We start from the raw sequence: 144,179 nt of genomic DNA on the forward strand, positions 1-144,179 counted from the left end.
GTACTATAATTCAATAAATGGAGGCCCATATATAGTTGGTTTCAATTGAACCACCTACATCAACTAGGATCATTGGCATGGGTGACTAATGATATGAATATTTGGTCAAGATTCCTTCATAACAAATAAGAATCTAGCCACGTAGTGAATTTTCTACCCTATTGAACATGACAAACATCATAATCGAGTATTTTTCTTTCTTCTTTCTTTTTTCATAGAATATTATTTAAAAATAGAAGAAGAAAATTTACATTTTAAATATATCATTTTTAAATAAAAAAAAATTAGTATAGAAATATACCAACTAGGATTGTTAAACAAATGTCCCTATGCCTAACCATGCAAAGACAATAGCTTTGAGTTCAAGATTTTTTAAAAAGAAGTAAAAAAAAGAATTACTAGTGGTGGTGGTGTGATATCCTATTTACATGAAAACATGTTACACTTGTGATTTAAATAGTCAAGTTAGGCAAAGACTTTAAAATGCGTCAAGCATGAACAATTATTTTAGTCGTTTTTGTTATTCAGAAGTTGACACTACCTATCAAAGTCATGAATGTATATGAGAACTATGGGACAAGTATTTTTTAAGATGATTTCAAGTTGGGCAAAGACATTAAAATGGGTCAAGCAAGAGGAATTATTTTGATCATTCTTGTTATTTATGAATTAATGCATGTAAAAACTATGAGACAAATATTTTGTAAGATGATTTCAAGTTGGACAAAGACTTTAAAATAGGCCAAGCACAAGAAATTATTTTGGTCATTTTTGTTATTCGAAAGTTGATACTACTTATCAAAGTCATGAATGCATGTGAAAACTATGAGACAAGTATTTTGTAAGATGATTTCAAGTCGGGCAATGACTTTAAAACAAGTCAAACACAAGCAATTATTTTGGTCATTTTTGGTATTTGGAAGTTGACACTACCTATCAAAGTCATGAATGCAAATGAAAACTATGGGACAAGTCTTTTAAGTAGGGCAAAGACTTCAAAACAGGTCAAGCACGAGCAATTATTTATTAGAAATTAATTAGTTTTAAATCTCTTTACTTAGTATAGTTTTTTGCTTATAAGTTTTTATCATCATTTTAAATTATTATTTTAAGTTAAATGTTGTTATTTGATATATTTTTTATTTAAGTATTTAGGCTTCATTTGAATATGTTTTCTATTTTTGTTTCTAAAAATATAAATTTTTATATAAAAGTAGAAACTTTTATACAAAAAGTATGAACTTACTTTATATTTTCAAAAATTGCTTCAAAAAATTTTAAAGTTTGAAGTAGTAACATTTTTTTAATACCTCAATATTTAAAAACAACTACATTTTTTTGTAAGACTTTAAGAATTTTTTGTATTTTATATAGAAGCTACTACTACTTTTTTAAATAAAAATAGAAAAGAAGAACTATATCGAAATGGACACTTAATTATTAGTAAAAATGAGTTAATTGAAAATAAATGTATAAATTGTAAGCCAAGTAACATTTTTCTTGTGAGACATTTTGTAAAACCATTTAATTCATGAACCCATGCATGGTCCATTCCCCAACTAGAATAGTTGATTAATTAAACAAAAGGACCTAATTTTTAAACCTCATTATGGCTTTATTTATTGTTTTTCATCTATATATTATTTGTGATGATAGTTGTGTCATTTTCAATCTATGCTTGATGAGTTTCTTTTACTTTCTCATCCCAATTTTTGTGTATTAATTTTTTTTCCTAATAGCTACTTAGATGTACAAGTCTAGAGTGAGAATGTTTAAATTACATATAGGAGAGCATTTTTACTTTAATCAATCAATCCTGAATAATGGATGTGAAGTGGTTTAAAAGTTTTTGAAATGATTTTGAAGATGGGTTTGATGAACTAATTTAGTGCTTTAATTTAAATACTTAGATATAATAGGAGAACAAAAGGGAAGGACATGAAAGAGAAAAGAAATGATTACAACTATGATTAAGATTAAGATTTGATGAAGAGAATTGTTAACTCACCTCAAGTCTCTCTACCATATTGTTTTTTGTTAGATACTAAATCATGTGTGAATTGATTAAATACTCTCTTCTTCAACCTCTCAACTACACTATTTATGATTCTCCTAAATTGATTTTACCTTATCTAAAATTTGAATAAAGTGAATTTGATTAAAATTTTTAAGAACCAAGGAAGTACATAATACTAGAATTATTGCATCAAATGAAACAAAATTATCAACCTAGTTTAAAATACTAAGAGAAATTTATGATTTTTATAGAAACCGTTCAAAAAATGCATATATAAAACAAACGTGAATAGAAAAAGGTAGATAACATTGATGGTAGTGTATAAATATAAGTTATAACTGGATTCCTACCATCACTTCTTCTATAAAAATAAATAAACAAAGAAAGAAAAGAAAAGAAAAACATTCCCAAATAGCAAAGGCGAATCATCTAACAAAAATTCCAATCCTTTGACCTCAAGTACATATCACCTTTAAAAAGCATTGAATATTTGAATAATGCAGGTCCATTGATGGTGATGTCAAGACAACTATTAGATAAGAAAAATGCATGTGTGGTACTACATGAATCTTTATGTGGTAATGTAGGTCCATCAATGGTGATGTTGATACAACTCTTTGATAAGAAAAATTCATGTGGTCTTGCATCTTTTATGTGGTAATGTACGTCCATCAACGGTGATGTCAAGACAACTGTTTGATAAGCAAAATGCATCCTATATTTTTTGTGGTAGTGCACAAAAGATTTTTCCCTGGTTTTTGTAATTCTTTTGAGCCTCACTAATGTGATAATCTTGTTGAACGACCTTATGTCCCCAAAATAATTTTTTCAAAACAAAATTTAAGGCTATGTTGGTTCTCCGAAAATGTGTGAAAATATGAGAGGAAAAGTAGAATGAAAAAAAAGTCAAAGAAAATAAAAATAGAATTTAAGTTAATAAATTATTTTTATATGATACTTAAAACTCATTAAGTTTTGTTAACTCTTCTATATAAACATTAAATAACTTTAAAATGTATAAGTTTCTAATTATATTTTTTTGTTTTATTTTTATATTTTTCATAGTACAATCAAATATGAAAAAAATCATTTCCTAAACAAATTTTTTTTCCTAGCACTTTTCTGAGCCAAATATAACGAAAATAAGAAACATGTTTACAAAATTTTCAAGTTAACTTTAGGACTGACAAAGACTTTAAAATAGGTCAAGCATGACCAATTATTTAGGTTGGTTTTGGTAACCCGGAGTTGTTGAGTTCATAATAACTTTATTATTTGACAGTACTTTATCATTTTTAACTATAGGTTTAAGTAACATGTCATTGTTTGATAATTTTTATGTAAGCATTTATGTTCCATTTAGATACATTTGCTATTTTTTATTTTTAAAATATAAAATTTTATGTAAAAAAGTCTAAATTCATATATAAAAAATATGGACTTACCTTACATTTTGAAAAATATTATTCAAAAAATTTAAAATTCTAGATAGTAATTTTTTTTTTTTAATATCTCATTTTTTCAAACAAGTTTAAAAAGGCCACTACATTTTGGATATAAGACTTAAGGACTTTTTATATTTTATATAGAAGTTATTACTATTTTTATTTTTAAAACTAGAAAACAACTCCATCCAAAAGGACACTTAATCATTAATAAAATTAATTAATTGAAAGTAAATGTATAAATAGTAAGCTAAATAACATTTTCCTTTTGAGACATTTTGTATGGTAATTTAATTCATGGACCCCATGTATGGTCCATTCCCCAACTAGAATAATCGATTATTTGAACAAATGAACAACCTCATTATGGCTATATTAATTGTTTTTCATCTATTATTTGTGATGATAGTTATGTCTTAAGATTCAAAGACTTTTTATCTTTTGTATAGATGTTATTAATATTTTTTATTTTTAAAACTAGAAAATAAGAACTCCATCCAAATGGACACTCAATTATTAGTACAATTAATTAATTGAAAGCAAATGCTTAAATAATAAGCTAAATAACATTTTTCTTGTGAGACATTTTGTATAATAATTTAATTCAGGGACACCATGAATGTTCCATTCCCCAACTAGAATAATCGATTATTTGAACAAAAGAACAACCTTATAATGGCTATATTAATTGTTTTTCATCTATTATTTGTGATGGTAGTTGTGTCTTAAGACTCAAAGACTTTTAGATTTTCTATAGAAGTTATTACTGTTTTTATTTTTAAAACTAGAAAATAAGAATTTTATTCAAATGAACACTTAATTATTAGTACAATTAATTAATTTAAAGCAAATGTATAAATAGTAAGCTAAATAACATTTTTCTTGTCAAACATTTTGTACAATAATTTAATTCATGGCCTCCATTTATGGTCCATTCGCCAACTAGAATAGATGATTATTTGAACAAAAGAAAAACTTCATTATGGCACGACTATATTAATTGTTTTTCATCTATTATTTGTGATGGCAATTGTATCCTCTTCAATCTATTCATGTATCAACTACAAACATTGGTGAGATTATGTTACTCCCTTAGTCCAATTTTTGCATTTTTTTTTAATAGCTATTCATATATAAAAGTCTAGGTTGAGAGTGTTTAAATTACATATAGAAGATACCATCATCTTTACATTATTCAATCAATCATGAATAATGGATGAGTGGAGCCATTTGATTTTTTATTTTTTATTTTTTATAAACATTTACTGATTTTGTAAAAATTAATTTAATTTTAAATCTTATTAACTTAATAAAAAATAAAAACGTGATTTATATTATGATTGATTTTAAATAGAAGCAGTTTTCATATAAATATAAGTTCTTTTTAGGAAAAAAGTTTTAAGTCCCTTTACCTAGTGATAACTACTCCGTAGCATTGATGATGTGAGTTATCTCCCTTGAATGATTTCTTGATAAGAATTGTTGATAAAAACAAAAAGAATTGCATGATGTTTCTATCCTATTAAAGTTAATTTTATCAAATGCATATGGATATGCATGTAAGATTTGCTTCACAATTAAGGAATTGTTTTAATAAAAAATAGTATAAAATTGATTTAGCAATTAAGAGTCAATAGTCCAATTCACTTCAGATTTAAATTAATATGTGATATCATAGTTTTTATAACAAAGTAAATATGTTTTTTATTTTCATATCAATGAGTTTATTTTTATTTTCAATTATTATGTTGTTTTCATCTCTAAAGAGCTCTTAGGAGATTGAGTGGTCTTTTGTTTGAGCTTAAATTTGAAATACATGCTAGTCATGGAACACAATTTTTTAAAGTTAAAAAGCCCACTTTTATGCATCTCTAAATCCCATTATTTAAGGCAATGAGCTTTGTCTTCAACCAAAAAAAGATAGTTGGGTGAGATTTGTCTTATATATAAATATATGTATATCTCAGCAAAATAAGTCACTAACATGATATGGACAAAGCTCCAAATCTTATCCAAGTAATTCATATCCACATATAATTCGAGGAAGAATTTTCCACCATTTAGTAAAACTTTTTCAAAATTAAAATTAATTTGCACTCATGTTAAGAATTTTCCACCATTTAGTAAGAGTATTTCTAAAATTGTTTTTAATAAAAATACTAGAAGAATGTATTTTTGTAAAATGAATATTTATATGAAATATTAGTATTTTTTATATTTCTTTTATCCTTTAAAAGAAATACTCATCAAGTGTTTATCTAAGAAGAAGCACTTCAAGTGCTTTTAATAAAAATTAAGAGCACTTTGATAAAATAAAATAAAATAAGTGTGGGATTGAGCTATATAATTCTTTTCAATTCCATTAGTTGTAGACAAGGAAGTAGTTGGATATCAACACCAACTAATGGGAATGTTGGATGTATCCAATTTAAGTCTATAACAAGGTTGCTATCTTCACAGGTTTTCTCTAGGATGAATCCGTTTAACCAGAGTAGTTGGAGTAAAGTGTTTCAGTGTGAAATGATCCTGGCGTTCCTATCATTTGCTGATTACTTTCAGCCTAGGTTCTTCCTGCTCAAGAATGTGAGGACCTTGGCGTCTTTCAACAAAGGACATGCATTCTGACAAACTCTAGTTTTGTAGAGTAGTCTATGAAGCATTCATCAGCATTATTAGATTGTAAATTCCCATCTTGGTCTTGAGCTATGGTAGGGCCACAGCTGTTGAGGGTTTTGCAGATTTTTCCAAAATTTTGTAACATTGAATCAAATCCCATCCTGTTGGGTCCCCGTGATGTGATTTTTCACAAAACTGGAAAACCCAGACAGGGTTTAGAATTTAGGAGGCCAGAAAATATGAGGATTGAATTGAATATGAGATGTATTGACTCTGATTGCAAGGCTGAAATTTGAACAAAAAATAGAGGATTTTACACTCTAGGAGGGTAAACGTTCTATTAAAAAAAAAAAAAGAACAAAAAAAGAAAAGAAAAATATGTTCCCATATAGCAAAAACAAACTATCTAACAAAAATTCGAATCTCTTTTTACTTCAAGTGCATATGGCCTTTCAAGAGCATTGAGAATTTGAATGATGTGGGTCCATCACTAGTGATGGCAAGCCAAGTGGGCTTTAGAATGGCTTGTCAAGACAATTGTTTGATAAGGAAAATGCATGTGTATGTGGGTCCTGCATCTTTTATGATGTAATGCCCTAAAGATTTTCCTTTGATTTTTGTGATTCTTTTGAGTTTCACAAATGCATTAATCTTGTTGAACAATTTTTGTGACATCTCACGTCGGAAAGGAAAAAAATCTCATGATGTATATATGTTGGGCTCCTCTTAACCTTAGAGATGCATTTTAAAGCCTTGAGAGCCCCTTGGCTTAGAATAGACAACAAATAAATGATTGTGTGTCTTATTTGGATGTAACACAAAGTGAAAATTTGGTAGTCCTTAGTCCTTGTCGTGGTCCAAATACTAGTTCCTTAAGACTTCCAAATGAAAAAAAGCATGTCTATATTTTTCATAGATGATGGGTCTCACTTATAAATTCTAAACGCCTTTAATAAAAATGATAAACATCAACCACAAATTATGCATTTGTATGGGAAAGAAGAAGAAGAAATGACAACTAATTTGGTTTTAAAATATAACATAAATTATTTATAAAATATTAAGAGAAATAAGATAGTTCATATTGTAAGGATAAAAATTATGAAAGAACTAATAGAGTTAAAAGAGTTTATTTCTCACATGGCAAAATAGTTAAAAGAATTTAATCCAAACAATGAGTAATGTTTGTCAAAGTGGACTTCCTGTATCAACTAGGTTGTTGACGTGGGCATATTTGGTCCTTACTTCTTAAAATGAATTGTAATTATTAATTTTAAACAAGTTATATTTAAAAGTGCGTAGAGTGAAAAAGGAATATTTTTAATTATTTCATATGTAATTGTAGGTGTAAATTTTAATTAAAAAATTCAGAGCATTTTGATAAAATGAAATAAAATAGGTGTGGAATTGAGCTCATGTATATAATCCTTTTTAACTCCATTAATTGTCAATGAAGGAGGTGGTTAGATGTCAACACCAACTAATGGAAATGTTGGATGTATCACATTTAAGTCTATAAATAAGTGTTTCATCTTCATCCTTTCCTCCATGTAAGCCTCTTAATAACTTCATTTCTACCAATTCAACGATGGCCCTTGAATATTCTTCATCCTACTCCTTACTCTCTCGACTCATTATCACTCCTTACTTCTTCATATTTCTCCTTTTCCTTCTGTACTCAATATCATCATTCCATGTCACTTCTATATCTACCTCTACACCTTCCACTTCTCTTTTAAAAGTTGAACAAGATCAAGAAGCATTTGCTCTTCTAACATGGAAGGCCAATTTTGATAATCAAACCCAATCTTTCCTCTCTTCTTGGTCTGGACACAATTCTTGCCATCACTGGTTTGGAGTAACTTGTCACATGTCAGGAAGTGTCTCCAATTTAGAACTTGACAATTGCGGTTTGAGAGGTACACTCCACAATCTCAATTTCTCATCACTCCCTAACCTTCTCACTCTTAATCTTTATAACAACTCCCTTTATGGAACCATTCCAATCGACATTGGTAATCTTTCCAAACTAATCACAAATCTTAACTTTGCTTTCAATCATTTTACTGGTGTAATATCTCCTCAACTTGGATTTCTAACATCTCTTAGCGTTCTAGCATTGTCTTCTAATAATTTCAGAGGCCCAATTCCTCCTTCCATAGGTAACTTGAGGAACTTAACTACTTTGTACGTTCATAAAAACAAACTATCTAGTTCTATTCCTCGAGAAATTGGATTGTTGACATCACTTAATCATCTTTAATTGGCAATTAATAGTCTCACTGGTCCAATCCCTCCATCCATAGGAAACTTGAGAAACTTAACCACTCTGTATCTTTTTGAGAACGAGCTTTCTGGTTCCATCCCTCAAGAAATTGGATTGTTAAGATCTCTTAATGATCTTCAATTGTCAACTAACAATCTCATTGGTCCAATCCCTCCTTCCATAGGTAACTTGAGGAATTTAACTACTTTGTACCTTTATGAAAACAAACTATCTGGTTCTATTCCTCAAGAGATTGGATTGTTGACATCACTTAATGATCTTGATTTGTCAATGAACAATCTCATCGGTCCAATCCCTACTTCCATAGGTAACTTGAGAAGCTTAACCACTTTGTACCTTTATGAAAACAAACTATCTGGTTCTATTCCTCAAGAGATTGGATTGTTGACATCACTTAATGATCTTGAGTTGGCAACTAATAGTCTCACTAGTCCGATCCCTCCATCCATTGGAAACTTGAGAAATTTAACCACTTTATATCTTTTTGAGAACAAGCTTTCTGGTTGTATCCCTCAAGAGATTGGATTGTTGACATCACTTAATGATCTTGAGTTGTCAAATAACAATCTCATCGGTCCAATCTCTCCTTCCATAGGTAACTTGAGGAACTTAACCACTTTGTACCTTCATACAAACAAACTATCTGGTTTTATTCCTCAAGAGATTGGATTGTTGACATCACTTAATGATCTTGAGTTGGTAGTTAATAGTCTCACTGGTCCGATCCCTCAATCCATTGGAAACTTGAGAAATTTAACCACTTTATATCTTCTTGAGAACAAGCTTTCTAGTTACATCCCTCAAGAAATTGGATTGTTGACATCACTTAATGATCTTGTGTTGTCAAATAACAATCTCACCTGTCTAATCCCTTATTCCATAGGTAACTTGAGGAACTTAACCACTTTGTACCTTGATACAAACAAACTATCTGGTTCTATTCCTCAAGAGATTGGATTGTTGACATCACTTAATGATCTTGAGTTGTCAAATAACAATCTCACCGGTCCAATCCCTCCTTCCATAGGTAACTTGAGGAACTTAACCACTTTGTACCTTGACACAAACAAACTATCTGGTTCTATTCCTCAAGAGATTGGATTGTTGACATCACTTAATGATCTTGAGTTGTCTAATAACAATCTCACCGGTCCAATCCCTCATTCCATAGGTAACTTGAGGAACTTAACCACTTTGTACCTTCATACAAACAAACTATCTGGTTCTATTCCTCAAGAGATTGGATTGTTGACATCACTTAATGATCTGGAGTTGGTAGTTAATAGTCTCACTAGTCCGATCCCTCCATCCATTGGAAACTTGAGAAATTTAACCACTTTATATCTTCTTGAGAACAAGCTTTCGAGTTACATCCCTCAAGAAATTGGATTGTTGTCATCACTTTATGATCTTGCGTTGTCAAATAACAATCTCACCGGTCCAATCCCTCCTTCCATAGGTAACTTGAGGAACTTAACCACTTTGTACCTTGACACAAACAAACTATCTGGTTCTATTCCTTAAGAGATTGGATTGTTGACATCACTTAATGATCTTGCGTTGTCAAATAACAATCTCATCGGTCCAATCCCTCCTTCCATAGGTAACTTGAGGAACTTAACCACTTTGTACCTTGGTACAAACAAACTATCTGGTTCTATTCCTCAAGAGATTGGATTGTTGACATCACTTAATGATCTTGAGCTGTCAAATAACAATCTCACCGGTCCAATCCCTCCTTCCATAGGTAACTCGAGGAACTTAACCACTTTGTACCTTCATACGAACAAACTATCTGGTTCTATTCCTCAAGAGATTGGATTGTTGACATCACTTAATGATCTTGCGTTGTCAAATAACAATCTCACCGGCCCAATCCCTCCTTCCATAGGTAACTTGAGGAACTTAACCACTTTGTACCTTGGTACAAACAAACCATCTGGTTCTATTCCTCAAATGATTGGATTGTTGACATCACTTAATGATCTTCAATTGGCAATTAATAGTCTCACTGGTCCAATCCCTCCATCCATTGGAAACTTGTCTGGCTTAAACTTTTTGGCCCTTTATTACAACAGACTCAGTGGTGCCATTCCTCCAGAAATGAATAATATCACTCATTTGAAATCTTTGCAAATGGCTGAGAATAACTTCATTGGTCACCTACCACAAGAGATATGCCTTGGTAATTCTCTTGAAAAAGTTTCAGCCCAAATGAACCATTTCACTGGTCCTATTCCAAAGAGCTTGAAAATTTTCACTAGCTTATTCAGAGTTAGGCTTGAAAAAAACCAACTTACTGGAGACATAGCCGAAAGTTTTGGTGTATACCCTAATCTAAATTATATTGATCTGAGCAATAACAATTTTTATGGTGAGCTTTCTGAGAAATGGGGGGAGTGCCACATGCTCACAAACCTGAACATCTCCAACAACAAAATTTCTGGTGCTATACCACCTCAACTTGGGAAAGCAATTCAACTGCAACAACTTGATCTCTCCTCAAATCATCTAATTGGGAAGATCCCAAAAGAATTGGGTATGTTTCCCTTATTGTTCAAATTGTTGCTAGGCAACAACAAACTTTCAGGAAGTATTCCTCTGGAATTGGGAAACTTATCCAATCTTGAAATCCTTGACTTGGCATCAAACAACTTAAGCGGTCCAATTCCTAAGCAACTGGGAAACTTCTGGAAATTATGGTCCTTGAACTTGAGCGAGAATAGATTTGTGGATGGCATTCCTGACGAAATTGGAAAGATGCATCATCTTGAAAGTCTCGATCTTAGTCAAAATATGTTGACAGGAGAGATGCCACCGCTGCTTGGAGAATTACAGAACCTGGAAATGTTGAATCTCTCCCACAACGGGCTCTCTGGCACCATCCCACACACGTTTGATGATTTGATAAGTTTGACAGTTGCTGAGATATCCTACAATCAATTGGAAGGTCCTCTCCCCAACATCAAAGCCTTTGCTCCATTTGAGGCATTCAAAAATAATAAAGGTCTGTGTGGTAATAATGTCACTCATCTCAAGCCATGTAGTGCTAGTCGAAAGAAGGCCAACAAGTTTTCTATTTTGATCATAATACTCCTTATTGTGAGCCCTCTATTGTTCTTATTTGCTTTTATTATCGGCATTTATTTTCTTTTCCAAAAATTGAGGAAGAGAAAAACCAAGTCTCCAAAAGCAGATGTTGAAGATCTATTTGCAATATGGGGTCATGATGGGGAATTGTTGTATGAGCACATCATACAGGGGACTAGCAATTTCAGTTCGAAACAGTGTATTGGCACTGGAGGATATGGTACTGTTTACAAGGCTGAGTTGCCAACAGGTCGGGTTGTTGCTGTGAAAAAGCTTCACTCATCAGAAGATGGAGATATGGTTGATGTGAAAGCTTTCAAAAGCGAGATTCATGCTTTAACACAGATAAGGCATCGCAATATCGTCAAGCTTTATGGCTTCAGTTCATTTGCAGAGAACTCGTTTCTGGTTTATGAGTTTATGGAAAATGGGAACTTGAGAAACATTCTAAGCAACGATGAAGAAGCAGAAAAATTAGATTGGATTATGAGGCTAAATGTTGTTAAAGGCGTGGCTAAAGCTTTATCCTATATGCACCATGATTGCTCACCTCCGATAATTCATCAAGACATATCGAGCAACAATGTTTTGTTAGATTCAGAATACGAAGCTCATGAATCTGACTTCGGCACAGCTAGGCTTTTAAAGTCAGACTCATCTAATTGGACTTCATTTGCAGGAACTTTTGGTTATACTGCTCCAGGTACATTTTGCTTAGTGCCTTGCTTATCTCTAAACGACCTCTATACATCATATGTAACTTGTATAATTTCTTAGCAGAGCATGACCTAATCCTCTTTGCAGAACTTGCTTTTACGATGAAGGTGGATAATAAAACCAATGTTTATAGCTTCGGTGTTGTAACATTGGAAGTAATTATGGGAAGGCATCCTGGAGAACTAATCTCGTCCCTGTTATCATCAGCGTCCTCATCATCCTCATCTCCATCAATTGTGGACCATCGCCTATTGAATGATGTGATGGACCAGCGCCCCTCACCTCCTGTGAATCAAGTGGCTGAGGAAGTAGTGGTTGCAGTGAAGTTGGCATTAGCATGCTTGCATGTTAATCCCCAGTCTCGACCAACTATGCAACAAGTTGTTCGAGCACTCTTAACACAGTGGCCACCATTTTCAAAATCGTTCCACACTATTACGTTGGGTGAGCTGCTGGGTCATGGTCATGGGGGTGAAACTAGCTGAGGATCCTCACTTCTCCATGTAAATTTGTTATAAATTGCTTATTACTGTAAAAGATTATATTGGGTAGAGTAAGAAGATTTTTCAGGCCTGAGGAAGTTTCAGCAGATAAGGCATGCTGTTATGACATCCATGATGTGGGTGCAAGCAATCGTGCATAATTTCTCGTGTTTTTTTTTGTTTTTTTTGTTTTACTTTTATTATAATATAAAACTATAATTATATTATTTGCCTAAGATATTTGAAGGGTGGAATGTGCAGGTTATTCAGAAGCATGATCTGCCATCATGTGATGTCCTTGCAACCTTTGGAATATATTTTTCTTTGAAGGGCCCTTCAAGCAGGTAGTTCATTTGTATCTATATCAGCTAAATAGTCGTATTTGATTACATTTATGTTAAAGAACGTGATGATTTTACCTCCTGTTACTTCCAACTCTGCAGGTGTATCAGTAACCAAGTGGGCTACTGAATATGAAGAGCCTGCTGGGGATGCATTCAAATTCAATCATCCAGAATCATTGATGTTTATTAACAATTGCAATGTGATCCTGAGGTGAATGATTTCATTAACATGAAAATCTCGTTTTCTCTGTCTCTCAATTTGTAACAGACCCGTAAATTGGTTGTGATGCAGGGCTGTGGTGGAGGAGTGCGGGAATACCAATGACTCTGTCTCTACTTCTGAGGCTGCCAAATAATCTGCATCACCGGATTCTTGGACAGTTGATTTTATTAATTGGAGGGGCCTCCATTCTAGGTTTGATCAGCTTCTGCCCTGTTCTTTTACTCTATTCTAAGAGCTAAAACAAGGCTGCCATCTTCACGGGGTTTCTCATCCTGGCCTTCTTATCCAAGTAGCTGGAGTAAAGTTCAGTGTGAAATGATCCTGGCCTTCTTATCCTTTGCTGATTATTTTCGGCCAAGGTTCTTCCTGCTCGAGAATGTGAGGGCCTTCATGTCTTTCAACAAAGGACAGGCGTTCCAACAAACTCTGGTTTGGTAGATCAGTCTAAAGCATTCATCAGCATTATTAGATTGTAAATTCCCATCTTGGTCTTGAGCTATGGCCACAACTGTTGAGGGTTTTGCAGATTTTGTTAGACTATCAGAATCTTCAGCAGAAAATCTAGGAGTATCTGCACCAGTTCTTCACTCCATCCATTCTCTTACCAATTCAAAATAATCCAGTTGTTAGCATAATCTTCTCCTACAAACGTGTATTTGGTTGTTGACTGTATTTTATTGTTCCTCATTATACGCTTGATATTTTCAATTGTACAACTATAAATCTAATGGAAAACTATAGGCTGAGGTGTGTTAGCCAAGCCAATCAATCTGTTGAATAGTTATATTTTACATGGTATCAGAGCCACATCCTATAAGCTCACGCTTATCAAACGATCCTTTCTCAAGCTTCCGCATCATCCAAATGGCCAACACCAACGACATCTCCATCCCTGAACCTATCCTACCTCCATCCACCACCACTATTTCTGTTAAGTTAGACGGCTCTCACAATTATTTGGCATGGAAAATGCAGTTCCTTAATCTTCTTCGAGGACACGACTTAGTTGGCTTCATTGATGGTACTGACACATGTCCTCCAAAAAACCTTGCCTCTGGTTCAGTAAACCCTACCTATGTTGTTTGGCAGAAGAAAGACGTTTGTCTCCTTGGATGGATCCTTGCATCTCTTTCGGAAAAACTTGTTTCCACTGTTTATGGATTGGAAACATCTAAGCAAGTCTGGACTACCCTGCAGACTCGTTTTTCCTCTCAATCTCGTTCTCGTATTTCCCATCTTAAACATCAACTTCAAGCATTGACTCAAATTACCAAATCTTGTTCCGAGTATCTTGAAAATGCAAAAAATCTTGCAGATCAATTGGCAGCAGCTGGTAAGCCTGTTGACGATCAAGACCTGATCTCCTTTCTTCTTGGTGGCCTGCAATCATCATACACACCGTTTGTCACATCTTTTAATTTTGCATCCCGTAACACTGACTTCACATTCGAAGACTTTCAAGTCTAATTACTGGGTTATGAAAATCTTCTGGGTGTTAATCAATCTGTTCCTGGCATGGATAGTACTCCTTTTGCATTTGTTGCAAACAAATCTAAGGCACCTACTTATGGGAAAAAGAAAGGACCTCCACTCCATCCCACAAAAATGCAGAATACAATTTCCTCTAATTATTGGCCACACCAGCAGACTAGATCTACTCCTCCACAACTCCTCAATAACCACCCGGTTTGTCAAATTTGTGGTAAATCTGGGCATACTGCTATAGATTGTTTTCACCGTTTTGATTATTCATATCAGGGTCGTTTCCCTCCTCAAGATCTCGTGGCAATGGTGGCTGAAACTAATGCCACATTTGATCATCAAGCCTGGTACATGGATAGCGGCGCCAATGCCTATATTACATCAGATGCAACTAATCTCACTCATTTGCAGCCCCTTCGTGAATCAGAAATTGTAACTGTCGGAAATGGTTCAGGTCTGCAAGTTCTAAATACTAGTTCTACCACCTTTAACTTCGGCCAATCCAATTTTCATTTAAACAAAATTCTCCATTGTCCTCAAGTAGCTACCAATCTTATCTCTATCAATCAATTTTGTTTAGATAATAATTGTTACTTTATATTAACTGCTAATGATTTTATCGTGAAGGAGAACCTGACAGGCAAAACTCTACTTCAAGGTGTGGTTGAAAACGGCTTATATCCACTAGCTGGGTGCAAGACTTCTCATAAGAGCCTCACATGTCTTTCTGCAACAATAGGGGTTCGAGCTAATGCAGATACTTGGCACTCCAGACTAGGACATCCCTCTAGTATCATCTTAGATAGTCTGTTTCATTCAAATAAACTCTCTATCAAAGGTCCTTCCAATAAAATAGAGTTTTGCTCAGCTTGTCAACTTGGCAAAGCTAAGAAACTACCTTTTCCAGAGTCTAGTCGTCAGTCCTCTGTTCCTCTTGCTTTAATCCACTCTGATGTATGGGTTTCCCCGGTGCAATCAACTGGTGGTTGTTCCTACTATGTTTTGTTTATTGATGACTATTTGAGATATTCCTGGCTATATCCTTTGCACAGAAAATTTGATGTGTTTGCAACTTTTGTTAAATTTAAAACCATTGCAGAAAATTTTTTCTCAACATCAATAAAACAAATCCAAATAGATAATGGTGGAGAGTTTACTTCCAACCACTTTAAAACTTTTTTGACTGCACAAGGGATACACCATAGGTTGACTTGCCCACACACTTCTCAACAAAATGGAATTGTTGAGAGGAAACATAGACACATCCAAGAAATGGGACTAACACTTCTAGCCCAATCAAGCTTGTCCCCCTAATATTGGGTTGATGCCTTCCTTACTTCAGTGTTCTTAATAAATAGATTACCTACCAAAGTCTTAGATAATGTGACACCTTACTTTTTACTTCATAAAACTGAGCCAACTTATATGGACTTGCGAGTTTTTGGATGCGCTTGTTATCCACTCCTTTGACCATATAACAACCATAAGTTAGCATTTCGAAGTAAAAAGTGTCTCTTCCTAGGCTATTCTAACTGTAAAAAAGGATATAGGTGTCTTAACTTAGCAACTAAGCGGGTATACATCTCACGCCATGTCATATTTGATGAGAAATCTTTCCCAGCTAAGGAACTTGCTGAGAACACCACATCTCGAAGAACAAACTCTACTGCAGGTAATCCATTGATAATTCTGAGTTCAGTTATATCTAGTAATTTATTATCTAACATTTCTGCAACTGTGCCACCTCAAAATGATCATTCTTCTCCTTCAGTTGAAATGCCAATTCTTGCAGCCTCAAACTCTGCACACCCATCTCCACCTCCTGCATCCAATGATTATTCTCCTATTCCTCCTCCCACTTTAAATTTTGACAATTCCATTGACCCAGAAATTGTCATTCCACCAATCTCTCATTCTCCACAGGTGCCGCAAGAACCTGATAATACCTTCAACAATCCAATTGTCCAGCCTACCTTCACTCAAATTCAAACACGTTCCAAAACAGGTCATTCTCGACCAAAATCATTTCATGATTACAAATTATTCTATAATACCCGACATCCTTTGCAAGCTTTTTCTGCAGTCTTGGATACTCCTGAACCAACCTCCTACACTCAAGCATGTTTAGATCCACAATGGCATGCTGCCATGGGAAGGGAATTTGATGCATTGATGGAAAATGGGACTTGGTCTCTATGTCCTCGTCCACCTGATAAACACATTGTCCGGAACAAATGGGTATACAAACTTAAGAGGAGACCAGATGGCAGTATTGAACGTTTTAAGGCCAGACTTGTGGCCAAAGGGTATGATAAAAAATGTGGTGTTGACTACCATGAAACCTTTTCACCCGTGATTAAGCCAACTACTATTCGTTTAGTTTTGGCTATTGCTGTTCATTTTCACTGGCCCATTCGACAATTAGATGTGTCAAATGCATTTCTACATGGCTTTCTAGATGAAGAGGTGTTTATGGAACAACTAAAAGGTTTTATTGATGAGACCTACCCGAACTATGTTTGCAAATTACATAAGTCTCTTTATGGTCTTAAACAAGCCCCAAGAGCCTGGTTTCGACGATTATCACAACAACTCATTGAGCTTGGTTTTCAAGAATCTGTCAATGACTACTCTCTGTTTACTCTACATACTGAAAATGTTAGACTTTTTGTCTTAATATATGTCAATGATATTTTGGTGATAGGATCTGACACCTCTGAAATTACCAACCTCATTCAACATCTGCAAAGTATTTTTCATGTCAAGGATCTTGGTCCTTTGTCTTATTTTTTAGGTGTGGAGGCTGATAAGAGCTCACAAGGACTACACTTAAGTCAAACCAAGTACATTTGTGATCTCTTAGACCGGACTCAAATGGCTGGTGCCAGGCCACTTGCATCGCCTACGGTGGCAAGTACCAAACTGTCCAGTACAGAAGGGGAACTAATATCTGATCCTTCTACTTATCGCCACATCATTGGGGCCCTGCAATACTGCACAATAACACGTCCCGATATTTCTTATGCTGTTAACCAGCTATGTCAGTATATGCACCAGCCAAGGACTCCACACTAGCAGGCTATGAAGCGAGTTCTTCGCTACTTAAAGGGCACTGTAAACCATGGACTGTTCTACACACCATTTCCTCTACAATTACATACCTACTGTGACTTGGATTGGGTAGGCAATCCAGAAGATAGAAGGTCCACTAGTGGCTATGGCGTTTTTCTGGGCAGAAACCCGGTTTCTTGGAGTTCCAAGAAACAAACTGTGGTCTCTCGTTCGAGTACCGAAGCTGAGTACCGTACAATGGCACTTGCTACAGCTGAAGTTTACTGGCTTAGAATGCTTTTCAAAGAATTGTCTATTGGTCTAGTCCACATACCGACTATATGGTGAGATAACATTGGGGCAATTGCACTCGCTTCAAATCTGGTGTTCCATGCATGAACGAAGCACGTAGAGATTGACTATCATTTTATTCAGGAGAAAGTCTGCAACAATGATATTAAAGTTCAACATGTCTCAACCGTGGATCAAATAGCGGACGTCTTCACCAAAGGCCAAACTACACAACGTTTTTAGTATCTCAAGAGCAAATTAATGGTTTGTCCAAACCCCATTAATTCAAGGGAGGGTGTTAGACTATCAGAATCTTCAGTAGAAAATCCAGGAGTATCTGCATCAGTTCTTCACTCCATCCATTCTCTTACCAATTCAAAATAATCCAGTTGTTAGCATAATCTTCTCCTACAAACGTGTATTTGGTTGTTGACTGTATTTTATTGTTCCTCATTATACGCTTGATATTTTCAATTGTACAACTATAAATCTAATGGAAAACTATAGGCTGAGGTGTGTTAGCGAAGCCAATCAATCTGTTGAATAGTTATATTTTACAAATTTTTCCAAAATTTTGCCTCTAACATTGAATCAAATCCCATCCTGTTGAGTCCCCATGATGTAATTTTTCACAAAACTGGAAAACCCAGACAGGGTTTAGAATTTAGGAGACCAGAAAAAGATGAGGATTGAATTGAATACGACATGTATGGACTCCAATTGCAAAGCTGAAATTTGAAGAGAGAACAGAGGATTTTACATTCTAGACGTGAGGGGCTTGTATCTAGGAAAATAAAGTGGGAGCTTCAGATAAAACTCTTTGAAGTCTGATATGGAAAATTTCTATTCTGTGTCTCACAAGATATACCTCTGGTATCAATAACACTGGAGATTTGAAGACGCGTCATGGAGACATGGGCCTAATTGCATGGGCCGTGCTCCTTAAATTTGGGGCAATCATCCCAAGATACTTCAAGCATCATCATCCTCAATGGTTTTATCTTCACATCCCGATCCAGATTGTGGGTTTTCTTCTGGGTCTTGCTTCTGTCGTCCCAGGAAGGACACTCTACAATGGATTGGAGTCCGATCACATTCTCAAATTCAAGGTTCACAGACCCCTCGAATCCTTGGTGTTTTTCCTTAGCATTCTTCAGGTTTGTTTTTGCTCGGGTTGGGCCTTTACTCGACATTAACTAAATATATTTCTTCAAGCATGATGAAAACCAAGTTTTCTTCTTCTCAGGTAATGGCACTGATTCTACGACTAGACAAGACATCCAAACCGCGCAAGTACTGGAACTGGTAACATCACTGGATAGGGAGAATTGCTCTCTTCTTGGGAGCACTGAATATTGTGAATAGACTTTGAGTGGCAGAAGCAGGCTCGGGGTGGAAGACAGGATATGGGTTTCTTGTGCCCTTCATTCTTGTAACAGTTAAGTGTCCTTGAGGCTGGGGAGATCCAAGAAGGCAGATGCGACTCCTGTTTTTGGATGCGATTGGGATTTTTGTTCATGTGTCTGCACCTTTTCTAGGGCTCTAACATGAAATCTTTACAGTTTTTTAATAGATTGTTGAGAGAGTCATAATTCCCAAAACTGTTGAAATCACCTTTTTTTTTTCTTCCTTTATTTATTTATTTATTTTTAATGCTTATCAGCATGAACTGAGTTTTTTGTTATTATCTTCCTTCGAAATGGGTGACAAACTGTATTTTTTTGTTAAGAAGAAACAAGTAACTCAAGGAAAACATGATCCAAAGAGTAGATGAACATATTAAACAGAACCACTTGATACACTTGGTTCAATTTGATAAAAAGAGCACTTAAGCACCCCCAATAACAAGAATAAATATATATTTAGGAACTGAAGATAACTAATATCTGTTTGAAAGTGTTTTTATAAAGTGCTTTTAATTGAAGAGTTTCTCTTAAAATGTTAAACCTTGCAATACATACATACTGCATATGTCTAAACTCTTATTAACCTGTAAACATATTTTAAAGATATAAGGGTCCCTTTGGGAATGGGTCTCAGGCCCCACCTAATATGCGTTCTACTTTATTGTGGACTATAAATGATTAATTTGATTCTTTAATACTTCCAAATGAAAAAAAAAGCATGTCTATTTTGTTCATAGGTAATGGGTCTCACTTAAAGATGAACTAAGATAAGCATCAACAACAAACCATGCATTTGATTGAGAAAGAAGTAGAAGAAACTATAGTTAATTTGGTTTTAAAATTTAATATAAATGATTTACAAAATATTAAGAGAAATAAGAAAGCACATTGCTTGTTGCTTAGTCCTGTCTAAGGATTTATGTGTTTGTTTTCTTTTTAAAATTGTAATTGGAACAAGGTCAAATGGTAAGTTTTCCATTTGTTACTTCAACATATTGTGGGTCTGCTCAATAACGTTTTCAAAAATAGTTTTTACAAATCAATTTTTAAGAATAGCTCCTAAATGTTTGGAGTAATAAAATTCTATTAGGAGTCAAATTTAAAAAAAATAAAAAATAAAAAAATAAAAAATCTCAGTCTCTTCTCTATGGAAGTATTATGCATTGATATAGAATGCAAAAGTTATCGGTCTATTCTCCATGTTTCCTATTGCTCTAAAAAAAATGTTGATTTTTTTTTTTAAATTTTTTTATGAGAAGTCCTCTCATTTTTAAACAAATTTTTAAAAAATTGTTTTCAATCCATTTAGATGATTATAGCTTGATACGAAAAATGTTGGAAAGTAGAAAATTTTCAAACTCTAGTTATAGCAGTCTATGAAGCATTCATCAGTATTATCACATTGTAAATTCCCATCTTGGTCATGAGCTATAACCACAACTGTTGAGCATTTTTGCAGATTTGTTCAAAATTTTGTCTCCAACATTAAATCTAATCCCCTCCTATTGGGTCCTATCATGTAATTTTTTACAAAATCGAAAAACTTAGATAGGGTTTAGAATTTAGGAGGCCAAAAAAACATGAGGACTGAATTGAATACGAGATGTATTCAATGACTATAGCACTTGGACCATGAGATGTGAGGGAGGGAGATTGAGGCGGAGGGGAGTGGTGTTCAAGAGAGGCGGGCTCATGTAAAGGAGGAGATAAAGACAAAGGATATTTGAGATAAGGAGGAATAGGATCTTGACGAATATCCTCAAGGTCAATTCAGCGAGATTTTGTAGGACTGGTAGGTGGCTCATGACGTGAAGGAGCTTTGATTTGAAGACTGTAAATTATCCATTTGATGTTCTTGAAAACCATTCATCAAGGTTAGAAAAAGGTGTAATCAAGAGATTATGAGAGAAAGTGAAAGGGAGATTCATTTTTGATAAAAAGAAAACACGTCTCATTAAAAACTACATGTCAAGAAATGTAAACTTGATTTGATATGGGATGAAGACATCTATAGCCTTTACGTAAAGGACTACATCCTAAGAAAGCATATGGTACAATTTTTTTTTTTTTTTAAATTGTGCATGCTAGAAGCTTTTAAATATGGAAAGGAAAGGGAACCAGAGATGTGTAAACATGAACAATTAGGATGTTGACCAAATAGTTTTAAGTATAGAGAATTCTTACCAATAAAAGAGAGGTAATTTATTAATGACGTAAGTGTCACTTAAGCATGCATCTACCCAAATTTTGAGAGAAGCTTTATCATGAAAAAAAAAAGAAGAAGCTAAAATAGCATTTTTTTTTATAAAAATTACAATTTATGATTTTATTATAATATTATTATTCATGTTTTACTAAAAACTATTTATTTTTTAATTTATTTATAATTAAAAACTATTTTCATTTTCAATAAGACTTGAATTAAATTAAATTAATATTACATAAATTAAATTTATAATGTTTAAAAAAAATTAAAATAGAAAATTTATTTTTATAAAACATCTTATTCAAACAAGTTTTTATTTTTTTATTTTAAAAAAACGTTTTTAAAACCAACTTGTCAAAACATCTTATTTTTATAAAATACTAAATAACTATTTTTCATTCTTAAACATAAAAACAACTTTTCAACAAGCATTAAAAAACATGCCTAAAGAGGATTAGAAAATTTTAACACATTTAAAAAAACCATTTTTGTAAATTCCATTTTACTTCTTATTTAACTTAATTTGTATATGATCACCATCTATAAAAATTGAAAAATATTTTTTATTATCATATGAGAGTTTATATTTATTTTCAATTATTATGTTCATCTCCAAAGGGTTTCTTAGGAGGTTTAAGTGGTATCTTTATTTGAACTTAAGTTTGAAACACATATGATTGTGAAACACATTTTTAGAGTAAAAAATGCACACTCATATGTATTATTTTGCATCCCATTATACAAGGCAATGGGCTTTGTCTTAAGGTGATCGTAAAACATGTTTTTAAGTCAAAAGTGTCCACTCATATTGTATTTTTACATGTCATTGTTCAAGACAATGAGCTTTGTCTTAATGTGATTGTAAAACATGTTTTTAAGTCAAAAGTGTCCACTCATATGTATTTTTGCATCCCATTATACAAGGCAATGAATTTTGTCTTAATGTGATCATAAAACATGTTTTTAAGTCAAAAGTATCCACTTGTGTATTTTTGCATCTCATTATACAAGACAATGAGCTTTGTCTTAATGAGATCGTGAAACACGTTTTTAAGTCAAAAGTGTCCACTTAGATGTATTTTTGCATCCTGTTATACAAGGCAATGAGCTTTGTCTTAATGTGATAGTGAAACACGTTTTTAAGTCAAAAGTGTCCACTTAGATGTATTTTTGCATCCTGTTATACAAGGCAATGAGCTTTGTCTTAATGTGATTGTAAAACATGTTTTTAAGTCAAAAGTGTCCACTCATGTATTTTTGCATCCTATTATACAAGGCAACGATCTTTGTCTTATTGGTAAAGAGATAGTTGGGTGAGATTTATCTTACAATAACTCTATATTCCACTAAAATAGGTCATTCTTATGATGTGGACGTTAGCTCCAATTTTCATCCAAATAATTCATATCCCCGTATAATTTGAGGAGGAATTTTCCACCCCAAGTAAAAATTTTTAAAAATAAAAATTAAATAGAGTTTGTAATTATTTTAGGAATTGAAGTAGATCAAGTAAGGGTATGTTTGAAAGTATTTTTAATAAAAATGTAAGAAAAATATGCTTTTCAAACATGAACATTTATTTGAAATTTTAACATTTTTCATGTTTTTCTCATAATGACTTTTAGAAGAAGTATTTATGAGTGTTTATTCATGTTCTCTAACTTTAAAATGATTATATATATATTTTTGTCAAATGATTATATCAAGTTTGACTATGACTTCAAATCCTATTAAAGATGGCTAATTGTGGGTAAAATATCATATCAACTTTGACTCAAACTTCAAGTCCCACTATGCATTCCAATTATCATTAATTTATCTCCTGTTGCTTCCAACTTTGCAGGTGCATCAGTAACCAAGTGGGCTACTGACTATGAAGAGCTTGCTGGAGATGCACTCAAATTCAATCAGCCAGAATCATTGATGTTTATCGTTTCAGTTCGATCCTAAGGTGAATGATTTCATTAACATGAAAATCTCTTTTTTTCTGTCTCTCATTTGTAATAGACCCGTAAATTGGTTGTGGAGGAGGAATGTGGGAATGCCGATGCCCGTGTCAACTTCTGAGGCTGCCAAATGATCTGCATCACCGGATGCTTGGACAAGTTGATTTTATTAATGGGGGGGCCTCCATGCCAGGTTTGATCAAGTTCTGCTCTGTTTTTTTTTACTCTATTCTAAGAGCTACAACAAGGCTGCCATCTTCACAGGGAGTAGCTGGGGTAAAGTCATGTTCAGTGTGAAACGATCCTGGCGTTCTTATCCTTTGTTGATTACTTTCGGCCAAGGTTCTTCCTGCTTGAGAATGTGAGGACCTTCATGTCTTTCAACAAAGGACAGACATTCCTAAAAACTCTAGTTTTGGAGAGCAGTCTATGAAGCATTCATCAGCATTATTAGATTGTAAAGTCCCATCTTGGTCTTGAGCTATGGTCACAACTGTTGAGGGTTTTGCAGATTCTTCCAAAATTTTGTCTCTAACTTTGAATCAAATCCCATCATGTTGGGTCCCCATGATGTAATTTTTCACAAAACTGGAAAACCCATACAGGGTTTAGAATTTAGGAGGCCAGAAAAGGATGAGGATTGAATTGAATACGAGATTTATTGACTCCAATTGCAAAGCTGAAATTTGAACAGAGGATTTTACATTCTAGACGTGAGAGGCTTATATCTAGGAAAACATGGTGAGAGCTTCAGATAAAACTCTTTGAATTCCAATTGCATGGGGCGTGCTCCTTCCATTTGGGGCAATCATCCCAAGATACTTCAAGCATCATGATCCTCAATGGTTTTATCTTCATATCTCGATCCAGATTGTGGGTTTTCTTCTGGGTCTTGCTGCTGTCGTCGCAGGAAGGGCACTCTACAATGGACTGGAGCTGCTGGGTCATGATCATGGAGGTGAAACTAGCTGAGGGTCCTCCCTTCAAAGTATTTTTATTTCGAATATGTTATATATTGCGCTCTAAGCACAGGAAAGAAAATGTAATTTTGATAAAACTGATAGAGCAAATTCAGAAGAGAGAAAAAGGAATGGATTGCCAAATGATCATCACTGTAAAAGCTTGTATTGTGTCTTTCAAAAAAGAAGAGGCCTTTCATGTGGTATATATCAAGATTCATGGGCTGAAATCCAAGTCATTTTCCTAACCAATTAGAAGGAGCATAAGAATTAAATGTTGGTTTAGAATCCTTCTTCAACATTTCTTACCCCAACGATTTAGAGAATACAGAGTGTTAGAGAAAATTGAAGCAGAATCAAGAATCTAAATTATGGTCTCATATCCAAAGAAGTCAAGGAATCAATTTCACACTTAAAACAAAATAAAAGATTAATGTAATTTTATTCATTCAGATATTTCAACAAACTTCTCAAAATTCTCAGAACATGATACATAGATCAAAATAAATCTCATTTGTTGAATTTGCACTAACTTTTTTTCCCGCAACATGTATTCCCCCACATAATCCTAATTTTCCCCATTTATTTTTACCTAGTTTAGGAAATTTATCCATTTTTGGGCATATGAGCATGTATGTTTTTTTTTTTTTTTATGTTTTTAATTTGTTCTATGATACATGATGAAACATGTTAGTGGATTTATCATATTATTTATATTTTTTCTTGATCTAAGAAAGATTGGATTTGTTGGGAAGATTCTTGTTATATGTGCTCACCCTATTTGTATGCTACTTGGGTTGAAGGGTTTGCTCGAAATAGTTGTTTCAATGGACAACTAATATTGTTGAGATATTAGGAATGCTTTCCTTATATCATTCTTTCCTTATATCATTTAGTGTTGAGATATTAGGAATGTCTAGATATTAGGAAAGTTGAGATATTATGAATATTGAGATATTAGGAATATTGAGATACTAGGAATATTGAGATATTAGGAATATTGAGATATTAGGAAAGTTGAGATATTAGGATATTAGTTGTTATTTCCTTATATCATTCTTTCCTTGTATCATTCTTTCCCATTCTTGGAATGATGATTTCCCTCTATATATACTCTGTACATGAACAAAAAAAGGATGAATGAAAAAATTACAATTTATCAATTTGAAGATGGTATCAGAGCCATGGAACTGAAATCCTGGATATTTTGTTGCTATGATAGTCCGACAGCGATCAACCATCCTAAGGCAAGCCCTAATATTGATAAGTCAACCTTCAAATGCACTCACTGCAATAAGACTAGTCCCACCAGTCTGGATATCCCACAATTTCAAAGCAACGACTCTTGGTATGACCAGGAAAATAATAAGGAACCGAGGGTTTGAACCATGGACCTTTAGATCATGTTTAGGCTATCAACACTTTGTTATTAATTATAATAATCGTGATCAACGGAAGAAGGATTCCAAGAAAACCTCGACTGCAACTGTTGTCGAAATAAAAATAGAGACTAATGTTGCTGAGACAGCCTCTGCATTGGTAGCCGCCACTGATCATGGTGGTAAGTTTTTAAATACTTTTACACCTGTTATTAATAGTGCATGGATAATTGATTCTGGTGCTACAGATCATATGACTTTTGATTCTAGACAGGTTTTACCTCTTAGACCTTCCTCACAAAAAATTGTTTCCACAGCCAATGGTAACACAACCCCAGTCATTGGGGAAGGATCCTTAACTCTTACTGATACTTTGAATTTGGATTCTGTTTTAGTTGTTCCATCTTTAGATTACAATCTTTTGTCAGTTTCTCAAATCACTACAGCCTTATCTTGTATTGTCATTTTTTGGCCCGAATTTTGTGTGATTAAGGACATCCAAACAAGACAGACGATTGGTTGTGGTATTAAACGGGGAAAACTCTATTACTTGGACTTGCAGTCAAAGGATTCAAATAAGTTGCAACAAGCCTTGATGGCAGATGGATCTGAGGGGGAGAAGAAAAAGTCTGAAATTTGGTTGTGGCATCGACGTCTGGGACATGCTTCCTTTGGTTATTTAAAAAAATTGTTTCCTAGTTTGTTTGCAAAGAGTGATATTTCTGGTTTCTGTTGTGATATTTGTGAATTGGCTAAAAGCCATCGTGCTTCGTTTCCGTTAATTTTGAATAAAAGTCCGTTACCTTTTATGGTTATACATTCTGATGTTTGGGGCCCATCCAAAGTCCCAACTTTGAGTGGCTCACATTGGTTTGTTACTTTTATTGATGATTGTACCAGAATGACATGGTTATGCTTGATGAAGACCAAAGATGAAGTGAACTTGTTGTTTCAAAAATTTCATAAAATGATTGAAACTCAGTACAATGCAAAGGTTCGGGTTCTGCGTAGTGATAATGGTGGAGAATATCAAAGTTCTGATCTTCAAAAGTATTTGGAAGGACATGGCATCATTCATCAGACTACTTGTTCCAATACACCCCAACAAAATGGAGTCGCTGAATGAAAAAATCGACACTTGTTAGAGGTTGTTCGTGCTTCCTTGATAGCAGTAAAAACACCGATATCTTATTGGGGAGAAGCAATCACATCTGCCGCATACTTGATCAATCGGGTACCTTCTAGCTCAATTAACTTTCAAACACCTCTCCAAGCTCTTACTAATGCCGTAGTTGCCCCAACCGTCCCAAATCTACCTCCTCGTGTTTTTGGTTGCGTGGCATTTGTGCATCTACACAAGCACCAACGCACCAAGTTAACTTCCCATGCATTGCAATGTGTGTTTGTTGGATATGCATTGCACAAAAGGGATATCGGTGTTACCATCCTCCAACTCGACAAATGTATATTACAATGGATGTGGTGTTTCATGAAGATTTAATGTATTTTTCATCTGAGTCTGGACTTCAGGGGAGTACCATAAGGAAATTCAGACTCTCGATTATGATTATCATATCTCTAAGGAAGATGAATCTGGACAATCTGAACTAGTGAACCAGGAAGTGGGTGAGTTAGATATGAGTGGTCAACAATTTAGGTCCGAAGATGTCTTCACTGAAATACCAAACCAATCGTCGTCTGTTGAGGGTGTTCTTAATTTGGAGCCTGATCCATTCATGAAACGGTTACCACATCGTCATAATAGAGGTATTCCTAAACCCACATATGAACCTGAATTGTCTACTAAAGTCAAATATCCCATGAGCAACTATGTGTCTACCCATCGTTTGTCTGAATCAAATAAGTCATTTGTAAATCAATTATCTACTGTAGCTATTCCTAACAGTGTGCAGGAAGCCTTAGCTGATCCAAGGTGGAAAGCAGCCATGAATGAAGAGATGAAATCATTGCAGAAGAATGAAACATGGGAACTCGTAGAATGTCCACCAGGAAAGAAGCCAGTTGGGTGTCGTTGGATCTATACTGTGAAGTACAAGGCAGATGGTAGTATTGAACGATTTAAAGCAAGACTGGTAGCAAAAGGGTACACTCAAACTTATGGAATTGACTACACAGAGACATTTGCACCTGTAGCTAAGATCAACACAATTCGAGTATTACTGTCTTTAGCTGCAAACCTAGATTGACCATTACAACAATTCAATGTGAAAAATGCCTTTCTGCATGGCGAGTTATCTGAAGAAGTATATATGGATCTTCCACCAGGATGCATGGTGTCAGAAAAGCAATGTCAAAAGGTATGCAAATTGAAGAAGTTATTGTATGGGTTGAAGCAATCCCCAAGAGCATCGTTTGGAAGGTTCACAAAGTCAATGAGAGCTTTTGGATATCGTCAAAGTAATTCAGATCACACTTTGTTCCTAAAAAAGCAACATGGTAAGATTACGACACTCATCGTATATGTGGATGACATGGTAGTTATAGGAAATGATCCTGAAGAAAGAAAAGCTCTACAAAATTATCTATCTAGAGAATTCGAAATGAAAGATCTAGGTCCTCTGAAATACTTTCTTGGGATTGAAGTTTCTCGATCAAGTGAAGGAATTTTTCTGTCTCAAAGAAAGTATGCCTTAGATCTTTTACAGGAGACTGGAATGTCGGGATGTCAACCTGTTAATACACCAATAGAAGAAGGTCTGAAATTGTGTTGAGCCTAATCAAGTATCAACCGATAAGGGAAGATACCAGAGACTTGTGGGGAGATTAATGTACTTAGCTCATACAAGACTAGATCTTGCTTATGCATTGAGTGTAGTGAGTCAATACATGCATAATCCTGGAGAGCAACATATGAATGCAGTCATGCGTATTTTGAGGTATTTGAAGAATGCTTCTGGGAAGAGAATTTTGTTCGCTAAAAATGTTGATCATCAGAGTATAGAAGTATATACTGATGCTGATTGGGCCGGTGCAGTGGATGATAGACAATCTACATCTGATTACTTTACCTTTGTAGGTGGTAATCTTGCGACATGGAAAAGTAAGAAACAGAATGTCGTCGCTCGTTCAAGTGCAGAAGCGGAATTTAGAGGTATGGCTCTAGGACTTTGTGAGGCATTATGGCTAAGACTCCTTTTATAGGATTTAGGTTACCTATCTAGGCAACCAATCTGATTGTTTTGTGACAATAAAGCCGCATGTGACATTGCTCATAATCCAGTACAACATGATCGTACAAAGCATGTCGAGGTGGATAGATTCTTCATTAAGGAAAAGTTGGATGATAAGATTGTGGAATTGCCTAAGATTCGATCAGAAGATCAATTGGCCGATATCCTTACCAAAGCTGTCTCAAGTCAAGTGTTCTCAAAATTTTTAGACAAGTTGGGCATGTGTGACATCTATGCACCAACTTGAGGGGGAGTGTTGAGATATTAGGAATGCTTTCCTTATATCATTCTTTCCTTATATCATTTAGTGTTGAGATATTAGGAATGTTTAGATATTAGGAAAGTTGAGATATTATGAATATTGAGATATTAGGAATATTGAGATACTAGGAATATTGAGATATTAGGAATATTGAGATATTAGGAAAATTGAGATATTAGGATATTAGTTGTTATTTCCTTATATCATTCTTTCCTTGTATTATTCTTTCCCATTCTTAGAATGGTGATTTCCCTCTATATATACTCTGTACATGAACAAAAAAAGGATGAATGAAAAAATTACAATTTATCAATTTGAAGAAATATTAGAATTGTTTCTCTGATTAAGTGTTGGCAAGGGGGGACATTGGTTGATTGGAATGCATGTTTGTTCTTGCCTATGTAGTAATGATTTATTTAAGGATTTTGGGTTAAAATTCTTATTAGCAACTTAAACTCAATTATGACTCTTTAAATAAAATAAAATTGAGAAAAAATATGTTTTCTAGTGAGGGGGTTTAGGAAAAGAAAATAGATAAAGAAATACAATGATCTTAGTTTTATTTATTTATTTACATATTTATTTATTTATTTTTATTACTTGGGAATAAGTTGATTACAGGTTTCTACTCAAATGAGATTATCACGGTTGTTTACATTAGTTGAGTTTTGTTTTTTTAGTGGAATTGTGAAATTATGTTTGGTTTATGGGAAAATGAAGGACAACAAAAGAATTAATATATTTGACTTTAGCTTATTATTATTATTATTATTTTATTTGGGATTGAATTCCTCTACTTGTAGAACCATCAGTTGGTTTACTTAGGGATTGGGTTTTCACAGTTTAGGAACCTAAAGAACATAGGATGTGAATATGTTCAATATTACATCTTTATTAATTTCTATCAAATTACTAGAAATTAAGTCTTAAAAAATTTTAGTTTATTTCTTTTTATTTTTAGTCTTCTTCTGAAACACCTATTGTGGAATTTGTTGTTGAACTATTAAAATCAGATACTTCTATTATTTTATTTATTTTATTTTTTTAATCAATTTATGAACAAGGATTTGATCAATCTTCAATGTCCAAACCCATCCTCTTTGGGAGGCATTGCATCTTTCTTGAATTTTGTATGAAATAATTTTCTATAAAGACAAACTATTTTATGTCCATATAACAAATGTGGAAATCAACACCTTGCATCAGCCTATAATGATGTTAAGCATGATTCGATCAAATATGGGTTGCGCTCAACATATACAGTTTGGTACTTGTATAATTGTTAGTATAGCCAAGAGATGTTACTAATCCAAATTTAGGATCTAGTAGTGTTGCACATTTCATAGAAGATGAGTTGATCTATAATAATATCGATGGTAGTGGTGTTGGTGTGGTTGTTGAAAAAGTCAAAAAAGGAAAAAACGTCAGTCATTAGAAAGGTATTACCATTTTATTCTCTTTTACAATATATTGTAAATTGTATAAATTAATAAAAAATGATTCTTGTGATAGTCTAATCTTAGTTTTTATATATAGTATTTTCCTACTTTTATTTATTTTTATTTTATTTTATGCTGTGGACTGCTCTCCTACACTACCACTAATCAAATACTCCAATGCTACTTGTTTTTCTCTTTCATGTGGAATATTTTTGTCTCTCATAAACTATGTCAATGCTATTTGCTGCGGTCTTTTATGCCTTTGACATTGTCAGGATATATCCTCTTATTTATAATTTTTTGTGAACTTATTTTCTCAAAACTCATATAAGATCTCATCTGGAAACTGTTCTTAGTTAAAAAGTGAAATAGGATTCTATAGTTCCTTATCAGTTATCTAGTACCCAAAGGGAGAAGGATTGTTAGTACTATTGAGTCCTGTTGAATGAAGCCGTCCTTAAGTTTTTATTCTTCTCTCCTAGACATTCATATCTGAATCGGAGATTCTGCCAGAGCATTAACACTACTGTTTTAGGACTCTATAACATCTATGGACTTTCTGTACTTCACCTTCTATGAGAACAGATGGGTTTTGCCTTCAGTTCTGGACATAAGGAGATATTGGCAAATAAAACTCACAAAGTAGGAATTAGTCTATTAAGATTTAAATGATTATAAGTCTAGTTTTGTGTTCCACAACAGTATTTTATCTAATATTTTTCTGAATTTAGTTGCGATATGCTGTGTGTATCCCATATGCCAAAATATTGATTGCATATAGTCCTGATCAATTGCAGAATGTTTGGCCATTTACAACAATCGACTTTTAGATATGTAGCTTAATTTTATTATCTCATTTGATCTTCCTGAAACTGTAATCAAATCTCCCTTCTGCAGGTTATTGATTTCCATCAGACTTTAGAAGTAAATGGCATCCAATATATTTCGGTGTTACACAGCTGGCCACGTCCTTGGTGCTGCCATGTTCATGGTTGATATTTGTCGGAGTACTTTACACTCGAGACTATTGAAGAAGATCGTCATCTCTGTGCCACAGAGATCCCACAGTTCTCCCCTGATATTTGCATAATTGAATCCACTTATGGCGTCCAACTTGGATCAGCCTCAGCATGTGTGAGAAAAGTGCTTCACTGATGTCATCCACTCAACCATTTCTCAAGGGGGCTGTGTCCTAATCCCTGCATTTGCTCTAGGTCGTGCCCAAGAACTCCTTGTCCTTGATGAGTATTGGTCTTACCATCTGTTTGGAGATGTGAAGTTTGGAGAGAATGGGAAACTGGTGAAGCCAATCCCTCTATCTGTGTCTTAGTTCCTTCCCTCAGGTTTTCTGTGTATTTTCAGCCTCTTGCTAATTAATTCTGAATTTTGATGTTAAAGTTCAAGGAAAATATTCAACACTGATCCACCTCAGTTCCAAGCTAGATCACATACAGCAACTTTTTCTTTCATGTACGTTTTATGTGGTAATGCTTAAGAGATTTCCTCTATGATTTCTGTGATTCATCTGAGCTTCACAAATGCATTATCTTGTTTAACAGCGATATATCCCCAGAAATTATGGTTAGGAGGCCAGAAAAATATAAGGATTGAATTGAATACAAGATGTATTTAGTGACTATAGCACCAAGGCCATGAGATGTGAGGGTGGGAGATTGAGGCAGATGGGAGTGGTTTTCAAGAGAGAGGTGGGCTCATGTAAAGGAGGAGAAGATAAAGGGAGAGGACGTTTGAGATGAAGAGGAATAGGATCTTGGAGAATATCCTCAAGGTCAATTTGACGAGATTTTGTAGAAGGAATGGTTGGTGAGTCATGTCATGAAGGATCTCCAAGTTGAAAAGACTGTAATTATCTACTTGACGTTCTTGAATCCCATTCATCAAGATTAGAAAAACTTGTATTGAGAGAGAGAGAGAGAGAGAGAGAGAGAGGAAGGGAGATTCATTTTTGATAAAAGGAAAACATGTCTCATTAAAAGCTACATGTTGAGAAATGTAGACTTCATTTGATATGAGATGAAGACTTCCATAGCTTTTATGTAAATGACCATATCCTAAGAAAGCATAGGGTATAGCTTTTTTATTTTTTATTTTTGAAATTTGTGCATGCTAGGATTTTCAAATATGGAAAGCACAGGGAAGCAAAGATGTGTAAACAAGAACAATTTAAAGTATAGAGAATTCTTACCAATAAAAGAGAGGTAATTTGTCAATGAAATAAGTAGCACTTAAGCATGCATCCACCTAAAATTTGAGAGGAGCTTTAGCATGAAAAATATACTAAAATAGTTTTTTTTTTTAATTAATTTTTTTATGATTTTATTATAATATTATTGTTCATATTTTACTAAAAACTATTTATTTTTTAAGGAGAAAGTTGGGCTTTGGGCTTCCCATCCTAACATAATAGTATTTTCAAAACTGAATAATGAGAAATATGATAATCAACTTTTAATGTGAAAAGTTTTATCATTTTTGTGCACTCTGAGCCAGCTCCATCTTCTGTGTCCAAATTGCCCCTCCGTTTCTCCAGCTCAGCATCCTTAGCAGCATCTCAACCTCCATATCACCCTCTCTCATTTGGAAGCCTTTTCTCATCTTTCTTCACTCCCAAAAACCTAAAATCTCTTATTTCAATTTAGAAACTCAAATCCAAAACTCCAAGACAATGTAACAATATGTCTTTCGGCTCGTCTAGGAGCCATGAGAGTCCAAGAGAATCTAAAAAAAAAAAAAAAACGAAATGGAGCTCGGGTGGAGAGAGTGGGTACCCAAAAACCAAAACCCTAACCTCCAAATGTGTCCTAGACTCGCAAATTCGTGCCCAAGATAGCTCTATTAACAAGAAGTGGCATCAAACATCCCTCCTAGACCATTAAATCGGAAAAGCCCTTGAAGAATAAGAGGAAATGGTATAGAAAATGAAGCACAAGAGACTCTTAAAGTATTGGGTCCCGACAAACTGATCAACCGGACCTTGATCGGTGACTATACCTTAGGTACTACCTTAATAGCCCTTAGATACGACCTTAATCTACCTTACGTAATACTTTAACTAACCTTAGGTACTACCTTAGTTAAACTTAGGTATTACCTGTGTGAAGCCCCAAAACTTCATTTATGGATATTACTTACTTCATTTGTGACCTTTAGAGCATACCATTTTGTGATTAATTAGTGTGATTAGTTGGTTCAACTTTGGTATTTTGGTGACTGTACCTTAGGTACTACCTTAATAGCCCTAAGGTACTACCTTAATCTACCTTAGGTACTACCTTAACCGACCTTAGGTACTACCTAAGTAAAACTTGGGTACTACTTATCTGAAGTCTCGGAACTTTATTTGTGGGTATTACTTACTTCATTTGTGACCCTTAGAGCATGTCATTATGTAATTAATTAGTCTGGTCAATTGGTTCATCTTTAGTATTTTCGTGATTGTACCTTAGGTACTATCTTAATAGCCTTAAGGTACTACCTTAATCTACCTTAGGTACTACTTTAACCAACCTTAGGCACTACCTAAGTAAAACTTGGGTGCTACCTATCTGAAGTCTCAGAACTTTATTTGTGGATATTACTTACTTCATTTATGACCCTTAGAGCACATCATTATGTGATTAATTAGTGTGGTCAATTGGTTCATCTTTGGTATTTTGGTGATTGTACCTTAGGTACTACCTTAACCGACCTTAGGTACTACCTAAGTAAAACTTGGGTACTACCTATTTGAAGTCTTGGAACTTTATTTGTGGATATTACTTACTTCATTTGTGACCCTTAGAACATGCCATTATGTGATTAATTAGTGTGGTCAATTGGTTCATCTTTGGTATTTTGGTGACTATACCTTAGGTACTACCTTAATAGCCTTAAGGTACTACATTAATCTACTTTAGGTACTACCTTAACCGACCTTAGGTACTACCTTAGTTAAGCTCATTCAATTGTCTAAGAGCAGGTTGGTGTCTTTTTAAGTTTTAAACATAAAACCGATCGACCGGTTAACCCTTTCTAGTTTAGGTTTGGTCGAGAATGAAGTAAGGAATATCCACAAATGAAGTTTCAAGGCTTCAGATAGGTATTACCCAAGTTTTACTTAATTAGTATCTAAGGTCGGTTAAGGTAGTACCTAAGGTAGATTAAGGTAGTACCTAAGGTAGATTAAGGTAGTATCTTAAGGCTATTAAGGTTGTACCTAAGGTATAGTCACCAAAATATCAGAGGTGAACCAATTGACCACACTAATTAATCATATAATGACGTGCTCTAAGGGTCACAAATGAAGTCAGTAATATCCACAAATAAAGTTTCGAGACTTCAAATAGGTAGTACCCAAGTTTTACTTAGGTAGTACCTAATGTCGGTTAAGGTAGTACCTAAGGTAGATTAAGGTAGTACCTTAAGGCTATTAAGATAGTACATAGGGTACAGTCACCAAAATACAAAAAATGAACCAATTGACCACACTAATTAATTACATAATGATGTGCTCTAAGGTCACAAATGAAGTAAGTAATATCCACAAATAAAGTTCTGAGACTTCAGATAAGTAGCACCCAAGTTTTAGTTAGGTAATACCTAATGTCGGCTAAGGTAGTACCTAAGGTAGATTAAGGTCGTACCTATGGGCTATTAAGGTAGTACCTAAGGTACAGTCACCAAAATACTAAAGATGAACCAATTGATCACACTAATTAATCTCATAATGACGTGCTCTAAGGGTCACAAATGAAGTAAGTAATATCCACAAATAAAGTTCTGAGACTTCAGATAAGTAGTACCCAAGTTTTACTTAGGTAGTACCTAAGGTTGGTTAAGGTAGTACCTAAGGTATATTAAGGTAGTACCTTAGGGCTATTAAGGTAGTACCTAAGGTACAGTCACCAAAATACCAAAGTTGAACCAACTAATCACACTAATTAATCACAAAATGACATGTTTTAAAGGTCACAAATGAAGTAAGTAATATCCATAAATGAAGTTTTGAGGTTTCACACAGGCAATACCTAAGTTTGACCAAGGTAGTACCTAAGGTTAGTTAAGGTAGTACCTAAGGTAGATTAAGGTCGTACCTAAAGGCTATTAAGGTAATACCTAAGGTACAGTCACTAGTCGAGGTTTGGTTGAGGACCAGTCAACTGGTTCGTCGGGACCCAATACTTTATGAGTCTCCTATGCTTCATTTTCTGCACCATTTCCTCTGATTCTTCAAGGGCTTTGCTGATTTAATGGTCTAGGAGAGATATTTGATGCTATTTCTTGTTAATAGAGCTATCTTGGACACAGATTTACGAGTCTAAGACACATTTGGAGGTTAGGGTTTTGGTTTTTGGGTGCCCACTCTCTCCACCCGAGCTCTATTTCATTTTTTTCGAATTCTCTTGGACTCCCATGGCTCCTAGACGAGCCGAAAGGCGCATTTTGACATCGTCTTGGAGTTTTGGATTTGGGTTTTTGAACTGAAATGAGAGATTTTGGGTTTTCGGGAGTGAAGAAAGATGAGAAAAAGCTTCCAAATGAGAGAGGGTGATATGGAGGTTGGGATCCTGCTAAGGATGTTGAGCTGGAGAAACGGAGGGGCAATTTGGACACAGAAGATGGAGTCGGCTCAGAGTGCACAAAAATGATAAAACTTTTCATATTAAAAGTTGATTATCATATTTCCCATTGTTCAGTTTTGAAAATACTATTATGTTGGGATGGGAAGCCTAAAACACAACTTTTCCAATGAAAAAAAAAATAAAAGAAAGAGAAGGAGAGCTAGGACCAAGGTTTGGGGTGAGTGCGGTAATAAAGATGTTAGGCAAGACCCTTTGTCCATTCCATGAGGGTTAAGACTCTTTAAGCCCAGTTATAGGCATATAAATGCAAGTTGTGCATTTGCTATTATTTTTTTTGTGTTGTGGGGATAATGTTGAAGAAATTAAAAGATGATATAATTTCTTAAGAGCACAAAATTGAAGGAGAAAGGAGTGATTTTTCTTTCCTTCTTTGTGAGGATACTAGGTGGTTGTTTTTACAAGTTTTTCTCTTTGGTAGAATACTAGTAATATTCATTTGTGAAATTGAAGAAATGTTTTTTTCTAAAAGAAAAAAGATGCAATTTCATAATAGACTAATAAGGTTAAGTTTCTATTTCTAAAAATTAGGTTTAAAGAAGCCAATAGTAGTATGGTGGGATAGGAAGTTTGGGTGGTATTAGTTAAGTGGGTTACCATATTAGTAGAAATTGAAAAGAAAAATAGAATTTCCTTAGAAATTGAAAGAAAAGTAATCGAGTTGATGATAGAATTATCTAGGGGAAAAAGGTTACCTATGTTGAGTTCTAATTATGGTAATTTTTTTAGATTATGGTGACAGAAAGAGTGATTAAAGAGCTTGCTAAAAATTGGAATTTGTTAAGATAACGATAATGGTTATTAATTCAAAATATTGAAAATTATTCCTAAAAATATAGCTACATGGCTAGAGTCGGTTTGATAATTATCAAACAATTGCCTCAATTAAAGCCATTTGAATTTTGAATTTCATAGGTTATAAATATTAGTGGGACATTTCGTTGTTAGTCTAGTTCTTATATTACTAGGTGAATGACATGCATGGAAGGCCAAGGCTCAAACATGGGTCTTTCGTGTGCATGGAGTGGCCTTTTGGCCATTAAGCCAATTACAGTTTTAATTGAAACCTAAAACATTATATTTGTGAGTGTTTTAGATAAGTGGACAATTTTGAATAAAAATTCCTAAGTGTCTCTTAACTTCGATCTTCTAAATCCTTTTTTGAACTACCTAACGAAGATCAATGTGTTAAAAATGCTTAAAGGCCAAGGTATAAGTGGACAATTACAATTGCATTTTCAACCAAACATATTGATGCAATGAAAATGCCTCGACAATCAACCAGTTGTGTGGTTGGTTATTCCATATAAACTTTAAATTAGGCTTCAATAGGCTTTATCTAGTGGGTCACAAAATTTGGCTCATAAAGACCGTCAGTATTTGCCATGAGAAGACAAAATACGCAAGCCCTATTATTATAAATATCCCTTCTACTATAAAAAACTGCAAACTTCTTCCTGAATTGACGCCATTCAAATGTGCAAGTGAACTTTGTAGGATTAGTGATTACATCCAACATAGTAATTCTAAATCTCCACTCAAAATATTGGTCAAGTCACAAAACATGAGTCCCAAGATCATCGTCGAAAGACCAACAATGAATTTTCAGACTCTCTCGTCCATCCATCTCGTTTATAATTCTATATGTACGTTTCGGATTAATCCAATCGACGAATCCCTACTCTTTGTAGCCTTGTAGGGAGTTTGCGAAGAGGATTGGAATATGTGAGAGAGTCATCACAAATAATATGAGCAATACCACATTGGTCATGCTTGGATTGGATTTGCCACCCATGCTTGGATTTGATTAATTATTTCTATGTAATTTTCTCTACAACACCCCTTTACTTATATAGCTCAAAGAAAGTTTGCAACTCATATAATGCACTTGAATTTTAGATACTAAAACATTATTTAAGGATTAATGTGAAGCAAATGCAATGATAAATTAAAACATGGAGTTTACTTTTACGTTTATGTTTACGTCTATGTTCATTCATTTAGTTTTTGTGTGATTTTTCTTCATTTTTATCAAATTTCTATTTATTAATTCCTATTTCGGTGTATGCCAATTATTGGCCCTATGCTACGCATCAATTTGTTTTTAAGTTGCTATTTTCATTGATATTGCACAATTTATGAAAACGTTAATATTTTTTTATAATAATGAATACAAGGATGAAAAATGAAGTCAGTTTAAATGTTTTTGCCTTGATGTATATTTATTCCTACATGAATTACCATTGATAAGTAGTATACAAAATTAATTGATTAATCAAAGTTCTAGTAATTTTGTGTTATTGAATTTTAAGGTTAGTGAAGTAATTAAGTAGAAATTAATACTACATTCTTTCAAGTTTTACTAAACATTTAATTTTAGAAATAAATATTTTATTCAAAGGGGTGAGATAATACCTATATTTGGAAAAAATAGCTTCTATGCATTGAAAATTACACATATAGCCTTATTTTGACATTTTTACCCTAACTTTTTATTCAAAAAATGCTTGATCTGAGATAGTGATTAAAATATTATTGAAGACTAATTTTGTCCAATAGAGGTTTTTTAAAAATGGAGGTCATTATTTTGTATTTGCCTTTTTAATGTCACTTTTAATCAAATAACCTTTAATTTTATGGTGTGAGTTAAAAATAAAATAAAATAAAATAAAACCTTTCAACCACAAGAACAATTTTCCTATAAAAAAAAAAAAAAAAGACAGAAAACTATGAAGAAGAAAGCAAGTATATGAAAAAAAATAATTTATCATGTCCCCTGCACGCTCACATACAGGCTCCTAATACTAATAAAATAATTTTAATATATTAAGGAAACATGATCTTGGTTTAATTAGGACTCCTACACTATCTCCCTTAAACCAAGGTCTTCAAATTTCATGATGCTCATCATGTTCTTCATCTTGAACAATGTTTTCACCTTGATTGGTTTCGAAAAAATGTTCATAACTTGATATTTTGAAGAACAAGACTTTAAGCGTAATTTTATTTTATATTTCCTCAACTTTTGAATATAGCGAAACATGATTTTGCTTCTTCCATGAAAAATTGGATTCTTGGTCAACGTGATAGTTGATTTACTATAATAATAATAAAAAAAAAATCTTTGTGAAAACTTCTTGAGTATGCTTTAAATAAGATTTAACACAATCATACCCTTTGTAGTTCTAATATACTCAACTTCTTTTGTTGACAAAGAAAGAACTAATGTGTTATGCATTACCTAAAGTATTTTTTCACTTCTTTACATCACCTACTCAACTTTATTTGTGTATCTAATAAAGTCAATGCATGTTGTTAACATATACATAAAAAAATATCATTATTTCGTGTACTTTTAATATATCATAGGATATTGTTTTGCTATTTGTAAGTGAAATTGATGTGGAGACTCCATGAACCTACTTACAAGTCTAACTCCATATATATATATATATATATATATATATATTGAACTTTATGATTTAGCTAGTATAGAAATAATGTTATTGTATGTAGATTTTTCGTTCATGTAGAATTTATTTGTTTGTTATATGCTGAAATGTAGCTAATTGGATCAAAATATTAATAGAACAACCTATTTAATATTTATGTACTTTTGTGATTTACCCAAAAAAACAAAAATAGTAAAAAAGAAATGAAATGGAAGAAAATAAAATGAAAAATGGAAAGTTGGGCTTTGGGCTTCCCATCCCAACATAATAGTATTTTCAAAACCCAACAATGGGAAATATGATAATCAACTTTTAATATGAAAAGTTTTATCATTTTTGTGCACTCTGAGCCAACTCCATCTTCTATGTCCAAATTGCCCATCCGTTTCTTTAGCTGAGCATCCTCAGTAGCATCCCAACCTCCATATCACCCTCTCTCATTTGGAAGCTTTTTCTCATTTTTCTTTACTTTCGAAAACCCAAAATCTCTCATTTCAGTTCAAAAACCCAAATCCAAAACTCCAAGACGATGTCAAAATGCGCCTTTCGGCTCATCTAGGAGCCATGAGAGTCCAAGAGAATCTGGAAAAAATGAAATGAAGCTCGAGTGGAGAGAGTGCGTACCCAAAAATCGAAACCCTAACCTCCAAATGTATCCTAGATTCACAAATTTGTGTCCAAGATAGCTCTATTAAAAAAAAATAGCATCAAACATCTCTCATAGATCATTAAATCGGTGAAGCCCTTGAAGAATAAGAGGAAATGATACATAAAATGAAGCATAGGAGACTCTTAAAGTATTGGGTCCCAACAAACCGGTTGATCGGTCCTCGACGAAACCTCGACTAGTGACTATACCTTAGGTATTACCTTAATAGTCTTTAGGTACGACCTTAATCTACCTTAGGTACTACCTTAACTGACCTTAGGTACTACGTACCTTAGTCAAACTTAGGTATTACCTGTGTGAAACCTCAAAACTTCATTTATAGATATTACTTACTTCATTTGTGACCTTTAGAGCATGCCATTTTGTGATTAATTAATGTGATTAGTTGGTTCAACTTTGGTATTTTGGTGATTGTACCTTAGGTACTACCTTAATAGCTCTAAGGTACTACCTCATCCAAAACCTTAATCCTATTTTATTTATTTTTTTCTCTTCTTTTCTTTTCTTTATCCATTTCTTTCTTTTCTCCTAAATCATCTTCTTCAAAATTCCCCTTTTCCCATTTTTTTTCTTTTTTTTTACTAAAACAAACAAAAAAAAAATTAGATGCATAGTTAGATTAATTGGTGACAAATTATTTTTTATAGTACAATTAAATATGAGAAAATCATTTCCTTAGATTTTTTTTTCTTAATGCTTTTCAAAATTAAATATAATGGAAATAAAAAACATGATCACACAATTTTCAAGTTAACTTCAGGACGGATAAAGACTATAAAATAAGTTTATGACAAAATTTTCAATTGCCTTTGACTCTCGAGAGTTGTTAAGTTGATAATAACTTTAATATTTGATAGTACTTGGACGAACTTGGGGCATGAACAAAATATGTGTTGGATTAGCCTATGAATGACTTAGTTATTTATTTCACAATTTCTTTGAAATTAATGTGTCTTAATTCTCTTTAATAAATAGATTTCTTTTGCTTATGAGTTTTTTTGTTATTATTTTTAATTATTGGTTCAAGTTAAATGTCATTATTTGATAAATCTTATTTAAGCATTTATGTTTCATTTGTAGACATTTCCTATTTTTTTAAATAGATTTATATATATATATATATATATATATAAGGTATAAACTTACTATATATTCTTAAAAAATATTTTTCAAAAATTTTAAAATTTGATATAATAATTTTTTTAATATTTTAATTTATTTAATGAATTAAAAAAAAACACTACATTAATATTTCTCTTATTTTATATAGAAATTGCTACTATTTTTTTTTTTTAAAAAAAAAAGTAAACAAGAGATCTATACAAATATATGCTTAATTATTAGTACAAATTAATCAATTGCAAACAAATGTATATACAACAAGTTAAGTGACATTTTCTTTTGAGACATTTTGTACAATAATTTAATTTGAGAACCCACGTATGGTATATTTCCCACCTAGAATAGTCATTAATTGAACAAAAGGGCAACCTGCTCTATTTAATAGTGTCCTCTTCATTCTAATTATGCACTAGCTATAAGCATTGTTGAGTTTCTATTACCCCTTGTCCTAGTTTTTGTGCTGAATTTTTTTTTTTTCTAATAGAAATTCATATGTATAAATCTAGGGGGAGAGTCTCTAAATTACATATAAACGGTATTGTAATCTTTATATTGATCAATCAATCATGAATAATGAACGAGTGGATCCACTAAGTGGTTTGAAAGATTTTTACATGATCCTTATGATGAATTTGATAAATTGAGTTAATGATTTAATTTAAGTACTTAAATATAATAGAATGGAAGGAAAGGAAAGAAAAGAAACGAGAAATAATTATGATTAGAATTAGGGTTAGGACTAGGATTTGATAAGGAGAATTGTTAAGCACCTCCACCTATTTTAATAGAAAAAATAAATAAATAAAAATTTGGGTACAAAAATATGTAAGATTAATTTACTTCACAATTGAGAAATGATTTTAATAAAAAAATGCTATAAAAAATTTATTTAGAAATTTTTACTTGTTATTTAACTTTAATTTGTGATATGATCATGGAACACATTTTTGACTAAAAAGAGCCCATTTATTTGCTTTTTTCATCCCACTATACAAGGCAATGAGTTTTGTCTTATAGGTAAAGAGATAGTTGAGCGAGATTTATCTTCTAATTGTATATCCCACTAAACTAAGTCACTCTTATGGTTGATTTTAGCTCCAATTTCCATTCAAATAGTTCATAAATATCCTCGTGTGTTTTGAGGAGGGATTTTCTGCCCATTAGTAAAACATTTTAGGGAAAATTTCCATATAGGATGAGTTATAGGTAATAATGTCCCAAATGGGTCATCAACTTTAATAAGTCTTCCACATGACTCAAAATACAAAAAGTTAAGTATACCCTCGTACTTTCCACTTTAAAATCAAGCATATCCCTACCTTGTCTTTTCTCTATTTTCTTTTTTCTTTTCTAATTATTATTAACCTAGCAAATAAGAATAATATTAATACTAATCCATATATATAATATAAAAATTAATTATAAATTATAATTTTATTAATTATTATTTTAAAAATATTATCAATAACTTATCCAAAATAATAATAATAATAATATAATATATAATATATTAAATTTACAACTTATTGTTTCATTTTGATAATTAAAAATATAAAGCTATTATAATTTTTATTATATAGATTTCATAAATTTAAAATGTTTAATTTTGTAATATAACTATTAAGAAAATAGTACAATAAAATATTTGTTTTTATAATTGTTAAAAAGTAAAATTAAGGCTTGTCATAATGCATTATACTTTTAGCGTATTTATGTTTTAAGTTCAATATATAAATGTTGTGCTTACATTTTGCAATAAATCTAATAGCGTTAAAAACATTATTTTATCCTACCATAGTAGTGTCTATGTTAATACATCATTTCAATGAATTAACATTATATACTAGATGAATTATTATTAGTAATAATTTTTATAACAAAAATCATAAACTTTTAAAAAATAATGTTATCTAAGGATAGTTTATAGTAAAGAGAATTTTAAAGAGTATGGAGCAAGTATTCACAATTGATTGTTTAAAAAAAAAAAAAGAATTAAAATGAAATCAGGTTATGTCTTAATATATTGTATATTTAAAATATTAATGTTGTAAGATCAATGCATTTTTGTCATATCTATAACTTGGATATAATATTAGTTTTATTAACCATATAAAACTAATATGATAAATAATAATATTAATGAGGCATCCATAATAATTTAATTAGTCTTAATGCAGCATATAAAGCATAAAAGGCAAATAATAATAATAACAATAATAATAATTTTTTAATGAAACTTACAAGCCTTAAGAATTAAAAAAATATAAATTATCTTCTAGGGTTTCTTTGTAGTACTAATATAAAAAATAATAATATTATTTTTAATATAATATTAAAAATATGAATAATAAAGTCCATAATAATTATAAAAATAATAGATAATATTAATAAGAATGATATTAATAATAACATGAATAATTCAAAATACTAATATATAAATAATAATATTAATACCTAATAATAAAAAGGAGTAAAAAAATTATAATTGAAAAAAAAAAAAAAGCAAAAGTTAGATGGGAATAAGAGGAAAAGATAAAAAGAGGGTATAATTAGAATTATGAAATTGTCAACTTTTCAAATCATTACACATTTTTTATTAGGAAAAGATAAAAGGACTAACATGAACTTGTAAAGATGGTGAACCTTAAAAAAAATTATCACCCATGACCTACCATTTCTGACTGTTTTCCCAATTTTTTAATGATAAAAATTAAATGGAGTTCACAATTGTATTAACAATTCAAGGAGATCAAGTAAAAAGATATTTGAAAGTGTTTTTAATAAAAATGCTTGAAAATTGTATTTTTCTAACATGAACATTTATTTGAAATTCTAATGTTTTTTCATGAGTTTTCAATAATATCTTTTAGAAGAAGTATCTGTCAAGTGTTTATTTAAGAAGCACCCTTGATTGGTTTGTAACTTCAAAATGATTACAGATTTTTTTTTTCAAATGATTAATTTTTAGTAATATATACTCTTTAAGAATTTGAAGCCATTTTTGGCCCTACTTTCCAAATGAGCTCTTTGTCAATTTATCACTTTATTTCTTTTTCATTGGTAGTTAAAATATTACATGAAGTTTGACCAAGACTTTAAAATCCATTAAACACAACCAATTATTTAGTCATAGAATTGAACTAAACCACAAATATTCAAAAATAAGTTTTCTGAATTGAATTGAGTGGTATATTCAGTCATGAAACTTTTCTTTTTGTTATTTCCTTCATATCTATAAGAAAAGCATGACATAAATTCTCTTTTATTTATATGTATTTGGAAAAAAAAAAAAAACTCATCTTTTTTTATTATTAAATCTATTAATAGGAAATGTTATCATTATGTCCAATCCATGATCTAAGTTTCACTTTTAATTAACTACAAAATTGAATTAAAATAATGCAATATTATTTTTTTAAAAATAACAAAATTTTCATTTTGAGCATGTCCTTTTTCATAATATGTCTTATAAAAAGCACAAACCACTCTTAAATAGATGCATCTTTGCTCAACATTATGAAGCAAGAATCTTCAATTTCTTGAGTCTTACAAATCAAGATGCAAAAGAAATTATTTGCAATTGACATCTACCACTGATAATTTGAAGATTAGGTATAGATTCCTTGAAAAAAATTGTTGATAAGAGTTAGGAATGCAATGACTTTTGCACACAATTGTTGACAAGAATTGGGAATGCAACCACTTTTCCACACAATTGTTGATATGAATTATGAATGCAATGACTTTTCCACCCTATCAAAGACAACAAAAGTCTTGACTAAAAACATGCAATTGGAAAGGAAACTTCATATTCATATCTAAATATGTAATTTTAATTGACAAATAAGAAATCTTTTCAATTGATTTAGATTCCTAGCAATAATCATGTTGTTCCTCAAGCCTTGATACAATGAATTCAATTGCAATGATTTTTCCACACAATTGTTGATAAATTAGGAATGCAATGACTTTTCCACACAATTGTTGATATGAATTAGGAATGTAACAACTTTTTCCACCCTATTAAGGACGACAAAAGTCTTGACTAAAAACATGCAATTGCAAAGAAAACTTTATATTCAGATCTAAATATGTAATTTAAATTGAAAAGAAAGAAATATTTTCAATTGATTTAGATTCCCATCATTGATAATGTGGTTCCTAAAGCCTTGATACAATGTATTCAATTGCTACCTTCTATTTTAATTTTAATAAATGAAGTAGTTATATACTTCATTCTAATTAGACCATTCACATCAATTAGGATCATTGACATATACAATTGATAATGTGAATATTAGGTATAGATTCCTTGAAAACAATTGTTGATAAGAGTTAGGAATGCAATGACTTTTGCACACAATTGTTGACAAGAATTGGGAATGCAACCACTTTTCCACACAATTGTTGATATGAATTATGAATGCAATGACTTTTTCACCCTATCAAAGACAACAAAAGTCTTGACTAAAAACATGCAATTGGAAAGGAAACTTCATATACATATCTAAATATGTAATTTTAATTGACAAATAAGAAATCTTTTCAATTGATTTAGATTCCTAGCAATAATCATGTTGTTCCTCAAGCCTTGATACAATGAATTCAATTGCAATGATTTTTCCACACAATTGTTGATAAATTAGGAATGCAATGACTTTTCTACACAATTGTTGATATGAATTAGGAATGCAACAACTTTTCCACCCTATTAAGGACGACAAAAGTCTTGACTAAAAACATGCAATTGCAAAGAAAACTTTATATTCAAATCTAGATATGTAATTTAAATTGAAAAGAAAGAAATATTTTCAATTGATTTAGATTCCCATCATTGATAATGTGGTTCCTAAAGCCTTGATACAATGTATTCAATTGCTACCTTCTATTTTTATTTTAATAAATGAAGTAGTTATAAACTTCATTCTAATTAGACCATTCACATCAATTAGGATCATTGACATATACAATTGATAATGTGAATATTAGGTATAGATTCCTTGAAAACAATTGTTGATAAGATTAAGAATGCAATGACTTTTGCACACAATTGTTGACAAGAATTGGGAATGCAACCACTTTTCCACACAATTGTTGATATGAATTATGAATGCAATGACTTTTCCACCCTATCAAAGACAACAAAAGTCTTGACTAAAAACATGCAATTGGAAAGGAAACTTCATATTCATATCTAAATACGTAATTTTAATTGACAATTAAGACGAATAATTTGAAAAAAAAATGGTCAATAACATATTTTCAAATATCTCAAACTATTAACATTTGTTAACATAATAAAAATTCTAGAAATGAGTAATTTAAAAATATTGTGAAAATAATAATTATATATATTTGTATCTAATATAATTAAAATAAGATATTTGAGAACTAATAATTTTAGAAACCTAAACCAAATTAAAGAAAAAAAATGTAATCAATATAGAAAATATTACATATTTCTAATTAAATATTTAAAAAAATAAATCTCTTATAAGCCAATTCTTCAAGAAGAATTGATGACATGCAATTCCATGCATGATCTCAATTGTTTGATGAGTAACAAATGAATCAATTTTTGTTTTTCAATTTCTTGATGCAAAATGAAAAAAAAAAAAAAAATCTTATACAGAACATAAGCCTACGAAAAACAAATTCATGACAGATTTTTTTATAGTTTAATAATAAACTATGTGTCTAATTCTCCTCCCATTGATATTTATATTTATTAATTTTTGAAAAAAATATGTTAAGTAGTTTATATAAAGATATATGTACAAGTAATACTAAGTCAAGTGGACTTCCTGTATCAACTAGGTTGTTGATGTCAACATATTTGGTCCTTACTTCTAAAAAAAAATTGTAATTATTAATTTTAAATAGGTTATATTTAAAAGTGCATGGAGTGAAAAGGAATATTTTTAATTATTTCATTTTAATTAAAAAATTAAGAGCATTTTGATAAAATAAAGTAAATTGAGTGTGGAATTGAGCTCATGTATGTACTCCTTTTCAATTCCATTAATTGTAGATGAAGGAGGTAGTTGGATGTCAACACCAACTAATGGAAATGTTGGATGTATCACATTTAAGTCTATAAATAAGTATTTCATCTTCATCCTTCCCTCCAAGTACGACCCCTAATAACTTCCTTTGTACCAATCCAACAATGGCCCTTGAATATTCTTCATCCTACTCCTTTCTCTCCCGACTCATCATCACTCCTTTTTTCTTCATATTTCTCATTTTCCCTCTGTATTCAATATTATCATTCCATGTCACCTTTACATCTGCCTCTACACCTGCCACTTCTCTTTCGAATGTTCAACAAGATCAGGAAGCACTTACTCTTCTAACATGGAAGGCTAGTCTTGATAATCAAACCCGATCTTTCCTTTCTTCTTGGTCTGGACGCAATTCTTGTCATCATTGGTTTGGAGTGACTTGTCACAAGTCAGGAAGTGTCTCCAATTTAGACCTTGATAGTTGCGGTTTGAGAGGTACACTCCATAATCTCAATTTCTCATCACTTCCTAACCTCCTCATTCTTAATCTTCATAACAACTCCCTCTATGGTACCATTCCAATCAACATTGGTAATCTTTCCAAACTGATCATAGTTCTTGACTTTGGTTTCAATCATTTCATTGGTGTAATACCTCACCAACTTGGATTTCTAACATCTCTTAACTTTCTAGCATTGTCTTCTAATAATTTCGAAGGCCCAATTCCTCCTTCCATAGGGAACTTGAGGAATTTAACCACATTGTACCTTCATACTAACAAAATTTCTAGTTCCATCCCTAAAAAAATTGGATTGTTGAGATCTCTTAGTGTTATTGATTTGTCAGCTAATAATCTCACTGGTTTGATCCCTCCATCTATAGGAAACTTAAGGAACTTAACCATTTTGTCTCTTTTTAAGAACAAACTTTCTAGTTCCATCCCTCAAGAAATTGGATTATTAAAATCTCTTAATTTTCTTGATTTGTCAACTAACAATCTCACTGGTCCAATTCCTCCTTCCATAGGTAACTTGAGGAACTTAACCACTTTGTACCTTCAAAGAAACAAACTATCTGGTTCTATCCCTCAAGAAATTGGATTGCTAAGATCTCTGAATGATCTTCGATTGTCAACTAACAATCTTATTGGTTCGATCCCTTCTTCCATAGGAAACTTGAGGAACTTAACCACTTTGTCTCTTTTTAAGAATGAGCTTTCTGGTTCCATCCCTCAAGAAATTGGATTGTTAAGATCTCTTAATGATCTTCAATTGTCAACTAACAATCTTACTGGTTCAATCCCTTCTGTCATTGGAAACTTGAGAAATTTAACCACTTTGTATCTTTTTAAGAACCAGCTTTCTGGTTCCATCCCTCAAGAAATTGGATGGTTGAGATTGCTTGATGATCTTTACTTGGCATTTAACAATCTCAACGGTTCAATACCAGCTTCCATAGGAAACTTGTCTGGCTTAACCTTTTTGTCCCTTCATTACAATAGACTCAGTGGTGCCATTCCTCCAGAAATGAATAATATCACTCATTTGAAATCTTTGCAGTTAGGTGAGAATAACTTCATTGGCCAACTACCACAAGAGATATGCCATGGTAGTGTTCTTGAAAACTTTTCCGCCTTTGGAAACCAATTCACTGGTCCTATTCCAAAGAGCTTGAAAAATTGCACTAGCTTATTTAGAGTTCGGCTTGAAAGAAACCAACTTACGGGAAACATAGCCGAAAGTTTTGGTGTCTACCCGAACCTAAATTATATTGATCTAAGCAACAACAATTTTTATGGTGAGTTTTCTGAGAAATGGGGGCAGTGCCACATGCTGACACACCTGAACATATCCAACAACAATATTTCTGGTGTTATACCGCCTCAACTTGGGAAGGCAATTCAACTGCAACAACTTGATCTCTCCGCCAATCGTTTGAGTGGGACAATCCCAAAAGAATTGGGTATGTTTCCCTTATTGTTCAAATTGTTGCTAGGCAACAACATTCTTTCAGGAAATATTCCTTTGGAATTGGGAAACTTATCCAATCTTGAAATCCTTGACTTGGCATCAAACAGCTTAAGCGGTCCAATTCCCAAACAACTGGGGAACTTCTGGAAATTATCATCCTTGAACTTGAGCGAGAATAGATTTGTGGACATCATTCCCGACGAAATTGGAAAGATGCATCATCTTGAAAGTCTCGATCTTAGTCAAAACAAGTTGACAGGAGAGATACCACCGCTGCTAGGTGAATTACAGTACCTAGAAACATTGAATCTCTCCCATAACGAGCTCTTTGGCACCATCCCACACACGTTTGAGGATCTGATAAGCCTGATAGCTGCTGATATATCCTACAATCAATTGGAAGGTCCTCTTCCCAACATCAAAGCCTTTGCTCCATTTGCCGCATTCAAAAATAATAAAGGTCTATGCGGTAATAATGTCACTCATCTCAAGCCATGCAGTGTTAGTCGAAAGAAGGCCAACAAGTTTTCTGTTTTGATAATAATACTCCTCACTGTGAGCACTGTATTGTTCTTATTTGCTTTAATTATTGGCATTTATTTTCTTTTCCAAAAATTGAGGAAGAGAAAAACCAAGTTTCCAGAAGCAAATGTTGAAGATCTATTTGCAATATGGGGCCATGATGGGGAATTGTTGTATGAGCAAATCATACAAGGGACTGACAATTTCAGTTCGAGACAGTGTATTGGCACTGGAGGATATGGTACTGTTTACAAGGCTGAGTTGCCAACAGGTCGGATTGTTGCTGTTAAAAAGCTTCACTCATCAGAAGATGGAGATATGGCTGATTTAAAAGCTTTCAAAAGCGAGATTCATGCTTTAACACAAATAAGGCATCGCAATATCGTCAAGCTTTATGGCTTCAGTTCATTTGCAGAGAACTCGTTTTTGGTTTATGAGTTTATGGAAAAGGGGAGTTTGCAAAACATTCTATGCAACAACGAAGAAGCAGAAAGATTAGATTGGATTGTGAGGCTAAACGTTGTTAAAGGCATGGCTAAAGCTTTATCCTATATGCACCATGATTGCTCACCTCCTCTAATTCATCGAGACATATCGAGCAACAATGTTTTGTTAGATTCAGAATATGAAGCTCATGTATCTGACTTTGGCACGACCAGGCTTTTAAAGTCAGACTCATCTAATTGGACTTCATTTGCAGGAACTTTTGGTTATACTGCTCCAGGTACATTTTTCTTAGTGCCTTGCTTATCTCTAAACAGCCTCTATACATCATATGTAACTTTTATAATTGCTTAGCAGAGCAAAGCATGATCTAATCTTCTTTGCAGAACTTGCTTACACGATGAAGGTGGATAATAAAACTGATGTTTATAGCTTCGGTGTTGTGACATTGGAAGTAATTATGGGAAGGCATCCTGGAGAACTCATCTCATCCCTGTTATCATCTGCGTCCTCATCGTCCTCATCATCCTCATCACCATCAACCATCCACCACTTACCACTGAATGATGTGATGGACCAGCGCCCATCACCTCCTGTGAATCAACTGGCAGAGGAAGTAGTGGTTGCAACGAAGTTAGCATTTGAATGCTTGCATGTTAATCCCCAATTTCGGCCAACTATGCAACAAGTTGCTCGAGCACTCTCAACACAGTGCCCACCATTGTCAAAATCGTTTTCCATGATTATGTTGGGTGAGCTGCTGGGTCATGGTCATGGGGGTGAAACTAGCTGAGGGTATTCACTTCTCCATGTAAATTTTGTTATCAATTGAGTATTACTGTAAAAGCTTATATTGGGTAGAGTAAGAAGATTTTTTCAGGCCCGAGGAAGTTTCAGCAAATAAGGCATAAGTTCTCTTGTTTTACACTTTTATTATAATATAAAGCTACAATTATATTTTATGTGAAAGGGTCGAATGTATAGGTGTGCTACCGCGAAGAGACCCATTCTGTTCCTGTTGAGATGACAGAGGGGAAATGTGAGGTTCTTCTGAAGCATGATCTGACATCATGTGACGTCCTTGAAACCTTTGGAACATATTTTTCTTTGAAGGGCCCCTCAAGCAGGTACTTCATTTGTCTCTATGTTAAAGAACGTGATTATTTTACCCCATGTTGCTTCCAAATTTGCAGGTGTATCAATAACCAAGTGGGCTATTGAATATGAAGAGCATGCTGGGGATGCACTCAAATTCAATCATGCAGAATCATCGATGTTTATTAACTATTGCAGTTCGATCCTAAGGTGAATGATTTCATTAACATGAAAATCTCTTTTTCTCTATCTCTCAATTTGTAATAGACCTGTAAATTGGTTGTGATGCAGGGCTGTCGTGGAGGAGTGCGGGAATGCCGATGGCTGTGTCTCTACTTCTGAGGCTACCAAATAATCTGCATCACCGGATCCTTGGACAAGTTGATTTTATTAACTGGGGGGGTTGGGGCGGCCTCCAAGCCAGGTTTGATCAGCTTCTGCTCTGTTTTTTTACTCTATTCTAAGAGCTAAAACCAAGCTGCCATCTTCACAGGGTTTCTCTGGGATGAATCCGTTTAACCTAGGTAGCTGGACTAAAGTTCAGTGTGAAATGATCCTGGCCTTCTTATCATTTGCTGACTACTTTCAGCCTAGGTTCTTCCTGCTCGAGAATGTGAGGACCTTTATGTCTTTCAACAAAGAACAGGGGCATTCCGACAAACTCTAATTTTGTAGAGCAGTCTATGAAGCATTCATCAAAAGTAGCGGAGGGTCATGGGGGTGAAAGTAGCTGAGGGTTCTCTCTTCTCCATGTATATGTGTTGGATTTTATTTTTTATTTTGACTTGGCATTCCGTTCTATTAATTTGGACAATCGCTTCAAAGTATTGTTCAGCACAGGAAACAAAATGCTAATTTGAAAAAACTGATAGAGCAAATTCAGAAGAGAGAAAAAGGAAAGGATTGCCAATTGATTATTATTGTAAAAGCTTGTATCGTGTCTTTCAAAAAAGAACAGGCCTTTCATATGGTATATTTCTGGATTCCTGGGCTGAAATCCAAGTCATTTGCCTAACCAATTAGAAGGAGCATAATAATTAAATGTTGGTTTAGAATCCTTCTTCAACAATTCTTACCCCGATGATTTAGAAAATACAGAGTGCTAGAGAAAAAAGAGCAGTAGAATCAAGAATCTAAATTATGTCTCATATCCAATGAAGTCAGGAATCAATTTTACAGAATCAAGAATCTTAATTGTTGTTGTCGTATTTTCTCCATTTTAGATTAAAAAAATGAAAAGTTATTCATATTTTAGAAAAGATTTTTTTTATCTTTTCCACATAATCCTAATTTTCCCCATTTATTTTTATCTAGTTTAGGAAATTTATCCATTTTTGGGGCATATGAGCATGTATATTTTATTTTTCATGGATTGTTAATATATTTATGTTTTTAATTTGTTCTATGATACATGATGGAACATGTTAGTGGATTTATCATATTATTTATATTTTTTCTTGATCTAAGAAAGATTAGATTTGTTAGGAAGATTCTTGTTATATGTGCTCATTCTATTTGTATACTACTTGGCTTGAAGGGTTTGCTCAAAATAGTTGTTGCAATGGACAATTAATATTAGAATTAATTGTTTTTCTTATTAAGTGTTGCTCAAAACATTGGTTGGTTAGAATGCATGTTTGTTCTTGCCTATGTAGTAATGATTTATTTAAGGATTTTGGGTTAAAATTCTTATCAGCAACTTAGACTCAATTAAGACTCTTTAAATAAAATAAAATAAAATAAAGAAAAAAATATGTTTTCTAGTGAGGAGGTCTAGGAAAAGAAAATAGAGAAAGAAATACAATGATCTTAGTTTTATTTATTTATTTATTTATTTTTATTACTTGGGAATCAGTTGATTAAAGGTTTCTACTCAAATGAGATTATCACAATTGTTTACATTAGTTAAGTTTTGTTTTTTTAGTGGAATTGTGAAATTATGTTTGGTTTATGGGAAAATGAAGGACAACAAAAGAATTAATATATTTGACTTTAGCTTATTATTATTATTGTTATTTTATTTGGGATTGAATTCCTCTACTTGTAGAACCATCAGTTGGTTGACTTAGGGATTGGGTTTTCACAGTTTAGGAACCTAAAGAACATAGGATGTGAATATGTTCAATATTACATCTTTATTAATTTCTATCAAATTCCTAGAAATTAAGTTTTAAGAAATCTTAGTTTATTTCTTCTTATTTTTAGTCTTCTTCCGAAACACCTATTGTGGAATTTGTTGTTGAACAATTAAAATTGGATACTTCTATTATTTTATTTTTTTTAATCAATTTATGAACAAGGATTTGATCAATCTTCGATGTCCAAACCCATCCTTTTTGGGGGGCATTGCATCTTTCTTGAATTTTGTATGAAATAATTTTCTAGAAAGAAAAACTGTTTTATGTCCTTATAACAAATGTGGAAATCAACACCTTCCATCAACCTATAATGATGTTAAACATGATTTGATGAAATAGGGGTTGCCGTCAACATATACAGTTTGGGACTTGCATAATTGTTAGAATAGCCAACAGATGTTACTATTCCAAATTTAGGATCTAGTAGTGTCGCACATTTCATAGAAGATGAGTTGATCTATAATGATATTGATGGTAGTGGTATTGGTGTGGTTGTTGAAAAAGTCAAAAAACAAAAAACATTAAAGAGACATTAGAAAGGTATTATCATTTTATTCTCTTTACAATGTATTGTAAATTGTATAAATTAATAAAAAATTATTAATAAATTCTAATCTTAGTTTTTATATATAGTATTTTCCTACTTTTTTTTTTATGCTGTGGACTGCTCTCCTACAATGCTACTTGTTTTTCTCTTTCATGTGGAATATTTTTGTCTCTCATAAACTATGTGAATGCTATTTGCTGCTGTCTTTTATGCCTTTGACATTGTCAGGATATGTCCTCTTATTTATAATTTTTTGTGAACTTGTTTTCTCAAAACTCATATAAGATCTCATCTGGAAACTGTTCTTAGTTAAAAAGAGAAATTGGATTCTATAGTTCCTTATCAGTTGTCTAATATATCCTAACGAAGAAGGTTTGTTAGTAATATTGAGTCCTGTTGAATGAAGCCATCCTTAAGTTTTATTCTTCTATCCTAGACATTCATACCCGAATCGGAGATTCTGCCGGAGCATAGATACTGCTGTTTTAGGACTCTATAACATCTATGGACTTTCTGTACTTCACCTTCTATGAGAACAGATGGGTTTTGCCTTCAGTTCTGGGCATAAGGAGATATTGGCAAATAAAACTGACAAAGAAAGAATTAGTCTATTAAGATTTAAATGATTATATGTCTAATATTCATGTTTTGTGTTCCACCAGAGTATTTTATCAAATATTCTTCTGAATTTAGTTGCAATATGGTGTGTGTATCTCATATATATGCCAAAATATTGATTGCATTTAGTCCTGATCAATTGCAGATAGATTGGCCATTTACAACAATTGACTTTTAGATATGTAGCTTAATTGTACCATCTCATTTGATCTTCCTGAAACTGTAATCAAACCAACAGAATGTTTGTACCCAAAGGGAGAAGGATTGTTAGTACTATTGAGTCCTGTTGAATGAAGCCGTCCTTAAGTTTTTATTCTTCTATCCTAGACGTTCATACCCGAATAGGAGATTCTGCCAGAGCAAAAATACTACTGTTTTAGGACTCTATAGCATCTTTGGACTTTCTGTACTTCACCTTCTATGAGAACAGATGGGTTTTGTCTTCAGTTCTGGAAATAAGGAGATTTTGGCTAATAAAACTCACAAAGTAGGAATTAGTCTATTAAGATTTAAATGATTATTGGTCTTACCATCTGTTTGGAGAGAATGGGAAACTGGTGAAGCCAATCCCTCTATCTGTGTCTTAGCTCCTTCCCTCAGGTTTTCTGTGCATTTTCAGCTTCTTGCTAATTAATTCTGAATTTTGATGTTAAAGTTCTAGGAAAATATTCAACACTGATCCACCTCAGTTCCAAGCTAGATCACATTCAGCAACTTTTTCTTTCATGTACCTTTTATGTGGTAATGCTTAAGAGATTTCCTCTATGATTTCTGTGATTCGCCTGAGCTTCACAAATGCATTATCTTGTTTAACAGCGATATATCCCCAGAAGTTATGGTTATCAATGAATAACTTGAATGTTTCATTAGTGAAGCATGTAACCAATGTTTCTTTTTTTCTGGGTAGTGTTATTATTTGATGCTAATTCTAGATCTGGTGATGAGTGGTCTCCTTCTATTTAAGATGAGACTTGAGCCTGTTAGTAATTTTCTCAGCAACCTTTGATTAAAATGGAGCTTTTGTGAGCATGGAACTCTTGGGTTACTGATAAATTTGACCACCCATGAACAACAAAACTACATTGCTTTTTGCTCAGTCCAGTCTAAGGATTTATGTGTTTGTTTGTTTTCTTTTTTTAAATTGTAATTGGAACAAGGTCAAATGGTAAGTTTTCCATTTGTTACTTCAACAGATTGTGGGTCTGCTTGATAATGTTTTGAAAAATAGTTTTTACAAATCAATTTTTAAGAATAGCTCCTAAATGTTTGGAGTAATAAAATTCTATTAGGAGACAAATGTTTTACTCTAAAAAAACACCTTGAATTTTTTATTATTTTATTTATGAAAAGTCCTCTTATTTTTATACAAACTTTTTAAAAAATTGATTTTAATCCATTTAGATGATAATAGCTTGATATGAAAATGTTGGAAAATAGAAAATTTTCACACTCTAGTTAGTGCAGTCTATGAAGCATTCATCAGCATTATCACATTGTAAATTCTCATCTTGGTCATGAGCTATGACCACAATTGTTGAGCGTTTTTGCATATTTGTTCAAAATTTTGTTTCTAACATTGAATATAATCCCACCCTATTAGGTCCCTATGATGTAATTTTTCACAAAATCAAAAAACCTAGATAGGGTTTAGAATTTAGGAGGCCAGAAAAATATGAGAATTGAATTGAATACAAGATGTATTTAGTGACTATAGCACCAAGGCCATGAGATGTGAGGGTGGGAGATTGAGGTAGAGGGGAGTGGTGTTCAAGAGAGAGTGGGCTCATGTAAAGGAGGAGGAGATAAAGGGAGAGGATGTTTGAGATGAAGAGGAATAGGATCTTGAGGAATATCCTCAAGGTCAATTTGACAAGATTTTGTAGAAGGAATGGTTGGTCTTGGTGAGTTATGTCGTGAAGGATCTCCAAGTTGAAAAGACTGTAATTATCTACTTGATGTTCTTGAATACCATTCATCAATATTAGAAAAACTTGTAATTGAGAGATTATGAGAGAGAGAGAGGGAGGTAGATTCATTTTTGATAAAAAGAAAACATGTCTCATTAAAAACTACATGTTGAGAAATGTAGACTTCATTTGATATGAGATGAAGACATCCATAGCCTTTATGTAAATGACTATATCCTAAGAAAGCGTAGGGTATAGCTTTTTTCATATTTTTTTTAAAATTTGTGCATGCTAAGATTTTTAAATAATGAAAGCGCAGGGAACCAAAGATGTGTAAACAAAAACAATTTAAAGTATAGAGAATTCTTACCAATAAAAGAGAGGTAATTTGTTAATGAGATAAGTAGCACTTAAGCCTGCATCCACCTAAAATTTGAGATGAGCTTTAGCATGAAAAATGTAATAAAATAGTATTTTTTTATAAAAAAAAAATTATGATTTTATTATAATATTATTGTTCATATTTTACAAAAAAAAAACTATTTATTTTTTAATTTATTTGTAACTAAAAACTATTTTCATTTTCAATAAGACTTGAATGAAATTTAATTAATATTACATAAATTAAATTTATTATGTTTTTTTTAAATCAAAATAGAAATATTATTTTTATAAACAACTTATTCAAAAAAGTTTTTTATTTTTTATTTAATTTTTTTTTTCAAAAACAACTTGTCAAACACCCTTATTTTAATAAAATGCTAAATAACTATCTTTCATTCTTTAACGTAAAAAAAAAAACTTTTCAACAAGTATTAGAAAACATGCCCAAAGAGGACCTAAAATTTTTAGCACATTTAAAATTTACTTCAAATTTAAAATATTATTTTTACAAAATACATTTTACTTCTTATTTAACTTAATTTGTAACATAATCACAATTTATAACAATTGAAAATTAAATTTTTATTATAATATGAGGGAGTTTATCTTTATTTTCAATTTTTATATTCATCTCCAAAGGGTGTTCTTTGGAGGTTTAAGTGGTACTTTTCTTTCAACTTAAATTTATAACACATGTGATCATGAAACACATTTTTAAGTAAAAAGTGCCCACTCATAGGTATTTTAGCATCCCATTATACAATGTAGTGAGTTTTGTCTTAATGTGATTGTGAAACATGTTTTAAGTCAAAAGGTGTCCACTCATATGTATTTTTGCATCCCATTATACAAGGCTATGCTTGTCTTAATGTGATTGTGAAACATGTTTTAAGTCAAAAGTGTCCACTCATATATTTTTGCATCCCATTATATAAGGCAGTGAGTTTTGTCTTAATGTGATCGTGAAACACGTTTTTAAGTCAAAAGTGTCCACTCATATGTATTTTTGCATCCCATTATGCAAGGTAATGAGCATTGTCTTATAGGTAAAGTATATTCCACTAAAATAGGTCATTCTTATGATATGGACGTTAGCTCCAATTTTCATCCAAATAATTCATATCCATGTATGATTTGTGGAGGAATTTTCCACCCCTAAGTAAAAAATTTTAAAAATAAAAATTAAATAGAATTTGTAATTATTTTAGGAACTAGAGTAGATCAAGTAAGGGTATGTTTGAAAGTATTTTTTTTAATAAAAATGCTAGAAAAATATGTTTTTCAAACATAAACATTTATTTGAAATTTTAACATTTTTCATGTTTTTCTTTTAATGACTTTTAGAAGAAGTATTTATAAGTGTTTATTCATGTTTTCTAACTTTAAAACGATTATAATTTTTTTTCAAATGATATTTTTTTTTAGTAAAACACACTTTTTAAGGCATTTATAACCATTTTTTATCCTACTTTCCAGATGAGTTCTTAGTCAATAACATGTGTTTATTTATTTTTCATTGGTAGTTAAATGCCGCTCACATCAACTTAAATGTAATAGAACTAGATGTATAACTTTGATTAACATATTTGTTGAAAAGTGGTCTCTAAATGTTCTCTTTAAGTGTTAAGTCTACTTCCTTTTACAAGGTAAGACTAAAAATTAGTAATTAAATTTCTTTGTTTGTATTAATTTTAAACAAGTTATATTTAAAAGTGCTTGGAGAGATAAAGGAATATTTTTCATTATTTCATATGTAATTGCATATGTAAATTTTAATTAAAAATTAAGAGCATTTTGATAAAAATAAAATAAAATAAAATAAGTGTGGAATTGAGTTCATGCATATAATCCTTTTCAATTCCATTAATCATAGACTAAGGAGGTGATTAGATGTCAACGCCAACTAATGGAAATGTTGGATGTATCACATTTAAGTCTATAAATAAGTGTTTCACCTTCATCCATCCCTCCAAGTAAACCTCTTAATAACTTCATTTCTACCAATTCAACAATGGCCCTTGAATATTTTTCATCCTACTCCTTACTCCCCAACTCATCATCACTCCTTGCTTCTTCATATTTCTACATTTCCTTTTGTACTCAATATCATAATTCCATGCCACTTTTACATCTGCCTCTACACCTACCACTTCTCTTTTGAAAGTTGAACTTGATTAAGAAGCACTCGCTCTTCTAACATGGAAGGCTAACCTTGATAATCAAACCCAATCTTTCCTTTCTTCTTGGTCTGGACGCAATTCTTGTCATCATTGGTTCAAAGTAACTTATCACAAGTCGAGAAGTGTCTCCAATTTAGACCTTTACAGTTGTGGTTTAAGAGGTACACTCCACGATCTTAATTTCTCATCACTCCCCAACCTCCTCACTCTTAATCTTTTTAACAACTCCCTTTATGGAACCATTCCAATCAACATTGGTAATCTTTCCAAATTGATCACAGTTCTTGACTTTAGTTTCAATCATTTCACTAGTATAATGCCTCACCAACTTGGATTTCTAACATCTCTTAGCTTTCTAACATTGGCTTTTAATAATTTCAAAGGCCCAATTCCTTCTTCCATAGGAAACTTGAGGAACTTAACCACTTTACATCTTTTTAAGAATAATCTTTCTGGTTTCATCCCTCAAGAAATTGGATTTTTAAGATCTCTTAATGATATTCAATTGTCAACTAACAATCTCACTGGTCCAATCCCTCTTGTAACTTGAGGAACTTCACCACTTTGTACCTTCATACAAACAAACTATCTGGTTCTATTCCTCAAGAAATTGAATTGTTGACATCACTTAATGATCTTGAGTTGGGAAATAATAGTCTCACTGGTCCGATCCCTCCATCCATAGGAAACTTGAGAAACTTAATCACTTTGTATCTTTTTAAGAACAAGCTTTCTGGTTCCATCCCACAAGAAATTAGTTTATTAAGATCTCTTAATAGTCTTGAATTGTCAACTAACAATCTCATCGGTCCAATCCCTCCTTCCATAGGTGACTTGAGGAACTTAACCACTTTGTACCTTCATACAAGCAAACTATCCGGTTCTATTCCTTAAGAAATTGGATTGTTGACATCACTTAATGATCTTGAGTTAGGAAATAATAGTCTCACTAGTTCAATCCCTTCATCCATAGGAAACTTGAGAAACTTAACCACTTCGTATCTTTTCGAGAACGAGATTTCTAATTCCATCCCTCAAGAAATTGGATTGTTAAGATCTTTTAATGATCTTAAATTGTCAACTAACAATCTCACTGGTCCAATCCCTCCTTCCATAGGAAACTTGAGGAACTTAACCATTTTGTATCTTTTTGAAAATGACCTTTCTGGTTCTATCCCTCAAGAAATTGGATTGTTGAGATTGCTTGATATTCTTGACTTGTCATTTAACAATCTCAGTGGTTCAATACCAACTTCCATAGGAAACTTGTCTAGCTTAATCGATTTGACCCTTTTTCACAAAAATTTGAGTGGTGTCATTCCTCAAGAAATAAATAATATCACTCATTTGACATATTTGCAATTAGGTGACAATAACTTCATTGACCAACTACCAAACGAGATATGTCATGGTGGTGTTCTTCAATACTTTTCCACCCATGGAAACCATTTCACTGGTCCTATTCCAAAGAGCTTGAAAAATTGTACTAGCCTGTTCAGAGTTAGGATTGAAAGAAACCAACTTACAAGAGACATAGTTGAAAGTTTTGGTGTATACCCTAATTTAAATTATATTGATTTGAGCAGTAATAATTTTTATGGTGAGCTTTCTGAGAAATGGGGGCAATACCACATGCTCACAAACCTGCACTTCTCCAACAACAAAATTTCTAGTACTATACCGCCTCAACTTGGGAAAACAATTCAACTACAACAACTTGATCTCTCCTCAAATCGTCTAATTGGGAAGATCCCAAAAGAATTGGGTATGTTTCCCTTATTGTTCAAATTATTGCTAGGCAACAACAAACTTTCAGGAAGTATTCCTCCAGAATTGGGAAACTTATCCAATCTTGAAATCCTTGACTTGGCGTCAAACAACTTAAGCGGTCCAATTCCCAAACAATTGGGAAACTTCTAGAAATTATTGTCCTTGAACTTGAGCAAGAATAGATTTGTGAATAGCATTCCCGACGAAATTGGAAAGATGCATCATCTTGAGAGTCTTGATCTTAGTCAAAATATATATGTTGACTGGAGAGATACCACCGCTGCTTGGAGAATTACAGTACCTGAAAACGTTGAATCTCTTCCATAACAGGCTCTCTGGCACCATCCCACACACGTTTGACCATCTGATAAGCCTGACAGTTGTTGATATATCCTACAATCAGTTGAAAGGTCCTCTCCCCAACATCAAAGCCTTCGCTCCATTTGAGACATTCAAAAATAATAAGAATCTGTGTGGTAATAATGTCACTCATCTCAAGCTATGCATTGCTAGTCGAAAGAAGGCCAACAAGTTTTCTGTTTTGATCATAATACTCCTCCTTGTGAGCACTCTATTGTTCTTATTTGCTTTTATTATTGGCATTTATTTTCTTTTCCAAAAATTGAGGAAGAGAAAAACCAAGTTTCCAGAAGCAAATGTTGAAGATCTATGTGCAATATGGGGCCATGATGGGTAATTGTTGTATGAGCACATCATACAGGGGACTGACAATTTCAGTTCGAGACAGTGTATTGGCACTGGAGGATATGGTACTGTTTACAAGGCTGAGTTGCCAACAGGTCGGGTTGTTGTTGCTGTGAAAAAACTTCACTCATCAGAAGATGGAGATATGGCTCATTTGAAAGCTTTCAAAAGCGAGATTCATGCTTTAACACAAATAAGGCATCGCAATATCATCAAGCTTTATGGCTTCAGTTCATTTGCAGAGAACTCATTTTTGGTTTATGAGTTTATGGAAAAAGGGAGCTTGAGAAACATTCTAAGCAACGACCAAGAAGCAGAAAAATTAGATTGGATTGTGAGGCTGAATGTTGTTAAAGGTGTGGCTAAAGCTTTATCCTATATGCACCATGATTGCTCACCTCCTATAATTCATTGAGACATATCGAGCAACAATGTTTTGTTAGATTCAGAATATGAAGCTCATGTATCTGACTTGGGCACTGCTAGGCTTTTGAAGTTGGACTCATCTAATTGGAATTCATTTGCAGGAACTTTTGGTTATACTGCTCCAGGTACAATTTGCTTAGTGCCTTTGCTTACCTGTAAACTTCCTCTATACATCATATATAAAACTGTTATAATTGCTTAGCGGAACAAAGCATGATCAAATCTTCTTTACAGAACTTGCTTACACGATGAAGGTGGATAATAAAACTGATGTCTATAGCTTAGGAGTGGTAACCTTGGAAGTAATTATGGGAAGACATCCTGGTGAACTCATCTCATGCTTGTCATCATCAGCTTCCTCATCCTCATCAATATCAACCGTAGACTACATACTGCTGAATGATGTGATGGACCAACGCCCATCACCTCCTGTGAATCAAGTGGCTGAGGAAGTAGCACTTGCAGTGAAGTTAACGTTTGCATGTTTGCATGTTAAACCCCAATCTCGGCCAACTATGCAACAAATTGCTCAAACACTTTCGACACAATGGCCACCATTGTCAAGACCGTTTTCCATGATTGTCTTGGGTGAATTGCTTGGCCATGGTCTTAGAGGCGAAACTAGTTGAGGGTCCCCACTTCTCCATGATATTTGTTATCATCCAGAATCACTGATGTTTATTAACTATTGCAATGCCTGAGGTGAATGATTTCATTAAGATGAAAATCTCTTTTTCTCTCTCTCAAATTGTAATTGACCCATAAATTGGTTGTGATGCAGGGTTGTCGTGGAGAAGTGCGGGGATGCCGATGACTGTGTCTCTACTTCTGAGGCTGCCAAATAATCCACGTCACTGGATGCTTGGACAAGTTGATTTTATAAATTGGGGGGACTCCATGCCAGGTTTGATCAGCTTATGCTCTGTTTTTTGCTCTATTCTAAGAGCTAAAACAAGGCTGCTATCTTCACAGGGTTTCTCTGGGATGAATCCGTTTAACCAGAGTAGCTGGAGTACTAAGTGTTCAGTGTGAAATGATCCTGGTGTTTTTATCCTTTGCTGATTACTTTCGGCCAAGGGTCTTCCTGCTCGAGAATGTGAGGACCTTCATGTCTTTTCAAGAAAGGATAGGCATTCCGACGAACTCTAGTTTTGTAGAGCAGTCTATGAAGTATTCATCACGATTATATTGTAAATTCTCATCTTGGTCTTGAGATATGGCCACAACTGTTGAGGGTTTTGCAGATTTTTCCAAAGTTTTGTCTCTAACATCGAGTCTAATCCCATCCTGCTGGCTCCCCGATGTAATTTTTCACAAAACTGGAAAACCCAGACAAGGTTTAGAATTTACGAGGCCATAAAAAGACGAGGATTGAATTGAATACAAGATTTGCAAAGCGGAAATTTGAACAGAGAACAGAGGATTTTACATTCTAGACGTGGGGGCTTATATAGTTATATGTAGGAAAATAAAGTGGGAGCTTCAAATAAAAATCTTTTAAGCCTGATATGCAAACTTTCTGTTCTGTGTCTCACAGGTTATACCTCTGGTGTCGATAACACTAGAGGTTTGACAATGCGTCATGGAGCCATTGGCCTAATTGCATGGGGCATGCTCCTTCCATTTGGGGCAATCATCCCAAGATACTTCAAGCATCATGATCCTCAATGGTTTTATCTTCATATCTCGATCCAGATTGTGGGTTTTCTTCCGGGTCTTGCTACTGTCGTTGCAGGAAGGACACTCTACAATGGACTGGAGTCTCATCGCATTTCCAAATCCAAGATTCACAGACCCATCGGATCCTTGGTGTTTTTCCTTAGCATTCTTCAGGTTTGTTTTCACTCTGCCTGGGCCTTCACTCGACATTAACTAAATATATTTCTTCAAGCATGCTGAAAACTAAGTTTTCTTCTTCTCAGGTAATGGCATTGATTCTAAGGTCGGACAAGACAGCCGAACAGCGCAATTACTGGAACTGGTAACATCATTTGGTAGGGAGACTTGCTCTCTTCTTGGAAGCTCTGAATATTGTGATTGGACTTTGCATGGCAGAAGCAGGCTTGGGGTGGAAGACAGGCTATGGATTTCTTGTAACCTTCATTCTTGTGACAGTCACCGTTTTGGACTTGTGCTTGGAGCTGGGGAGATCCAAGAAGGCAGATGCGACTCCTTTTTTTTGGATGAAATTAGGTTTTTCGTTCATGTGTCTGCACCTTTTTTAGGACCCTAACATGTATCTTTACATTTTTTTCATAGGCTTTTGAGAGAGTAATAATTCCCAAACTGTTGAAATCACTTCTTTTTTTGGATGCTTATTAGCGTGAGCTATTAGTTTTTCTTATTTATTCCCTTCTGAAATGGGTGACAAACCATATTTTTTTGTTAAGAAGAAACAAGTAACTCAAGGAGAACATGATCCAAAGAGCAGATGAATATCGAGCAACAATGTTTTGTAGATTTAGAATATGAAGCTCCTGTATCTGACTTCAGCAAGGCTAGGCTTTTAAAGTCAGACTCATCTAATTGGACTTCATTTGCAGGAACTTTTGGTTATACCGCTCCAGGTACATTTTTCTTAGTGCCTTGCTTATCTCTAAACGACCTCTATACATCATATGCAACTTTTATAATTGCTTAGCAGAGCAGAGCATGATCTAATCTTCTTTGCAGAACTTGCTTACACGATGAAGGTGGATAGTAAAACTGACGTTTATAGCTTCGGTGTTGTGATATTGGAAGTAATTATGGGAAGGCATCCTGGAGAACTCATCTCATCCCTGTCATTATCAGCGTCCTCCTCATGTACATCATCACCAAGTGGCAGAAGAAGTAGTGCTTGCAGTGAAGTTGGCATTTGCATGTTTGTGTGTCAATCCTCAATCTCGGCCAACCATGCAACAAGTTGCTCGAGCACTCTCAGAACAGTGGCCACCATTGTTAAAACCGTTTTCTGTGATTACTGTGGGTGAGTTGCTTGGTCATGTCATGGGGTGAAATTAGCTGAGGGTCATCTTCTCCATCTAAATTTTTTATCGATAAATTATTACTGTAAAAGCAAGAAGGCATACTGTTATGACATCCATGAGGTAGATGCAAGCAATCGTGGATAATTTCTCTTGTTTTTTTAACTTCTATTATAATATAATGCTACAATTATATTATTTTTCTAAGATATTAGAAGGGTGGAATGTGCAGGTTATTCAGAAGCATGATCTGCCATCATGTGATGTCCTTGCAACCTTTGGAACATATTTTTCTTTGGAGGGCCCTTCAAGCAGGTAGTCCATTTGTATCTATATATGTATCGGCCAAAGAGTCTTATTTGATGACATTTATGTTAAAGAATGTGATGATTTTACCTCCTGTTGCTTCCAACTTTGCAGGTGTATGAGTAACCAAGTGGGCTACTGAACATGAAAATCTCTTTTTTTTTCTCTCTCATTTGTAATAGACCCGTAAATTGGTTGTGATGCAGAGCTGTCGTGGAGGAGTGCGGGAATGCCAATGCCGATGTCGCTACTTCTGAGGCTGCCAAATAATCTGCATCACCGGATGCTTGGACAAGTTGATTTTATTAATGGGGGGGCCTCCATGCCAGGTTTGATCAGCTTCTGCTCTGTTTTTTTTACTCTATTCTAAGAGCTAAAACAAGGCTGCCATCTTCACAGGGAGTAGCTGGGGTAAAGTGTTCAGTGTGAAATAATCCTGGCGTTCTTATCCTCTGTTGATTACTTTCGGCCAAGGTTCTTCCTGCTTGAGAATGTGAGGATCTTCATGTTTTTCAACAAAGGTCAGGCATTTCGACCAACAATTTTATTAGTATTCATAAAATAAAATAAAATAAAAACCAACTTATATGACAACACAAATTTATATCAGAAAAAAAAAAACAATTTTAAGGTTTCATACTAAGAACTTAATTTGTAGACAATATCCTTAATTTAATCGGTAATTATTTTACAATGTGACATTTAAAAGTTTTAAAATAAAACTTTTTCTTATTGTCTAGTGAAAATGGTAAGTGTAATTTTGAGTGAAGAGTTTCTTCATATGAAATAAAATATGTTTTTATCCTTTTTGATTAAAAATATGAAAAGTTAGTCATATTTTTAAAAATATTTTTTTTTATCTTTTACACATAATCCTAATTTTCTCTATTTTGGGAATTAAATTTATCGATTTTCGAGGTGCATATGAGCATGTATGTGGATTTTTCATGGATTATTAATATATTTATTTTTAAAATTTGTTCTATGATACATGATGGAACATTTTAGTGGATTTGCGATATTGTTTCTAAATCTAACAAAGATTGAATTTCTTGAGAAGATTCTTGTTATATGTGCCCATTCCATTTCATATACTAATTGGGTTGTGAAGGGTTTGATCAAAACAATTGTTTCATTAGACAACTAATATTTGAATTGTTTTTTTATTGGTTTAAGTAAAATGTCATTATTCGATAAATCTTATTTAAGCATTTATGTTTCATTTCTATACATTTCCTATTTTTTTTAAATATAACTTTTTTTTTGGTAAAAAATAGAAATTTTTATATAAAAGGTATAAACTTACTATATATTCTTAAAAAATCTTTTTCAAAAATTTTAAAATTTGATATAATAATTTTTTAATATTTTAATTTATTTAATCAATTTTAAAAAAAACACTATATTAATATTTCTCTTATTTTATATAGAAATTGCTACTATTTTTTATTTTTTTAAAAATAAACAAGAGCTCTATAGAAATAACACTTAATTATTAGTACAAATTAATCAATTGCAAACAAATGTATATAAAACAAGTCAAGTAACATTTTCTTTTGAGACATTTTGTACAATAATTTAATTCAAGAACCCATGTTTGGTATATTTCCCAACTAGAATAATCGATTAATTGAACAAAAAGGACAACCTGCTCTATTTAATAGTGTCCTCTTCATTCTAATTATGCACTAGCTATAAGCATTGATGAGTTTCTATTATCCCTTGTCCCAGTTTCTGAGCTGAATTTTTTTTTTCTTTTTCTAATAGCAATTCATATGTATAAATCTAGGGGGAGAGTCTCTAAATTACATATAAATGGTATTGTAATCTTTACATTGATCAATCAATCATGAATAATGGACGAGTGGATCCACTAAGTGGTTTAAAAGATTTTTACATGATCCTTATGATGAATTTGATAAATTGAGTTAATGATTTAATTTAAGTACTTAAATATAATAGAATTGAAGGAAAGGAAAGAAAAGAAACGAGAAATAATTATGATTTGAATTAGGTTTAGGACTAGGATTTGATAAGGAGAATTGTTAAACACCTCCACCTATTTTAATAAAAATAAAAAAAAAATAAAAAAACTTGGGTACAAAAATATGTAAGATTAATTTACTTCACCATTGAGAAATCATTTTAATAAAAAGTTTATTTAGAAATTTTTAGTTTTTATTTAACTTAAATTTGTGATATGATCATGGAACACATTTTTGACTAAAAAGAACCCATTTATTTGCTTTTTTATCCCACTATACAAGGCAATGAGTTTTGTCTTATAGGCAAAGAGATAGTTGAGTGAGATTTATCTTTTAACTATATATTCCACTAAACTAAGTCACTCTTATAGTTGATTTTACCTCCAATTTCCATTCAAATAGTTCATAAATATCCTCATGTGCTTTGAGGAGGGATTTTCTGTCCTAGTAAAACATTTTAAGGAAAATTTCCATATAGGATAAGTTATGGATGATAATGTCCCAAATGGGTCACCAACTTTAATAAGTCTTCCACGTGACACAAAATACAAAAAGTTAAGTATATCCTCGTACTTTCCACTTTAAAATCAAGCATATCCCTACCTTGTCTTTTCTCTATTTTCTTTTTTTTTCTTTCCTATTTATTATTAACCTATCAAATAAGAATAATATTAATACTAATCCATATATAAAATATAAAAATTAATTATAAATTATAATTTTATTAATTATTATTTTAAAAATATTATCAAGAACTTATCCAAAATAATAATATAATATATAATATATTAAATTTACCAATTATTGTTTCATTTTGATAATTAAAAATATAAAGCTATTATAATTTTTATTATATAGATTTCATAAATTTTAAAATGTTTAATTTTGTAATATAACTATTAAGAAAATAGTACAATAAAAATATTTGTTTTTATAATTGTTAAAAAGTAAAATTAAGGCTTGTCCTAATGCATTATACTTTTAGCGTATTTATGTTTTAAGTCCAATATATAAATGTTGTGTTCACATTTTGCAATAATATCTAATAGTGTTAAAAACATTATTTTATCCTACTAGCATCTATGTTAATACATCATCTCAATGAATTTTTATTAGTAATAATTTTTATAACAAAAATCATAAACTTTAAAAAAGGAAAAAACAATAAAGGAAAATAACTTTGCAAAATAAAAAACAGGAATCCAATTTTATTACCAAAAAAATAAAGTATTATTGTTTTGGGGAGTATATATTTCAAATGTAAAAATTAAAGGTAAAAAATAATATTTTAAAATATTTAGGTATTTAAGATATTGAAAAAATAAATGAATAAAGAGACCAATACTTTGTCCATGAAAATATTTTTATTTAATTAAAATATTTTTTAAATATTAAAATTATTTTTGTTTTGAATCAAAGCAATTTTAAAATGGATTAGCATGGAAGTAATTATTTATGTAGCAAAAGAAAAGAGTAAGATGCCTCTGCTTACTCAAACTGGGCCAGGTCCAGTTTCTAACAGTGGTTTTAGCCCTTTACTTTAAAAGCCCAAGCCCAAAACGACGCGTTTTACTTCCCGGAGGTAGGTACAAAACCAATTGCAGCGAAAAACATTTGTGAAAATGGCGAAAAAATGAGCTTTCGCCTCCCTAGTTATCTCCTGCGACGCACCCTACCTGAAGTGTGTAAAACAGCCTACCAGTTATGTTCCCGCGCTGTAACGACTCAAACCAACCGCCTTGCTCTTTTCGCGGGGAACGATTTCTTCTCTTGTAACGGCCACATCGCTTGTGACACCGACTTATTCTCCCTTGGTTTCTAGTCTTGTGTGGTGAAAAAAAATGAAAACAATGGAAAAATAAATTTATATTATTATATTAGAATGCAGAGAGTTGTCATTTATCAAAATCCATCATGATACTTATATCTCCAAACACTATCATGCTTCAAAACCATTTGATTTAATTCATAGTGATGTTTGGAGTCCTTTAAAGGTTACCATTTTATCTATGAAAAAATGGGTTTGTGACTTTTATGAATGATCACACCAATGAAATATTTGAAGCGGAAAAGTTGTTCAAAGATTTTTACAATAAGGTGAAAATCAATTTCAAATAAAAATCCGTCTATTTGGCTTTAATAATAGAATGAAATATTTTAATAAATGCTTGAAAATTTTTTTAAAAGAAAAAGGTATCCAACATCAATCTACATGTCATGATATTCTTTAACAAAATGGAGTTGTGTTAGAGAGAAAAAAAAAAAAAAAAACATTTACTTGAAGTGATCTATGCCATAATGTTTTTTTATGCATGTTCCAAATTATTTATCGGGAGAAGTTGTTTGAAGAATATCTTATTTAATTAATAGGATGCCCACCCAAGTTTTAAAATATATCACTCCTTTGGAGTACCCCAAAAATCTCTTTTTACAAGCTTTCGATTGCATATTATTTGTTCACATACCTAACAAATTTTGATCTAACTTGATCCTAGAGTTGAAAAATGTGCTTTCATAGGTTATACTCCAAACAAAAAGGGATATAGGTATATTTGAAAGTGTTTTTAATAAAAATTATTGCAAAATGTACTTTTTTAACATGAACATTTATTGGAAATTCTAATATTTTTCATGTTTTAAAAAAATATATTTTAAAAGAAATGTTTATCAAGTGTTTATTTAAGAAGCATTATGAATCATTTTCTAACTTTAATATTTTTTTGCAAATTATTAATTTTTAGTAAGACATACTCTTCAAGAATTTAAAATCATTTTTAGCCATACTTTCCAAATAAGCTCTTAGTCAATATTATAAATTTATTTATTATTATTGGTAGTTAAAATATTAGACTAAGACTTCAAAACCCATTAAACATGGTCAATTATCATTTCCATGGGTAATTGAATGGATTGATTTTTCTTGCCCTGAATGTTTAGCCATCTTTTATTTATTTCTTTAAGATTTGTAAACTAAACCACAAATATTCAAAAATAAATTTTCTAAATTGAATTGGGTATAGTACATTCAATGATGGGAATTTTTTTGTTTTCATTTCCTTCATATCTATATAAAAAACATAGTATAAATGCTCTTATAGATGTATTTGAAAAAAAAAAAACAAAACCATCTTTTTTATTGTTAAATCTATTAATAGGAAAAATTTATTGTCATTATGTCCAACTCATGATCTAAGTTTTCTACTTAATTAACTTGAAAATTAAATTAAAATAATGCCATATTACTTAAAAAAAAAAAGAGAGAGAAAGAAATAACATAATTTACATTTTGAACATGTCCTTTATCATAATACTTAGTGTAAAAGCACAAGCCACTTTTAAATAAATGCACCTTTGTTTAACATTGTAAAGCAAGTCTCTCCAAGTTCTTGACTCTTGTAAAGAAAGAAGTAACAAAATTATTTGCAATAATTGTACAATACCTTATTTGGAAAATAAAATTCTATTTTATTTTTACATAAAAGCATGTTGTACTTACAACTTTCTTTGTGTTATGCTTTAAAGTGGATGGAGTTTTAATACAAATTTTACCTTAGGGTAAAGAAAATTACTTTAGATCCCCAATATTATTATTGTTATTCCTCAAGCCTTGATGTAATGGATTCCATTGTTACTTTTTATGTTAATACTAAGATTTAACAAATGAAGTTCATATATACTTCACTTTGATTAGACTACTCACATCAATTAGGATCATTGACTTCTACTACTGATAATGTGAATATTGGGTATAAATTCCTTGAAAACAATTGTTGATAAGAATTAGTAATGCAACAATTTTTCCATGCAATTATTGATAAGAATTAGTAATGCAACGACTTTTCCACACAATTATTAATATGAATTAGGAATGCAACAACTTTTCCACCCTATCAAAGACAACAAAAGTCTTGACTATGAACTTACAATTGTAGATAAGAATTATTAATGTAACAATTTTTCCACACAATTATTGATAAGAATTAGTAAAGTAACAACTTTTCCACACAACTGTTGACAAGAATTAAGAATACAATGACTTTTCCACACAATTGTTGATATGAATTACGAATGCAACAACTTTTCCATCCTATTAAAGACAATAAAAATCTTGACTAACAACTGTAGACAAGAATTAAGAACGCAACGACTTTTCCACACAATTGTTGGTATGAATTAGGAATGCAACACCTTTTTCACCCTATCCAAGACAACAAAACTCTTGACTAAGAACTTACAATTGGAAAAAGAATTCTATATAAGTATATATGTATATATATATATATATATATATATATATATATATATATATATATATATATATATATATATATATATATATATATATATATATATCTAAATATGTAATTTTAATTGACAAGAAAGACATCTTTTTTTAATACTAATAAAACAGTACAAATAATTTTTTAAGTTTATTAATTAATTCAACACAAATCATTTTTTTAATGCACACTTAAATCAATGAAGTTTTCATATAAATTCTACTTAAAGGATTTTTTTTTTTTATTTTGGAGTTTTGCTACAATTTCATAGGAATTACTCTTAGGTAAAAATTGTTTTTTAATATGAATTTTGACTATAACTTTATTTAACTTAAATCTAATAGAGCTAGAAGTATAACTTTGAATAATATATTTGTTTAAAGTGGTATCAAAATATTCTTAAATGTTAAGTCTTCTTCTTTTTAAATGTTAAGAATATCTAAAACTTACTAATTAAATATCATTGTCTATACAAAAATAATTATCATATTTGTTCTTTTTATATAATAAAAGCAAATTAACTATTTCAAGACTAATAGTTTTAAAAAAATAGTAATATTTTTTTTAACATTTGTTACCATAATAGAATTTTTAAAGATTAGTAATTTAATAGTACTATCTTAAGAAATAATAATTATATATTTTTATTTGATATAATTAAAATAAGATATTTGATATATAATGATTTTAGAAACCTAAACCAAATTAAAGAAAAAGTATATATATATATATATATATATATAAATCAGTCTCTTACAAGCCAATTGTTCATGAAGAATTTATGAGAATGTTTGGATGGGAAATATTGTGAAGCAAATATATTTGAGTTCTTGAATCTTGAGAAGGAAGAAGTAAAAGAAATTATTTACAATAATGTTAAAATAGCTCTATTTAGAAAATGAAATTCTATTTTATTTCTACATGAAAGCATGTCCCTTCATTTGTGCTATGCCTTAGCATAGATGAAGTTCCAATACAAATTTCACCTTTTAAAAAGGAGAAAAATTAATCTAGGTTCCACCATTCTTATAGCTATTACTTAACCTTAATACAATGGATTCAATAGTTTCTTTTTATTTTAATAGTAAGATTTAATACATGAAGCTCATATATACTTCATTTTGATTAGACCACTCACATCAACTAGGATCACTAATGCCTACCATTGATAATATGAATATTGGGTCTAGATTCCTTGAAAACAATTATTGATAAAAACTAGTAAAGCAATGACTTTTCCGCTGTATTCAAGACAACAAAAGTCTTGATTAAAAACACATTCAATTAAAAATTAAGGGCATTTTATGTTCATATCTACATCTCTAATTTTAATTGAGAAGTAAGAAATCTCCTTTAATGACAATAATAATAAACAATACATACAAAAAATTTTAGTTGTAAATTAATTCACAACATATCCTTACTTGAATACAATATGAAAATAAATAAAGTTTTCATATAAATTCTACTTAGAGGAGAAATTTGTTTTTGAGTTCTGCTACAATATCATAGTTGTTACACACTCTTAGGTAACTTTTTTTTTTAATATGAATGTTAACACTTTATTTATGTAATAGCTAGATGTATAATTTTGGATAACATACTTATTTACCTAAATGTTCTTGAGTGTTAAGCTTTTTACAAGCTAAGACTAAAAATTAGTAATTAAATATCTTTGTTTGTATTAAAACAATTATTATATTTGCTTTTATTTTATATAATTAAGATAAAAATATTTGAAGGCTAATAATTTGATTGAAAAAATGGTAATGAACAAAATATTTCAGACTATTAACATTTGTTAGCTTACTAAAAATTCTAGAAATTTGAAATTTAAAAATATTATGAAAATAATAATTATATATATTCTTATATAATATAATTAAAATAAGATATTTGAGAACTAATAATTTTATAAGCCTAAACCAAATCAAAGAAAAAAATGTAATCAACTTACTAAATATTACATATTTATAATTAAATATCAAACTCTTACAAGCCAATTCTTCATGAAGAATTAATGAGATGTGATTCCATGCATGAGCTCAATTGTTTGATGAGTAACAAATAAATCATTTTTTTTTCAATTTCTTGATGCAAAATAATATATATATATATATATATATCTTATACAAAATGTAAGCCTACAAAAAAAACAAGTATTCATTGCAAATTTTTTATAGTTTAATATTGCTCTCATTGAAGTCGATATTTATTAATTTTGAAAAAAAAACATATTAGGTGGTTTATGTAAAGGCATATGTACAAGTAATATTGGTCGATCAAGTGAAATTCCAGTATCAACTAGGTTGTTGATGTGGGCATATTTGGTCATCACTTCTAAAAAAGAATTATAATTGTTAATTTTTAACAGGTTATATTTAAAAAGTACATGGAGTGAAAAATGAATATTTTTAATTATTTCGTATGTAATTGCAAGTGAAAATTTTAATTAAAAAACTAAGATCATTTTGACAAAATAAAATAAAATATGTTTGAAATTGAGCTCATATATATAATCCTTTCCAATTCAATTTACCGTAGATGATAAAGAGGTAGTTGGATGTCAACACCAACTAATGGAAATGTTGGATGCATCACATTTAAGTCTAGAAATAAGTGTTTCTTTTTCATCCTTCACTCCAACTAAACCCCCTAATAACTTCATTTCTACCGATTCAACAATGGCCCTTGAATATTCTTCATCCTATTCCTCACTCTGCGAATTCATCATCATTACTTGCTTCTTCATATTTCTCCTTTTCATTGTATATTCAATACCATCATTCCATGTCATTTTTACATGCATCTGCTTCTGCACCTACCACTTCTCTTTTGAATATTGAACAGAATTAGGAAGCACTTGCTTTTCTAAAATGGAAGGCTAATCTTGAGAATCAAACCCAGTCTTTCCTCTTTTCTTAGTCTAGATGCAATTCTTGCCATCATTAGTTTAGAGTGATTTGTCACGAGTTAGGAAGTATCTCCAATTTAGACCTTGACAATTGTGGTTTGAGTGGTACACTCCATAATCTCAAGTTCACAACACTCTCCAACCTCCGTGCTCTTAATCTTTATAACAACTACCTCTATGGAACCATCTCTCAAAAAACTGGATTGTTGAGATCTTTTAATGTTCTTGATTTGTCAACTAATGATCTCATTGGTTTGATTCCTCCACCTATAGGAAACTTGAGGAACTTAGATACTTTGCATCTTTTCTACAACGAGCTTTCTAGTTCCATCCTCCAAGAAATTGGATTGTTGAGATCTCTTAATGTTCTTAATTTGTCGGCTAACAATCTCATTGGTCCAATCCCCCCACCTATAGGAAACTTGAGGAACTTAGCCACTTTGCATCTTTTTGAGAATGAGCTTTTTAGTTCCATCTCTTAAGAAATTGGATTGTTGCAATCTCTTAATATTCTTGCATTGTCAACTAATAATCTCATTGGCCCGATCCGTATTTCCATATGTAACTTGAGGAACTTAACCATTTTGTCTCTTTTTAAGAACAAGCTTTCTAGTTCCATCACTCAAGAAATTGGATGGTTGAGATTGCTTGATGATCTTCACTTATCATTTAACAGTCTCAATGGTTCAATACCAGCTTCCATAGGAAACTTGTCCGGCTTAACCTTTTTGGTACTTCATTACAACAGATTCAGTGGTGCCATTCCTCAAGAAATGAATAATATCACTTATTTGAAATCTTTGTAGTCAGTTGAGAATCACTTCATTGGCTAACTACCACAAGAGATATGTCGTGGTAGTGTTCTTGAAAACTTTTCCGCCTTTGGAAACCATTTCATCAGTCCTATTCCAAAGAGCTTGAAAAGCTGCATGGCTTATTCAGAGTTTAGCTTGAATGAAACCAACTTATCGGAGACATAGCTAAAAGTTTTGGTGTATACCTAAACCTAAATTATATTGATCTAAGCAGTAACAATTTTTATGGTGAGCTTTCTGAGAAATGGGGGCAGTGCCACATGCTCACAAGCCTGAACATCTCCAACAACAATATTTCTGGTGCTACACCACCTCAACTTGTGAAAGCAATTCGACTGCAACAACTTGATCTCTCTACCAATCATCTAAGTGGGAAGATCCGAAAAGAATTGGGTATGTTGCCCTTATTGTTCAAATTGTTGCTAGGCAACAACAGTCGATCTTTCAGGAAGTATTCCTTTGGAATTGGGAAACTTATCCTATCTTGAAACCCTTGACTTGGCATCAAACAACTTAAGCAGTCCAATTCCCAAACAACTAGGAAGATTCTGGAAATTATCATCCTTGAACTTGAGCGAGAATAGATTTGTGGATAGCATTCCCGACGAAATTGGAAAGATGCATCATCTTGAACTCTGTTGATCTTATTTGCTTTTATTGGCATTTGTTTTCTTTTCAAAAAATTGAGGAAGAGAAACATCAAGTCAACCGAAGAAGATGTTGAAGATCTATTTGCAATATGGGGCCATGATGGGGAATTGTTGTATGAACACATCATACAGGGGACCAACAATTTCAGTTCAAAACAGTGTATTGTCACCGGAGGATATGGTACTGTTTACAAGGCTGAGTGGGCACAGTGGCCACCATTGTCAAAGCCGTTTTCCATGATTACTTTGGGTGAGCTGATGAGTCATGGAGGTGAAAGAGGGTCCTCACTTCTCCATGTAAATTTGTTATAAATTGATTATTTCTGTAAAAGCTTATATTGGGTAGAGTAAGAAGGTTTTTCAGGTGTTGTCAGTAACTTTGCAGGTGGGCTGCTGAATATGAAAAGGCTGCTGGGGATGCACTAAAATTCAATCATCCAGAATCATTGATGTGTATTAAGAATTGCAGTTCGATTCTGAGGTGAATGGTTTCATTAAAACGAAAATCTCTTTTTCTCTGTCTCTAAATTTGTAATCGACCCATAAATCGGTTGTGATGCGATGACTGTCTCTACCTCTGAGGCTGCCAAATACTCTGCGTCACCAGATGCTTGGACAAGTTGGTTTTATTAATGGGGGGCCCCCATGCCAGGTTTGATCAACTTCTGTTCTGTTTTTCACTCTATTCAAAGAGCTAAAACAAGGCTGCTATCTTCACAAGGTTTCTCTGGGATGAATTTGTTTAACCAAAGTAGCTGGAGAAAAGTTCAGTGTGAAATGATCCTGGCCGTCTCATCCTTTGTTGATTACTTTTGGCCAAGATTCTTCCTACTCGAGAATGTGAGGAACTTCATGTCTTTCAACAAATGACGGGCATTCAGTCAAAGTCTAGTATGGTAGAGCAGTCAATGAAGCATTCATCAGCATTATTAAATTGTTAACTCCCATCTTGGTCTTTAGCTATGGCCACAACTGTTGAGGGTTTTGTAGATTTGTTTTTACAAAATTTTGTCTCTAACATTGATTTTTATGATTTTTCTGAGCCTCACAAATGCATTAATCTTGTTGAACAGCTTTATATCCCCATAAATTATGGTTATCGATGCTTCACTTGAGTGTTCCTGCTAACTGTTACTAATTTTCGCAGCAACCTTGGATCAAAATGGAGCTTATGTGAGCATGGAAGTCTTGATTCATGGTCAACAAAACCACAGTGCTTGTTCCTCAGTCCCATCTAGGGATTTATTTATTTATTTTCTTTTATTTTTTAAATTGTAATAAGAAGTTGAAACAAGGCCAATTGGTAAGTTTTCCATATGTTAGTTCAATAGATTGTGGGTTCACCTAATAATGTTTTCAAACATAGTTTCAATTTTGCAATGTTTTCATTAAAGCTATGTTTGGTTCCCAGAAAATTTGAGGGAAAATGCGAGGGAAAGAAAATACAAAGGAAAAGTAGAAGGAAAGAAAAAGTGAAGGAAAATAAAAAAATAGATTAAAAGTTGATAAATTATTTTTTTTGTTACTTCAAACTCTTTTTTTTTATTTTAACTCATCAATATAAAGATTAAATAATTTAAAAATACATAAGTTTTTAATTAGTTTTAATTATATTTGATTTTCTTTTATATTTTTTATAGGACAATCAAACATGAGAAAATCATTTTCCTTAGCATTTTTTTTCTTTCCTTTGTACTTTCCGGTAACCAAATATAGCCTAAGAATATTTACCTCTAGTTATTTTTAATAAATTTTAGTATATTTGAAAACAAAACTAAAGAATCCAATTCAACTTGATTCAAATTTGGTTAGTATAGAAAAAGATTTGGTAAAGTTTGGTAGATTTTCAACATTATGTGCTAAGAAAGTTTTGGGTTTTGGATTGTATTACTATTTGAGTTAGTTTTAGACTTCTAAATTATTTTTATAAATTTTTAGACTTGTCATTGAGTAAACATGGATAGTTTAATAATTTATGGAACTTGGATTATTTGGTAAAAAAAGGAGAAAATAAGTGTGTTTTAGCATGTGCTATTTTATGCAAATTTGGAACTAATAGAGGTTGAGACTAAGTTGATGCTCTTTCAATGACCAGTTGACTTAGTTATCAATTTTCAAAGTATATATACCATTGATAGACTCATTGGTTCAAGTTTTACACAAGTTGGACTCCATTTTCCTAAATTCTTATTTTCAAGTTCATCAATTTTAGTCTAAGGTGTTGTCTAGGTGACAGAAGACTATTAGGTGTCGTTCATGTGAAAGAAGACAATTAGGGCTATAGGATCTTAGCCATCTTTTATGAAATTTCCAAATCTAAAAGTATTCATTTGTTAATTAGGAGAGGATCCATAGTTTCAGGTGCCATTATACTGCAAATTCTGTTGTTATTTCGATTACAAAGATTTTTGTGAATAGTTAAAATATAAATGGTTTTAGTAAATTTTCCTAAAATAAATCTCTCTTATATGCATTATACATTACTTGTGCAATTTGATTATTAGTATGAGGCATATGTGAAATTTCTATTTGGTCAAAACACATATGATTAATATTAAGTTTGCAAAAATAAATACCACTTCTTTTTCAAGTAATTATTTAATACCTTGCATATGTGTACAATAATGCAATTACATACTTTGTTAAATTTTAAATTATTTGTTATAGTTTTGGAGATTTATATATAACAGGTATCATACATAACACATATATCAATGAGGTGTTTCATTTTGCTTTGATATGAAACTTTACACCACTTATGTACAAAGGGATGGGATGGATCATACACTAGTATTGTGGGTTTTGATACTGGGCTATATGGAAGAGTCTGAAGTGGTAAATTATGCTCCATTGTGCCCTTGATGGATGGCTAGGAAATGAGTTCCTTGGTAGTGTGATTCAAGATAATGAGACCCTAAAAATGGTGTTGATGAGGTACTATCACAAGTAGTAAAGGCTTAATTACGTATAACTAGTAGATTGACCATAGATATGTTTAAAATCATGATTACATATTTTTAAATGTCATATATTCCTTAAATCCTATTATGACTTTTGACATGTTCTAAATCTATTTTGTTCATCATAACTCTTGTGTATCACAACTATTCACTAGATCTTATGTTAATCCAATTTATTTTAATATTTTTAAGTGAAGACTCTTGTGTGCCAATTAGAAAGGTAGAATCATCTTTAGAGAGGAAGTTAGTGGGCATCCAACTCTAAAGGTTTTTCTTATTAGACTTGTATGTAGGACATATAGTTTATTTCTTTTGTGTATTTCAATTAAAATTCTTTTGCTACTATGTGAAAAAGATAGCATGAGATAAAATTTACGGAATTGAGAAAGACAAAAGGGCTTATTAAAACTTGTAGGTTTTCAAAATGAAATCAATAGATTCTCTTTTTAGAATAATACAATTAAAATGATAAATTCTAATGACTATAAATGTTTAGTTGAACCAATGTCTCAATGCAAACAAATATCTAGATAATTATACAAGTTTGGACATTTATTTCATTTTTCTTTTCTTTTTATTTTATCATTTAATTAAAATAAAGAACTATGAATAATTATTTAAAATAGCTAATAAAAACCAGAAGAAATAAATAAAGTAATAATAACAAAAATTTGGAGCTTTTTATGGAGTGAGGCCTTTAGGTGATTGCCTTGTCTAAAGGTGAGGTCAGATTGAAATTTGATAAGTTTCTTGTCACCTCTAGAATATGTTTTCCAAAAAGAAATTCAAGGAGATAAGTGACATCATTACACTACCTATTAAAGTCATGAATTCATGTGAAACTATGAGTCAAGCTTTTTTTAAGATTCTTAATGCAACCACACACATGAGTAGTAATAAAGAAAAATAAATGAAATTTTAGTATGGTTCAATGATCAATATGATCCCTACTTCTACAGAGTGCACTAATAGAGAGTGTACTAACACTCAATAATCCACTAATCAAAAGAAGGTACAAAGGTTACAATAGTGAATACTCTCCTTCTCTTCTAAACTTTCACACGAAATCCTATATTATAAGAGGGTTAAATATAACAACTATAGGGGAAAAGTCATCCTTCAAGAAATAAAAAGAAAATGTTAACAAGTTGAGCTCAACCCCCCAATAGCCTTTGCATAGTGCTATAAGACTGATAAAGGCTTCACAATCAAACAAAGATGACTTCAAGTTGGGCAAAGACTTTAAAATGAGTCAAGCATGAGTATTATTTTGGTTGTTTTCGGTATTTAGAACTTGATACTACCTATCGAAGTCATAAATGCATGTGAAACTATGGGATAAGTTTGTTAAGATGATTTCAAGTTAGGCAAAGACTTTAAAATGGGTCAAGCACAAGCAACTATTTTGTTCATTTTTGTTATTTGGAAGTCGACACTGCCTAAAAAAGTCATGATGCATGTGAAAACTATGGGACAAGTTTTTTTTTTTTAATATGATTTCAAGTTGAGCAAAAACTTTAAAATGGGTCAAGCATGAAATTGACACTACCTATCAAAGTCATGAATGCATGTAAAACAATAGGACAAGTTTTTTAAAAATGATTTCATGTTAGGCGAAGACTTTAAAATAGGTCAAGCACAAGCAATTATTTTGGTTTTTTTTCTTATTCGAAAGTCGGCACTACTTATGAAATTCATAAATACATGTGAATCAAATTCATAAATACATGTGAGAACTATGGGACAAGTTTTTTAAGATGATTTTAAGTTAGGAAAAGACTTTAAAATGGGTCAAGCACAAACTTAAAAACAATACCTATCAAAGTCATAAGTACATGTGAAACTATTGGATGAGTTTTTAAGATGATTTCAAGCTAGGCAAAGACTTTAAAATGGGTCAAGCAAGAGCAATTATTTTGGTTTTTTTTTTTTTTGGAAGCTGACACTACCAAAGTTATGAATTCATGTGAAAACTATGAGACAAGTTTTTTAAGATGATTTGAAGTTGGGCAAAGACTTTAAAATGGGTCAAGTATGAGCAATTATTTCAATTGTTTTTGGCATTTTGAGTCGGAACCACATATCAAAGTCATAAATGCATGTAAAACTATGAAACAAGTCTTTTAAGATGATTTGGAGTTGACAAAGACTTTAAAATGGGTTAAGCAGGAAGTTAACACTACCAATCAAAGTTATGAATGCATGCGAAACTATAGGATAATTTTTTTAAGATGATTTCAAGTAGGGCAAAGACATTAAAATGGGTTAAGCACTAAGTTGACAGTACCTATCAAAGTCATGAATGCATGTGAAACTATGGGACAAGTTTTTTAATATGATTTCAAGTTAGGAAAAGACTTTAAAATGGGTTGGGTCACTTTTCTATTTCAAAAGTCGACACTACCTATGAAATTCATGATTGCGTGTGAGAACTATAGAACAAGTTTTTAAAGATGATTTCAAGTTGGGCAAAGACTTTAAAATGGGTTAAGCCCAAAGTTGACATGGCTTATCAAAGTAAAAAATACATATGAAACTATGAGACAAGTTTTTTAAAGATGATTTCAAGTTAAGCAAAGACTTGAAAATGGGTGAAGCAAGAGCAATTATTTTGGTCACTCTTGTTATTTGAAAGTCAGACACTATCTATCAAAGTCATGAATGTATGTGAAAACTATTTCAAATTGGCCAAAACTTTAAAATGGGTCAATCACGCACAATTATTTCGATGGTTTTTGGTATTTTTAGTTGGTACCACATATCAAAGTCATGCATTCTATCAAAGTCATAAATGCATGTAAAACTATGAGACACGTCTTTTAAGATGATTTGAAGTTGGCAAACACTTTAAAATGGGTCAAACAGGAAGTTAACACTACCTATCAAAGTTATGAATGCATATGAAGCTATGGTATAAGTTTTTTATGATGATTTCAAGTTGGGCAAAGACATTAAAATGGGTCAAGCACAAAGTTAACACTACCTATCAAAGTCATGAATGCATGTGAAACTATGGGCTAAGCTTTTTAAGATGATTTCAAGTTAGGCAAAGACTTTAAAATGGGTCAAGTCGTTTTTCTATTTTAGAAGTCAACACTACCTATGAAATTCATGAGTGCATGAGAGAACTATGGACCAAGTTTTTAAAGTTGATTTCAAGTTGGGAAAAAACTTTAAAATGGGTAAAAAAAACAAAGTTGACATGGCCTATCAAAGTAAAAAAATACATGTGAAACTATGAGACAAGTTTTTTAAAGATGATTTCAAGTTAGGCAAAGACTTTAGGATGGGTGAAGCAGGAACAATTAGTTTCATCATTTTTGTTATTTGAAAGTCGACAATACCTATCTAAGTTATGAATGCATGTGAAAATTATGGGACAAGTTTTTTAGGATGTTTTCAAGTTAGGCAAAGACTTTAAAATGGGTCAAGTACGAGCAATTATTTTAGTGGATTTTGGCATTTTGAGTTGGTACCACATATCAAAGTCATACATTCTATCAAAGTCATAAATGCATGTAAAACTGTGAGACAATTCTTTTAAGATGATTTGAAGTTGGCAACGACTTTAAAATGGGTCAAGCAGGAAGTTAACGCTACCTATCAAAGTTATAAATGCATGGGAAACTATGGGATGAGTTTTTTAAGATGATTCAAGCTGGGCAAAGGCTTTAAAATGGGTTAAGCACAATGTTGACACTACCTATCAAAGTCATGAATGCATGTGAAACTATGGAACAAGTTTTTCAAGATGATTTCAAGCTAGGCAAAGACTTTAAAATGGGTCAAATCATTTTTCTGTTTTAAAAGTTGACACTACATATGAAATTTATGAATGCATGTGAGAACTATGGAACGAGTTTTTTAAGATAATTTCAAGTTGGGCAAAGACTCTAAAATGGGTTAAGCACAAAGTTGGCATGGCCTATCAAAGTAAAAAATACATGTGAAACTATGAGACAAGTTTTTTAAAGATGATTTCAAGTTAGGGAAAGACTTTAAAATGGGTGAAGCAAGAGCAATTATTTTGGTCATTTGTTTTATTTGAAAGTTGACACTACTTATTAAAGTCATGAATGTATCTGAAAACTATGGGACAAGTTTTTTTAAGATGATTTCAAATTGAGCAAAGACTTTAAAATGGGTTAAGCATGAGCAATTATTTCGGTGGTTTTTGGTATTTTCAGTTGGTACCACACATCAAAGTCATGCATTCTATCAAAGTCATAAATGCATGTAAAGCTATGAGACAAGTCTTTTAAGATGATTTGAAGTTAGCAAAGACTTTAAAATGGATCAAGCATGAGGAATTATTTAAGTTGTTGTTGGTATTCAAAAGTAGACAACACCTATCCAAGTCAACATTCACATGAAACTATGGGACAAGGTTTTTAAGATGACTTCAAGTTGGGCAAAAACTTTAAAATGGGTTAAGCATGGTCAAATGAATGATTTCAATGGTTTCATTATTTGGGAGTTATTGAGTTGATGGCAATTTTATTATTTAATAAGATGTGAACAAACTTAGGCCTTGTAGTAAATATGTGTTAAATTTGCCCATGAATTACTAGGCTCTTTGTTTCACAATTTATTTGAAATTAATTAGTTTTAAATCTTTTTACTAAGTATAGTTTTTTGCTCATAAGTTACTATCATCATTTTTAATTATTAGTTAAAGTTAAATTCCGGTACTTGATACATTTTATATTTAAGTATTTATATTTTGTTTGAATACATTTTTTGTTTTTTTGTTTCTAAAAATAGAAATTTTTATATAAAAAGTTGAAACTCTAATACAAAAAGTATGAACTTAACTAGCTTATACTTTAAAAAAATTTAAAATTTGAAATAGTAAATTTTTTTCATGCCTCAATTTATAAAAACCACTATTTTTTTGTGTAAGACTTCAAGAATTTTTTGTATTTTATATAAGAAGTTATTTCTATTTTCTTAAAAAAAAATAGAAAATGAGAATTATATCTAAATGGACACTTAATTATTTAGTACAAATGAATTAATTGAAAACAAATTTATAAATAGTAAGCCAAGTAACATTTTCTTTTGAGACATTTTCTACAATAATTTAATTCATGGACCCATGTATAGTCCATTCCCCAACTTAGAACAGTTGATTAATTAAACAAAAGGACCTCATATTTAAATCTCATAAATTGATTTTGTTTTTCATATGGATATAAAACAAAATTGATTCTCCTAAATTGATTTTACCTTATCTAAAGAAGTTTTCATATAGATAAATGTACTTAAGGAAAGAAGTTTAGGCCCTATTTGACATGACAACTATTTTTAAAAATAGTTTGAAAAATAATTTTTTTAGAGCAATTTTTGAAAACTATTATCTAATGTTTTATAAAACAAAAGTTTGTTTGAGAACCTGAATTGTTTTTAACATGGTTTTAATATTTTTAAATATGTTTTAAAAATAATTCTTATATCTCATGTTTTATTTTTAATCATTCTACATATTTGTATAATTATTTTTTAAAAACAACCTTTAAAAAACAAGTGAAAACAATTAAAAACAACTAAAATATGTTATCTAAAAACACTATGTTTTCTAAACAGAAAACAAAAAATAGTTTTTGGTTGTCAAATATGATTTCCTATTTTTTGTTGTGTTATTTGGTTAAAGGGGTCAAAATAACCCCCATATTTGCAAAAATACCCACCGTTCAAAAATACAAAAAATGACTCGATTAAGACAAAAATACCCCTCCTTTAATTTTCCTCCAACACTTACAACTTCTCCTCTTCTGCTTCATTTACAGAACAACTCCTTATCTCTTCCTTTAGAAATTGAGAAAAAAATTCTCATCTTCTTCTTCTATTTCATTCTTTTCCTTTGGTGCATAGAACTGAAAACTCATCTTTCCTTCAGAAACCACTTTGTACCTTTTTAAGAATGAGCTTTCTGGTTCTATTCCTCAAGAAATTGGATTGTTGAGATATCTTAATTTTCTTGATTTATTAGCTAACAATCTCATTGGTTTGATCCCTTCATCTATAGGAAACTTGAGGAACTTAACCACTTTACATCTTTTTCAGAATGAGCTTTCTAGTTCTACCCCTCAAGAAATTGGATTATTGAAATAACTTAATAATCTTCTATTATCAACTAACAACCTCATTGGTCCAATCCTTCCTTCCATTGGTAACTTGAGGAACTTAACCACTTTGTACCTTTTTAAGAATGAGCTTTATGGTTCCATCCCTTAAGAAATTGGATTGTTAAGATTTCTCAATGTTCTTGATTTATTAGCTACCAATCTCACTGGTCTGATCCCTCCATCCATACGAAACTTGAGGAATTGTATCTTCATATAAACAAACTATATGGTTCTATTCCTTAAGAAATTGGATTGTTGATAGCACTTAATGATCTTCAATTGACTACAAATAGTCTCACTAGTCTGATCCCTCCTTCCATAGGAAACTTGAGAAACTTAACCACTTTGTATCTTTTTGAGAACAAGCTTCCTGGTTCAATCCCTCAAGAAATTCAATGGTTGAGATTGCTTGATCTTAATTTGTCATTTAACAATCTTAGTGGTTCAATACCAGCTTCCATAAGAAACTTGTCGGGCTTAACCTTTTAGGCCCTTCATTACAACAGACTCAGTGGTGCATTTCTCCATAAATGAATAATATCACTCATTTGAAATCTTTGATGTTAGCTGAGAATAACTGCATTGGCCAACTTATACAAGAGATCTGTCTTGGTAGTGTTCTTGAATAATTTGCTGCCTTAGGAAACCATTTCACTGGTCCTATTCTAAAGAACTTGAAAAATTGCACAAGCTTATTTAGGGTTAAGCTTGAAAGAAACCAACTTATGGGAGACATAGATGAAAGTTTTGGTGTCTACCCACACCTAAATTATATTGATCTAAGCAGTAACAATTTTTATGGTGAGCTTTTTAAGAAATGGGGGCAGTGCCACATGCTCACAAACCTGAACATCTCCAACAATAATATTTCTGATGCTATACCACCTCAACTTGGGAAAGCAATTCAACTGCAACAACTTGATCTCTCCACAAATCATCTGATTGGGAAGATACCCAAAGAATTTGGTATATTGCCCTCATTATTCAAATTGTTGCTAGGCAACAACAATCTTTCAAGAAGTATTCCTTCGGAATTGGGAAACTTATCCAATCTTGAAATTCTTGACTCGGCACCAAACAACTTAAGCGGTTGAAGTCCCAAAAAACTAGGAAACTTCTGGAAATTTTTATCCTTGAACTTGAGCGAGAATAGATTTGTGGATAGCATTCCTGATGAAATTGGAAAGATGCATCATCTTGAAAGTCTCGATCTTAGTCAAAATATGTTTACAGGAGAGATACCACCGCTGATTAGAGAATTACAGTACCTGGAAATGTTGAATCTCTCCCATAACAGGCTCTCTGGCACCATCCCACACACATTTGACGAGTTGATAAGCCTGACAGTTGCTGATATATCCTACAATTAATTGGAAGGTCCTCTCCCCAACATCGAAGCCTTTCCTCCATTTGAGGCATTCAAAAATAATAAAGGTCTGTGTGATAATAATGTCACTCATCTCAAGCCATGCAGTGCTAGTAGAAACAAGGCCAACAAGTTTCCTGTTCTGATCATAATACTCCTCATTGTGAGCATTCTATTGTTCTTATTTGCTTTTATTATTGACATTTATTTTTTTTTTCCCAAAAGTCGAGGAAGAGAAAAACCAAGTCTCCAGAAGCAGATGTTGAAGATCTATTTGCAATATGGGACCATGATGGGGAATTGTTGTATGAGCACATCATACAGGGCATTGACAATTTCAGTTCGAAACAGTGTATTGGCACTGGAAGATACGGCACTCTTTACAAGACTGAGATGCCAATAGGTCGGGTTGTTGCTGTGAAAAAACTTCACTCATCAGAAGATGGAGATATGGCTGATTTGAAAGCTTTCAAAAGTGAGATTCATGCTTTAACACATATAAGGCATCGCAATATCATCGAGTTTTATGGCTTCAGTTCATTTGTAGAGAACTCATTTTTGGTTTATGAGTTTATGGAAAAGGGGAGCCTGAGAAACATTCTTAGCAATGACGAAGAAGCAGAAAAATTAGATTGGATGGTGAGGCTAAATGTTGTTAAAGGCGTGGCTAAAGCTTTATCCTATATGCACCATGATTGTTCACCTCCCATAATTCATCAAGACATATCGAGCAACAATGTGTTGCTAGATTCAGAATATGAAGCTCATGTATCTGACTTCAGCACGACTAGGTTTTTAAAGTCAGACTCATCTAATTGGACTTCAATGGCAGGAACTTTTGGTTAAACTGCTCCAGGTACATTTTACTTAGTGCCTTGCATAATCTCTAAACGACCTCTATACATCATATGTAACTTTCACAATTGCTTAGTAGAGAAGAGCATGAGCTAATCTTCTTTGCAAAACTTGCTTACAAGATGAAGGTGGATAATAAAACCGATGTTCATAGCTTCAGAGTGGTAACATTGGAAGTAATTATGGGAAAGCACCCTGAAGAACTCATCTTATCTCTGTTATCATCAGCGTCCTCATCATCCTCATCACCATCAACTGTGGACCATTGCCTGTTGAATGATGTGATGGACCAGCGGCTCCCACCTCCTGTGAATTAAGTGGCTAAGGAAGTAGTACTTGCAGTCAAATTAGCATTTGCATGCTTGCATGTTAATCCCCAATCTCGGCCAACTATGCAACAAATTGACAGAGCACTCTCAACACAATGGCCACCATTGTCAAAAGCGTTTTCCATGATTACATTGAATGAGCTGCTGGGCTGCTGGGCCATGGTCATGGGGGTGAAACTAGCCAAGGGTCCTCACTTCTCCATGTAAATTTGTTATCATGCATTTCGTCGAAGTCTAGTCTGGTAGAGCTGTCAATGAAGCATTCATCAGCATTATTAGATTGTTAATTCCCACCTTGGTCGTGAACTATAGCCACAAATGTTGAGGGGTTTTGCAGATTATTTGAAAATTTTGTCTTTAACATTGAATCTAATCCCATCATGTTGGGTCCTCATGATGTATTTTTTCTTAAAACTGGAAAACCTAGACAAAGTTTAGAATTTAGGAGGCCAGAAAAGGATAAGGGTTGAATTGAATACTAGATGTATTAATTCCAATTGGAAAGCTGATATCTGAACAGAGAACAGAGAATAGAGAATTTTACATTCTAGGAGAGTCAATGTGATATAAAAAAGAAAGAAAAGAAAAATAGTTTCTAGATAGAAAAGACAAACAATCTAACAAAAAATGGAATCCTTTTGCCTTCAAGTGGATACCACCTTTAAGAGCATCAAGAATTTGAATGATGTAATGATGTAGGTCCATCAATGGTGATGGCAAGCCCAAGTGGGCTTTAAAGTGGCTTGTCAAGACAATTGTTTGATAAGGAAAATGCATATGTGGTCCTACATCTTTTATGTGGTAATGCCCAAAAGACTTTCCTCTAATTTTTGTGATTCTTCTAAGCCTCACAAATGCATTAATCTTGTTAAACAATTTTATATCCCTAGAAATTATGGTTATCGATGATTCAGTTGAGTGCATTGACTCAAATTATTTTAATATTTATTTTTTGGAGAGTAAATATTTATAGTGTGTATGTTTTGGTAAGTTACTTTTGAACTTAACAAAGGATTGGGAAACTATTGGTCTAGGGTTAACCAATAGGGCTCCATAAATATGTGACTTTATTTAGTATTTTTATAGAGAAGGAAAAACTAAGCAAAGAGTAAAGAGAGGTACAGAAAGGGTGTATTGAGTTTTTGGTAAAGAAAGATTGAGAGAGTTTGAAATGTGTATTTCTAAGAAACATGTTTACACAATTTTCAAGTTAACTTCAGGATTGGCAAACACTTTAAAATAGGTCATGCATGACCAATTATTTAGGTTGGTTTTGGTAATCCGAAGTTCTTGAGTTCATAATAACTTTATTATTTGATAGTATTTTAACAAACTTGGGCCATGCACTAAACATGTGTTGGATTTACCCATGAATGTTTCACAATTTCTTTGCAATTAATTAGTCTTAATTATCTTTACTAAGTATATATACTTCTTTGCTTACGAGTTCGTTGTTATCATTTTCAACTACAGATTTAAGTAACATTTCATTGTTTGATAATTTTTATGTAAGCATTTATGTTCCATTTAGATATATTTTCTATTTTTTATCTTTTAAAAAAGAAAACTTTATGTAAAAAACATATATTCATATACAAAAAATATAGACTTACCTTACATTTTGAAAAATATTTTTCAAAAAATTTAAAATTCCAAATAGTAATTTTTTTTAATATTTTTTTTTTTTCAAATCAAGTTTAAAAGGCACTACATTTTGGATATAAGACTCAAAGACTTTTTATATTTCATGTAGAAGTTATTGCTATTTTTATTTTTAAAACTAGAAAATAACTCCATCCAAAAGGACACTTAATTATTAGTATAATTAATTAATTGAAAGGAAATGTATAAATAGTAAGCTAAATGACATTTTTATTGTGAGATGTTTTATACAGTAATTTAATTCATGGACCCCATGTATGGTCTATTCCCCAACTAGAATAGTTGATTATTTGAACAAAAGAACAACCTCATTATGGTTATATTGATTGTTTTTCATCTATTATTTGTGATGGTAGTTGTGTCTTAAAACTAGAAGACTTTTTGTCTTTTATATAGAAGTTGTAACTATTTTTTATTTTTAAAACTAGAAAAATAAAAAATCCATCCAAATGGACACTTAATTATTAGTAAAAATTAATTAATTGAAAGCAAATGTACAAATAGTGAGCTAAATAACCTTTTTCTTGTGAGACATTTTGTACAATAATTTAATTCATGGACCACATATGTGGTCCATTCCCCAACTAGAATAGTGGATTGCTTGAACAAATGAACAATCTCATAATGACTATATTAATTGTTTTTCGTCTATTATTTGTGATGGTAGTTGTGTGTTAAGACTCGAAGACTTTTTATGTTTTGTATAGAAGTTATTACTATTTTTTATTTTTAAAACTAGAAAATAAGAACTCCATCCAAATGGACACTCAATTATTAATACAATTAATTAATTGAAAGCAAATGTTTAAATAATAATCTAAATAACATTTTTCTTGGAGACATTTTGTACAATAATTTAATTCATGGACCCCATGTGCGGTCCATTCCCCAACTAAAATAGTTGATTATTTGAACAAAAGAACAACCTCACAATGGTTATATTAATTATTTTTGTCTATTATTTGTGATGGTAGTTGTGTCTTAAGAGTCAGAAGATTTTTTATATTTTCAATAGAAGTTATTACTATTTTTTATTTTTAAAATTGGAAAATAAGAACTTTATCCAAATGAACACTTATATATTAGAACCATTAGTTAATTGAAAGCAAATGTATAAGTCGTAAGCTAAGTAACATTTTTCTTGTAAGACATTTTGTACAATAATTTAATTCATGGACCCCATATATGGTCCATTCCCCAACTAGAATAGTTGATTATTTAAACAAAAGAAAAACTAAATTATGGTTATATTAATTATTTTCATCTATTATTTGTGATGGTAGTTGTATCCTCTTCAATCTATTTATGTATCAACTACAAGCATTGATGAGGTTATGTTACTCCCTCAGTCCAATTTTTGCATTAAATTTTGTATTTTCTAATAGCTATTCATGTATAAAAGTCTAGGGTGAGAGTGTTTAAATTATACATAGAAGATACTGTCATCTTTACATTGTTCAATCAATCATGAATAATGGATGAGTGGAGCCATTTGATTTTTTTTATATATATAAACATTAACTGATTTTGTAAAATTTATTTTAATTTTAAATCTTATTAACTTAATAAAAAAAATAAAAACATGATTTATATTATGATTGATTTTAAATAAAAGCAGTTTTCATAAAAATATATATTTTTTTGAGGAAAAAATTTTTAATCACTTAGTGATAACTACTCAGCATTGATGATGTGAGTTATCTCCCTTAAGTGATCTCTTTATAAGAATTGTTGATAAAAACAAAAGGAATTGCATGATGTTTCTATCCCATTAAGGTTAATTTTATCAAATGCATATGAATAGATATGTAAAATTTACTTCACAATTAAGGAATTGTTTTAATAAAAAAAGTACTATAAAAATTAATTGATTTATCAATTAAAGAGTCAATAGTCCAGTTCACTTCACATTCAAATTAATCTGTGATATCATAGTTTTTATAACAAAATAAATATATTTTTTATTTTCATATCAATGAGTTTATTTTTGTTTTCAATTATTATGTTGTTTTCATCTCTAAAGAGCTCTTAGTGGATTGAGTGGTCTTTTTGTTTGAGCTTAAATTTGAAATACATGCTAGTCATGGAAGACATTTTTTTTAAGTAAAAATGCACACTTTTATACATCTCTAGATCCCATTATTCATTGCAATGAGCTTTGTCTTTCTAAGAAAAAAGAAAGTTGGCTGAGATTTGTCTTATAACTATATATCTCAACAAAATAAGTCACTAACATGATATCAACAAAGCTCCAAATTTTATCCAAGTAATTCATATCCACATATAATTCGAGGAAGAATTTTCCACCAATTAGTAAAACTTTTTCAAAATTAAAATTAATTTGCACTCATGTTAATAAAACTTAAGAGCTATATAATCCTTTTCAATTCCAAGAGCACTTTGATAAAATAAAATAAAATAAGTGTAGGATTGAGCTATATAATTTTTCAATTCCATTAGTTGTAGACAAAGATGTAGTTGGATGTCAACACCGATTAATGGGAATGTTGGATGTATCACATTTAAGTCTATAACAAGCTAGGTTGCTATCTTCACAGGCTTACTCTAGGATGAATCCGTTTAACCAGAGTAGTTGGAGTAAAGTGTTTCAATGTGAAATGATCCTGGTGTTCTTATCCTTTGCTGATTACTTTCGGCCTAGGTTCTTCCTGCTCAAGAATGTAAGGACCTTCACGTCTTTCAACAAAGGACAGGCCTTCTGACAAACTCTAGTTTTGTAGAGCAGTCCATGAAGCATTCATCAGCATTATTAGATTGTAAATTCCCATCTTGGTCTTGAGCTATGGTATGGCCACAACTGTTGAGGGTTTTGCAGATTTTTCCAAAATTTTGTCTCTAACATTGAATCAAATCCCATCCTGTTAGGTCCCTATGATGTGATTTTTCACAAAACTAGAAAACCCAAATAGGGTTTAGAATTTAGGAGTCCAGAAAATATGAGGATTGAATTGAATACAAGATGTATTGACTCTAATTGCAAAGCTAAAATTTGAACAAAAAATAAAGGATTTTACACTCTAGTAAGGGTGACTTATCTGTCAACTTTTCTACTATCACCCCCAAAAAACCAAACTCTGCCTTACGTAAAGTTGCCAGGGTACGATTAACCTCTGGATTTGAAATCACTACTTATATACCTGGTATTGACCATAATTCACAAGAACATTTTGTAGTCTTAGTAAGAGGGGGAAGGGTTAAGGATTTACCCAATGTGAGATATCATATTGTTCGAGGAACTCTAGACACTATCGGAGTAAAGGATCATCAACAAGGGTGTTCTAGTGTGTTGTAGATTCTTATCCAAGACTTGTATCATTTGATGATACCATGTGAATCACTAGAAACAAACATGTGAAGTGTATGGCTAACCTAATAACAAAAGTTTCATAAGGGGATTGGAGCAGGCTACCATGTAAACGTTCTATTAAAAAGAAAAAATAACAAAAAAGAAAAAAAGAAAAATATGTTCCCAAATAGCAAAAACGAACTATCTAACAAAAATTCAATCTCTTTTTACTTCAAGTGCATATGGCCTTTCAAGAGCATTGAGAATTTGAATGATGTTGGTCCATCACTAGTGATGGCAAGCCAAGTGGGCTTTAGAATGGCTTTTCAAGACAACTGTTTGATAAGGAAAATGCATGTGTACATGGGTCCTGCATCTTTTATGTTGTAATTCCCAAAATATTTTCCTTTGATTTTTGTGATTCTTCTGAGGTTCACAAATGCATTAATCTTGTTGAACAATTTTTGTGACATCTCACGTTGAATAGGGAAAAAAGCTCATGATGTTATATATGTTGGGCTCCTCTTAACCTTAGAGATGCATTTTAAAGCCTTGAGAGCCCCTTGGCTTAGAATAGATAATACAAAAACAATTGTGTGTCTTATTTGGATGAAAAACAAAGTGAAAATTTGTTAGTCCTTAGTCCTTGTTGTGGTTCAAATACTAGTTCCTTAAGACTTCCAAATGAAAAAAAAGCATGTCTATATTTTTCATAGATGATGGGTCTCACTTACAAATTGTGAACACCTTTAATAAAAATGATAAACATCAACCACAAATTATGCATTTGTCTAGGAAAGAAGTAGAAGAAATGACAACTAATTTGGTTTTGAAATATAACATAAATGATTTATAAAATATTAAGAGAAATAATATAGTTCATATTGTAAGGATAAAAATTATGAAAGAAATAATAGAGTTAAAAGAGTTTATTTCTCTCAAGGCAAAATAGTTAAAAGAATTCAATCCAAACAAGGAGTAATGTTGGTTAAAGTGGACTTCCTGTATCAACTAGGTTGTTGATGTGGGCATATTTGGTCCTTATTTCTTAAAATGAATTGTAATTATTAATTTTAAACAAGTTATATTTAAAAGTGCATAGAGTGGAAAAGGAATATTTTTAATTATTTCATATGTAATTGTAGGTGTAAATTTTAATTGAAAATTTTTGAGCATTTTGATAAAATGAAATAAAATATGTGTGGAATTGAGCTCATGTATATAATCCTTTTTAATTCCATTAATTGTAGATGAAGGAGGTGGTTAGATGTCAACACCAACTAATGGAAATGTTGGATGTATCACATTTAAGTCTATAAATAAGTGTTTCATCTTCATCCTTCCCTCCACGTAAACCTCTTAATAACTTCATTTCTACCAATTCAACAATGGCCTTTGAATATTCTTCATCCTACTCCTTACTCTCTCGACTCTTTATCACTCCTTACTACTTCATATTTCTCCTCGTCCTTCTGTACTCAATATCATCATTCCATGTCACTTCTATATCTGCCTCTACACCTACCACTTCTCTTTCAAAAGTTGAACAAGATCAAGAAAGACTCGCTCTTCTAACATGGAAAGCCAGTCTTGATAATCAAACCCAATCTTTCCTCTCTTCTTGGTCTGGACGCAATTCTTGCCATCATTGGTTTGGAGTAGCTTGTCACAAGTCAGGAAGTGTCTCCAATTTAGAACTTGACAATTGCGGTTTGAGAGGTACACTCCACAATCTCAATTTCTCATCACTCCCTAACCTTCTCACTCTTAATCTTTATAACAACTCCCTTTATGGAACCATTCCAATCAACATTGGTAATCTTTCCAAACGAATCACAAATCTTAACTTTGCTTTCAATCATTTCACTGGTGTAATATCTCCCCAACTTGGATTTCTAACATCTCTTAGTGTTCTAGCATTGTCTTCTAATAATTTTAAAGGCCCAATTCCTCCTTCCATAGGTAATTTAAGAAACTTAACTACTTTGTATCTTTTTGAGAATGAGCTTTCTGGTTCCATCCCTCAAGAAATTGGATTGTTAAGATCTCTTAATGATCTTCAATTGTCAACTAACAATCTTATTGGTCCAATCCCTCATTCCATAGGAAACTTGAGGAACTTAACCACTTTGCATTTTTTTAAGAACAAGCTTTCTGGTTCCATTCCTCAAGAAATTGGATTGTTAAGATCTCTTAATGATCTTCAATTGTCAACTAACAATCTCATTGGTCCAATTCCTCCTTCCATAGGAAACCTGAGGAACTTAACCACTTTGCATCTTTCCAAGAACAAGCTTTCTGGTTTCATCCCCCAAGAAATTGGATTGTTAAGATCTCTTAATGATCTTCAATTGTCAACTAACAATCTCATTGGTCCAATCCCTCCTTGCATAGGTAACTTGAGGAACTTAACCACTTTATACCTTCATACAAACAAACTATCTGGTTCTATTCCTCAAGAAATTGGATTGTTGACATCACTTAATGATCTTGAGTTGGAAACTAATAGTCTTACTGGTCCGATCCCTTCATCCATTGGAAACTTGAGAAATTTAACCACTTTATATCTTTTTGAGAACGAGCTTTCTGATTTCATCCCTCAAGAAATTGGATTGTTAAGATCTCTTAATGATCTTGAATTGTCAACTAACAATCTCAGTGGTCCAATCCCTCCTTCCATAGGAAACCTGAGGAACTTAACCACTTTGCATCTTTTTGAGAACAAGCTTTCTGGTTTCATCCCTCAAGAGATTGGATTGTTGACATCACTTAATGATCTTGAGTTGTCAATGAACAATCTCACTGGTCCAATCCCTCCTTCCATAGGTAACTTGAGGAACTTAACCACTTTGTACCTTCATACAAACAAACTATCTGGTTCTATTCCTCAAGAGATTGGATTGTTGACATCACTTAATGATCTTCAGTTGGCAACTAATAGTCTCACTGGTCCGATCCCTCCATCCATTGGAAACTTGAGAAATTTAACCACTTTATATCTTTTTGAGAACGAGCTTTCTGGTTTCATCCCTCAAGAAATTGGATTGTTAAGATCTCTTAATGATCTTGAATTGTCAACTAACAATCTCAGTGGTCCAATCCCTCCTTCCATAGGAAACCTGAGGAACTTAACCACTTTGCATCTTTTTGAGAACAAGCTTTCTGGTTTCATCCCTCAAGAGATTGGATTGTTGACATCACTTAATGATCTTGAGTTGTCAATGAACAATCTCACTGGTCCAATCCCTCCTTCCATAGGTAACTTGAGGAACTTAACCACTTTGTACCTTCATACAAACAAACTATCTGGTTCTATTCCTCAAGAGATTGGATTGTTGACATCACTTAATGATCTTCAGTTGGCAACTAATAGTCTCACTGGTCCGATCCCTCCATCCATTGGAAACTTGAGAAATTTAACCACTTTATATCTTTTTGAGAACGAGCTTTCTGGTTTCATCCCTCAAGAAATTGGATTGTTAAGATCTCTTAATGATCTTGAATTGTCAACTAACAATCTCAGTGGTCCAATCCCTCCTTCCATAGGAAACCTGAGGAACTTAACCACTTTGCATCTTTTTGAGAACAAGCTTTCTGGTTTCATCCCTCAAGAGATTGGATTGTTGACATCACTTAATGATCTTGAGTTGTCAATGAACAATCTCACTGGTCCAATCCCTCCTTCCATAGGTAACTTGAGGAACTTAACCACTTTGTACCTTCATACAAACAAACTATCTGGTTCTATTCCTCAAGAGATTGGATTGTTGACATCACTTAATGATCTTCAGTTGGAAACTAATAGTCTCACTGGTTCAATCCCTCCATCCATTGGAAACTTAAGAAATTTAACCACTTTATATCTTTTTGAGAACAAGCTTTCTGGTTCCATCCCTCAAGAAATTGGATTGTTGAGATCACTTAATAGTCTTGACTTGGCAACTAATAGTCTCACTGGTCCGATCCCTCCATCCATTGGAAACTTGAGAAATTTAACCACTTTATATCTTTTTGAGAACGAGCTTTCTGGTTTCATCCCTCAAGAAATTGGATTGTTAAGATCTCTTAATGATCTTGAATTGTCAACTAACAATCTCACAGGTCCAATCCCTCATTCCATAGGAAACTTGAGGAACTTAACCACTTTGCATCTTTTCAAGAATAAGCTTTCTGGTTTCATCCCCCAAGAAATTGGATTGTTAAGATCTCTTAATGATCTTCAATTGTCAACTAACAATCTCATTGGTCCAATCCCTCCTTGCATAGGTAACTTGAGGAACTTAACCACTTTATACCTTCATACAAACAAACTATCTGGTTCTATTCCTCAAGAAATTGGATTGTTGACATCACTTAATGATCTTCAGTTGGCAACTAATAGTCTCACTGGTCCGATCCCTCCATCCATTGGAAACTTGAGAAATTTAACCACTTTATATCTTTTTGAGAACGAGCTTTCTGGTTTCATCCCTCAAGAAATTGGATTGTTAAGATCTCTTAATGATCTTGAATTGTCAACTAACAATCTCAGTGGTCCAATCCCTCCTTCCATAGGAAACCTGAGGAACTTAACCACTTTGCATCTTTTTGAGAACAAGCTTTCTGGTTTCATCCCTCAAGAGATTGGATTGTTGACATCACTTAATGATCTTGAGTTGTCAATGAACAATCTCACTGGTCCAATCCCTCCTTCCATAGGTAACTTGAGGAACTTAACCACTTTGTACCTTCATACAAACAAACTATCTGGTTCTATTCCTCAAGAGATTGGATTGTTGACATCACTTAATGATCTTCAGTTGGCAACTAATAGTCTCACTGGTCCGATCCCTCCATCCATTGGAAACTTGAGAAATTTAACCACTTTATATCTTTTGAGAACGAGCTTTCTGGTTTCATCCCTCAAGAAATTGGATTGTTAAGATCTCTTAATGATCTTGAATTGTCAACTAACAATCTCAGTGGTCCAATCCCTCCTTCCATAGGAAACCTGAGGAACTTAACCACTTTGCATCTTTTTGAGAACAAGCTTTCTGGTTTCATCCCTCAAGAGATTGGATTGTTGACATCACTTAATGATCTTGTGTTGTCAATGAACAATCTCACTGGTCCAATCCCTCCTTCCATAGGTAACTTGAGGAACTTAACCACTTTGTACCTTCATACAAACAAACTATCTGGTTCTATTCCTCAAGAGATTGGATTGTTGACATCACTTAATGATCTTCAGTTGGAAACTAATAGTCTCACTGGTTCGATCCCTCCATCCATTGGAAACTTGAGAAATTTAACCACTTTATATCTTTTTGAGAACAAGCTTTCTGGTTCCATCCCTCAAGAAATTGGATTGTTGAGATCACTTAATAGTCTTGACTTGGCAACTAATAGTCTCACTGGTCCAATCCCTCCATCCATTGGAAACCTGTCCAGTTTAACCTTTTTGTTCCTTGATCACAACGAGCTTAGTGGTGTTATTCCTCTTGAAATGAATAATATCACTCATTTGAAATCTTTACAGTTAGTTGAGAATAACTTCATTGGCCAACTACCACAAGAGATATGCCTTGGTAGTGTTCTTGAAAACTTTACAGCCTTTGGAAACCATTTCACTGGTCCTATTCCGAAAGGCTTGAAAAATTGCACTAGCTTATTCAGAGTTAGGCTTGAAAGAAACCAACTGACAGGGGACCTAGCCGAAAGTTTTGGTGTGTACCCGACCCTAAATTATATTGATCTAAGCAGCAACAATTTTTATGGTGAGCTTTCTGAGAAATGGGGGCAGTGCCACAGGCTCACAAACCTGAACATCTCCAACAACAATATTTCTGGTGCTATACCCCCTCAACTTGGGAAAGCAATTCAGCTGCAACAACTTGATCTCTCCGCCAATCATCTAAGTGGGAAGATCCCGAAAGAGTTGGGTATGTTGCCATTATTATTCAAATTGTTGTTAGGAAACAACAATATTTCTGGCAGTATTCCTTTGGAATTGGGAAACTTATCCAATCTTGAAATTCTTGACTTGGCATCAAACAACTTAAGCGGTCCAATTCCCAAGCAACTGGGAAACTTCTGGAAATTATGGTCCTTGAACTTGAGCGAGAATAGATTTGTGGATAGCATTCCTGACGAAATTGGAAAGATGCATCATCTTCAAAGTCTCGATCTTAGTCAAAATATGTTGACAGGAGAGATGCCACCGCTGCTTGGAGAATTACAGAACCTGGAAACGTTGAATCTCTCCCACAACGGGCTATCTGGCACCATCCCACACACATTTGATGATTTGAGAAGTTTGACAGTTGCTGATATATCCTACAATCAGTTGGAAGGTCCTCTCCCCAACATCAAAGCCTTTGCTCTATTTGAGGCATTCAAAAATAATAAAGGTCTGTGTGGTAATAATGTCACTCATCTCAAGCCATGCAATGCTAGTCGAAAGAAGGCCAACAAGTTTTCTGTTTTGATCGTAATACTCCTACTTGTGAGCAGTCTATTGTTCTTACTTGCTTTTGTTATTGGCATTTTTTTTCTTTTCCAAAAATTGAGGAAGAGAAAAACCAAGTCTCCAGAAGCAGATGTTGAAGATCTATTTGCAATATGGGGCCATGATGGGGAATTGTTGTATGAGCACATCATACAGGGGACCGACAATTTCAGTTCGAAACAGTGTATTGGCACTGGAGGATATGGCACTGTTTACAAGGCTGAGTTGCCAACAGGTCGGGTTGTTGCTGTGAAAAAGCTTCACTCATCAGAAGATGGAGATATGGCTGATTTGAAAGCTTTCAAAAGCGAGATTCATGCTTTAACACAGATAAGGCACCGCAACATCGTCAAGCTTTATGGCTTCAGTTCATTTGCAAAGAACTCATTTTTGGTTATGAGTTTATGGAAAAGGGAGTTTGCAAAACATTCTATGCAACGACGAAGAAGCAGAAAGATTAGATTGGACTGTGAGGCTAAACGTTATTAAAGGCGTGGCTAAAGCTTTATCGTATATGCACCATGATTGCTCACCTCCTGTAATTCATCGAGACATATCAAGCAACAATGTTTTGTTAGATTCAGAATATGAAGCTCATGTATCTGACTTCGGCACGGCTAGGCTTTTAAAGTCAGACTCATCTAATTGGACTTCATTTGCAGGAACTTTTGGTTATACAGCTCCAGGTACATTTTTCTTAGTGCCTTGCTTATCTCTAAATGGCCTCTATACGTCATATGTAACGTTTCTAATTGCTTAGCAGAGCAGAGCATGATCTAATCTTCTTTGCAGAACTTGCTTACACAATGAAGGTGGATAATAAAACCGATGTTTATAGCTTCGGTGTTGTGACATTAGAAGTAATTATGGGAAGGCATCCCGGAGAGCTTATCTCATCCCTGTTATCATCAGCGTCCTCCTCATCTGCATCACCATCAACGGTCGGCCATTTCCTGCTGAATGATGTGATAGACCAGCGCCCCTCACCTCCTGTGAATCAAGTGGCAGAGGAAGTAGTGGTTGCAGTGAAGTTGGCATCTGCATGTTTGTGTGTTAATCCCCAATCTCGGCCAACTATGCAACAAGTTGCTCGAGCACTCTCAACACAGTGGCCACCATTGCCAAAACCGTTTTCTCTGATTACGTTGGGTGAGCTGCTGGGTCATGGTCATGGGGATGAAACTAGCTGAGGGTTCTCACTTCTCCATGTAAATTTGTTATCGATTGATTATTACTGAAAAATGTAAAAGCAAGAAGGCATACTGTTATGACATCCATGAGGTGGGTGCAAGCAATCGTGCATAATTTCTCTTGGTTTTTTTTTAACTTCTATTATAATATAAAACTACAATTATATTATTTTCTAATATATTGAAGGGTGGAATGTGCAGGTTATTCAGAAGCATGATCTGCCACCATGTGATGTCCTTGCAACCTTTGGAATATATTTTCCTTCGAAGGCCCTCAAGCAGGTACTTCATTTGTATCTATATCAGCTAAAGAGTCGTATGTGATGACATTTTGTTAAAGAATGTGATGATTTTACCTCCTGTTGCTTCCAATTTTTGCAGGTGTATCAGTAACCAAGTAGGCTACTGAATATGAAGAGCCTGCTGGGGATGCACTCAAATTTCAATCATCCGGAATCATTGATGTTTATCGTTTCAGTTCGATCCTAAGGTGAATGATTTCTTAACATGAAAATCTCTTTTCTTTCTCTCATTTGTAATAGACCCGTAAATTGGTTGTGATGCAGGGCTGTCGTGGAGGAGTGCGGGAATGCCGATGACCGTGTCTCTACTTCTGAGGCTGCCAAACAATCTGCATCACCGGATGCCGATGACCGTGTCTCCATGCCAGGTTTGATCAGCTTCTGCTCTGTTATTTCACTCTATTCAAAGAGATAAAACAAGGCTGCCATCTTCACAGGGTTTCTCTGGGATGAATCCGGTTAACCAAAGTAGCTGGAGTAAAGTTCAGTGTGAAATGATCCAGCCTTCTTATCCTTTGCCGACTACTTTCGGCCAAGGTTCTTCCTGCTCGAGAATGTGAGGATCTTCATGTCTTTCAACAAAGGACAGGCATTCTGACAAACTCTAGTTTCGTAGAGCAGTCTATGAAGCATTCATCAGCATTATACATTGTAAGTTCCCATCTTGGTCTTGAGTATGCCACAACTGTGAGGTTTTGCAGATTTTTCCAAAATTTTGTCTCTAACATTGAATCAAATCCCATCCTGTTGGGTCCCCCTGATGTAATTTTTCACAAAACTGGAAAACCCAGACAGGGTTTAGAATTTAGGAGGCCAGTAAAAGATGAGGATTGAATTGAATACGAGATGTATTGACTCCAATTGTAAAGCTGAAATTTGAAAGAGAACAGAGGATTTTTACATTCTAGACGTGAGGGCTATATCTAGGAAATAAAGTGGGAGCTTCAGATAAAACTCTTTGAAGTCTGATATGGAAAATTTCTGTTCTGTGTCTCACAAGATATAACTCTGGTGTCAATAACAATGGAGATTTGGAGACGCGTCATGGAGACATGGCCTAATTGCATGGGACGTGCTCCTTCCATCTGGGGCAATCATCCCTAGATACTTCAAGCATCATGATCCTCAATGGTTTTATCTTCATATGTCGATCTAGATTGTGGGTTTTCTTCCGGTCTTGCTACTGTCGTCGCAGGAAGGACACTCTACAATGGACTGGAGTCTTATCGCATTCCCAAATTCAAGATTCACAGACCCCTCGGATCCTTGGTGTTTTTCCTTGGCATTCTTCAGGTTTGTTTTCACTCTGCCTGGGCCTTCACTCGACATTAACTAAATATATTTCTTCAAGCATGCTGAAAACTAAGTTTTCTTCTTCTCAGGTAATGGCATTGATTCTAAGGCAGGACAAGACATCCAAACAGCGCAAGTACTGGAACTAGTAACATCACTTGGTAGGGAGACTTGCTCTCATCTTGGGAGCTCTGAATATTGTGATTGGACTTTGAGTGGCAGAAGCAGGGCTTGGGTGGAAGATAGGATATGGGTTTCTTGTGACAGTAAGTGTCCTTGGGCCTGGGGAGATCCAACATGTAATCTTTACAATTTTTTAATAGCTTGTTGAGAGTGATAATTCCCAAAACTGTTGAAATCACATTTTTTTTTTTTTTTAACTATGAGTTTTCGTTATTATCTCCCTTCAAAATGGGTGACAAACTGTATTTTTTTTTGTTAAGAAAAAACAAGCAACTCAAGGAGAACATGATCTAAAGAGCATATGAGCATATTAAACAGAACTACTTCCTACACTTGCATAGTTTAATTTGATAAAAAAAAAGCATTTTAGTAAAATCCCCGATAAGGAGAATAAATATATATTTAGGAATTGATGATAATTAACTAAAGATAATTAATGTCCGATTGAAAGTGTTTTTATAGAATGCTTTTAATTGAAGTGTTTCTCTAAAAACGTTTAATCTGCAATTTTACATATATTATTATATGTGTATGGACTCTTCTTAACCTTGTAAACATATTTTGAATTTGAGAACCTGTTGGACCTAGAACAAACAATATTTTCACAATTGCGAGTCTAGAGCCCCTTTAATATGCATTCTATTTATTGTAAACTATAAATGATTAATTTGATAGTCCTTGTTATGGGCTACATGCCGACTCCTTAGGACTTCCAAATGAAAAAAAAAAAAAAAGCATGCCTATTTTGTTATGGTCTCACTTATAGATGAACCAAGATAAGTATCAACAACAAACCATGCATTTGATTGAGAAAAAAGTAGAAGAAATATTGATAGCTAATTTGGTTTTAAAATTTCACATAAATGATTTACAAAATCTTAAGAGAAACAAGAAAGCTTATATGTTCTAATGATAAAAATTATGAAAGAAATAATAAAGTTAAAAGAGGGAAAAATAGTTAAAAGAATTTAATCCAATAATGAATAAGGGAGGAATTTAAAATTTAAAAACTTAAAAATTGAGTTTTAATTAATTAATTCTTAAAATGATTTTGAAATAAAATTTATGACCTAAGCCTTTTGATTTTATTTATTTTTTCATCCATTGATACTATAACATCCCAAATTAATTTTAGGGGTAAAATAGTAAATTAAAAATTAATTAAATTCATTAGGGGGAAAATGTCATTTTTTCCATTAATAGTCCTAGGTATGAATTAGATTTTCTTTTTTTTCTTTTTTTTTCTTGTCTTCTCTATTCCAAAAACCTTATTAACCAAAATCAAAGAATTGGAGAACATAGGGGTGAAGGTTTGAAGGTTTAGGATTTGAAGTCCATACTTTTCCAATAAGATTCTAACCCCTAGATTAATATTTTAGATTCGTTAGTTAGTTTCGAACATATTAGATATTTTTTGGAAAATCTAAATCAAGATTAAGGTTTGTTTATTAAACTTTTAGATCAAAATGTTTGAAAAATTGCAAGTATAGGTTGATTTATTGATGAAGATAGGAAAATTTCAAATTTTTCAATGGAATAGAAAAATAAATAAATAAATTTAAAATGAAAAATATGTATATATATATATATATATATATATATAACAGAGGAAGAAAAGAAATTTTAAATTTAGATAATAAATAAATAAGTCGTTAGTGGAGGCTTTTAGATGAAAAGAAAATAAATAAATAAATAATAAGAAGAATTACATGATTTCTGGATTTGGAGGGGTTATATATAGATACTTGTATTTATGGTTTTGAGGCATTGTATTTGTGTGCACATTGCTAGAAGTAAAATATAAAAAAAAAGACATGTTAGGGTTAAAAAAAGAAAGAAAGAATAAAAAAGAGGTGTGTGCATTGGATGGAAGGAAGACTTGGAAACCAAGAATAAATAAATAAATAATGAATCATCATAATAATGATGATGACAATTGAATACTTGCTTTTTTATTGGTTTTGTGTGTGTCGGAGACAAGTGGGTAATGGTTTGGGTGGCTATTGAATTTGATAATTAATAAAATAATAATATTTAGGTCTAGGTTAATAATAAGATAATAGTAATAATGGTTTAATGTAATAATAGAATGAGAGATTTAGTAAAAAAAAAAAAAATTATAATGAAATAAAATTGCAATTTAATTAAATTAGTAATGTGTTATTAGAATCAAATTGGGAATTTATTAATTTTATTTAAATACGGAATAGATTAATTAAATTGTAGATAAATAGTAATATTTATTTCTATTATGTTATGTTAAGTGACAAATAGATTTTCCATAATTATTTCTCTCCAAGGTTTTTGAGGACTCTTTTGAGCTAAGAGAAATTAATACAAACTTTGCAAAAGAAGATAATTTTATATATATTATATATATATATATATATATATATATATATATATGTAAGTGTTATTTTTGCTTTTATGTATGAATCAAATATATTTTTGCATGAAAAATATATTATAACATTTCTTTTGTTTATAATAGAATATATGGAGGTATTATGTTTCCGTAAGTTTGAATAAATAAAACAAAGAATTTGATTTTAATTTGTTTGGTCCTTATCAATGGGGTATAATAGTTGACTTTTCAGCCTTTGTCAACAGGATATAATAGTTGACCTTTACATTTTCGTGGTGAAAAATGTAATTGATTTAGACCCTAGCCTTGAGGGCTTTGATTAGAGGTTACTTTTGATTATGTCCACCTTAAAAAATTTGAGGCTAACCACCCATTTGTAAAGTTTCACTTAACTAAGCGTCATTTATTATTTGGCAACCAGAATAAAAATAATTGAAATGTATTTAATTTGGCTTTGATATGAAATGGTTTTGATATATATGAAAATGTTTGGTTGAACTGTTTAAAATGTATTAGCATGTTTGAACTCAAACGTTTTATGAAAATGATTATACCCTATATCTCCTATTTGGAAGCATGAATGAAAATATTTTATCCATGAAACTATATTAATGTTTCTTATTGAGTTTTGAGCTCATTAATTTTTCAGGTACCCTAAGTTCGGGTGAGAAGTGATGGTTAGAATGAAAATTTTGGCTTTATTAGGATATTTGTTTAAACTCTCTTTTTGGGACTTAGTTAAATATTAGAATTTAATTATTGTTAGCTATTGTTTTAGTTTGAAATTGCTCGAACAAAAATACTATGGTTGATATGTTGGTTTAAAAGTTGAGATTTGAAGATTTTAGAATTTTTGTTCTATTATTGTAGACTCTCCATTTTGTCCCCTTAGCACATGTTCTATTGAGGGCTCGTTTAGTATTTTACAATGGTTCATTTGTAGTTGATTACTACTATGCAATTTGCCTTCTCTAAGCCACCTTGGAGACTTTGGTTGAGGGTTTATCTGGCTCCTCATTGTGACATTGGTCACCCTTCGAGTTTAGGTTAGGTTTTACTTTGGGTGCACTTTAAGTTAGATTCCACTTAGTTCACCCTAGGTCACTAGAGCACTTTTCTAAGCTCACTTAAGTTTACTTTGGCCCACCTAGGCCCACTTTAGGCACCACAGGGCCTGACCCATTAGTTCATTCATTGACTCACTTTCCTTCATGGTTGCATAGTTTGCATAGATCATCACCTTATTGCATAGCATGCATGACTTATAAGATTACATGTGATTGATCTTCTTTCCTTTTCTTATATGATTCCTGATTTTTTTTAATTTATTTATTTATCTTTATTTTGATTTTGACTTAATACTTTATTTTTTATTTTATTTTCTAGTTATTATTATTATTATTATTATTATTTTGGTGGGTTTTGGAAAAACTGGAGATTTAGTCCATGTTTTGAAAATGAAGATCTGAACAGAGGCAATGGAAAAAGGAAAGAGCGGAGATTTTGTCAAGACTGTCCAGGTACGCTTCTTGTTACTCTTTGTGTTCTCACTCATATTGGATTCCTCATTTTGGTTGCTTTTGAATGTTCAATTTTTGCTGTTTGGTGTGGACGTTAAGGGCCACAAGTTGTTATGTTAAGATTGGTTGATTACTTGTTTGCCCTTTTTTTATTCTGATTCTTTTATATGTCGTTGGTGTCTTCTAAAATATGTGACCCCATGCCTGAATTTGACCATACTCTGTTTCTGTTTAAATCCTATTCTGTATTGTCCCCCTGTCCAACCCTAGATTATTAACACGTAAAACAGGGCTGTCTATGTTGATTGATATTTTCTACCAATGTTCCATGTTTCCTTTCTTGTACGGTGTTCGAGGCTTAGTATATCTGGGCACGTTTTGAGGGGATGACAAAGGTGTTTGATATGAGGGGTAACGTTGCAACAAGCCGCAGCATGTTCATTGTACTTCCGGCGGTTCTATTTCCTTATCTCCATGAATCCCATCGCAGTTTGTCTAGTTTTGTAAGGTTGAGTGTTAATGGGCTAAAGCTCGGTTATTGGATGATTGGCTCTGAGATATTCCAGTAGGTTGATGAGAAAGAGAACCGATTTGCCAAGACTTGAGACAAATATGGACCTTGTGATCCCTAAAGGCAACAGTAAACTAGGAACCTACATGCTAGGCAGTGGTCAAGACATGGTTTAATGTCCAAGAGGAATGCGAAGAGCACAAACTTGCGCCTAACCAGAATCAGATATGCTCGTGCCTTCCTCTCAGAACCTATAGATTGTGCAACAAGATTCGCCTTCTTGCTTTTGCATTCATTATTCAATCTAATGGTGCCCATGATGAGCAGCTCATGGACAACAGTAGTGCAGTAGTTTTCCTATTTAAATAATCTGGGAGGTGCAGAGCTTTTGGCAAAGAGACTGCATATAGAAGAGTACAGGATTGTGGGTTTTGTTAAAGGCGCTTGGGTCTACTAGTTACATTTCTGCAGACTCTACGGGATCCTAAAACTCTCATGCTATGATTGTCATGACCAAAATGAGCCTTAATGACCTTTCTTGTTTTTCTGCTTTGCATGAATTGGGGCTTCCTGATGCCTTCTATCTTCAGTAGTGGCTGGAATACTTCCTTCTTCAAAGGCCCTCGCATATGTTCCCAATGGTCTCGGTGCCATTTGCCTCAAAAGCTTAAAGAAAGTGGAAGAAGCTTCATCATGACGATTCCTTATGAATAATGAATGAGACTTTTGCTCCCTTGGCCAATGTTGTGGAAAAGCTTTTGTTGTATTTTGATTAAGGAATACTGATGTTGACAGAATTACTGAAATTGTTGATAGAATTACTTCAACAGGGAATGATAATGTGGGAGTCATCAGAAAAATTTAATGGGACTGCTGCAATGAAAATGGATTCTGAAAACAAAAAAAATGATGGCCATCAATAAATTCAGTTGCAGTTGATATCAATAATGAGCAGTTCATCCAACCTTTATCTTTCATGTATCTGTTCTGGCTTAAAGAATATTAAAAATTCTGAAACTTGCTGATCATCTGTGGAGAAATCATGGACTGAAACTGTACTCAAGCTAGTACCATGGCCTAATTTTGCCTTAATGCCTATTGCTTTACACAGTACCATAGCCTTCAACGGGCTTTGCTCAACATTTACTTTGCTCTACTGGTGCACGCCTTTTGCTCTTTTCTTAGAGATTGCTAGAAGAAAGCTTTGACTGAATTTAGCATTAATTCGGGCTCCTTTTCTCTGGATCCTAGAATTTGGAAGCGATAGCAAGAATGTCGATGATGAGTCTGATGCATATATTGTTGTTTCAATTGTAAATGCTACTCTTGTGCTTTCAATTGGTGACACATTTGAAGAAGTAAGTGATAGTGGTTTTCTCGATGCTACACCATCCCTTGTTGTTTCTTTGATAGGTGATGATGATTCCTTGACGCGAGTTCACCCTAGTGGTTTTCGATATGTAAGAGAAGGCAGACGTATTAACGAGTGGAGAACTAGTGGAAAGAGGACAACCGTCAAAGTTGGTCCCAATAGGCTTTAAGTGGTTATTGCACTGAGTGAAGGGGAGCTTATATATTTCAAGGTGGATATGACTGGTCAGTTGATGGAGGTTGAGAAGAATGAAATGTTTGAGAATGTGGCTTGTTCTGACATTGCCTTGGTTCTCGAAGGAAGACAGATCTCATTTTCTCACAGTCGAATCATGTGACTGATGGACAATAATAAATAATCTAAACATGCTATAAAACCATTAAATGGCAATTAGATCATAAACGGAATTATAGACATATCAAAAAACATACCTCCTGCCATTGTCATTCTATAGGTTAAAATGTGTTTTTCTATTTTCTGGTTTCAGGTGCTTCTAAACCTTCACAACCTCTACTTGGATGGTGTTTGAAAAACTGAAAGAGATTGCAGGCTTAGGGAACCTTACCCATTAGTGTTCTGCCACGTTTTAAAGACTCTCTCCATCATCGAGTTTGCTTGGAACGTGCACAGAACATGGGGTAGTGATGCGAACGTGGTTCCGAGCATGAATCCTCGTTCCTAAATTGATGGAATGATGTGGACCACATTCCGAATCACGTCTTTGGTTTATTACCAAAGATGTAGGAGAAATAAAATCCCAACATTCTCACTGATCCTTTAACTAAAGGCATGCCACCATTGAAATTTAAGGATCATGTAGATAGATTGGGACTTGGTTCCTTTGTGTGATTTTCGTTGTAAGAATGAATGTTATTTTCAATGAAACTCTATTTGTGATGTTTTCTCATATTTGATTTTCTTTGTGTACACTTTTATTCATTTACTGAGAAATATCATTAATGTTTGGACTTAGAATAAACATAGGGTTTATTCATTAAGCTATATGGGCTAGTGTTTAAGAGACATGATGCATTGTGATACATGGAAGATAATACTCGATTTTAGAGGACCTATCGTCATGATTCATGTGTTTTGTTTCTTGCTATGATGAATGATGGAAAATATGGACCAAGTGGGAGAATGTTGGGATTTTATTTCTCCTGCATCTTCGGTAATAAACCGAAGATGTGATTCAGAATGTGGTCCACATCATTCCATCAATTTAGGAACAAGAGATTGCAGGCTTAGTGAACCTTACCCATTAGTGTTCTGCCTCGTTTTAAAGACTCTCTCCATCATCGAGTTTGCCTGGAGTGTGCATAGAACATGGGGTAGTGATGTGAACGTGGTTCCGAGCATGAATCCTCATTCCTAAATTGATGGAATGATGTGGACCACAGTCTGAATCACGTCTTCGGTTTATTACCGAAGATGCAGGAGAAATAAAATCCCAACATTCTCCCACTTGGTCCATATTTTCCATCATTCATCATAGCAAGAAACAAAACACATGAATCATGACGATAGGTCCTCTAAAATCGAGTATTATCTTCCATGTATCACAATGCATCATGTCTCTTAAACACTAGCCCATATAGCTTAATGAATAAACCCTATGTTTATTCTAAGTCCAAACATTAATGATATTTCTCAGTAAATGAATAAAAGTGTACACAAAGAAAATCAAATATGAGAAAACATCACAAATAGAGTTTCATTGAAAATAACATTCGTTCTTACAACGAAAATCACACAAAAGAACCAAGTCCCAATCTATCTACATGATCCTTAAATTTCAACGGTGGCATGCCTTTAGTCAAAAAATCAACAATCATCAATTCAGTGCTAACGTGTTCAATAACCACTGTTTTCTCTTTAACACGTTCTCTTAGGGCTAAATACTTGATGTCGATGTGCTTGTTTCGACTGCTACTTTTGTTGTTCTTAGCCATAAAAATTGCAGCTGAATTGTCACAATATATCTTCAATGGCCTAGAAATTGAATCCACAACTTTAAGCCCAGAAATGAAACTCTTTAACCATACACCATGCAAGGTAGCCTCAAAACAAGACACGAACTCAGCCTCCATAGTGGAAGTTGCAATCAAAGTTTGCTTTGCGCTTCTCCAAGAAACAGCTCCACCGGCTAGCATAAAGACATATCCTGAAGTTGATTTTTGCGAATCAATGCAGCCAGCATAGTCCGAATCAAAGTAGCCAATCACTTCCAAATTATCAGTCTATCTATACATAAGCATGTAGTCTTTGGTCCCCTAAAGGTACCTCATCACCTTCTTTGTAGCTTTCCAGTGGTGTATACCTGGATTACTCTAATATCTCCCTAACATCCCAACAGCAAATGCAATGTCAGGTCTTATGCAGACCTGAACATACATCAAGCTTCCAACAGTAGAAGCATAAGGAATGTTCTTCATTTGTTCCCGCTCAAGATCATTCTTCAAACTCTGGTCCAAATTGAACCTATCGCCCTTCACAATGGGAGCTATACTTGGTGAACAATCTTTCATCCGAAATCTTTCTAAAACCTTGTTGATATAGGTCTCTTGAGACAAACCTAAAAGGCCTCGAAATCTGTCCCTATGTATCTTAATGCCAATGACATAAGCGCATCACCCATATCCTTCATGTCAAAGTTTTTAGATAGAAACTGTTTCACCTCATGTAGCAAACTCTTATCATTGGTTGCAAGTAAAATGTCATCCACATACAAAACAAGGAAACAAATCTCACTCTCACTGACTTTCTGATATATATATACATTGATCCATAATGTTCTCCATGAAACCAAATGAAGAGATAACATCATGAAACTTCAAATACCACTGACGGGATGCTTGTTTCAATCCATATATGGATTTATTAAGCTTGCATACCAAATGCTCACCACTATTAGCGGAAAATCCTTCTAGTTGTTTCATGTAAACCTCTTCCTCTAGAATTCCATTGAGAAATTTCGTTTTCACATCCATTTATTGCAACTCTAAGTCAAAATGTGCAACTAATGTCATAATGACACAAAGAGAATCTTTCTTAGATACAGGAGAAAAAGTCTCCTGGTAGTCAATTCCTTCCTTTTGAGTGAATCCTTTAGCAACGAGTCTTGCTTTATATCTTTCAATGTTGCCTAGTGAATCTTTCTTTGTCTTGAAGACCCATTTACATCCAATGGCTTTTGCACCATCAAACAACTCAACAAGATTCCAGACTCCATTAGATGCCATAGAATTCATCTCATCTTTCATAGCATCAGACCATAAATTAGACTCTTTGCAACTTATGGCTTGTGAAAACATTTCAGGATCATTTCCGGCTCCAATGTCATAGTCCAATTCTTGCAGATACACAACATAATCACTAGGTATTGCTGGTTCTCTCACTCTTGTAGATCTCCTTAATGTTGAATCAACATTTTCCTGAGGATCATGTTGCTCAACAGGTTATTCAACAATTTCTAGCGAATCTTAAACAACTTGATCTATTGGATTGTCATTAGCAATTTGTGGAACTTCAATGATTGGTTGTCTATCACCCATTTGAACTTAAGGGGCATTGTGAATGACAATCAATCTATCACTTGAAGTGGATGTTTGAGCATCAATATGATTTTTTTCAGAAACAATGTCCTGAAATCGATCGCTCCCACTAATCAAGTCATTCTCAAGAAACTTAGCATTTCTTGACTCCACAATTCTAGTGTTATGAGATGGACAGTAGAATCTATACCCTTTAGACCTTTCGGCATATCCAATGAAATACGCACTAATGGTCTTTGGGTCTAGGTTCTTCTCTTGTGAGTTGTAAACTCTTACTTCAGACAGGCATCCCCAAACGTGTATATGTCGTAAACTTAGTTTCCAACCTTTCCATAATTCAAATGGTGTCTTAGGGACAGCCTTTGTTGGAACTCGGTTCAATATATACACTGTCGTTTTAAGAGCTTCAGTCCACAAGGATTCAGGAAGCTTAGAGTTGCTACGCATACTCCTAACCATGTCCATTAATGTTCAATTTCTTCTTTTAGCCACACCATTCTGGTCTGGGGAACCAGGCATGGTGTATTGAGCAACTATCCCATGCTCTTGAAGAAACTTCGCAAAAAGACCAGGTGCTTGTCCATCCTTGGTGTATCTGCCATAATATTCTCCACCTCTATCCGTTCTCACAATCTTTATTTGCTTTCCGCATTGTTTCCCTACTTCAGCCTTAAAACTTTAAAGGCATACAATGCTTCATTCTTGTTATGAACCAAGTAGATATACATGTATCATGAGTAATCGTCTATGAAGAAGATGAAGTATTTCAGACCATACGCGTCCATGTCTAGACAACAAATATCTGAATGTATGATCTCTAATATGTTTGTGCTCCTCTTGGCACCCTTCTTAGACTTGTTGGTCTGCTTTCCCTTAATGCAGTCCACACAAGTGTGAAAATCAATAAAGTCTAAAGTACTAAGTACTCCATCATTTACTCATCTCTTAATTCTCTGTATGGAGATATGTCCTAATCTCCGATGCCACAACATAGAGGAATGTTCATTCACAACACATCGTTTTGTACCAATGAGAACATGCATAGTGTTATTAGTGGTATCGTTTTTCAAATTGATAGAGAAAAGACCATTAGACAATGTACCATTTCCAACAAGATTAGATTTATAAAACAAACTAAAAGATGTCTTATAAAAACTAAAGGAATAACCCAAAGGTACAATTCTTGAAACTGAAATCAAATTCCTAAAGAAACTTGGAACATAAAATGTCTTTTCTAAATTTAAATTAAAACCACTACTTAAAACTAAACTGCATGTTCCAACAACCTCCACATGTGAATGTATCTTATTTCCTGAATAAATGCATTGCTCACTTGGCATTGGCTTCCTTAGGTTTCGCATACCCTGCAAGGTATTCAAAACATGGATTGTAAAACCAGAATCAATCCACCATGTGTTATAAATAACATCAACCATATTAGATTCATAACAAACAAATGAGATTGGTTTACCTTTCTTCTCAAGCCATTTCTAGAATTTGGTGCAACCCTTTTTCATATGCCTCTTCTTCTTGCAGAAGAAGCACCTATTGACCTTCTTAATTCCACCTTGGGACGGTATTTTACCTTTCCCTTTCTTTTTGGCCTGATTCTGATCATTTCCTTCCATTGTCATTAATGCACTCTCACCTAATTCCATTTTCAACCTTCCCTTCTCTTGAACACACATGGTCAGAAACTCATTAATTGACCACTTAGCTTTGTGTGTGTTGTAGGAGATTTTGAAGGGTCCATATTGTTGTGGAAGAGTGTTTAAAATGAAGTGCACAAGGAAGGAGTCAGACATTTCAACCTCAAGTGTCTTCAATTGTGCCGCAATATCCCTCATTTGCATTATGTGCTCTCACACACCACTCACATCGGTGAGTCTTAAGGATGAAAACTTCATTATTAGGGTGCTGGCAAGTGCCTTATTTGAAGTCACAAATTGCTCATCAATAGCCTTCAGTAATGACTTGACATTGTCATGCTGATCAACAGAACCACGAATACCATCAAAGATTTTGGTCTTTATGAACATCAGACTAAGGCGATTTGATCGCTCCCATTGTTCATAAAGAGCCTTTTTTGCTGTAGTGTTGGTGTCAGTAATGGTTGGTTTGTCTTTCCTGATAGCATAATCAATGTCCATGCACTCCAAATGAAGGAGAATTCTCTTCTTCCAAACCTTATAGTTACCGCCTTTCAATTAGGGAATGTCACATTTTATATTAGAGAAATTCGTAGGTTGCATGATTGCACAAAAATTAAACATACATGCCTATCATTCAAATTTGAGACTAATAAACAAATATCATGTTTTACCAATGTAACTCATGTTCAAAAATTATGAATCTAGTGACATAAAACTTGCCTGTGGGCTAAAGTTCTAATTCAATTAGATCCATGTAAAACATTATGATAAAACTATCAAATTATGTTCCATTTCCTAATTCCTGTGGGTAATTAAGAAATATAATTTGATATTCAATCCTAATTAATGATACAAATATAATAAAAAAAAAATTCCTGTGGGATAAAATTTTATTATTTCAAATATAATTAATTACCCATAATGTCATTTTCCTATATGTGATCCCAAAACACTTAATATATAATTTTGCATAATTAAAGATGTTTTGGCTACTCCTTAATTAATTAAAATTATAAGGATCACTTGACATCAAATTAATTCACAAGAAAACTTATATATAAATTGCATGAAACCATAAGTAATTTTTACACAAAACTCAATATCAATGTGCAAAATTTCTAAAATTGTATAAATTATAGGCACATTAAATCTAAAATTAAATTCATAAAGAGCCTTTAAGAGTAAATTTAATGTGCAAATTATTTAATTTAATTTTGTATGCACAATAAACCATTAAAAATAAAAATATGCATTCAACTAGAAAAAATAAATAATCTAGCACATAAAATATCCATAAATTAACATATTTTAAAAACACTAAATTTTATGATTTTTTTTTATTTATTACAATTCACTAATTCCAAATCTCTGGCCAGGGACACAGAAAGCATGCAATGAATGAATAAAGATAAGGTTGTGACCAACTCGACTACTGCCCATTTCCTGATTACTTGTTTACTTATATAAATCTTATTGACAGTCAAAATGATAAGCCCCTGTAGTCGTCCCCTACCTTCAACCGAGTCTGTTTGACCCATTTGTAACCCGAAATGAAACTCGACGTTTCCAAGTATTCCAGACACCAAAATGATGATTTAAAACACCGCAATGTTAGAAATCTCATCTCCTAATGATTTCTAATTATATTTTTCATCAAAAACTTCTAAAACCAAAAACTCTAAAATACCAAAACTCACTTGATTGAAAAATGCAGATTATAAAATGAACAAGGCAAAGGCATACAAGGCTCTGATACCAACTGATGGACAATAATAAATAATCTAAACATGCTATAAAACCATTAAATAGAAATTAGATCATAAATGGAATTATAGACAGATCAGAAAACATATCTCCTACCATTGCCATTCTACAGGTTAAAATGTGTTTTTCTATTTTCGAGTTTCAGGTGCTTCTAAACCTTCACAACCTCTACTTAGATGGTGTTTTGAAAAACTGAAAGGCTCTGTTTGGTTCCCGAAAAGTGCGAGAGAAAGAAAATTGGGAGGAAAAAAAAAAAGCAAGGAAAAGAATATAATTTTTTTCACTTGTTTGGTTATCCATGGAAAATTCAAGGGAAAAAAAAATTCATTTTCTTTTGTTTGGTTAACCACAAAAAAAAAAAAAGTAAGGAAAAATGGAAGGAAAATAAAATCAACAATTTGTCTTAAATGGTTACAATTTGTTGAATAATAAAATAAATTAATCCAATAAAAAAAACTGTTGAAAAACGTGAATTTTTTAACATAAAACATTGCTCATAAAAAGTCTCTACTATTATTTTTTTATTAATAATTATAAGATTTATGTATAAAATTTTTCTCATATAATACAAATAAAATATATGAGTAATAACTATTTTTTATTTCCAAGGGAACATTTATAGCTAATAAAAAGCTTTTAAAAAATTCAAAAGGATTTTCGGAATCAAAATTTAGAAATAAAATATGTTCATATAATGTAAAAATAAAAAACTACTATATAAAATATAAAATTCAAAATTAAAAAGGATTTTCTAAATCTAAATTTAAAAATAAAAAACTACTATATAAAATATACTACTTTTTATCACAGTTTCTTCAATACCCATTTCAGAAGGCATCATTCTCTCTTTTGATGATCTTTTAGATGAACCTTGGAGACATACCCCACTTGAAAAGTGAGGCTATTCTTAAGGTGTTTTTGAATACCCATTTGAAAATTTTGGTGGGCTTTTGTTTCTGTTTTCAACTCAGGGAAGTTCAAAGTCAAGAGGAGAGAGCACTGACTCAAGATTAGCAGTGAACACTCTTTCAAGTAGAGCTGAGGCCTAGTTGGAATTGGAATCTCCTATCAGTATAAAGCCAACGTCTGATCACCTAGCTTTTGATCAGAAGCATCTACAGTTTCAACAATATCAACAGCAGTTAGAGATGGTAAGTGATAATTCTAGATTAGCAGGACCATCAGAATCTCAACCAGCTACTACTAAACCACCCCCGGAAAAGGTTCTCAATTCTCAAACCAAAACCAAAATGAGTATCAAAACTAAGGTAAAAGTAGTTGTAGATTTGATTATCCTTAAGTTGGTTTACACAACTTCTAACAACAACCAGCCATTGAAATTAGCCAACTATACAGAGTGCCACTCCATAACCCCATGATGCTATCTATACAAAACATATCACCTTAGGCACCTGAGACAATCAAACTGAACTCTATGCTCTGTTCGGTAGCCGCAAAAACGTAGATAATCAGAGAATTCAATGAAAGAAGAAGTCCAGAATTTAAAATTCAATTTGTAAATTATTGAAAACTCAAGAAACAACAAGCTAGTCTAAACCGAAAAAAGCATAATTTCCTTCATTTTTCAGCTAACCAAACAAAGGAATAATTGAATAACATGCTAAAAAGATAGATGAATAAAAAAAGTCTTCATAAGTCTAAAAATATAATAGATCAATTTCTAATAGTCAACTATCATCCATGAGTTTTGGTATCAAAACTGCATGTATAGCCCCAAAACAAAAGTAAAATTAAAAATAAAAATAATCTCCATCTCAAGTTAGGCATCAAAAAAAGCAGGTTCAAATTTAACTAACAACCAAAGCTTACGCCTATCAATTGGACAAGCAAGAAAGGCTTGAGCTGCACTCACATCACCAGTAAGAGCTTGATATGCTTTTATATGAGATACATCACTCATGCCTCCAATCTTAGCAATCTCTTCAAACAATTACTCTTCTGTATAATTTTGAAGGTTGCTTCTATCAAGAGCTGCAACAACTACATCCATTCCAACTCTAATTGACCTTAATTCGTCACTTACAATGTCAGCATATTTTGATTTTCGCTTTTTTGTTTCTTTGTTTGACTTTGGTGTAGAAACAGATGCATCTGCAGATGAGAAAGATGTCTCAGTTGTTGCTTCATTTTCAACATAAGCAAATGTTTCATCTCTGATCACATGTTGTGATGATCCTAATGGAATTGTGTCATCCAAATTTTGTTCCTAGGCCCAACGAAGTTGTCTTTCTTTTGCACCTACAGCAAGACTTCCTATTGCTCGATCTTTTCCAAGAAGAATGGACAACTTATCATAATTTCTAATAGGTTTGTGTCTGAGCTAAGATGCTCTTGGGCGTGCCTTTTAACATCAGAAAAAACAAATATTAACAAAACTCGAGTTCAATTATGATAATGTCTATTAGAAATTTATAACTCTACATTACATGAAAATTTTTATTTCTAATAACTCAAAAATAATAATTAACTCACCTTAGTGTAAGTAGTCCATACTTTCGTGGTAGCTTCAATCATTTAAGTTGATTAATTGAAACCAAATCCACTACCATTTTGTAAAACTTCTTGAGCAGCATAAAAGTTTTTTTTTTTTTTTAAGTTTTCATTCTATTTTTTATGTGCTCAGAGTTACAACTCAATTCAAAATTTTCCCCAATTTCTTGCGCAACCATTGCATAAGCTGTCTTGGTGAAGACTCCTCCTATCTTTTGCCCTTTATGCATTTGCTCCATTAATCAATCAACCAAAAAGTTGTCCATTTCATCAATCCAAGTCAAGTTTCTTTTTTCACTTACACTTTTGTGTACTTCAAAGCCTTCACTATGTTCCATCTGAAATAATAATACATATATATTATGTTTAAAATGAAAAGTCAAGAGGAGGAGATATAATAATAACTTCATTGTAACTCATTCAAAGTGTGATTTTAACTAGAGTTATAGTTCTAAATACAATTGCCCCTATGCAATCCTATAAAGAAACAAAATTATTAGTTTATTTTGAAATATAAATAATATTCTAATGATGTTTATTAGATAAGTAAGTTTACCTTAAAGTAGGGCCAAAAGTTGGTATTGTCCTTGATTTCTTAAGGGCACTTAATCATCAGGCTGCTTTAAGAAGGCATCATCTAAAGATATTATAGCTCTAAGAACTTGATGAAAGTGACGACTAACAGTTTCACTAGAACGCTTGAAATAAAATTTCATAGTTCTATTCCTTAAATTATGACCAACAATGTGAAGGAATTTGGCAACTTGTTCTTCTACATTACTATGTGCACTATTTCTAAGATGACCTGTTCCCCGAAGAATGTTTACTAGTCTTGCGAATGCATCCTTTCCCATACGTAGTTGATTATAACAATCTTCATTATCCATTAGTGTAAGTTTTTCCATCAAAGCATGCCATTCATAATCTCCTTCATTAGAGATTGATCTCTCCAAATAGTTTGAGCGATGATAAACTGAAACAAGAATTGCCGCATATGCAGCATACATAGCTACACAAGTTGCAACCCATCTTCTAAGTCTTTGCCACTCTTCATTATAAGTCTACATGATAGCAAAGTAAGACGAATGATTTAGTGAAGTCATTATTCAGTCTTAAAACGTGATAGTTAAATTAAATTAATCTAAGATTGATTATGACTATTTATGATAGTTAAATTAATGACAAGTTACCAGTTATGGTAAAACAGACCTTACTAGAGTTGAAATGTCTAGTTTAAAGAATGATAACAAAATGAAACTCTTTCTAAGTTCATTATTCAGTCTGAAATTTGCATGATTACTTAAGAATACTTGGTCATCCACTTGGTTTTGGGATGAATGAAGGAGAGTAGAGTATTAAGAAGAAGATGATGAATGAATGACAAAGAAGTGAACTTACCTGAGATCGTTCAGCTACCAAAGGGTCACTCAAATTTTTATCAGGATGAACTTGCTTTGCCTGCACAAATAATAGAAAAGTAAATTAGGTAAAAAGAAATGGAAAACCCATACACTATTTTAGTTCAAATGAATCTTTATTTTAGTTCAAATGCAACAAAAAAAAACTATGTTAGGAAGCAATCCCAAACATGGCCTTGACTTTTAGTGTTTATTTTGTTTCTATCTCTTTTGTATTTCTGGTAGATAAACTGAATGGGCCTTAATTTTTATCAAATGTTAAATGTTGGTGATGTTTGGTATTGGGAAAGTAATGAGGAAACAAAATAAATTATAATTGGTGGATCCATATCAATGAGAGCTGATAAGTATATAGAATAACTACTTGATATTTAAAAAAAAAAAAAACTTTATGGTTGAAGAATCCCAATCAGAGAGAGAGAGAGTGATGTGAAACAGGGCATATGGGAACATGAGGGCATGTGGAGAAGATTTAAAGCAGTTTCTTGAATTAAATTTTGAAGTAGAGGAACCAGGAATAACATGGATCCACCCTATTCCAAATGGGTACCCCCTAAACCTCCAACTAATAAAGCCATGTGAGGAGCTTGTTTTAGGCCATCCTAAAGTAGTGTAGTAAAGGACCCACTACCCTCTCCTACTCCAACCCCAAGTATGGGAACCTTCCTTTTACATTTTCCAATTTAGAGATATGTCCCCATTTGGATTCATGGGGAACCTTCATTTATGCAATTCTCAACCCATTCAGGCCTTGAACACAGCCAATTTTGAGCCTAGAAACCAGTAATATATACCCTAAATTCAGGTTGGGGGAAAAAAAAAGGTAACATTCAATCAAAGAGATATGGGGGGCTAGATTGATATTTGGTTTATGATCACTAGAGACCATGGCTTGAATTTGTCCTGTCCATTGTTTTTACTCCAAGTTTCCTCATTGTGCATGGGACTTGACCTATGGTCCTGGTCCTATCTCTGAAACCCTTTCCTAACTTAAACTTAGTCCTTTTCACTTTGTTGTTCCTATCTATATCAGTCTTGATACTGTTTCTTTTGTAATAAATTTAAACCATATGTTTAATAGCACATATGTTTTGTCCAAGAAAAAATTATAATTGGTCAGTATCAATTTTTCTACGGAACATAAATAGAACCTATGATTCTCACAACAGAAAACATGGTAAAGAAACGAATCCACAGCAGCATGAATACACAAAAATCAATCACCTATGAGTGTGTAACTGTCATAAAGGATAAAATTAACAATCCGGTTCACGAAAAAGAAGGGAAAATTGAGGGATAACAAAACTTGGATGCTATCTGGTTTCTGAGAAGAAGAAGCAGAAGAACTCATTACACGAGTTGAGAATTTCTACCTTACGGGTTTTCTTAGAGCTCCAGAGAAAGACATAAACTGAGGTTTGGAGCCAAAAAAAAATTGGGTTTTCAAAGAAATGTGTGTTGGGAAGCTCAAATTTCCCAGACTTCGAGAAGCCATTGCTAACACCAAAACTACCTCAAATACGTGTTTGCCTTTACGCCGTATGAGAATATAAGCTTATTTATTTATTTATTTATTTTAATTGTTTTTGGTACTGTTAAATTATTTTTTTAGATTCAAACAATCATGGAATTTCTAGCATGTTTCTAGATCCTGGTAAGCCAAGATCCTCCAACTAATGAACAAAAATCTAAATGACAAAGCAGTATTTATATGCAACATACTCATAAAAATTGCCAAGTTAGCATGTTTCTAGATCCTGGTAATATCCCATCTCCTCAAGCTCCAATTAAATTGAGGAGTCCACTAGTCTCCAAAGTTTCAACCAAGCTCTAATTCTGCACACTAAGATTATTGATTCCAATAATTTCCTCAAGAGAATCCTTATTCTTGAACACACTCACAAGTTATTAATTGCACCAGAATATGTCAACCATTTGAAACCTAAGTATTCCAATTGGCTCTTGCAATATTCCTATTCCATAGGTCCAAAAGTGTATAAAAACAACACATCTTGTATGCTTGTTCTCAAATCACTTATATACTTGCAACCAGCAGTTCATCCATCTCCAACAAGTCATTCCTTGATCTTAGGTAACAAAAATTCAATAGGTAGATAGATACCTTGGATGCATGACTTGAATGTAATTAAACAGAATAACTTTTCTTTCATCTTCTTTTTCATTTTTCTCCAAGTTTTGAATTTGGGTTTACCCTTTCTTTGCTGAAAAAACTTGTAGTTGCTCCTACCAAGCCCTCTCTTTAAGGGAACCAGTACTAATTTATCCCTCTCTTCAGGAGCTTGATAGAACTTGGAAATCCAATCTCTCATTCACAAAATCTGCAAATTCCTCAGGTTTAAGACTTCCAAGAAACTCTGGAATTTCTACCATGATAGAAGACTCCTATCAAGAACATAATCAATCATCTACTGATTTCCAAACCTAGCAGCATAGAATTTATTCATTTCATAGTAAGTGCTAGAAGAATCATATGTATTCACTGAGACACATTCAGCTAGCATCAATGGACTCTATGAAGCTGTAGAAATGTTATTGTGCTAGTTTAACAGCATCTCTAGTGTCCTGACCAAGTCATCCAACTGGGTATGAAATTGTTTATCAAGTGGCACAATCATAACTTATCATCCTTCCTCCAATTAATGAACATATCTAAGTAAACCCGATCCCCTCTTTTCCCACTCAAACAAATCACAATCCCCACTTACCATTTGAAAACACAGCCCCAATCACAACCTAGAGAGTCATAATGATCATAACCTACCAGTTGATGCTTACTGTACAACTTAAGTTCTGTAACTACTCTCATAATGTAAGCAAATCAAGAAATATAGAGAGTCATTTGGGAATCCCCTGGAATGATATCAATTGAGGTGATTTTTGTGCCAAGTCATATGTGGAATTTGATTCATTTTTAGACAATTGAACCAATTTAGCTATTAAAGAGAAACAAATGAAGAGTAATTCGAAAAACTAAGTATGATGATGAAAGAGGGTCTGGTGTGGCTAGTTAGCGATCAACTTACCATTGCCAGAAGAGCCACCCCTCTTCTCTCATCAAATATACATTCACATGTCATTGAAAAAACCAAGTAATATGGATCAAATGAAGCATTTCCCGTGTGAACACTATGTCAAATTCCCAATTACAGCATATATGCAATACTCATATATGAAATAAACACAAGCTCAATTACAGCATATATGCAATAAACCTTCCAAAAATTGATGCCACCAACAATGATACAAAGCAATAACCAAGCACTCACAGGCAGCAACAAGATACATATATGCAATACACAACTATAGACCCATTCCCCCAACCAAATTATGAAAAAACCATCAGCCAGTAAACAATAGCAGAACATCAAGGGTAAAAATCAGATCAAATCCAAAAAACAACAAGCCAGGAAAGTTTAGAAAAATTTTGGTGAAATTTAAGAAACGGGAAAAGCGAAAGCAACCTAGAAACCCAAACAGAGAACCCAAGAGAGAACGATTACCTTGGGTTCTGGGTTTTCACAGGATGAGGTGGATTGGAGTTCAATTCATACCTGATCTAAAAACATGGATCCGAATACATTCACTGAATTTGAAGAATCCATTTCATCCATGGGAACTTGATTTGAAGAGCGCACTTCATCCATGGGAACTCGGGTGCCTGAAAAGGGTAGGTTTTCGGCCCTGGAAGGTGGTCAGAGTGATTGTGGTGGCCGTTGAAAGGGTCGATGACGGTGAGAAACCATAGCCACCGATGAAAAGAAAGTGAGAGGTGAAGCCTCGATGAACAACAGCCCGATAAAATTTCCCCCCCTCCCCTTTGACCTTCTCTTTTTCTCTTATTTCCTCGTTATTTTTTAAGGAAAATAATAAGGAAAATATTACAATATTTTCTTTAATACTTTCCTTTATATTTTTTTTCCATCTTATTTTCCATGTCATCCAAACTAAAGAAAACCATTTTCCTCTACATTTTTTTTCCTTTCCTTAGCATTTTCCGGGAACTAAACAGAGCCAAAGAGATTGTAGGCTTAGGGAACCTTACCCATTAGTGTTTTGCCTCGTTTTAAAGACTCTCTCCATCATTGAGTTTGCCTAGAGCATGCACAGAACATGGGGTAGTGATGCGAACGTGGTTCCGAGCATGAATCCTTGTCCCTAAATTGATGGAATGATGTGGACCACATTCTGAATCACGTCTTCGGTTTATTACCAAAGATGTAGGAGAAATAAAATCCCAACAGTGACAACACTATTCGTATCTTGTCTTCGGATCCCCATGATTGTGTGCAGATTTTGAGTATGCAAAGTGTTTCTTTTCCTCTAGAATATCTCTCTCGAAGTTCAGGCATCAGTAGGTGGTAAGGTTGGTGCTGATCGCCCTGCTAGTCTTTTTCTTAATGTTAGTTCGCAGAATGGAGTTTTGTTCAGAACAGTGGTAGATATGGCGACAGGTCAGCTCTCTGATGTTCATTCCCGATCCTTAGGACTGAGAGCCCCAAAGATATTCTGTGTCATTGTGAGAGGCCAACGTGCAATGCTATGCTTGTCAAGCCACCCTCGGCTTGGCTATATTCACCGAGGGCATTTTCTGTTGACACCGCTTTCTTATGAGACAGTTGAATTTGCTGCATCATTTTCATCTGATCAGTGTGCTGAAGGTGTAGTGGTTGCTGCTGCTGGGGATGCGTTGAGGATCTTCACTATTGAAAGACTGGGTGAAATATTTAATGAAACTGTGATTCCTTTAAGGTATACACCAAGAAGGTTTGTTCTTCAACCCAAGCAAAAATTATTGGTAATTATTGAGAGTGATCAAGGAGGATTTGCAACGAAAGAGCGTGAAGCCGCTAAAAAGGAATGCTTTGAGGCTGCTGAAGCAGAGGAGTTAAGGAACTTTAATGTAAACCTGCAGTTGGAAAATTCTGAATTGGCAGAAAGGTTAGAAGCCATTCAAGCCTTTGCAAGTTTTGTTTTGAAATGTCCAAAGGTAGAAGTAAGGAAACTGAACCACAATTCAAGACACGAAAATGAAGATTTGCCAAAGAAATTGGGCAACTCCAAACAAATCAATGCGAGCTGATGTAGAGAGCCAGTCTATCTTCAGCAGCTTAATGTTCACCTGCGCCATGAGCTGAGAAATTAACAGCCTGGTGGCTCAACTGCATGTAAAGGAACTATTGCATTCGCTCAGCAGCGGCCCTCACTATTGGACTTTCTCCAGCACAGCGAATTTTGGAAAGCCAGAGGACTCTTACAAGCTAATTCCATGGATGTGCAAGCGACTTATGAAGTCAATTCCAGGGAGTTGCTGTTTGTTGACGCCTATCACTTGAGTGGGCCACATAAAGACACTTTGTTGTCTGCATCTGCCTTAGATGCAGATGATGACTAATATCCTCTAGCTTATGGGTTGGTTAATACTCATAATGAAGAAAACTGGTTGTGGTTCCTAGAGCATCTGAAGTCTTACTGATGAATCGTCATGTGGTTCTAATTTCATATAGGAACCCAAGCTTTCTTTCAGCAACTAACAAAGTATTTGGCAGTGGTTACAATGCTCACTGTCTCAGCCTTTTGAAGGAGAGCCTAGACTACTTCATAAGTAGTAATCTGGTCTTAAAGAATATGTTCAGAACATGGTGTAGTTTGGAAGCACTTATGAGCATGCAGAACACATGAAAAATCTGGACCCAGTCCAAGACAAGTTGAACCACAGACGAAACTAGAGAAAATGTAGGCTGATATTGAAAAGTTGAAGGCAAACTTGATAGAAAAAGAAACTGAATTGTTGGGTATTTCAGAGGAAATGGGAGATGGACTAATTCCAGTTTGGGATTTTGGTCAATTGCACTTGGCACCCCTCAGAAGGTCAATTCAAATACTGATCTGAAAACGACTTAAGTATACTCCACATCAATCTCCAGCCCCAAAGAAGGTTTTTGCAAAGACCCGTTCAACGGAAATTGTTTCAGTCTTTAATAAACCAGAGGTGGCAGGTCCATTTATCTGAAGGAATGTGGTAGTTCAGCAATGAGAGCAGGTGGAGAACCTGTAGATCGCTCGAATGCTCATGTGATTGTTCTTAGATGTACTTCAGATTCTTTTTCAAGAACTCCTTGAAGACTGTCAAGCTTGCCAAGAAGTAGGAAGAATTAGAGCAACTCCAAATCCATGCATAGAATGAATGTCTACAGTTCGCTCAAGCTGAGATGTTTCCCCAGAACTTGCAGAATCTGCACCTTCCTTCCGATCTGGGATTAGGCTTCAGATCAAACTGGTGGAAAATCTCAGAATAAAGATGCTGGGGCTGTTTTGATTGCTACACAAAATACTCTCTTACCTGAAAGCTCGGTGAGCTAGAGGAAGCTGAAGCTAGAGGATAAGTTATTGTTGCTTAATAAATTTTCTTCAAGCATGCTGAAAACTAAGTTTTCTTCTTCTCAGGTAATGGCATTGATTCTAAGGCCGGACAAGACATCCAAACAGCGCAAGTACTAGAACTAGCTCTCTTCTTGGGAGCTCTGAATATTGTGATTGGACACAGAATACTCTCCTCTCAACTTTCACACGAAACCCTAAATTATAAGAAGATCAAATATAATAGCTTTGGGGCAAAATCACCATTCAATAAATAAAAAAATATCTCAACCCCCAAGAGCATACTGAGTAGCTTGAGGCAAAATGTAGAGCAAGACGTTAATATCATTACAACAAACAGTTGAGAGAGTATGTTAAAGCTAGAAGCAAAGAATTCATGATAGAGAAGATACCTCTATTTCATGTGTATTTATTTACCATGTTAACATCAAAATTTCTTGATATAATTTCAAGGCTTGTGAAATGTTGGGTTTCAATGATGTATGAGAAACACCTAAAACACCTATTTGGGCAATGGAAGTTTTAGAAACTTTTCACTTTCATTTTCTTCATGTTTGAGAAAGGATTGTGCGAATTTGATAAGTTATGTTTGGTTCTCGAAAAATTTGAGGGAAAATGTGAGTAAAAGAAAATGAAGTGAAAAAGTGAGAAGAAAGAAAAAATAAAGGAAAATAAAAAAAATAGAGCCAAAGTTAATAAATTATTTTAGATGCTTCTCTAAACTCATTTAATTTATTTTCTTCCATTACATAAAAATTAAATAATTTTAAAATGTACAATATTCTAACTAATTTTAATTATATTTTATTTTCTTTCACTATTTTTCATAGTGAAACTAAATATGAAAAAATTATTTTCTTTAGTATTTTTTTCTTTCTTAGGTACTTTCCGAAAACCAAACATAACCTAAAAATTTTGATGTTATATTAAGTTACAAAAAAACCTTGATAAATGAATGTTCAATAAATTGCTTGAATAATAAAATCTTCTGGTCTCAACTCGGGTCAGTATACTAAATTAACAACTTCAATAAATACATAAAATAATAATGTTTTTAAAAATCCTTAACAACCCACGAACATATACATTATATGTATATATACCAAACAAAAATTATTCATGATATAATTTCTATTTTTATCAATTCACTTTTTATAATTTCTATTTTTATCGACTCACTTCTTCTCGAAATCATCGTATGCTTGAAGTCTCTTTATCTTTTAAGACATTTAAGGTTAGACAATAATTTTTTTTTTCAAAAATTTTTTTAGTAAAATATTTGCTATGAGGCCTTCAATTCTTTTTTTCTTGAAAGATATCTAATAAATAATTCTCATATTTTTTAAGGCTATATTTTATTAAAATGTTAATATTGGCTTTGAAATTAAAATTTTGTGGAAAAAAATAAAGTAAAAGAAAAACGAAATGGCTTAAACCGGAGGCACACATCAGATCAACCCGGCTCACATCCGGACCGACCATTCCAGCCCGGTATTTATCAATCTTTCAGAGGGTGAGGCAAAGAGGGAAGCATCTTCTCAAAATTGGGGTTTTAGTTCACTCTCTTCCTCTGCATGGTCTGAAATCATTTCATAACTGTAACCTCTCTAACTCTCTCGAAACTTTCTCCCTCTGCTATTTTCTATGCATTTCTTCTTTCTTTGTTCTGAAGTTTATGTTTTTTCTTCCTCCCCTCTGTTTGGTTCCCGAGAAACTCGTGGGAAATGCAACCAAGTGAGTTGAAAATTTTGAATCTCTTATAATTGCCTTCATACTATGCTTTTTTTTTTATAAGTTTCGAGTTTCTTCTTTCTTCTACTTCACTCTCTCTCCTTATTTATATAAGGTTGTTGTGTTTGGTTGCTGAGAAAAGTGAGGAGAAGAGAGGGAAATGAAGCAATTGAATCTTGCACTTTTATGTTGCTTTCTAGGGGGATGAGTGCTGAGAGCTGTAAGATTTAAATTTTTGGTTCTGCAATTTCTCAGCAAACAAACAGTGCTTTCTCGTACTGGATTTTGAATTTTGAGCTTCAATTGGGTAGATAGGTTATTTCTAGTGAAGATGTTCTCAGGGAAATATAAATTTCAACTGTACAGAGTTATTTTACTGAAAGTCAAAATTTATTTTTCCCAAGCTTAACAGAAATATATTCACCAAAATAACTGGAGTTGCCAAGAGAAAAAATGTCTTTTGCTGGAATTGTATTTATTTTTGGGTATCATTTTATTAATGATGAAGCGTTTTTTTTTTTTTTTTGAATCTTTTTTTTTTGTATTTTTTAATCAGTTGCAGAGCATTTTGCATGAATATAGAGTGGTGTTAATTGAAGGGGTCTGAGCATTGTTCAGTTGAAGAATGGCATCTACAGGGCCATCACAGTCTTTGAAGAGACCAGATTCCTCATTAACAAGAGGAGACCAGCTGATTATTACCCCTTTAGGTGCTGGAAATGAAGTGGGCCGTTCCTGTGTCTACATGTCCTATAAAGGGAAAACCATATTGGTATACCATAATGCATTATTCTTTTATTTTGGTTGCTAGTTTTTATACTTTGTTTTCGATTTTTTTTTTTAATTTGTTTGTTTCTATTTTGTTCCTGTTCTGTGATGATAGTTTGACTGTGGAATTCATCCTGCATACTCAGGCATGGCTGCTTTGCCATACTTTGATGAGATTGATCCTTCAACCATTGATGTCCTTTTGGTGACACAGTATATTCTTTTTCCTTGTTGAATATTGTAATGTTATTTGTTTTTATAACTTAGTGATCTGCTGAATTGAGAAATGAAATTTAGAGAATATCATGATTGTTCTTTTATATTGGACTATATACCTGGGTATGGTCATATTTCTGCCAAAAAAAAAAAAAAAATCATTTAATGAGTTCTGTCCTGAATGGCCTTACTTAGAAAAAGTGACCAAACAACTATTGTTAAAGCATATAAAGATTTGACTAGGACCAGCTGCAAGTACTTCATCCGTACCTTCTCTTATCAATATCTGGTGCTATTAGGAGCACTGCAGATATATCTTTAAAGTAATGAGACTACATCTACCACCCAAATTTAAGCCATTATCTGAATATCTCCTGCTTCTCAATGGCTTCTTCATTCCGTTCACTAATATTTCTTTTTTCTCAAGGAATGAACTCTTGGAGCTTCCTTTCCTCGCATGAAATAGCTTCCTAAAATTGAAATCTATCCCTGGGCTCTTGTGTGGCCTTGAGATTTTTTCGGCTTTGAGTAGACTTTCTTGAGCCCAACTTTACTCCAGTTGAAATTCTGACTGCATGGCTGATGAATGCTCTTGAAATGGTTGAAAGCACATCAATAGTTAGTGATCTACTACTATAAGCATGGTTTTGAGAGTATTCTCTGTAGCTGTATTAGAGGGATCACTCTATACAAAGGCCGTTGGCCATTACAGCTTCCTTTTCTGGGGTTCTGGAGGCATGAAAGGGTTAATGGACCTACCCATTTGCATCTCTGCATAAAGTGTCCATACACAAACTTGAACATGTACTTTCATATGTAAGAGTGCGAGAGGTTACAAATAATTGAATCTATCAGCTAAAATTCCTTCAGAAAAACCCCAATCATTCACCTTCTTTGATTATGTTGAAGTTCCCATTGCTTTTCTCAGCATTGTTTTCTTCTCAGTAAATAGATTTATGGTAATCACATACTTATCTCTGAGCAGTGCTCTTAGTTGTGTCATGTACCAGCATATCTTCTTAACAATCATTTCATTTGATATCTTTCATGTCTGTCCTGTCAATGAACTTTTGTAGATCTTGAAACTTTTTGGTGGAACTTTCATCTTTAGTTTTTCTTTTTGTCTATCTACTCTACTTTCTCATCTGAAACTTCCCCTGTTCTTTTAGATGTGCTTTCCACTTTCTTGCATTGTAATGTGTTGCATTTCCTGTGCAGCTTTCACTTGGATCATGCTGCATCCCTTCCATATTTCCTGGAGAAGGTTGGCCATTTTCTTAATCAAATTTTATGCAATTACTTTGCATATGTTTTTAAATAAGATAAAATATTTGAATTTGTTCATTAGACCACATTCAAAGGGCGAGTTTTTATGACTCATGCAACGAAGGCTATCTACAAGTTGCTTTTGTCTGATTATGTAAAAGTGAGCAAAGTTTCAGTTGAAGATATGTTGTATGATGAACAAGACATTCTTCGCTCCATGGATAAAATTGAGGTGCGTTTATTTTTGTTTATAGATGTATGTTTCAATCTCAATTTTTTTAAGGCTTGTAATATTTCTCCTCAAGTCCAAACTGGTTTTGAAGCTAATCTAAATGCATCCCTTTCCCTGGTTGGTGGTGAGTGACTTTGATTTGGCTTTTTTCATCTTTTTATTTTCTGTTTTGAAAATTTTTGTAAATTTTATCTTTTAAGTTTTATTGTATTTAATATTTCTTATTATCCAGAGGAATATAATAATGTTCTTCCATCTGCTGTATTCCATGGAAACTTGGATTTGGAACAATGACCAGAACTTTTTATTTTTCTTCTTCTTTTTCCTCAACTTCAAAAGCCTCTTTACCCTCAAAGATCCTATGTGTTTTCTCCCACCAAAGGCACTGAGCTAAACAACAAGTATCGACTAGAAATTAGTCCTAGTCATGGAAATCTTTTCATATTTCTCACCATCAAATGCTCCAATGCTACTTATACTTCGAGTGCACTGTGTTCACCATTTTACATTGGGGCTTTTCTTACATATATTTATTATATACATATATACTCTTATTTGGCTATCTCGCCATCCCCTCCACCTCTTCCCCCCCCCCCCCCCCCCCCCAAAACCAAAAATATAAAAAATTAAAATTAAAATGAAAGAAATCCAATTCTACTTGTTTTACTCTTTTATGTGGATTATTTTTGTCTTTCATCAACTATCCTAATGCTGTTTGTTGCTCTATTTTATGCCTTGACAATGTAAGTATTGTTTTTATTTATAATTTTTTGTGAACTTGTTGCTTTCTTAGAACTCGTATAATATCTTACCTGGAAAGTGTTCTTAGTTAAAAAGAGCATTATGATTCTATAGTTCCTAATCAGTTGTCTAATACCCTAACTGAGAAGGTTTGTTAGGTATTATTACATGTCATGTTGAATGAAGCCTAAGCCTTTGGTGCCCTTCAGGCCTGGGTTAGGTGGTAAAGGGATGGGGAGGGTTTGTGGGAGGTTCCAAGTTCAAGTCCCAATGGGAACAAAATTTACCTATCAAAAAATAAAAAATAAAAAATGAAGCCTTTGATTCTATTTTTTAAAACGTATTTTTTTTTTTTTATGTTGTGAATTTACGATAACTAGATGCATGTAATGTAAGATTATGGTTGTGCCTTTAATGTAACTATCTGTTTTAAGGCATGAATTTCTCAACATCACTCAACTTGATTGGATGTCGACTTGTAGACTGAAGTGTTAAAATTGCAATGTCAAGTTGTTTTGATGTTTATTGGAGAGTATTTATTTTCCTCTGTTTTGATCAGGTTTTGTAAAGTAAGGAAGGATTTCTCATCCTTCTTGTGTACAGTTGCACTTCCATTTTTAAATCAGGTTTTGTAAAGTAGGGAAGGATGAGAAATCCTTCTCTTGCACTTCCTTTTTAAAAGGCCTGAAAAGTTATGGTCACAATGTCTATCAGGAAAAAAAAAGGTTATGGTTACAATAACTATCAAAAAAAAAAAAAACACAAAAGTTATGGTCACAATGGTCCATGTATCACAGATTAGCTTAAATCTGGTTATTTAAATTTGCGATTAGCTCTAATGTTCTATCTTGGGACTCTTATTTGAAATTAATAGTGTCACAAATGTCTACTACCTTGTCCTAAAGCCTTAATCTTTCTACCATAGACATTCATACCTGAAAAATAGATTCTACCTGAGTGTAAGTACTACTGTTTTAGATCTCTATAACATCTGTGGGCTTTCTGTACTTCACCTTCCATGAGAACAGATGGGTTTTGTCTTCAGTTCTGGACGAATAAAACTAACATAGTAGGAATTAGTCTATTAAGATTTACACGGCTATACTTCTAATATTAATTCATGTTTTGTGTTCCACAACAACATTTTTTCTATTGTTCTGAATTTAGTTTCAAAATTGTTACGTAACTAATCTAATAAAATATAAAACTTGTTCACTAAAAAAAGCAATATGGTGGGTGTGTGTGTGTGTATCTCATATGCCAAAATATTGGTTGCATATAATCCTGATCTATTGCAGAATGTTGGGCCATTTACAACAATTGACTTTAGATATGTAGCTTAATTTTATTATCTCATTTAATCTTCATGTAACTGTAATTAAATCTCCCTTCTGCAGGTTATTGATTTCCATCAGACTTTAGAAGTAAATGGTATACGATTTTGGTGTTACACAGCTGGCCACGTCCTTGGTGCTGCCATGTTTATGGTTGATATTGCTGGTGTCCGAGTACTTTACACTGGAGACTATTCTCGCGAAGAAGATCGTCATCTCCGTGCTGCTGAGATCCCACAGTTCTGCCCTGATATTTGCATAATTGAATCCACTTATGGTGTCCAACTCCATCAGCCTCGGCATGTGCGAGAAAAGCGCTTCACAGATGTCATCCACTCAACCATTTCTCAAGGGGGCCGTGTTCTAATCCCTGCATATGCTCTAGGTCGTGCCCAAGAACTCCTTCTTATCCTTGATGAGTATTGGTCTAACCATCCTGAGCTCCATAACTTCCCCATATATTATGCTTCCCCCCTTGCAAAAAGGTGCATGGCTGTTTACCAGACATATATCAATTCCATGAATGAGAGGATCCGCAACCAATTTGCAAATTCGAATCCCTTTGACTTCAAGCACATATCACCCTTAAAGAGCATTGAGAATTTTAATGATGTAGGTCCATCAGTGGTGATGGCGAGCCCGGGTGGGCTTCAGAGTGGGTTGTCAAGACAATTGTTTGATATGTGGTGCTCTGATAAGAAAAATGCATGTGTTTTACCTGGGTATGTCGTGGGAGGGACATTGGCAAAAACCATCATTAATGAACCCAAGGAAGTTACTTTAATGAATGGTCTTACTGCTCCCCTCAACATGCAGGTCCATTACATTTCTTTCTCTGCCCATGCTGATTTTGCACAGACAAGTACATTCTTGAAGGAGCTCATGCCACCTAACATCATTCTTGTTCATGGAGAAGCTAATGAGATGGGGAGGCTCAAACAGAAGCTTATCACCCAGTTTGCTGACTGCAACACCAAAATTATTTCCCCAAAGAACTGTCAGTCAGTTGAAATGTATTTCAACTCTGAAAAAATGGCAAAAACCATTGGGAGGCTGGCTGAAAAGACCCCAGAAGTTGGTGAAACTGTCAGTGGTTTACTGGTAAAGAAAGGGTTCACTTATCAGATAATGGCACCTGATGATCTCCATGTCTTCTCGCAGCTATCCACAGCAAATGTCACCCAGAGGATTACTATTCCTTACACTGGTGCCTTTGGTGTAATAAAGCACAGGCTGAAGCAGATATATGAGAGTGTTGAGTCATTGCCAGATGAAGAATCTGAGGTTCCAGCTTTTCAAGTCCATGAACGGGTGACAGTGAAGCATGAGTCGGAGAAGCATATTTCACTGCATTGGACATCAGATCCAATTAGTGACATGGTTTCTGACTCCATTGTGGCTCTAGTTTTAAATATCAGTCTTGAGATCCCCAGGGTAGTAGTTGAATCAGAGGCCATAAAAACTGAAGAAGAAAATGGGAAGAAAGCAGAAAAGGTTATCCATGCACTCCTTGTTTCTCTGTTTGGAGATGTGAAGTTGGGAGGGAATGGGAACCTGGTGATAAGCGTTGATGGAAATGTGGCACATCTTGATAAACAGAGTGGGAATGTTGAGAGCGAAAATGAAGGCCTCAAGGAAAGAGTGAGAGTGGCATTCCAACGGATCCAAAATGCTGTGAAGCCAATCCCTGCATCTGTGTCTTAGCTCCTTCCCTCAGGTTTTCTCTGTATTTTCAACTTCTTCCTAATTAATTCTGAATGTTGAGGTTAAAGTTCTATATCAATCAATATTTCTTAATGTAATTAGTCTGCTTATTTTAGGAAAATATTCAACTTTTTCTTTCTTGTACCTTATATGTGGTAATGCTCAAGAGATTTTCCTCTATGATTTTTGCGATTCGTCTGAGCTTCACAAATGCATTGTCTTGTTGAGCAGCGTCATATCCCCAGAAGTTATGGTTATCAATGCATATCATTAGTGAAGCATGTAAATAATGTTTTTGTTTTCCTGGGTTGTGTTATTGTTTGATGCTAATTCTAGATCTGGTGATGAGTGGTCTTCTGCTATTAAGATGAAACTTGAGCCTGTTAGTAATTTTCTCAGCAACCTTTGATTAAAATGGAGGTTTTGTGAGCATGGAAGTCTTGGGTTACTGATAAATTTGACCACCCATGGACAACAACCCTGTTGCTTGTTGCTCAGTCCTATCTAGGGATTCAAATACAAGATTTACAGGAGATATTGTTAAATTCTTAGAGATTTGTTAGCAGTTTTATCTGCAAATATGAAATCAACTCTTGTAAATCAAGAAAGTTTGGTTGTAGGTTAGTTGGAGTAGTTATTTAGTTCCTATTATCGTGTCTTGTATTTTCTATAACAAAGACTTCTATAAATCATTTTAATAGAAAGTCAAAACACAAATTATTCCTTCAAATATTTCTCTTATTTTTATGGTATCAAAGCTTTGTTTGATGGGTTATATATTCAAGCCTTACTGCATGTTTGTTTCCTTGATTTGCATATTTGTTTCTTTAATTTATTGTGTAAGTCCAAAAGGGCTCTTTGTGGTTGTATCTCTCCACTTACAGGTTGAAGAACATGATATGCATTGTGAACCAACTCGTCGAAAAACACTGAAATCTAAGCCTCCAAATCTGATTTGCATGCATTCTGTCTGGATCATCACTATCCATTTGAATGGTGATAATTTTCCTTGTTGGTCTCAGTCCATTTGAATGTGTATTCGTTGGTCTCATTCTGTCCATAATGAGTCCATTTAAATGTATATTCATGGACCCATGTATGGTTATATTAATTGTTTTTCATCAAACAATGATAATTGTGTCCTCTGCAATCTATTCATGCACCAATCGTTGTAATGCTTGTTTTTCATCTATCATTTGTGATGGCTTCAATCTATTCATGTATAAGCATTCATTAGTTTCTTATACTCCCTCATCCCATTTTTGTGCATTAAATTTTGTTTTTTGTTTTTTTTTTTTTTCTCTGATAGCTATGGTGAGATGACTTAAATTACATATAGAAGGTATTGTTATTTTTCCTTGGATCAATCCATCATCAATTATGGATGAGTGATCCACCAAGTGGTTTAAAAGTTGTTGACATGATCCTTAAGATGGATTTGATAAATTGATGTAATGTCTTAGTTTAAATATTTATGAATAAGAAAAGAAGGAAAGGAAAGGAAAGAGAAGGAAAATAATTATGATTATAATTGAAGTTAGGATTAGGGTTTGATAAAGAGATTTATTAAGGTTTTATTTGGAAAGTGTTTTTTAAAAATAATTCTAAAAAATTGTTTTTGAAAACAATTTTTAAAATTTATTCTTTACATGAAAATTTTTTAACTTATTTTTATATTTTAAAATAATTTTTTTTTATTATCTATGTTGCTTTATTTTTAATCATTTTACATATTTATATAATCATCTTTTAAAATAACCTTCAAAAAAACAAATAAAAATAACTAAAAATAATTACAAGATATTCTCTAAAAATATAGTATTATATTTTCTATTTCTTTTCTATTTTTAAGAATGGAAAACAATATTTTGTTCTTAAAAACAAAAAATATGGTATTTTTTAGATAACATTATTTATTTAATTTCAATTGTTTTCCCTTATTTTCTTGAGTTATCTTAAAAAATAATTATACAAATATGAAAAATAATTAAAACTAAAATCGTACATACAAAATTTATTTTTAAAATATATAAAATATGTTAAAATATTTTGCATTCCCAAACAAGTGTTCTATAAAACATTATAAAACAATTTTTAAAAACTATTATCAAAAACCGTTTTTCAAAACTATTTTAAAAAACAAGCATCAAAATTGGACCTAAATCTTCATACCCTCATCTTCTTTCTTTATTTTCTTTCTTTTTTTCACATAAATCTTAGATATGAAATGACAAAAATACTTTGTTCGTCAACCTTTGAGTGTCTCTCATCCTATCAAAACCTTAACCTTATTTTATATTTTTCATTCATTTCCTTCTATTCTCCTAAAACTTTCTTCTTCTTTTTTTTAAAAAAACAAAGAAAAAAAAGTTAGGTGCACGACTAAGTTCACTGTTGAGTGTTGATAAATTATTTTTAGTGGTATAATAAAATATAAGAAAATTATTTGATAGTAATTTTTTTTTCTTTCCTTGACATTTTTTAGAAGCAAATATAGGAACATGATTACACATTTTTCGAGATGATTTGATGTTGGGCAAAGACTTTAAAATGGGTCAGGCAATTATTTTGATTGTTTTTATACTTTAGAGTTATTGAGTTGATCCATAGACAAATTTGGACCTCATGCTAGGCAAAGACTTTAAGATGAGTCCAACATGGACAATTATTTCAATTGTTTTGGTACGAGTTGTTGAGTTGATAATAAATTTATTATTTGACAGAACTTAGACAAACTATGTCGGATCTCAATGAATAACATGACTTGGTCTTTGTTTCAATTTTTTTTTAAAATTAATTCATCTTAAATCTTTTACTAAGTATACTTTTTTTATTTATGAGTTTTTTTATTGTGACTTTTAAGTATTGGTTTAAGTAAAATGTCATTATTTGATCAATTTTATTTAAGTATTTACACTTTATTTATATATATTTTTCAGTTTTTTATTTTTAAAAAATGAAATTTTTATATAAAAAACAGAAACTCTCATATAAAAAATATAGACTTAGATTATGTTTCTAAATTTTTTAAATAAATTTCAAAATTTGAGGTGATAATTTTTTTTAATATCTCAATTTTTTAATCAATTTTAAAAAACCATTGCCTTTTTTTATATAAGATTATAAGACTTTTTATATTTTATATAGAAGTTATCCTTATTTTTTATTTTCTAAAATAGAAAATAAAAAATCCATCCTAATGGACTCTTAATTATTTATATAACTTAATTAGTTAAAAAAAATGTATAGAAAGTAAGGGAATCAACATTTTTCTTATGAGACATTTTGTACAATAATTTAATTCATGGTCCCATGTGTGGCACATCCCCCAACTTGAATAGTTGATTAATTAAACAAAAGGACAATAATAATTGTTTTCCATCTATTATTTGTGATGGGATGTTGTGTTATCTTCCATCTATTCATTCATGTACCAGCTGTAACATTGATGAGTTTATTTTATTTCTTCATCCCAATTTTTGTGCATTAATTTTTTTTTTTTCTAATAGCTATCCACATGTACAAGTCTAAGAAGATGTTGTTATCTTTCCATGGATTAATCCATCGTGAGTGATGGATGAGTGGATCCACCAAGTGGTTTAAAAGTCTTTGACATGATGCTTATGATAAACTGATTGATCAAGATGGGTTTGATAAACTGATTTAATGTCTTAATTTAAGTACTTATATATAATAAGGGAATAGAAGGGAAGGAAAAGGAAGAAAAGAAAAGACAAAGAAAATAATTATGATTAGGATTAGAATTTGATAAAGAGAATTGTTAAGGTTTTGTTTGAAAAGTGTTCTTTAAAAATAATTCTGAAAAATAGTTTTTATAAAATTATTCGTTTTATAGAATAAAGTTTGTTTGAAAACCTGAAATGTTTTTTATCTATTTTTTATATTTTAAATATAATTTTAAAATAATTTTTTTATCTATAATGTTTTATTTTTAATCATTCTTCATATTTGTATAATTATTTTTTAAAATAAATTTAAAAAAAACAAGTGAAAACGACTAAAAATAATCAAAAGATATTCTCTTAAAATATAGTGTCATATTTTTTTTGCTTCTTTTATGTTTTTAAGAATAGAAAATAGTTTTTGATTCTTAAAAAAAAAAAAAAACACTAAAAATATGATGTTTTGAATAACATTTTTCAGTTATTTTCAATTGTTTTCCCGTTTCCTTTAGTTGTTTTAAAAAATAATTACACAAACATGAAAAATAATTAAAACTAAAATACTACATACAAAATTTATTTTTAAATTATATTTAAAAACATAAAAAGCATGTTTAAAACATTTTACATTCCGAAATATATATATGTTCTACAAAACATCATAAAACAATTTTAAAAATCTATTCTAAAAAATGATTTTTAGAAATAATTATCAACGGGACCTAAATCTTCCCACCCTCAGTTTTATTTTATTTTTCATACAATTCTTAGATATGAAATGACAAAAATACTTTGTTCTTCAACCTCTCAACTCTCATCCCGACTAAACTGTGATCTTATTTTACCTTTTTTTTTCCTATTCATTTCATTCTATTCTCCTAAAAAATTCTTCTTCTTCTTCTTGTTCTTGTTTTTTATTTTATTTATTTTATTTTTTATTTTTTTTTTGGAACATAGAAAAAAATTTGGGGTTCACGATTAGATTAACTGCTAAGTGCTGACCAATTAATTTTAATAGTATAATAAAATATAAGAAAATTATTTTATATCAATTTTTTTTTCTTTCCTTAATAATTTATGGAGCAAACAAGATTACATATTTATTCAAGCTGACTTGATGCTAGGCAAAGACTTTAAAATGAGTGAGGCACGGGCAATTATTTCGAATGTTTACTTGGGAGTTGTTGAGCTGAGAATAAATTTAATATTTGACAGTACTTTGCCGAACTTAGTCTTCATGTTGGACAAAGACTTTAAAATGAGTCAAGTACTTGGATGTTTTTGTACTTAAAGAGTTGTTAAGTTGATAATAAATTTATTATTTGATAGTACTTGGACAAACTTGGGCATGCACTAAACATGTGTTGGATCCCCGTGAATGACATGACTTGGTCCTTTGCTTCAAATTTCTTTGAAATTAATTAGTTTTAAATCTCTTTATTAAGTATACTTTTTTATTTATGAGGTTTTTTATTATCACTTTAAATTATTGATTTAAGTAAAATATCATTATTTGATAAATTTTATTTAAGTATTTACACTTCATCTAGATATATTTTTAGTTTTTTTTTTTTGTTTTTAAAAATAGAAACTTTTATATAAAAAAATAGAAATTCTTATATAAAAAATATAGGCTTTCATTATATTTCTAATTTTTCTAAAAAAAAATTGAAATTTGAGGTGATAAAATTTTTTAATCAATTTTGAAAAACCATAAGATTCTAAGACTTCTTATATTTTATATGGAAGTTAATAAAAAAATATATCCTAATGGACTCTTAATAATTTGTACAACTTAATTTATTAAAAACAAATGTATAAATACTAAGCCAAGTAACATTTTCCTTATGAGACATTTTGTACAATAATTTAATTCATGGGTCCATGTATGGTAGATTCCCTGACTAGAATAGTTGATTAATTAAACTAAAGGACAACCACATTATTGCTGTAATAATTCTTCCCACATCCCTTTAAGATGCAAGGGATGCATAGTGCTTACTTATAGATTTCTCATCATGCTATGTCCCAAAAAAAATTTCATACAATTAATAAATTCTTGAAAGTATGTCTCTTTCAGTACTCCTCATATTTGCTTTATAGTTTCTAAGAACATGAAATTGACACTAACATAAGGTTTCATAATAAACAAGAACATGAAAATGATTATCACACATAGAAAAAAAAAATTTAATAATATCATCATTGCCTTGCTACTAATTTTTTGTTATAAGGGCATAATTTATAATTCCTTCTAACCATTTGAAATGGTCCTATAAATGATAAATATTGATAAAATTTTCTTATAAAGCTTTCAAATTTAGTATATTTTTTCTTTCTAGTAAATTAAACAAAAAAAACATATTTACAAAATTTTCTAGAAGACTTTATAGCAAATTTTCTAGAAAAAAATGTTTTCATATTTAGGGTAAATGTGAAAATATATTTAAGATATATTTGTCAGATTTAAGGTTACGTTTGGATATATTTGTTTATTTTTTACAAAATATAAGAATTATTATATAAAAAGGTAAATAAAAAAAATAAAAATAAAAACCTTCTTTTTTTAAACTTGCTTCAAATCGATAAAGGGAAAATTTTAAATTTTTTTTACTTTTTTTTTATTTCTCTGTCGTTTCGTACCTCTCGTGAGCACCAGCATTTGGACACGCGCCTAAGACGAGGGGTGGGAGTGGCTGTGTCATAACCTGAAAAATAAGCTAGTGTGACTTCCCCTCTCTGCCGTGTTTATCAAGAAAATAAAAACCCTACCTTCCTTAGCTTCCTCCTTATTTCCCCGTCTCTCCTCACATCCACATACTCTCCTTCTTCATCTCTCTTCCCTTCTACCTGCGACTATGAAGATTAATTTAAATACTTATATATAACTAGAGAAAAGAAAGGAAGAAAAGGAAAGAAAAGAGAAGGGAAATAATAATGATCAGGATTAGAGCTAGGACTAGGATTTGATAAGGAGAATTGTTAAGACTTTATTTGGCAAGTGTCTCGAAAAATAGTTTTTAGAATAATTTTTAAAAATTATCCTCTCATATTTTATAAAACAAAGTTTATTTAAAAACTTGAAATGTTTTTAACATATTTTATATATTTTTAAATATAGTTTTAAAATAACTTTTTATTTATAGTGCTTTATTTTTAATCAGTTTTTTTATAACAACATTAAAAAAAAAAGTGAAAATAACTAAAAATAATTAGAAGGTGTTGTTTTCTATTCTTAAAAAAAAAAAAGTGTTTTCAAGTAATATTTTTTAATTATTTACAATTGTTTTCACTTATTTTCTTGGATCATTTAAAAAAATAATTATACAAGTATAAAAAATGATTAAATATAAAAAAATACATATAAAAGTTATTTTTAAAATATATTTAAAAATATAAAAACCATGTTAAAAACATTTTAGGTTTTATATATATATATATATATATATATATGTGTGTGTGTGTGTGTGTGTGTGTGTGTGAATTTTTAGAATCATTTCCAAAAACTTTTTTTTCATACAAAATGTTAAGAGGGAAATGACAAAAATACTTTATTATGCAACCTTTATGTTCTCATCCAACCAAAACCTTAAACTTATTTTATCTATTTTTTTATTTTATTTTTATTATTTTAAATTCATTTCTTTCTTCTTCTAAAAGTTTCATTTTTTCTTTTTGACACAAAGAAAAAAAAAAATTGGGTGCACTACTAGGTTAACTGCTAACCAATTATTTTTCATAGTATAATAAAATATGAGAAAATTATTTCATAGCAATTTTTTTTTTCTTTCCATAATATTTTTCGAAGCAATTTTTCATGGTATAATAAAATATGAGAAAATCATTCCATAGCAATTTTTTTTTTCTTTCCATAATATTTTTTCAAAGCAAATATAGAGTTGACTTCATGCTCGCCAAAGACTTTAAAATGGGTCTGAAGGGCTCAGACGGAGCAGATGCCCCCTCCCTAAAAAAAAAATCAAAGAACTACCATTCAATGAGATTTTGATCCCAAGACCTCAATTTTAAAGAGGATCAAACCAACCAGCAAGTCAAATATTACTTTTTGGCTCATATTTACCCTCAAAAAATTAATATTTCTCATATTGCCTCCTTAAATCCTATTTCTAACTCCACCCCATACGCCAAACATGTGTCAGATCTCCCCATGAATGACATGACTTGGTCGCTTGTTTCAAATTTCTTTGAAATTAATTAGTCTTAAATCTCGTTGCTATGTCTAATTTTTTGTTATGAGTTTTTTATTATCATTTTTGATTATTGGTTTAAGTAAAATGTCATTATTTGATAAATTTTACTGAAGTATTTATGTTTCATTTAAATATATTTTTAGTTTTATGTTTTTTAAAACAGCAACTTCTATAAAAAATTAAAAAAAAAAAATAGAATTTTTAATACAAAAAATTTAGACTTGTCCAATGCTCCTATTTGTTTTTATAAAAAAAAAAAAATTAAATTTGAGGTTATAAAACTTTTTAACATCTCAATTTTTTAATCAATTAAAAAAAAAAAAACCACTGCATTTTTTATATAAGGTTACAAGACTTTTTATATTTGATATAGAAGTTATTGTTATTTTTTATTTTTAAATATAAAAAATAAGAAATTTATCCAAATGGAGACTTAATTATTTATACAACTTAATTAATTAAAAAAGAATGTATGAATAGTAAGCTAAGTAACATTTTTACTATGAGACCGTTTGTACAATAAATGAATTCATGGCCCCATGTATAGTACAATACTTGATTAATTAAACAAAAGGACAACTCCATTATTGTTGTAATATTTGTTTTTGTGTGTTCTTCAATCTATTCATGGCCCCATGTATAGTATAATACTTGACAAATCAAACAAAGGGACAACTCCATTATTGTTGTAATAATAGTTTTTGTGTGTCCTTCAATCTAATCATGTAACAGCTGTGAGCATGAATGAGCTTCTTTTACCCCCACATCCCGTTTTTTGTGCATTAAATTATGTTTTTTATTTTCTTTTTTTCCTAATAGTTATTCATTTAAATGTACAAGTCCAGGGACGATGACTTAAATTACATAAAGAAGATATTGTCATTTTTCCTTGGATCAATCCATCATCAATGATGCATGAGTGGATCCAGTAAGTGGTTTAAAAGTTGTTGACACGATCCTTAAGATGGGTTTGATAAATTGATGTAATGTGTTAGTTTAAATATTTATGTATATAGTAGAAGGAAAGGAGAGAGAAGAAAAATAATTATGATTAAAATCAGAGTTAGGATTAGGATTTGATAAAGAGATTTATTAAGGTTTTATTTGGAAAGTGTTTTTTAAAAATAATTCTAAAAAATTGTTTTTGAAAATAATTTTTAAAAATTATTATTTAATGTTTTATAAAACAAAGTATTAAGAACATGAAATTTTTTTAACCTATTTTTATATTTTTAAATATGTTTTTATTTTTTATTTGTAATACTTTATTTTTAATCATTTTATATATTTATATAATTATCTTTTAAAATAACCTTTAGAAAACAAGTAAAAACAACTGCAAATAACTAGAAGATGTTATATAAAAATATGGTATTATATTTTCTATTTCTTTTCTATTTTTAAGAATGGAAAACAATTTTTTGTTTTTAAAAACAAAAAATTTGGTGTTTTTCAGATAACATTATTTATTTATTTTCCTTTATTTTCTTGAGTTGTCTTAAAAAATAGTTATATAAATATAAAAAAATAATTAAAACCAAAATAATACATATAAAATTTATTTTTAAAATATAAAAAATATGTTAAAATATTTTGTGTTCCTAAACTGGTATCTTATAAAATATCATAAAATAATTTTAAAAAACTATTCTCAAAAATTGTTTTTCAAAACTATTTTAAAAAATAATTATCAAAATTGGACCTAAATCTTCCTACCCTCATTTTTTTTTTTCTTTTTTTTTTTTCACATAAGTCTTAGATATGAATGACAAAAATACTTTGTTTGTCAACCTCTAAGCGCTTCTCTTCCTATCAAAACCTTAACCTTATTTTATATTTTTCATTCATTTCCTTCTATTCTTTTAATTTTTTTTTTTTTTTTTTAACGAAGCAAAAAAGTTGGGTGCACGACTAAGTTCACTGTTGAGTGTTGATAAAATATTTTTGGTGGTATAATAAAATATGAGAAAATTGTTTGATGACAATTTTGTTTTCTTTCCTTGATATTTTTGAGAAGCAAATATAGGAACATGATCACACATTTTTCGAGTTGATTTGATGTTGGGCCAGCACGTAGACAAATTTGGATTTCATGCTAGGCAGGGACTTTAAAATGGGTCCGACATGGACAATTATTTCAATTGTTTTGGTAAAAGTTATTGAGTTGATAATAAATTTATTGTACTTGGTCAAATAATAAATTTATTATTAGACAATACTTAGACAAACTATGTCGAATCTCAATGAATGACATGACTTGATTTTTGTTTCAAATTTCTTTTAAATTAATTAGTCTTAAATCTTTTACTAAGTATACTTTTTTTTATTTATGAGTTTTTTATTGTCACTTTTAAGTATTGGTTTAAGTAAAAATGTCATTTTTTGATAAATTTTATTTAAGTATTTACACTTTATTTAGATATATTTTTCAGTTTTTTATTTTAAAAAATAGAACTTTTTTATATATAAAATAGAAACTCTTATATAAAAAAATATAAACCTACATTATGACTCTAAAATTTTTAAATCAATTTCAAAATTTGAGGTGATAAATTTTTTTTTAATATCTCAATTTTTTAATCAATTTTAAAAAACTATTGCATTTTTTTATATAAGATTATAAGACTTTTTATATTTTATATAGAAGTTATCCTTATTTTTTATTTTTTAAAATAGAAAATAAAGAATCCATCCTAATGGACTCTTAATTATTTATACAATTTAATTAATTAAAAAATGTATAGAAAGCAAGGGAAGCAACATTTTTCTTATGAGACATTTTGTACAATAATTTAATTCATGGTCCCATGTATGGTACATAC

General features: G+C 32.3%; 6 protein-coding genes, 1 long non-coding RNA gene and 2 pseudogenes across 12 annotated transcripts; all 9 read left to right on the forward strand.

The window, feature by feature from the left end:
- The first annotated feature begins 7,666 nt into the window (after positions 1–7,666).
- LOC117926879 (MDIS1-interacting receptor like kinase 2-like) lies at positions 7,667–12,657 on the forward strand. The gene is made up of 4 exons (XM_034846175.1): positions 7,667–8,093; positions 9,249–9,723; positions 10,372–12,158; positions 12,260–12,657. The coding sequence occupies exons 1-4, from the start codon at positions 7,667–7,669 to the stop codon at positions 12,655–12,657; spliced, it is 3,087 nt and encodes a 1,028-aa protein (XP_034702066.1).
- A 6,264-nt stretch (positions 12,658–18,921) lies between these two features.
- LOC117926258 (cytochrome b561 and DOMON domain-containing protein At3g07570-like) lies at positions 18,922–19,515 on the forward strand. The gene is made up of 2 exons (XM_034845341.1): positions 18,922–19,202; positions 19,292–19,515. The coding sequence occupies exons 1-2, from the start codon at positions 18,960–18,962 to the stop codon at positions 19,352–19,354; spliced, it is 306 nt and encodes a 101-aa protein (XP_034701232.1). The 5' UTR covers positions 18,922–18,959; the 3' UTR covers positions 19,355–19,515.
- Positions 19,516–47,885: 28,370 nt separating this feature from the next.
- Positions 47,886–52,444, forward strand: LOC117925897 (MDIS1-interacting receptor like kinase 2-like). The gene is made up of 2 exons (XM_034845008.1): positions 47,886–50,937; positions 51,044–52,444. The coding sequence occupies exons 1-2, from the start codon at positions 47,886–47,888 to the stop codon at positions 51,448–51,450; spliced, it is 3,459 nt and encodes a 1,152-aa protein (XP_034700899.1). The 3' UTR covers positions 51,451–52,444.
- Positions 51,793–52,436, forward strand: LOC117927283 (annotated as a pseudogene).
- Positions 52,445–56,943: 4,499 nt separating the features above from the next.
- Positions 56,944–87,969, forward strand: LOC117925898 (annotated as a pseudogene).
- A 6,369-nt stretch (positions 87,970–94,338) lies between these two features.
- On the forward strand, positions 94,339–100,904 carry LOC117925899 (probable leucine-rich repeat receptor-like protein kinase At1g35710). The gene is given in 5 exon segments (XM_034845009.1): positions 94,339–97,031; positions 98,381–99,841; positions 99,843–100,123; positions 100,230–100,718; positions 100,829–100,904. Coding segments are annotated over 4 exon segments (4,833 nt in total). The 3' UTR covers positions 100,628–100,718; positions 100,829–100,904.
- A 161-nt stretch (positions 100,905–101,065) lies between these two features.
- On the forward strand, positions 101,066–101,585 carry LOC117927284. 2 transcript variants are annotated; one of them, XR_004653314.1, is made up of 3 exons: positions 101,066–101,117; positions 101,194–101,297; positions 101,367–101,585. It is a non-coding gene; the product is annotated as an uncharacterized LOC117927284 (long non-coding RNA). The 2 variants fall into 2 exon arrangements; XR_004653315.1 differs by having other exon boundaries at positions 101,402–101,585.
- Positions 101,586–123,450: 21,865 nt separating this feature from the next.
- LOC117927282 (spliceosome-associated protein 130 A-like) lies at positions 123,451–124,636 on the forward strand. The gene has a single exon (XM_034846752.1). It carries the CDS (start codon positions 123,535–123,537, stop codon positions 124,171–124,173), a length of 639 nt encoding a protein of 212 aa, XP_034702643.1. The 5' UTR covers positions 123,451–123,534; the 3' UTR covers positions 124,174–124,636.
- A 2,342-nt stretch (positions 124,637–126,978) lies between these two features.
- On the forward strand, positions 126,979–133,643 carry LOC117927280 (cleavage and polyadenylation specificity factor subunit 3-I-like). 5 transcript variants are annotated; one of them, XM_034846748.1, is made up of 7 exons: positions 127,080–127,205; positions 127,318–127,422; positions 127,759–127,974; positions 128,086–128,183; positions 129,405–129,450; positions 129,535–129,684; positions 131,823–133,643. In XM_034846748.1, exons 3-7 carry the CDS (start codon positions 127,828–127,830, stop codon positions 133,461–133,463), a joined length of 2,082 nt encoding a protein of 693 aa, XP_034702639.1. In that variant the 5' UTR covers positions 127,080–127,205; positions 127,318–127,422; positions 127,759–127,827; the 3' UTR covers positions 133,464–133,643. The 5 variants fall into 5 exon arrangements, with proteins under 5 accessions (XP_034702640.1, XP_034702639.1, XP_034702638.1 ...); XM_034846749.1 differs by lacking the exons at positions 127,080–127,205; positions 127,318–127,422 and adding an exon at positions 126,979–127,069; XM_034846747.1 differs by lacking the exon at positions 127,318–127,422.
- Positions 133,644–144,179: the final 10,536 nt, after the last annotated feature.

The sequence above is a fragment of the Vitis riparia genome, chromosome 12 (assembly GCF_004353265.1).
Source record: "Vitis riparia cultivar Riparia Gloire de Montpellier isolate 1030 chromosome 12, EGFV_Vit.rip_1.0, whole genome shotgun sequence".
Taxonomy (NCBI): Eukaryota; Viridiplantae; Streptophyta; class Magnoliopsida; order Vitales; family Vitaceae; genus Vitis; species Vitis riparia.

What these genes read in the sequence shown, in the direction of transcription:
- LOC117926879 (XM_034846175.1), top strand. Translation starts at nt 7,667, where the DNA reads ATGGCCCTTGAATATTCTTCATCCTACTCCTTACTCTCTCGACTCATT. An exon ending in TTATATCTTCTTGAGAACAA is followed by an intron (nt 9,724 to 10,371) that starts GCTTTCGAGTTA and finishes GGCAATTAATAG; the next exon opens with TCTCACTGGTCCAATCCCTC. An exon ending in TTTTGGTTATACTGCTCCAG is followed by an intron (nt 12,159 to 12,259) that starts GTACATTTTGCT and finishes TCCTCTTTGCAG; the next exon opens with AACTTGCTTTTACGATGAAG.
- LOC117926258 (XM_034845341.1), top strand. Translation starts at nt 18,960, where the DNA reads ATGGGCCTAATTGCATGGGCCGTGCTCCTTAAATTTGGGGCAATCATC. An exon ending in TTTTCCTTAGCATTCTTCAG is followed by an intron (nt 19,203 to 19,291) that starts GTTTGTTTTTGC and finishes TCTTCTTCTCAG; the next exon opens with GTAATGGCACTGATTCTACG.
- LOC117925897 (XM_034845008.1), top strand. Translation starts at nt 47,886, where the DNA reads ATGGCCCTTGAATATTCTTCATCCTACTCCTTTCTCTCCCGACTCATC. An exon ending in TTTTGGTTATACTGCTCCAG is followed by an intron (nt 50,938 to 51,043) that starts GTACATTTTTCT and finishes TCTTCTTTGCAG; the next exon opens with AACTTGCTTACACGATGAAG.
- LOC117927282 (XM_034846752.1), top strand. Translation starts at nt 123,535, where the DNA reads ATGGCGACAGGTCAGCTCTCTGATGTTCATTCCCGATCCTTAGGACTG.
- LOC117927280 (XM_034846749.1), top strand. Translation starts at nt 127,828, where the DNA reads ATGGCATCTACAGGGCCATCACAGTCTTTGAAGAGACCAGATTCCTCA. An exon ending in TTCCATATTTCCTGGAGAAG is followed by an intron (nt 129,451 to 129,534) that starts GTTGGCCATTTT and finishes TTTGTTCATTAG; the next exon opens with ACCACATTCAAAGGGCGAGT. An exon ending in GCTCCATGGATAAAATTGAG is followed by an intron (nt 129,685 to 131,822) that starts GTGCGTTTATTT and finishes TCCCTTCTGCAG; the next exon opens with GTTATTGATTTCCATCAGAC.